General features: G+C 38.0%; 2 protein-coding genes and 2 non-coding genes across 7 annotated transcripts in view; 1 reads left to right on the forward strand and 3 right to left on the reverse strand.

Annotated features, from left to right (window-relative positions):
* The window catches only part of CTNNA3 (catenin alpha 3), a 1,810,934-nt gene extending 1,763,759 nt beyond the window's left edge, over window positions 1-47,175 (reverse strand). Inside the window, exon 1 of the mRNA XM_025917933.2 lies at window positions 47,154-47,175. The gene's annotated coding sequence lies outside the window, so the exon portion shown is untranslated. The remainder of the gene's footprint in view (window positions 1-47,153) is intronic.
* A 3,273-nt stretch (window positions 47,176-50,448) lies between these two features.
* Window positions 50,449-50,530, forward strand: TRNAS-UGA (transfer RNA serine (anticodon UGA)). Its single transcript has one exon. It is a non-coding gene; the product is annotated as a tRNA-Ser (tRNA).
* A 7,084-nt stretch (window positions 50,531-57,614) lies between these two features.
* Window positions 57,615-57,723, reverse strand: LOC112854945 (U6 spliceosomal RNA). The gene has a single exon (XR_003223016.1). It is a non-coding gene; the product is annotated as a U6 spliceosomal RNA (small nuclear RNA).
* Window positions 57,724-67,253: 9,530 nt separating this feature from the next.
* On the reverse strand, window positions 67,254-118,731 carry DNAJC12 (DnaJ heat shock protein family (Hsp40) member C12). 4 transcript variants are annotated; one of them, XM_086679824.1, is made up of 5 exons: window positions 118,507-118,731; window positions 108,014-108,092; window positions 95,529-95,668; window positions 87,974-88,178; window positions 67,254-74,548 (listed from the first exon to the last, which is right to left on the reverse strand). In XM_086679824.1, exons 1-5 carry the CDS (start codon window positions 118,582-118,584, stop codon window positions 74,478-74,480), a joined length of 573 nt encoding a protein of 190 aa, XP_086535950.1. In that variant the 5' UTR covers window positions 118,585-118,731; the 3' UTR covers window positions 67,254-74,477. The 4 variants fall into 4 exon arrangements, with proteins under 4 accessions (XP_086535950.1, XP_086535952.1, XP_025774108.1 ...); XM_086679826.1 differs by lacking the exon at window positions 67,254-74,548 and adding an exon at window positions 76,610-76,762 and having other exon boundaries at window positions 118,507-118,730; XM_025918323.2 differs by lacking the exon at window positions 67,254-74,548 and adding an exon at window positions 76,792-79,636 and having other exon boundaries at window positions 118,507-118,728.
* Between the last annotated feature and the right edge of the window lie 3,165 nt (window positions 118,732-121,896).

A 121,896-nucleotide genomic window follows, 5' to 3' on the forward strand; every position in this document is an offset into this window, starting at 1 on the left:
TGGCCCAGCAATTATACTACTAGGAATTTATCCAAAGGATACAAAAGTGCTGATTCGAAGGGGCACATGCACCCCACTATCAACAATAGCCAAATTATGGCAAGAGCCCAAATGTCCATCAACTGATGAATAGATTAAGGAGATATGATATATATATATATATATATATATATATATATATATATGTGTGTGTGTGTGTGTGTGTGTGTGTGTGTATACATATATGTATATGTATATACATGTATACATATATGTATATATATACATACACATACACATACATACACACACACACACACACACACACACACACTAGAATACTACTCGGCAATGGAAAAGAATGAAATCTTGCCATTTGCAAAAACATGGATGTAACTGGAGGGTATTATGCTAAGTGAAATAAGTCAGTCAGAGAAAGACAGATATCATATGATTTCACTCATACGTGGAATTTGAGAAATTTAACAGATGAACATAGGTGAAGGAAGGAAAAATAACATAAAAACAGAGAGGGAAGCAAACCATAAGAGACTCTTAAATATAGAGAATAAATTAAGGGTTGATGGGGGTGGGGGTGAAAGGGTGGGTTAAATGGGTGATGGGTATTAAGGAGGGTACTTGTTGGGATGAGCACCAGGTGTTATGAAGTGATGAATCACTGGGTTCTACTCCTGAAGAGAAGACTACATTGTATGTTAACTTGAAAATAAAAAAAAGTATTTTCCAATGTCCTTTTTTAACATCCTAAAATGAAATTCATAGTTACTAACTATACATTATCTATACCGAGTCTTTAAAAACATATTTTTATATGTTTACAGGGTTTCCTGGGTGGCTCAGTTGGTTAAACATCCAACTTGTGCTCAGGTCATGATCTCACAATTCATGGGTTTGAGCCCAATATTGGGCTCACTGCTGTCAGTGCACAGCCCTCTTTGGATCCTCTGTCCCCTTCTCTCTCTGCCCCTCCCCTGCTCACACTCTCTCTCAAAAATAAAAACATTAAAAAAATAAAAACATATTTTCTATATAAATGTCATTTAAATACAATTGTATGTATTTATATAAATTATGCATTTGCATTTCATTACACAAATGCTCAGGCACACTCCTACTGGAACACATAATAAGAGGCACTTTTCCCCTTAAGCACAGAAGCACTGTGAATGTGATAGCTACAAATGTAAATTGATAAGGATGTGTTGTACTGGCAATTCAAATATCACCAGCAGCTTTGCAACAATGACAAGATTTTTCTGAAATAAGAAATAACTCCTCATATAATATAGAACAAAAGAAGAACAATCTTCCTTTGATATACTCAAGTGTATTCCTAGAAAAGTATATTAATAAAACTGTGCAGAAATAAAACTTAGTGTTTATAAGTTAAACCAGAGTTAAGTTCTAAGCTTAGAAAATTATAAACAGCACCTACAGTGGGATATCTGAAACCTGCTTGGCATGTGGGATAATTCATTTTAGAGAAGAGTTCCACACATTTTAAAACCGCTAAGCTTCTTTGGCCTATGCCAATTAAATGCCAGATGTGCCCCACAACTACTGTGACAACCAAAACTGCCTGCCCCGGAAAGAAGAGGAAAAGGGGTGACTTGAGAATCACTGCCGTAAACACTGTATGTTTACAAGAGCCCCAAGGCTGAAATGAAGAAGATGATAGATAACTGATTGCTTGATTGATTGACTGATTGATTGAGGAAAATAAATCATGTAAAAAAAAAAAAACCCTAATTAATGTGGTATAGCACAATCTAGAATGGACTACTGCAGTCCCAAACATGGCTATAAAAGAATAATTCCGATTTCTAGAAAATGTATTAAAAACAGCTATGGCAATTGCCTAAAGGAGAGGACAGAATGGGCAGTACCCACAGGACCAGATCTTATCCTGTAAGTTACAGAGTGAGGTTTCTGTGAAAAGAATGGATATTCCCATTGTTATTTATACTGGAAAAAAACTGATTCCAGAATAGAAATGAGAACTGGAAAGCTAGTTTTTAGCTGAAATGCAGGGAATGTGACTTTCTCTGTAAAGTCCATTGTTTGGGAGACTAGACTCCAGATAGAAAGGAAAAGCCAGACGGTGTCCCACAGTGAAAAGGCAAGCTGACATTTTCATAATAGTGGTAGAAAGTTAAAGAAACACTTTCTAAGGATGCCTTGAACCCACAACTATATGGTCAACTAATCTTCAATAAAGCAGGATAGAATATCCAACATGTAAAAGAACGTCTCTTCAACGAATAGTGCTGGGGAAACTGGACAACAACATGCAGAAGAATGAAATTGGACCACTTTCTTACACCACACACAAAAATAAATTCAAAATGGATGAAAGACCTAAATGTGAGACAGGAAACCATCAAAATCCTAGAGAAGAACACAGGCAGCAACCTTTCTGACCTCAGCTGGAGCAACTTGTTACTAGACACATCTGTGGAGGCAAGTGAAACAAAAGCAAAAAATGAACTATCGGGACCTCACCAAGATAAAAAGCTTGTGTACAGCGAAGGAAATAACAAAACTAAAAGGCAACAAATGGAATGGGAGAATATATTTGCAAATAACATATCTGACAAAGGGTTAGTATCCAAAATCTATAAAGAACCTATGAAACTCAACACCCAAAAAACAAATAATCCAGTGAAGAAATGGGCAGAAGACATGAATAGACATTTTTCCAAAGAAGACATCCAGATGAATAACAGACACATGAAAAGATGCTCAACATCACGCATCATTGGGGAAACACAAATCAAAACCATAAGATACCACCACACAATTGTCAGAATGGCTAAAATGTTGGCAAGGATGCAGAGAAAGGGGAACACTCTTGCACTGTTGGTGGGAATGTCAACTGGTGCAGCTACTCTGGAAAACAGTATGGAAATTCCTCAAAAAGTTAAAAATAGAACTATCCTATCAGCCAGCAATTGCACTACCAGGTATTTGCTCAAAAAAAAATATAGATTTGAAGGGGTACATGCCCCAATGTTTATAGCAGAACTATTGACAATAGCCAAACTATGGAAAAAGCTCAAGTGTCCATTGACTGATAAATGGATAAAGAGGTGGTACACACACACACACAAACACACACACACACACACACACACACACACACACACACAATGGAATAGTACTCGGCCATCAAAAAGAATGAAATCTTGCCATTAGCAATGATGTGGATGGAGCTAGAGTGTATTATGCTAAGCAAAGTAGGTCAGCCAGAGAAAGACAAATAAATGATTTCACTCATATGTGGAATTTAAGAAATAAAACAGATGAACATAAGGAAGCAGGAGAAAAAAGAGAGAGAGGAAAACAAACCATACAAGACTCTTAATGATAGAGAACAAACTGAAAGTTGATAGAGGGAGTTGGGCAGGGGGATGGGTGATAGGCATTGTGATGAGCACTGGGTGTTTTATGTAAGTGATGAATCATGGAATTCTGCTGAAACCAATATTGCACTGTATATTAACTAACTAGAATTTAAATAAAATTTTGAAAAACTAATTTAAATTAAATTAAATTAAATTAAATTAAATTAAATTAGAAAGACAGACAGAAAGAAAAAAAGGCCTTGAAAATGGCCCAGAACTTGGACCAGGAAATGCTGAGCATAGCTGCAGTAATTATTTATGTGTATATATTTTTACTGTAATTATCATACGTGTTATCTTTTCTTTATCCTACCTCTTTCTGTTAAACTCTGGTTAAAATCCTATGCTATGGAAAATTAAGAAAAGCACCTGTTTTCTGATTCAGATGGAATAATGACCTAAAGAAGAAGAGGAAAAGCAATAGTGTAACAGCATGGTAAAGTATCCAAAAGAGAAAAACATGATGGGCCTCTTCCTAAACACAATTAAGAGAGCTCTGATGACTCTGATATAGCCAAGAAACACTTTAAGGGGCTGATTTCTGGCATGAAGACAATGGGGACTTAGGGCACCTGGCTAGTTCAGTCAGGAAAGCATGCAACTCTTGATCTCAGGGTTATGAGTTTGAGCCCCACAGTGGGTACAGAGATTACTTAAAAATAAAATCCTAAAAAGAGAGAGAGAGAGAGACCATGCAGACTTTAGCTACTGAAATCTAGATATTTAAAAGAATATGTGACCTTATTTTATAAAACATGGTGTTGATGTTCAGACATTTGAGCAATATATAGTTAAGTCTTCAATTAATGGTAGTAACCTTTAATCATGTTAACTACTTAGTGAATGGTATATAGTTCACGTTGTATTTTAGACAAGCTCTACCTCAACTTTAGCAGTGAGCAAGTGCAAGAAAGAGAAGGGATCAAGCAACAATAAGGAGCCAAGCAAGAATAAGGCTAGAGGAACTGACCAAATGACCCAGAGACCTGGATAGCAGCCCAACTGAAGTGGCTTGGGTGTTAGGAGGATACAGCAAACTTGTATTTAATTAGGACCTGTTACTGGGGTGCCTGGGTGGCTCAGTCAGTTAAGCATCTGACTTCAGCTCAGGTCGTGATCTTGCGGTTTGCGAGTTCAAGCCCCACATCGGGCTCTGTGCTGACAGCTAGAGCCTGGAACCTGCTTCAAATTCTGTGTCTTCCTCTCTCTCTGCCCCTCCCTTGCTTGCTCGCTCTCTCTCTCAAAAATAAGTAAACATTAAATTTTTTTTTAATTTTTTAATTAGGACCTGTTACAATGGCCAAGAACCAACAACCTAGTAAGGGGGGCACTGCCACAGAAGTCTCCTGCCAGCAGTGTTACTCTATGTTAGATGGTAGTGATGCCCTATTTCAGGGTTCATCTGGAAACTGCTAAACATTAGGCAGGGAGTTAGAGCCCCCAGCCAAGTGCACTGAGTAGAAACTTAGTCACCTAGATTGAACAAACACAGTGGAGAGTTAGAAGGATGGCTGTGATTCAATGGGCACATCAGATATGGGACTAAAACTCCAGATTCCATCTACAAGGTGGATTTGCTTGGGAACTGGGTCTGACTGAGGCTGCAGATTGCAAGCATTAGAATCTACACAAGGTGAAAAGTTTGAGGGAGGCATTCTTTACATAATGCAGGTTTAGATTTTCTCAAGTAAATGCTTATCATGTCCTGAGTTGTTAGAACATTTTTCATATATTCTTAAGAGCAGGTACCTTAACTGACTGCAATGAGTCAGCTAGATGAGCAGAACCTTTACTATATGGCCCCTGGATATGAATGATCCTTGTCTGGGTGTGCTACTCCTTTCAATAATACAAACATAAGAGTTTAGTGTTTTATTATTAGAATTCATGTTACCAAATATATTAACACCATGTGCAAACCAAGAATTTCTGTCAGAAATTATGCAACAGTAGCTAAGCATTCGAGATTTTAAGGTACTTATTAAAGGACTTAATTAGTACCATGGATTCAGTAGCTTAAAAACTAGACCATGACTCACGGACCCTTTCTACTTCTGATTGCTAACTGTGAATTTAAATAAGTTAAAACTTCTATTAACAATCTTAATTGTTTCCTCTTGTTCTTATACAAAATTAATATTTTATCTCAGAAACTAGGACAAACATTAAGAACCAAATTTTTAAAATTCAGTACTAGGGTTTACATCTAGCAGAATTTCACAGGATCTCAGACTATTCACTATTTTGGGAAATGTTCAGAGAAAAAGTGACAAGAAAGGTGAGTAATAGATAAAAGAGGTTATGAGAGGATTCTTTTCTAGTAAGACTAGACCAGTTCTAGTTTTTGTTCCTCTTTTTCTAAAGAAGATGAGGCAAAGCATGAATCTTATCATGTAGTTTTTGCTATCTTCCTTGCTCTCCTTGAATTTTTACAGATACCTAAAGGCAATCAAATACACAAATAATTCATAGCTACCAACCTCAATGGGGGAAATAACATAAGCATGATATCCTAAAAGAAACTCAAGGAGAGAGGTTTAGAAATGTAGCTTTGAGACTATATTGATATTTTTTTCTTTATTCCATTACAAAATGGAAAGAAACCACAGCAAAGACCTACAATTAAGTATTAGAAGCCCTATAACTTCTAGAAAGTTCTCTCAAAGAAATAAAAAATAATTAATTCTAAATTTTGTCAAAGTTATTTTATATCATCCCTTACCCTTTATAAAAGACCTATAAAGACCTTTTAAAGCACTTCATGGTTTCACAAATTAAGCTTATATTTTCACATTTCTAATATTAAATATTCATTAAATGAATCAACATATTTGCTCATGTCTTTTCAATGTTTATGAACTTGATTAAAATCCTTTCTATAGAATTTTAAACTGCATAACCCAGAGTTTTACTTGAGGAAGAAGAAAAAGAAGGGAGAGAAAGAATTACATTTGCCTCCAAAATTCTTAAACAGTTAATCTCACAAGTCCTATGATCCTAAATAGTAGCTTCATTGTGAATAAATGCTTTTTAGTCTACCTTTTAAAACATTATAAACCAAGTATCACTGTATCAGATACTTCTGGTGCCCTGCCCACACAAGCTTAGTTTCATCTGATTCTGATCACACTGGTAGAAGATAGTTCCTGGCAGGCCACAACACCCTCACGTCGTCAGTGTCACACCTCACATCTTTCATTGGCTGCCCCAGTGCCACAGATGATACGCACAGCCCACTCCGTATGTGCATGTCCATATAAATTCAGGAGAGTGAGTGCTCAGGATTAACCCACAACCAGCAGGGGGCCAGGAACAACTGGTATACAAATGCTCCTTCCAATTGACCCCTATGTAGAGAATTCTAAGGGGCATCAAGCCCCAACTGGGCACAACAAAGCAGGTTCATCCTACATTATCCTTTCCTCTTTTCCTCACTCTGCTCAGTCCTTCATCCCTACTCTCTGGTGTTACCACCCAAATAAACAACCTAGACACAAGTCCCTGTCTTTTTGCTCTTGGAGAGAATCCAAGCCATGACCATTTATACTAGGAGTGGGCCTAGAAAGCAGGCCCTTAGGATGGTACTCTTGAACTCAATCACTCATTGGCCAAGCCTCCATTTTTCAGCTTCCTTCTTCCCATACTCCCATTTTTAGAGGTACCTGGTACCTTTTCCAGGTTTTATGCCACAAATCACCAAATCCCAAGGCTATTCCTAGTCCTATGGCATAAATCAGCTGCTTCCACTATGGTCAGCCCTTATCCAAGTACAGGAAGTCAACTTATAGCAATTAGAAAAATCTTTTAATAGTAAGGTTTGAGAAAGTTTCCAACTACATATTACAGTAGAACCTAGGATTGCCAAGTAACTTGTTCTGTGAGCGGTTCCACAGGACAAGCAAACATTTCTTTTTTTTAATTTTTTTTTAACATTTATTCATTTTTGAGAGATAGAGAGAGACAGAGCATGAGCAGGGAAGGGGCAGAGAGAGGGAGACACAGAATCCAAAACAAGCTCCTAGCTCTGAGCTGTCAGCACAGAGCCCAACACGGGGCTCGAACTGACAAACTGTGAGATCCTGACCAGAGCCGAAGTCAGACGTTCAACCAACTGAGCCACCCAGGTGCCCCAAGAAGCAAACATTTCTAATAAATTTTAACTTGATAAACAAGTAGTAGTGACACCAAATGTCACACGACCAAACTGAGCCAATGGTTCTTCTCTCTCTCCCTTGCTGCAGGATTGTAGGTGATCGTCTCCCATGCTCAGATGCTCAGTCTCAGCCGCAGTGTTTGGCAAAAATCAGTGATTTTCCAGAATGTTGGAAGATGCCCACAACTGGCACTAGTGTATTTTTGTCACTGCAAAGCACCTATGGACACTCTTTTGCTTTTCCATACAAGAGTAAGCTTAGGAATGCTTTGCTTCATTCTAGGTCAGGCTGCCTGCTGATAGAGACCCTTTCCTCTGCTGCCTTATTGCCAGTTACATCAAATACAGTATATGACAAGAGTTTATTAATACTGTATTGTAGTCAACATCCGTGCAAGCATATACAATGGCCCCCATGCAGAAAAAGGTTGAAAAGAAAGGCAGTAAGAAGGACATGATTACAGTGGAAGTTAAGAAGGAAATCATCGAGAAGTACAAACAAGGTATGCAAGTCGCCAAAATTGCAAGATTTATAAGAAGTCTACATCTGCATCTCATCTGTAGAGGAGGAAGAGAAAAAAGTGAGGAATCCCTCACTTCAAATGAGATTAGGGAGATGTGTAAAATGTGGGGAATGGAGCAACATTTTGTAGAAAAGCACCACCCAAATAGGCTGTAGCAGTGCATAGATGAATCTGTGTAACAACAATGCAATGTCACATTTCTGCGAAATCCTCAAAAGGAAGCAAAAGCAAGTGTCATTGCATAGGTTCCTTGTTAAAGTTGCATGAAAAGAAAAAGATTCCACTGAGCCAATAGACAGCATTTCACTAATGATCCCATAAGTGAAAGTCATCCTGCACAATAACCCTCCTCTCTCTTGTCTCCCTCATACCAGCCATGAAGGTTTTCAAAGGTAAGTGTAGGTTAATTTGTTCATTTTTCTTTATATTTTATATTTTCTTTATTATTTTGTGTTATATTACAGTATTGTAATCACTTTTATATGAATATTTTTGGGTTTTGGAACGAATCATCTGAGTTTCCATTATTTCTTATGGGGAAATTCTCTTTGATATACAAGAGCTTGGATTACAAGCATGTTTCCAGAACGAATTATGCTCTCAAACCAAGGTTTTACTATATATTGCAGTCTGCCGGGGCTCAGGTCAAAACTCTATAAACACAAAGAGTTAATACATATTAACCACATTCTATTTTTTATAAGATTGCATCATTTGTACTCCCACTACAATCTATTTTCAACTTTTTACTTTCTCAGGGCACATACTATTTGATGAGACAATGGATTTACAGTCTCTGCATGAGTCATTTAACTATATACTCACCTAATAGAAATATTAATTTATTTTATTGCTTTTATATAAGATCTGTCTGTCTAATATACTCTAAGGACAAGACACTTTTATTTCTCCCAGTGTTATCATTTGTCACACATCAGAGTCCCCTGACTAAAACCAGAACAGAAAACAATGACAGTTAACATTCTAACAGAGCCACGATAACAAAGTGGGGGAGAAAAGGATGGAGATGGGAGATGGGAGATGGGGATAGAGATGGGAGATGGAGATCAGGGATGGAGATGGGACATGGGACATGGAGATGATAGAAATGGAGATGGAGAGGCAGGTAGAGATGATAGAGATAGAGATGATGGAGATGGAGATGATAGAGAAGGCAAGGAGAAGAACTTGCTCCAAAACCAATGTTAGAGATTGGTTCTAAGAGCAAAAGGCTCAAGAAAATTAAACTCTGCCCCATGCCACTCCTAATTCCCAAAAATCTAGAAATGTTTAGGTTTTGTGCACGTTACTCAACAATGAGTAGAATTATTCTTAGAAGCTCTAAAGCAAGCAGAATCACTGTCAGAAATTCTGTAAGGCTCCCAATTCCTTTTTGACTTCAGGAAGAGATTCATGTTTAACTATTCCCTCTCCCCACCTATCCAGTCAGTCACAAAATCCTACAATTCTAACTTCTCTCTTTCTCCATCCCCATTGTCCTAAATCAGAACCTTATCCATGGTCATCCGAACTACTGAAATAGCTTTACAAGTGATTTCTCAAGTTAGTATTCTCAATATCACTACCTCCACCACACCACAACTCCACCAATCCATTCACCACATTTATTATCACAAAGTTCTTTCTAAAATACAGTCTGATTACTTCACTACCCTGCATACAAAGTCTTCAGGAGGTTCCCAGAATAAAACACAAACCCGTGAATTTGGAATTCAAAGTCTTTTATCAATCTGGGTTTTCCCTATCTTTCCAAATACCAATCTCTAATTCAAAGCATGCAAGTATACTGAGGACAAGAGATTTTATTTCTGAGTGGTTATCTTTTAGGGATAATAGCATAAAGACAGAGTATTTGCCAGTTTCTATGCTCTTTTTTTCCAATAAGCTTCCCCTAAAATACCTTCCAACTAATCCATAAGACTGTCCATTTTCCCACACCCTACTCAATCCCCTTCGTTATCAAACTTTTTATTTCTGCCAGTCTGATTGGTGCAAAGTGGTCTCCCTTAAAAAAGTAAACTTTGTATTTCTTTAATTATGAGTAACATTAGGATTGTCTCATTTGTATGCAAGCCATCTCTATTATTATTTCCCATACATGGCCTGTTTTTCTCTGTTATTTTTCCACAGGCTGCTTTCATTTTAACTGTAAGCCCTTTATTTATGAAGGAAATTAGTTCATCTCATACAGATGTTGTCAATCTTCTCCTGTCAATCTATCACCCATTCCTTGATTTTGCCTAGGGTGTTTCTTACTAAGAAACTTACAATTTCCATGCAGTCAAATATACGAATCCTTATCCCTACTGGATCTGGGGTTTGTATCTGGGGTTTGTAACATTCCCAACTCCAAGATGATGAAGATGATGATAATGATGACAATGTGAACTATCTAATCATCTATAACTTCTAATTTCTGAATGTGTTTATATATTCTAGCATTTCTAGTTTGGGATGTTTAAATTTTATCCATCTACAATTGATTCTTATGAATTTGATTTATTCAACCTTCAGAACCCAATTCTTCTTCCTCCAAATGTATATAGCTAAGTGTCCCAACATAATTTTCTAAACAATTTTTATTTTCCTCACTAATTTTAAGATATATTCTAAGTTTATTTATTTATTTTGAGAGACAGAGACAGTGCAAGTGAAGGAAGCGCAGAGAGAGAAGGAGACAGAGAATCCCAAGCAGGCTTCGCACTGTAAGCACGGAGCCCGACATGGAGCTCAAACTCATGAAACCATGAGATCACAGCCTGAGCCAAAACCAAGAGTCAGATGCTTAACCAACTGAGCCACCTAGGTGCCCCTTCCCCACTAATTTTAAATGCATTCTATTGTACACTCATTTCTCATATATAGAGAGGTTTATTTAGGGGTTTTCTATTCTGTTGATTTATAAGGCAATACTAAACTTTTTCAAATACAAATCAATAGGTCTATAAAGGCTCTTTTTATACCCCCCCCATTTCAATATCTGTCAAGACTAGTCATTCATTATTACTCTTCTTTTTCACAATTTTTATCAACCAGTCACAAATACTTATTTTTCATGTAACTTTAGAATCAGCCTATCCAGCTCCCTAAAAATCCTATTAATACTTCATCTTCACTAAATATATGAAACAATTAAAGAAAAACTGAACTTCGTAGGAACAAGAACTTTCTATTTATTCAAGTTGTCTTTCATTCACATCAGTAGAGCTTTAAAGTTTTCTTCCTATGTGTGTTCTACATTTCTCATTAAATTCATTCCAATACATTTTCCCTTTTGTTACTAGTATAGGTTCAATTTTGGTTGTTCTTGCTTTTACGCTCAGGTAAAAGAAGATTGAATAAATTAAGTACCATCAGTTTATGGCAATTATCACTACTGATCTGTGCACAGCCCCTCTCTTGTTACTTTCTTTTATACCTTGAGTCCCTTCTCTTTCTCCACATCCTCAGAGGCAACTATTGCAATAAACCCAAAGTATATCTTTGTGTTTGTATTTGTTCTTGAAAATGTGTATTGTTTTGTATCAATATATTTTAATTCACATAAATGGTATTGGTGTCCTATATCTCATTTCATTTTTTCACTCAGCCCCATAATTGTATAATTCACTCATGTATATATGTTTCTCACTTCTAATTACTGTATAAATCTCCATGCTGTATGGAGATTTCTGCCATATTTAAACTAGTTTCACCATAACAGACACCTAGCCTGCCTTCAACTCCCCTACCATAAAAAAAAATCACAACAAATACTCCTGTGGTAATAGGATAAAGTTATATACTAAAACAAATCCAAACTTTCAGTGCTTAATAAGTAGGTATATTTCTTTCTCAGATAACAGTCCAATACAGGTGTTCCTGGGAGGTGAATATCTATCCTTCATGTGGTGGTACAGAGAGATTACATAATTTGCCCAGGATCACACAGTAAATATTACAGCCAAAATTCAAATCTAAGTTGTCTCATTCCAGAATCTGTGCTTTTATTGTTTTTTAATGTTTTATTTTATTTTTGAGAAAGAGAGGGCACAAGTGGGACAGGGACAGAGAAAGAGGCAGGTACAGAGGATCCCAAGCAGGCTCTGCACTGACAGCAGAGAGCCTGATGAAGGGCTTGAACCCACATACTGGGAGATTATGACCTGAGCCAAAGTAGGACGGACACTGAACAGACTGAGCCACCCAGGTGCCCCAGAGAATCTGTGCTTTTAATCACCCTGCTACGCATATCTCTTCATGGACATGTGTAAGAATTTGTAGTGCTACCTTTATTATATATTAAGATCTCATATTGTGCTGGATATTAAACTATTGTCCCTCAGATCCAAATCTACTGCTACTATATTTTGCTTTGTGATACCGGAGCTGGAACTCAGCAAAGTATTCTCCTTTGCAGCTGGCTTACTATTGGGTTCTTCCAAGGACACTGGAAGGCAAGAGAGTAAATAGAATTCTCTTCTTCCCATTTCCTTGCTATTCATACAGCTCAGCCCAGCAATGGTTCCTCATCCCATCAGCAACAGCTCTTCCAGTGTCAGCTCCTTTATACTCCCAGCTCCTTTATACTCCCAGGTGACCTCATCCTGGCAGTACTCTCCCTTCAGATGACTGAGTCCTAGCTCCACCAGGACCTGCTCCATGTTTGAGGATTATAAGAACTCCAACCTCTTCTTCTTTGTTCTCCCAAGGGTGTTTCTTCTTCTGGTTTCCTCTGGTTTTTAGCCCTCCAACACAATGTAGCCATTTCCCAACAGTGAATTATTTTTATTGAACCTCCTAGTATGGTTTCTGATTTCTTGACTAGACTCTGACTGATGTACATATGCAGTCGATTCTTGTTAATTATGCAATAAAGTCACCACAAACATTGAATTAGCAATACTGAACCATTGATCCTAGGAGAAATATAGTTCCTGTGAATCTGTGGTCACAGTATTTCCAGTGCAATCAATACTTAACCTCGTTTTGTGCGTGTTTCTGTTTAAAGATACCATATTTAATACATATTGTTAATTATGAACACTTAACTCTCAGCTGACAACACTATATAATTCATGTCTGAAGAAATTATCTGACACAAACATTTTTTTCCATAAAGCACATTTACAGCCTCCTTGTGCTTAAGAACACTAGACAGTACTTCAACACTTTGCACTGGGGCCATTTTAAACAGTGAAATCACCATCAAAATACACAAAAATGCAGATAACTTGGCTCTACATAGACTGAAAATAGGGCACATTTATAGTATGAGCACTGAAACAAGAAGAGCATTGCCTTGCTCAGCTGGGAATGTGCTCCTGCTCAGTAAGCAACTCAAATTCTTCTACTTCTGTGCATGTTGGGAAGTGACTGCAAAAGCACCGTGAATACTGATTTAGGTTTAGAAACAAATTTTAGCAAGTAGATGAATTCGCAAATATGGAATCTGTAAACAGTGAGAATCAGCTAATGTACATGGCCTGTCTCCAAAATCTCTCATCTGGTTAACTGGTCTATGTACAATATTAAGGCTTTTTAATATGTCTTAATATCTCATATGATAAATCCTCACTGCTTGCTTTTTTTTAAAGGCTGACTTAGCCCTCAAAGCTTATCAAACTCCTCAAAAAATACAACTATAATTTAAATTGGAATTGCAATTAATTTGTACATTCACTAAGGAAGAACTGACATACATTTATTAAGTTGTCCCATCCAATATGGGATATCCCACCATTTATTCAGCTAATCTTGTTTTAGCATTTCAAAGCTTTTGCCATAGAGATTTTGTGTATTTTAGACACCTTGGAGATATTTTTATATTGTTAATGAATTTTTAAATTATATTTGCTAGTTGGTTTGATGAGTGTAAAGAAATGCTATTAATTTTTGTAAGCTGATCTCATATCTGGCAATCTTGCAGAATTCTCCTTTGCTTTACATTTCTCAGTTGATTCCTATGTTGTCTACAAAGGACAACAGTACCCCTCCCTTTCTCTCAGACATACTAGCCTGGACCACCCCGCTGAACTTGTTTCCTTTCTTCAAAACCAAAGCAAACATTACTTCCTTTGACAAGTCTTACCGAATTGCCCGCCCTCATACACAATCATCAACCAGCCTTCCTCACTCTCCACCTAAGTTGAATGCCAAGTTAAATGTGCCACCCACATGCTTCTACAGCACTTTCTACATGCCTCTATTATACTACTCAGAACACTGCATTGAAATTGCTTGTTTATGTATTTCTCCACAAAAGAATAAACTCTACCATATCTTACTCATGCTTATATACCTAGCACCAAGCATGGTACCCAGCACATAATATTCATCCAACAAGGGGTTAAGTGAATAAACTGAGTAGGCCAAAATGTTGCCCACTTCTCAGCACATGAAGAGAACAAATCAGTATTAATATAATCACTTCTATGAGTAATTCATGTTAAAGAGGTTTCTCAAATTCAATATATACAGGAACAAAATTCCCAAAATTGTGCAAAATGAAAATAAAATCCAATCATGCGTCCTTTTTTTAATTAGTATTTTGAGTTATGATGCTTAAGAACTAAGTTCACAGATTACAATAAAAATATTAATGAGTGTACAATTGATAGTACATTAGAATACACTTTGCCCCACAAATTTCTAGGAAGTGTGTAATATTATAAAAACAGTGAAAGCACAAGTACTCTACAAAAGACAACTTCCTCTGAGAAACAGAATTTTCATTTCTAAAAAAAGACTTAAATATGAATCTGAAATAATGCCTTCTTAAAATATTTTTTCCAGGGGCAACTGGATAGCTCAGGCAGTTAATCTTGATCTTGGCACAGGTCATAATCTCATGGTTCATGGGATCAAGCCCCATGTGGGGCTTTGTGCTGACAGTGCATGTGGAGCCCCATTGGGATTCTCTCTCTCTCCCTCTTCCTCTCTCTCTCTGCCCCTCCCTTGTGCACACTTTCTCTCTCTCTCACAAAATATATAACCTTTGAAAAAAATTTTCCATTAACAATTTAAATTTCTTCATTTTAAAGTTTAAATTTAACTGTAGGATAAAGTAAAGCCAATTTTCCATTAACACGAAATATAAATAAAGCTTTACTAGTCACAAAAATTACAGGCTAAAACCAGGAATCTCAGCAACTGTACAAAAACAGTTCTAGAATTAAACAAACACTAATAGTATCTGTTATAGTAACAGCAAGCATTAGACTTTGGCTCAGGTCATGATCTCACGGCTTATGAGTTCAAGTCCCATGACAGGCTCTGTGCTGACAGCTCAGAGCCTGGAACCTGCTTCAGATTCTGTGTCTCCCTCTCTCTCTGCCCCTCTTTGCTTGTGCTCTGTCTCTCTCTCTCAAAAATAAATAAACATTAAAAATAAATTTTAATAGTAATAGCTAATAGTACTGAGGATTATATCTAAAGGACTAGCATAGTGTCTAAAACAATAAATTTATATAGAATGTAATGCTCACATTTATAAATAAGATACTATTAGACTATTAGATGAGAAAACCTAAGCTCAAAGGAATTTGCCAAAGACACAAGTCTAGTAAGTGAAGATGTGGTTTATCTGACCCTATAGATCCTCTATTAACCACTAAGCTCAAGTAAACAAGCACCTGTATCCTGAGAGTAAAAGCAAGGGCTCATCAGTCCCAAAATATCTTCTTCAACTGCTTATCATAGTCTCCAAATTCCAGCCTTTAAAGGCTTCAAGATAGAACCTGTGAAAGACTGAAAATATTTAAAGGAAGAAGTGAGTCAAAAAGGACTAGACCAGAGAATGAGACACAGAGCAACCAGAAGGCAATAAACACAGATGATGAGGATGCATGAAATGAAAAATAAAAAATTCTAATAAATTAACATGTTTAAGCACCCACTACTGCCTGCTTTACAGTTTTACAAAATTCATCTATACCTCTTTGGCAATATAAGAGGATATTAGTTAAGTACATACAAAGATAACAAGGTAGGCAAAAAAAACTATTCCCTCATCCTTGCTTCTAAAAAGAGAAATTTTCATAATATAAATGTGGAAAATAAGAAGATGAAATTCTGAAAAATTAAGCAGTCTTTCAATTTTATGTTTCCTAAGTATTTTTAACAACATGGACAATCCTTTTTCCATAATGTTAGGGCCAAAAAAAGACCAAAGTTTAAAATTGTATAGATATTTTCTAAAATTTGCAAAAGTATGCATAGAAAAAGGCTTGAAAGAAATACTGAGAGAAGATAAGTTTTAAAAACAAAACAATATTCTTTAATTTTTACCTTTACATCAGAATTTCTAGGCCAATAATCTGTCAAATGCAATTTTGGCAAAAAACACTAGAGGACACCCTATCGGTACCTAACATAGTGGTTTCCAAACTAAATTTGGGTACTAAGTCAGAACCACTTGGAGGGCTGCTGGGCCTCATGCCTAGAGTTTCTAATTCAGTACACAGATACTGTAGTTCTAACAGGCCCCTAGGTGATACCAACGCTGCTGGTGTGAGAACCAAACTCTGAGAACCACTGATCTAAATAATTACATCTAATTATTGTGTATTGTATGTATTGATATGCATACATTTAATTAATGTAATTTATTTTTCGTTATTTTATTTTATTATTTATTGTTATTTTCTATTTAATTTATACTGTAATTACTAATATTTACAGCTGTGTGCTAACTTATAGTTATTCCATAGTTACTTAGATTTGTTAGGTCTGCCTACTGGTATGTGGTATTTTATTCCACACTAAAACAAACCAAAGAAAGATAGGCCATCTGTATAATTGACTGACAGAATGAGACAACAAATCTGGCTTACATACTACCCATGACTAACCTGGCAAAAGCTGGCAAGAGTCTGCCTTCCAGGGAAAATGTTTCTTCCTTTGAAGCTTCCTTTTTAATCTCTAAATCTCACAAAATAAACAGAGTTGTTAATAAGACAAGCAGGATGTGAAGGCAATCTAGTTTTTAAAGGAAGAGTTTTAGGGGGAAATGAAAAGATAAAAGTAGTCTCTGGCACTTTTCCTACTCCTTTCCTTTTTCTCACTGCCTCTCTAAAGGTACCAGAAATTATTGTCCATGAAACCCCACCCACTTAAACCCTGTTCAAAAGAGATTCTCCATCACAGAATGACAAGATAATCATCCTACAGCATGTGACAAATGGCAGCACAATGTGCTAGTGAAAAAAAGCAGAAACATTTATAGACCTATTAACTTATTTGTTAAATGAACCATTTGTTGATGAGATTTGCCTACTCTCTAGCGTGCATTTTCAAAGTTCTGCAGCAGTACATTTCTAAATATTCTAAGGCAAAAACAATAAAGACAATCTAATTTTTTGAGTACTATGTCTGTTCTAATTTAACTTCTACATTGCAATTCAAAGAACACGATACACACAAAGCACATTAATATCCTTTTGTGATTTTCTGATAAGAAAACTATAAATTATGTACAAGGTAACGCTGAAGGAATCTAATGGTCAGAATATAATAATTTGGCTTATTTCCTAAGTGACTGATATATTAAGACCAAATATGAAAGCCAAGGTACAAGTTTATGTTCTAAGAAAAGAATCAGTATCAAGATTTGGCAATCCTTTCAGGGTGATGAAATGCTTTGGAACTACATAGAAGTAGTGGCTGCACAACACTGTATATGTACTAAATGTCCACTTTAAAATGGTTAATTTTGTGATATGTCAATTTCACCTCAATTTAAAAAAATACATAAAAGCAAAACAAAACACTGGTTTTTTACAAGACAACTTCCACATTTTCAAGTCCTCTTAAGATTCTTGTTGTTTACAATCTTGCTTGTAAAGATTTTTTTCTTTAAAAGAAAAAAAAAACCTTAAGATGTTGGATTTTGTATGTATAAACCTAATGGGCAAAAAACTTTGAAAGATAATCTTCCAAAAGTATTTAATTTGATTGCATCCCCCCATCCACTTGGATCTTCATTTATTCTCCCTTTTCTTTTGGAAGGACAGTCACAGTCAGATTTCACACATGTTATCCATAATTCTAGGGTAAAACTCAAAATTTCTGAGTAAAATTTTACAATATCAGGGCTAAAAATCAGAGAGGTAAGCAGGTTACTTCTACCTAGATCAGATTGAAATGATTTATATCTTTCAAAATAAATACAACGTTAAGCCTTCACTGGACCTTTTCTTGAGAATTTTTTTAGAAGTATGGTAAGACATCCTATTAAACTCTGATTAAACCTACAATTTCAGGGGGCACCTGGGAGGCCTCAGCTGGTTAAGCATCTGACTTCTGGTTTCGTCTCAGGTCATGATCTCGCAGTTTGCAAGTTTCAGCCCTACATCAGGCTCCAAGCTGACTGTGAGGAGCCCACTTGGGATTCTCTCTCCCTCTCTGCTGCTCCTCTGCTTGTGCTCTCTATCTATTTATCGCTCTAAATAAATAAAATAAACTTTAAAAATCTTTCGAAAAAAAACTACAATTTTTTATGCAGCCACACTGTCAAACACATGAAAGAATAAAGACATTTTCACACATGCAAAGTTGAAAGATATATTTTCCCTCTCATTGACCCTTTCTGAGGAAGCTACTGCTACCTGCCTCCTTATACTGAGAAACTAAACAATGAAAGAGGAAGATGTGATCCAGGAAACAATAAAATACATTACAGGAGAGGACTGAAGGGAGATCCCAGGATGACACGTGAGCAGCAGGTTTGAGAGCAACTGGTCCAGAATAGAGCAGAGGACAGAAGGCTCTCGGAAGGACACTGGATAAAAGCAGGGAAGGAAAGCAGAAAGGTAGGAAGGAGAAATGGAGGGAAAGAGGAAAGAACAAAGGGAGAGGAAGGGGGGGGAAGCATAGATGGCAAGAGAGAGGGAAAGAAATCTATTATCTGACATGTTTAAATATAATGCAGATTAATAGTTCTGTCATAGAATTTAGGGATGAATCAGTGGTAATCATATAGAAAATTAAGCAGATGAAAAAGAACAACATAATTATAAATGCCTGGGAAAACAAAGGTTCCAGTAGAAAGGAAATGTAACCATGATATAATATGTGATTGAATAATAACTACATAATCATAGTAATATGAACACTGAATATTGCTTGAACCAAATATCGTCATGTATTTCAGAAGTTAAGATTTCAAAAAGCTGAAGGCTATATAGTAAAAAATCAATAGATAAAACTCTGAAGCTAAAAGTTCAAGAAATAGTAGTTAAACAATACTATTTAGAAAGCTGAAATTAAATACCAGAATAAACAACTATACGAGTCAAAGGTGGTTATCGTATCTGGAAAGTCAGATATGAGAATGGGATGCATGAGATAGGGAATGTTTTTTCATTAAAAATCTTTCATACTAGTTTTCTTTTTTTTAATTGAAGTAGGGTTGATATATATTAGTTTCAGGTGTACAACATAGTGATTCGACAATTATATACATTACAAAATATTCATCATTGTAAGTGTGGTTACCATTTGTCACCATACAAAACTTTTACAATCCAGGGAGCTTTCATGCTCTATACCACCAGAAGTCAATTACAGAAGAATCATCACTTACAGACCCCAAAAGAAGCATCCACAACAGCAAAGAATCACGATTACAGGTCCTAACAGGGAAAAATGGACACCGCATCTCCTACAACAAACTGACTAACCCAGTAGCCCAGCAAATGAGAAACCATTATCACACCCTGAACTCTTGGTTTTCTCTAGTGGACTTTGGTTCAAAACAACCCCTTCCAACTTGTCCAAATAACACTCCTCTCCTTCCTTTGATGGACTTGCCTGCGGTTTGGCTATAGCTTGCATGTTCCAAATTGCAGTTCTCTGCTATTCCCATATAAATCCATTTTGTTGGTTAAAAAATTTAAAAAAAAAAACCTATTACAATATTATTGACTATATTCCCTATACTATACTTTTCATCCCTGTGACTTATTTATAACTGAAAGTTTGTACCTCTTAATCTTCATCTATTTCACTTACCCTTCTACTCCCATCCCCTCTGGTAACCACTAGTTTGCTCTTTATGAGTCTTTTCTTCTTGGTTATTGTTTGTTCATTTGTTTTGTTTTTAGATTCTACATAAAGTGAAATCATATTGGGGCGCCTGGGTGGCGCAGTCGGTTAAGCGTCCGACTTCAGCCAGGTCACGATCTCGCGGTCCGTGAGTTCGAGCCCCGCGTCAGGCTCTGGGCTGACGGCTCGGAGCCTGGAGCCTGTTTCCGATTCTGTGTCTCCCTCTCTCTCTGCCCCTCCCCTGTTCATGATGTGTCTCTCTCTGTCCCAAAAATAAATAAAAACGTTGAAAAAAAAATTTTTTTTTAAAAAATAAGTGAAATCATATGGTATTTGTCTTTCTCCATCTGACTTATTTCACCTAGCATAATCCCTCTAAATTCATCATGTTGTCACAATAGCAAGATTTCATCCATTTTTATGGCTGAGTAATATTCCATTGTACCTATACACCACATCTTCTTTATCCATTCATATATTGATAGACACTTAGGTTGCATCCATAACTTGGCTACTGTAAATAATGCTGCAATAAACATAGCAGTACATACCTTTTATACCAATTTGCTTTTAACAAGTGTTTATATCATTAGATAAAAAATAAAGCTTAAATGAAGAAACCTATTTACAGATTTCTATGATACCAACCATTGAGCTTATATTTTAAAAATCAAACAAAAGTACTATGTTATATAAAACAATTATCTAAAAAAAAAGCAAAAACAAAAAAACAAAAACAAAAAAATAAAACAATTATCTAAATGTGCTTAAATTAAAGCATGCATATGAGCATATATTTAGCCACTTATTTTATTTTTTAATTTTATTTTTTAATTTACATCCAAATTAGTTAGCATATAGTGCAACAATGATTTCAGGAGTAGATTCCTGAATGCCCCTTACCCATTTAGCCCATCCCCTTTCCCACACCCTTTCCAGTAAACCTCTGTTTGTTCTCCATATTTAAGAGTCTCTTATGGTTTGTCCCCCTCCCTGTTTTTGTATTATTCTTGCTTCCCTTCCCTTATGTTCATCTGTTTTGTCTCTTAAAGTTCTCATATGAGTGAAGTCATATGATATTTGTCTATCTCTGAATGACTAATTTTGCTTAGCATAATACCCTCCAGTTCCATCCACGTAGTTGCAAATGGCAAGATTTCATTCTTTTTCATTGCCGAGTAGTACTCCATTGTATATATGTACCGCTTCTTCTTTATCCATTCATCCATCGATGGACATTTGGGCTCTTTCCATACTTTGGCTATTGTTGGTAGTGCTGCTATAAACATTGGGGTGCATGTGTCCCTTTGAAACAGCACACCTGTATCCCTTGGATAAATACCTAGTAGTGCAATTGCTGAGTCGTAGGGTAGTTCTATTTTAAATTTTTTGAGGAACCTCCGTACCGTTTTCCTGAGTGGCCGCACCAGCTTGCATTCCCACCAACAATGCAAAAGAGATCCTCTTTCTCCGCATCCTCGCCAACATCTGTTGTTGCCTGAGTTGTTAATGTTAGCCATTCTGACAGGTGTGAGGTGGTATCTCACTGTGGTTTTGATTTGTATTTCCCTGATGATGAGTGATGTTGAGCATTTTTTCATGTGTCGGTTGGCCATCTGGATGTCTTCTTTGGAGAAGTGTCTATTCATGTCTTTTGCCCATTTCTTCACTGGATTATTTGTTTTTTGGGTGTTGAGTTTGATAAGTTCTTTATGGATTTTGGATACTAACCCTTTATCTGATATGTCGTTTGCAAATATGTTCTCCCATTCTGTCGGTTGCCTTTAGTTTTACTGATTGTTTCCTTCACTGTGCAGAAGCTTTTTATTTTGATGAGGTCCCCATAGTTCATTTTTGCTTTTGTTTCCCTTGCCTCTGGAGACATGTTGAGTAAGAAGTTGCTGCGGCCAAGATCAAAGAGGTTTTTGCCTGCTTTCTCCTCGAGGATTTTGATGGCTTCCTGTCTTACATTTAGGTCTTTCATCCATTTTGAGTTTATTTTTGTGCATGGTGTAAGAAAGTGGTCCAGATTCATTCTTCTGCATGTTGCTGTCCAGGTTTCCCAGCACCACCTGCTGAAGAGACTGTCTTTATTCCATTGGATATTCTTTCCTGCTTTGCCAAAGATTAGTTGGCCATACATTTGTGGGTCTATTCTGTTCCATTGATCCGAGTGCCTTGTTTGTGCCAGTACTATACTGTATTGATGATTACAGATTTGTAGTGTAGCTTGAAGTCCAGGATTGTGATGCCTCTGGCTTTGGTTTTCTTTTTCAAGATTGCTTTGGCTATTTGGGGTCTTTTCTGGTTCCATACAAATTTTAGGATTACTTGTTCTAGCTCTGTGAAGAATGCTGGTGTTATTGTGATAGGGATTGCATTGAATATGTAGATTGCTTTGGGTAGGATTGGCATTTTAACACTATTTGTTCTTCTTATCTAGGTGCATGGAATCTTTTTTCATTTTGTTGTGTCTTCTTCAGTTTCTTTCATAAGCTTTCTACAGTTTTCAGTGCATAGATTTTTCACCTCTTTGGTTAGATTTATTCCTAGGTATTTTATGATTTTTGGTGCAATCGTAAATGGGATCGATTCTTTGATTTCTCTTTCTGTTGCTTCATTGTTGGTGTATAGGAATGCAGCTGATTTCTGTGCGTTGATTTTATATCCTGTGACTTTGCTGAATTCATGGATCAGTTCTAGCAGTTTTTTTGGTGTTGTCTGTAGAGTTTTCCATATAGAGTATCATATCATCTGAGAAGAGTGAAAGTTTGACCTCCTGGCCAATTTGGATGCCTTTTATTTCTTTGTGTTGTCTGATTTCAGAGGCTAAGACTTCCAATACTGTGTTGAATAACAGTGGCAAGAGTGGACATCCCTGTCTTGTTCCTGACCTTAGGGGGAAAGCTCTCAGTTTTTCCCCACTGAGGATGATATTAGTGTTGGGTTGTTTATATATGGCTTTTATGATCTTGAGGTATGATTCTTCTATCCCTGCTTTCTTGAGGCTTTTTATAAAGAAAGGATGCTGTATTTTGTCAAACGCTTTCTCTGCATCTATTAAGAGGATCATATGGTTCTTCTCCTTTCTTTTATTGATGTGATGAATCATGTTAATTGTTTTATGGATATTGAACCAGCCCTGCATCCCAGGTATAAATCCCACTTGGTCGTGGCAAATAATTTTTTTAATGTATTGTTGGAGCCGGTTGGCTAATATCTTGTTGAGGTTTTTTGCATCCATGTTCATCAGGGAAATTGGTCTATAGTTCTCCTTTTTAGTGGGATCTCTGTCTGGTTTTGGAATCAAGGTAATGCTGGCTTCATAGAAAGAGTTTGGAAGTTTTCCTTTCATTTCTATGTTTTGAGAATAGGTGTTAACTCTTCCTTAAATGTTTGGTAGAATTCCCCTGGAAAGCCATCTGGCCCTGTGCTCTTGTTTTTTGGCAGATTTTTAATTACTGATTTGATTTCTTCACTGGTTATGGTTCTGTTTAAATTTTCTATTTCTTCCTGTTTCAGTTTTGGTAGTGTATATGTTTCTAGGAATTTGTCCATTTCTTCCAGATTGCCCATTTTATTGGCATAGAATTGCTCATAATAATCTCTTTTTTTTTTTTTTTCAACGTTTATTTATTTTTGGGACAGAGAGAGACAGAGCATGAATGGGGGAGGGGCAGAGAGAGAGGGAGACACAGAATCGGAAACAGGCTCCAGGCTCTGAGCCATCAGCCCAGAGCCTGACGCGAGGCTCGAACTCCCGGACTGCGAGATCGTGACCTGGCTGAAGTCGGACGCTTAACCAACTGCACCACCCAGGCGCCCCATAATAATCTCTTATTATTGTTTTTATTTCTGCTGTGTTGGTTGTTATCTCTCCTCTTTCATTCTTGATTTTATTTATTTGGGTCCTTTCCTGTTTCTTTTTGATCAAACTGGCTAGTGGTTTATCAATTTTGTTAATTCTTTCAAAGAACCAGCTTCTGGTTTCATTGATGTGTTTTGGTTTTGATAGCATTAATTTCTGCTCTAATATTTATTATTTCCTGTCTTCTGCTGGTTTTGGGTTTTATTTGCTGTTCTTTTTCCAGCTTCTTAAGGCATAAGGTTAGGTTGTATATCTGAGATCTTTCTTCCTTCTTTAGGAAGGCCTGGATTACTATATACTTTCCTTTTATGACTGCCTTTGCTGCGTCCCAGAGCTTTTGGGTTGTGGTGTTATCATTTTCACTTGGTGCCATATACTTTTTAATTTCCTCTTTAACTTCTTTGTTAGCCCATTTATTCTTTAGTAGGATGTTCTTCAGTTTCCAAGTATTTGTTACCTTTCCAAATTTTTTCTTGTGGTGGATTTCGAGTTTCATAGCGTTGTGGTCTGAAAATATGCACGGTATGATCTCGATATCTTTCTACTTGCTGAGAGCTGATTTGTGTCCCAGTATGTGGTCTATTCTGGAGAATGTTCCATGTGCAGTGGAGAAGAATGTATATTCTGCTGCTTTAGGATGAAATGTTCGGAATATATCTGTTAAATGCATCTGGTCCAGTGTGTCATTCAAAGCCATTGTTTCCTTGTTGATTTTTTGATAGATGATCTGTCCATTGTTGTGAGTGGGGTGTTGAAGTCTCTTACTATTATGGTATTAGTACTGATGAATTTCTTTATGTTTGTGATTAATTGATATATATTTTTGGGCGCTTCCACATTTGGTGCATAAATGTTCACAATTGTGAGGTCTTCTTGGTGGATAGACTCCTTAATTACGATATAATGCCCTTCTGTATCTCTGATACAGTCTTTAACTTAAAGTCTAGATTGTCTGATATAAGTATGGCTACTCCAGCTTTCTTTTGTTGACCATTAGCATGATAGATGGTTCTCCATCTCTTTACTTTCTTTTTATTTTTTAAAATTTTTTTACATTGATTTTTGAGAAACAGAGTGAGACAAAGCGTGAGCGGGGGAGGGGCAGAGAGAGAAGGAGACACAGAATCTGAAGCAGGCTCCAGGTTCTGAGTAAGTGGTCAGCACAGAGCCTGATGCGGGGCTCGAACCCAGAAACCGTGAGATCATGACCTGAGCCGAAGTCAGACGCTCAACCGACTGAGCCACCCAGGCACCCCATCCATCTCCTTACTTTCAATCTGAAGCTGTCTTTAGGTCTAAAGTGGGTCTCTTGTAAACAGCATATAGATGGATCTTATTTTCTTATCCATTCTGTTACCCTCTGTCTTTTGACTGGAGCATTGAGTCCATTGACATTTAGAGTGAGTACTGAAAAATAGGAATTTATTGCCATTATGTTGCTTGTAGAGTTGGAGTTTGTAGTGGTCCTTTCTAATCTTTGTTGCCTTTGGTATTTGTTTGTATTTTCATCTTTTCTCCACTCAGAGTCCCCTTAAAATTTCTTGCAGGCTGGTTTAGTGGTCACAAACTCATTTAATTTTTGTCGGTCTCGGAAACTTTTCTCTCTCCTATTTTGAATGACAGCCTTATTGTATAAAGAATTCTTGGCTGCATATTTTTCTGATTCAGCACACTGAATATATCCTGCCACTCCTTTCTTGCCTGCCAAGTTTCTGTGGATAGGTCTGCTGCAAACCTGATCTGTCTTCCCATGTAGGTTAAGGACTTTTTTTTCCCTTGCTGCTTTCATGATTCTCTCCTTGCCTGAGTATTTTGTGAATTTGATTATGATATGCCTTGTTGATGGTCAGTCTTTGTTGAATCTAATGGGAGTCCTCTGTGATTTTTGGATTTTGATGTCTGTGTCTTTCCCCAGGTTAGGACAGTTTTCCACTATAATTTGCTCACATAACCCTTCTACCCCTGTATCTCTCTCTTCCTCTTCTGGGACCCCTATGAATCTGATGTTGTTCTTTTTTTTTTTTTTTTTTCTGATGTTGTTCTTTTTTAATGAGTCACTGATTTCTCTAATTCTTAAATTGTGCTCCTTTGCCCTAATCTCCCTCTTTTTTCTGCTTCATTATTCTCCATAAGTTTGTCCTCTGTATCAGTGATTCTCTGTTCTGCCTCATCCATCCTTGCTGCCATGGCATCTATTCATGATTGCAGTTCAATTATAGAATTTTTTTATTTCATCCTGACTAGTTTTTACTTCTTTTATCTCTGCAGAAAGGGATTCTAATCTATTTTTGACTCCAGCTAGTATTCTTATTATCATGATTCTAAATTCTGGTTCAGACGTCTTGCTTGTATCTGTGTTGGGTAAATATTTCTTCCTGCTCTTTCTTTTGGGGTGAATTCCTTTGTTTTGTCATTTTGAAGGGAGAAATGGAATTAATGAGGTAGAAAAAATTAAAATTAAAATAAAATTGAAATTAAAAAAAAATTAAAAACACACACACACACACAAAATGAAATAAATGATGCTAGATCCTAGGTGTGTTTTGGTCTGGGTATTGGAAGTGGTTTGATAGAGTAGAGAAAAGAGGGAACGAAGAAAAAAAAAAGGAAATCATTTGAAAATTTGAAAAAATGAACACACTGAAGTAGACTAAAATGAAATGATGGAAGTAAACTAGAATTTGAAAAAACTTAAAAGTAAAACCACAGTAGAGAAAAATTAAAGAAAAATGTTTTTAATAAAAATTAAAAATAAAGATGAATTTTTTCTCTTTCTGTGTTCAAGAAAAAAAAGAAATGAAAAAGAGAAAAAAAGGAAATCATTTGAAAATTTTAAAAAAATGAATACAGTGAATTAGTCTAAAATAAAATGATGGAAGTAAAATAGAATTTGAAAAAATTTACACAAAAGTAAAAAATGTAAAAAGTTAAAAATATTTTTAATAAAAATTGAAAATAAAAATGAATTTTTTCTTTCTGTGTTCAAGAAAAAGAAATGAAAAAGAGAAAAAAGAAAAAAAAAAGAAAAGTGAACAGAGGGACCTGCTAACAGTCTGAAATATGACTGAAATTACTTCATTTTCTCCTAGAAGTTAGATTATGATATGCTTTATAGTCTATAAACTAAGTAGGCAGTGAGACTTCTGTTCTTGAAGAGTGATGTTGGCCCAGTTGGGCGGGGCTTAGTGTAAAGGCTCCGTTCTCCACTAGATGGCGCTGCTAGCCTACTGGGATGGATTGTTGTGGCGCTTGGAGGTGTGTATGCACATGCACAGGAGCAGTGAAAATGGCGTCACTCAGCTACCCAGTCTCTAGTATTGGAACTGTGTTCTCCCGCATCAGCAATTGCACATCTGTCCTTTGTCTTCAGCTTTTGTCCACTCCCCCACTTTTACACTGTCTGTGACTGTGCCCCATGTAGTACCTCTCTCCTGAGTTTTATCTCAGATACGGCTGTTTTCTCCAGCCCCTTACTTCTGAGGGACTGCTGCTTTGACCCGTTCCGCCCCTCTGCAGAGGGTGTCACTGAGCAATGGCCGAATGCCAGCCGCACCCAGGAAAGTTCATGGGACCGTGCTGCTGCTGAAGCCCAGCAACTGTGGCCAGGTGCCAGCCTGCCCCAGAAAAAGTTCGTGAGATATTGTAGCAGCAGTGTTTCAGGGATTATGGAAAATCACAACACACATCTGGCACCAGGCTTTGCCCTTAACGACCTTGTTCCAGCATCAGCAAATGTGGCCGTTCTCTGGGGTCTGCTGGGCCCAGGTTGTCTCTCAGCCTCTACCAAATGTCCTTCCAGCAGTGGAACTGCTTCTCCCTGTGTGGCCCAAGAACCTCCCCACCAGAGCACTGCCAGGTATCGAGCTGTAGAGTTGCAGACTCACTGCACTCCCCCTGTTTACAGTCTTAATGGAATTTAAACCCTCTCCTTTCTCCTTTCTCCCTTTTTAGTTCAGTCCTTGTAGCTGTTTCCAATTTTCCACTTTCTCTCCATCTGCTTTTGGGGAGGGGTGCTTTTTCGTATTCTCCCCACTGTCTCCATCATCTCTCTGCACACAACAGCATCTCCCTGCCCTCCATGGCTTCTCTCTCCCCAAGTTCACCTCTCCGTGCTGTGTACCTGCTGAATTCTGTGGTGAAGGTTGTGCAGATTGTTGTGTTAATCCTCAGATCAGTTTTCTAGGTATGCAGGATGGTTTAGTGTTGGTCTGGCTGTATTTCATGGTCGCGAGATACACAAAAAACTTCCATGCTGTTCTGCCATCTTGGCTCCCCCTCCCCTTTTTTTTTTAGGCTCCCCCTCCCCTTTTTTTTTTAAAGTGTACAGATTTTATTTTATTTTAATGAAATTAATTAATTAATTTTTTATTTTTATTTTTTCTATTCTATTCTATTCTATCCTTTTTAATTTAAATCTAAGTTACTTAATATATAGTGTAGTAATGATTTTGGGAATAGAATATAGTGATTCATCATTCACATATAACACCCAGTGCTCATCCAGCAAGTGACCTCCTTAAGCCCATCACCCATTTAGCCCATCGCCCCACCTAGCATCCTGCCAGCAACCCTCAGTTTGTTCTTTGTATTTAAGAGTTTTTTATGGTTTGTCTCCCTCTCTGTTTTTATCTTATTTTTGCTTCCCTTCCCCTATGTTCATCTGTTTTTTAAAATTAAGTCCCATATATGAGTGAATCATATGATATTTGTCTTTCTCTGACTTAGTTTGCTTAGCATAATACACTCTAGTTCCATCCATGTTGTTGAAAATGGCAAGATTTCTTTCCTTTTGATTGTTGAATAATATTCCATTGTGTGTATATATATCCTCTTTACCTATTTGTCAGTCATCCATCCCTCATTTTCAATCTTCAGGCGTTGTTAGGTCTAAAATGAGTCTCTTGTAGGCAGCATATAGATGGGTCTTGCTTTTTATCCATTCTGTCACTCTATGTCTTTTGATTGGAGCGTTTAGTCCATTTATATTCTAAGTAATTATTGATAGATATGTATTTTTTGCCATTTTATTATTTGTTTTGTGTATATTTCTGAAGATTTTCTCTGCTCCTTTCTTGTTTTTCTCTTTTTCATGGTTTGCTGTTTTCCTTTATAGGTATAGTTGGATTTCTTTCTCTTTATTCTTTGCACATTTATTAGTGGTTTTAGATTTTTTAATTACCATTAGGTTTTTATATAACATCTTTTGCATATAGTAGTCCACATTAAGTTGATGGTCATTTAAGTTTGAACCCACTCTTACTCTTCTCCTCTCCACGTTTTATGTGTATGGTGTCAATTTTTACATCCTTTTATTTTGAGAGTTCTTTGATTTTTTCAGAAATACTCATTTTTCCTGCTTTTGTGCTTACTACCTTCATACTGTCATTTTTGGTCTTTTCTTACCACTCAAAAGGGTCCCCTTTAATATTCTTGAGGGGCTGGCTTAGTGTCACAGACTCCTTTAGTTTTTGTTTATTGGGGAAACCCTTTGTCTCTCCTTCTATTCTTAATGACAGCTTTGCTGGATAGAGTATTCTTGGCTGCAGGTTTTTCTGATTCAGCAGTTTGTATATATTATCTTATTTCTGTCTTAGAAAGGTTCTACTGAAAATTCCGCTGATAACATTATAGGATTTCCTTTGTATGTAACTGTCTTCTTTTTGTCTTACTGCTTTTGATACCTTTTTTTATCACTATATTTTGCCATTTAATTACAATATATCCTGGTGTGGATTTGCTTTTGTTGATTTTTTTTGGGGGGGTATCTGTGCCTCCTGCATTTGGATATCTGTTTCCTTTGACAGATTAGGGAAGTTTTCTGCTATTATTTCTTCAAATAAATTCTTTGCCCCCCTTTTACTCTCTTTCTTTTGGGATTCTTATAATATGAATGTTATTATATTTGATGGAGTCGCTGAGTTCCCTAAGTCTATTCTAGTTTTGCATGATTTTTTCTTTCTTTCTTTTTTTTTTTTTTTTAAGCTTTATCACTTTCCATTACTTTGTCTTTTGGGTCATTAATTCATTTCTTTACTTCTTCTAGCCTGCTTTTCATTCTGTCAAATGTGTTTCTCATTTTGTTTGTTGAGCCCTTTATCTCTGCTATGTTATTCCTTATTTCTGTGTTAATGGTCTCACTGATGTCCTCCACTTTTTTCTCAAGTCCAATAAGTATCCTTATGATCATTGCTAAAAATTATCCATCAGGCATGTTCTTTATATCTATTTTGCTTAGATCTCGGCTATGGCCTTTTCCTGTTCTTTCATTTGGGATAAATTCCTCTGTCTTCTCATTTTGTCTAAGTGTCTGTGGCTATTTCTGTGTGTTAGAAAGTCAGTTATATCTCCTGTTTCTTGAGGGTAATGGCTTTATGAAGAAAAGGTTCCGGGGCACCTGGGTGGCTCAGTTGGTTAAGCGTCTGACTCTTGGTTTTGGCTCAGGTCATGGTCTCACAATTCATGGGATAGAGCCCCACATTCGGCTCTACGCTGACTGTGAAGAGCCTGCTTGGGATCCTCCCTCTCTCCCTCTCTCTACACCTCCCCTGCTCTCTCACTCTTTCTATCTCTCCAAATAAACAAACAAAAAAAGGCACTATAATGCTCTGCAGTGTATTGTCCCTGTTTTCCAGGATCTGGCACTTCTGGGAATGTCTCTAATGTGTGTTATGTGTGCTCTGCTGTTGTCCCCTGGCCACTTTATCCTTTAGGCCAGTAATCTGCAGAGTCTCTCTTTACTTTTTCTGGGCAGTGTTTGGTCCTGGCCTGAATTTGATGAGTTTTAACTAGGTGTGCTCTGGTCTGCTTGTGAAATGAGACCTGTCAGTGCTGCCACTGGAACTGAGGCCTTGCAAAACTCCTGGATCAGGAGACGCAGTGTTGGAAGGGGTTTTGGGTTGGTCTTCTGGGGGAGGGGGCCTGCTATGCTGGGACTGTGGCAAGCATGACTGGGAAGGGTAGTTCCTCCAGAGTGTGGGTAAAGGGACTTGGCACCTAAGCAAGTTAGGTAGTGTTGATGCTGTGCTGGTTCCCATAAGTGGTTCTGTGTTTATGCTGAGGGGTGAGGGAGTTAAATGGCATCTGCCAGTTCCTCTGGTACCCCAGGGGTCTCTCTGTGAACACTGCCTCTCTGGAACACCTTCTAAGATGAGCAACTAACCTCCCCACTGTGTGCCTCAGGCACTGTTCAGATTGCTTTTTTTATGGTGTATGTGCATGGGCTGTTTGCCCTGACTTTTCTCCACAAGTAGCATCAATATCTTCTGAGCTCTCCCAGAGCCAAGCCCACTGACCTTTAGAATTCTAGATTTTAAGGCTTGTTGCAAGAACTCATGAAATTTGCTCCCTCTCACTTTCCAAGCCAATTGCTGTGGGGAATCCTTTCCTCCATGTGTTCTTCTGTGTGCTAGTTTGTGTCTTGCCTTTTTCTTGACTGCAGCTCCCTCCCCACTGCAGTAGCCACAGTCCTTTTCTCTCCAAGGCCATGTCTCCATACTTCCTACCTTCTTCGACGTGACCTCTTCTCTACCTTTAGTTGTGGAGTTTGTTCTGCTGATATTCAGATCAATTTCTGGGGTACTTAGGATGATTTGATAGTTATCTAGTTGTGTTCATGGGATGAGGTGAGCTAGGGTTATCCTACTCCAGTGCCATCTTCCCCTCCAATCCTGAATCTTTTTTTCTTAAAGGATGTGATGCCAGTGTGCTACTCAACCTTAGGTTCTCCAAGGTAGTACCATTGACTTTGGGATAGCAAAGAACTGGACCTACCAAATAAATCTTAATTTAGTTTTCGTCCCAGTTAAGTATCAAAGGGCAGAATAAATTTGTTAAGAGTGAAGTCTTACATTCAGCTTATTTACAAGAATTGGATTCACAAGAAGTGGATTGAAACTCTCTGTACTGGCTCTATATGTAGAATTGATGGTAGGGGGTTTCTAAGTATTTTTTTATACCGGCAACTGAAATTAAGGACAGAGGTCATAGAAACAATTTTAATCGTTATATCAAAATACAGCTATAATCAGTGTATCATGGTGATGACTGACTGGGGAACACCTAGATCCACAGGCCAGTTTTCATATAACTTTAAGGAATTATAACTGTATCACTGTCCTATATCTTTACAAAAGAATGCTCTTACTAATTCTGATTTCTCTTTGGAGCTATTAAATTATATAGGTAAATCAAGTCTTGAGTTTAGAGAGCTTATCTATGCTCATTCTTTACATATACAAAGATGTCTCCTAAAGATTGGTTGTTTAAAGCTGCCCTGTTTTGGGGTAGTTTGTAAAATAGCAATATATAACTAATGCATTCAGTATTTTCCCTATAACTAGATTCCTTTCCTCACTTCCACATTTCTATCAAATGTTTCCTATTTACCCAGCATGTAGGAAAGCACTCATGATTCATGAAAATTCCTAGCATAGTGCTAGAGTAGATACTTGATTATAAATAAGTAAATACATATATATATATGTGTGTTGTATATATGTGTGTATATATGTATATACAGATAGTAGGTACATTATAATTCTCTTTTTGTTATGAAAACAATATAAACATGTAAATAAAAATTTTGAAAAAATAAAAAGAAAGTCAGTTTAATCCACCTAAGGCTTTTTTATTTTTATTTTTTGGCATTTCAACTTTGTCGTTTCCCTTGCATATTTATTTTACATAGTTTTAATTGTGTACATGACAATTTTTCTGCTTTTGTTTTGTTGAAGTGAATTCACATAACTTAAAATTCACCAGTTTAACCATTAAAATGTGTACTTCAGGAGCTTCCAGTACATTCATGATGTGTTACCGTCACCACTATATATTACAGAATAGTTTTATTCTAAAAGGAAACACTGTGCCCAATAAGCAATCACCCCCCAGTTCTCCACTCTCCCCAGCTCCAAATAAGCAGTCATTAATCTGCTTTCTGTCTTTATAGATTTGCCTATTCTGTACATTTCATATAAATGGAATCATATGATATGTGTGTTTTTGTGCCAGCTTCTTTCACTTAGCGTAATGTTTTCAAAATTCAAGTGCTATTATAGCACATATTACTATGTCATTTATTTTATGTACATTATTTGACAATGTTTTACTGTTTTGTACGTGTAAAAAAATTGTGATAAAATATATATAACAGAGGCACCTGAGTGGCTCTGTTGGCTAAGCACCCAACTATTGATCTTGGCTCAGGTCATGATCTCGTGGTTTGTGGGATCACCACTGCCTTGGGCTCTGCTGACAGTCAGCGCCTGCTTGGGATTCTCTCTCTCTCCCTTTGTCTTTCTGCCCCTCCCCCTTCTCAAAGTAAATAAATAAATTTAAAAAATACATACAACAACATACCATTTTAACTATTTCTGAGTGTACAATTCAGGGTCATTAAGTATATTTGGAAAGTTGTACAGCGATGATCACTGTCCATTGATAGAACTTTTTCATCATGTCAAACAGAAAGTCTACATCAATTAGATAATAATTCCTCATTCCTCCCCCCAGCCCCTGCCTGTTATCTGTCTATAATTTCTGTCTACATAGGTAACTTATATTAGTAGAATCTTAAAGTATTTATCTTTTTGTGTCTGACTTATTTCACTTAGCATGTTTCTAAAGTTTATCCATGTTGCAGTGTGTACCAGAATTTCGTTTCTTTTTTGGCTGAATAATATTCCACTGTATGTGTACACCATATTTTGGTTTTCTTTTTGTCTAATCATGGACACTTAGGTTGTTTCTATTTTTTGGTTATTGTGAATAATACTGCTGTGAACGTTGATGTCCAAGTGTTTGATTTCTTTTTATGGTTGAATCATATGCCATTGTATAGGCATAGTACATCTTGTTTATCCACTTATCACTGTGTTGTTTTGGCTGTTATTGTGAGTAATGCTGCTATGAACTCTTACATACAAGTCTTTGAACATCTGTTTTCATTTCTCTTGGGTATATACCTAGGAGTGGAATTGTGGATCATATGGTAATGTTTTGCATTTTAAGGAACAGCCACAGTTTTCAGTAGCAGCTGCACCATTTTACACTCACATCGGCAAGGTATGAGGGTTTCAATTTCTCTACTTTCTAGCCAACACTTATTTTCCATTTTTAAAAATTATAGCCATCTTAGTAAATGTGAAGTGGTATCTCATTATGATTTTGATTTGTATTTCCCTAGTGACTAATGATGTTGAGCTCTTTCCATGTGCTTCTTGGCCATCTGTGTGTCTTCTTTGGAGAAACTTCTTTCAAGTCATTTGCCTACTTTTTAAAAATTGAGTTTTAATTGAAATATAATACTGTGTAGGTTTAAGATGTACAACATGTTGATTTGATGAATTCATATATTGTGGTATAATTAGCATCATAGCATAGCTAACACCTCCATTGTGTTACAAACTTGTTTTGTTTATGGTGAGAACAATTAATATCTAGTCTCTTACAAACTTTGAAATCTATAATATAGTACAGTTGCCTGTAATCACCATGCTGTGCGTGGGATCTTCAGGAATTATTTATCTACTAGTTGCAGGTTTGTAGCTTTAAACATTTCCCCAGTCTCCCCCACCCAGCCCCTGGTAACCACCATTCTACACTTTTTCTTTATTAAGATTTTTTAAATGTTTATTTTTGAGAGAGAGAGAGAGAGAGAGAGAGAGAGACAGAGCATGAGTGGGGAAGGGGCCGAGAGAGAGAGGGATACACAGAATCTGAAGCAGGCTCTGAGCAATCAGTACCAGCCTGACGTGGGGCTTGAACTCATGAACCGCAAGATCATGACCTGAGCCAAAGTCCGACACTTAACTGATTGAGACACCCAGGCGCCCCTCTACACTTTGTTTTAATAAGTTTGGTGTTTTTTAGATTTCACATATTATTGATATAATACAGTGTGTCTTTCTCTGACTTATCTCACTGACCATAATGCCCTCAAGGCTCATCAATGTTACAAATTCCTTTGCCCATTAAAAAAACCCTTTTTTTTTTAATGTTTATTCATTTTTGAGAGACAGAGAGAGATAGAGCATGAATGGGGGAGGAGCAGAGAGAGAAGGAGACCCAGAATCTGAAGCAGGCTCCAGACTCTGAGCTGTCAGTACGGAATCCGACATGAGGCTCGAACTCACTGTGAGATCATGATCTGAGCTGAAGTTGGACACTTAACCGACTGAGCCACCCAGGTGCCCCATCCTTTGCCCATTTTTGCACTAGATTTTTTTTGATGTTGATTAATGTAATTTAAAATTATGTCATGTACTCTATTTCTGTCATTGTGGTTATTATTTTAATGGCTGCATAATAGTCCATTGAGTTGATGTATTATATTTTAATTTCCTATTCTTTGTCTCTCATCCTTCCTAATTCAACATCAGCTATTTCTCAAAAGGCACCCTGCAGAACACTTGCACCAGGATTACCCAGGTGAACATGTGCATGTGTATATGTGTAGGTTGAGGGGGAGCATGTTAGAAGTTCACATTTGTAGACTTTGCTCTAGACATTGTATATCAGAATGTGTGGGGACATTGTCTTTAAAAACAGTGATACATGGGGGCACCTGGGTGGCTCAGTCAGTTAAGCATCTGACTCCGTCTCAGGTCATGATCTCATGGCTTGTGAGTTCAAGCCCCACCTCAGGATCTGTGCTGGAGCCTGCTTCAGATTCTGTGTCTCCCTCTCTCTCTACTCCTCCCCAACTCGTGCTCTGTCTCTCAAAAATGAATAAAAAATGTTTAAAAATTAAAAGAAATAAAATAAAAACAGTGATACATGTTACTTATAGAAATATTACATATTTTTTAAAACACTGATTTTTCCCTTTAATTCTATCTTTAAGATATTTCCATGTTGATATATATATGTATAGCCAGCTGCATCATCATTTTAATGTCCATGAGTGGGGAAGGGGCAGAGAGAGAGGGAGACACAGAATCTGAAGCAGGCTCCAGGCTCTGAGCTGTTAGCCCAGAACCCGATGTGGGTCTGGAACTCAAAAACCATTAGATTGTGACTTGAGCCGAAGTTGGACACTGACTTGAGCCACCCAGGCACCCCCTTAATGTCCGTATATTTATCGTAGGTGTTTTTTCAAAGAGTTCCATGTTGTAGGACATTTAGATTATTTGTAAGTTTTCATGGTTATAAAACATGTTGCTTGCTTCCTCGTATATGCATCTTTAAATACTCAACTGCTTATTTCCTTGGGACAAATCCCTAGATATGCAATTTCTGATCAAAAGTATGTATTTTTAAAAAGATTTGGTATGTGTTGCCTAGTTGCCCTTGAGAGTTGTTTTCCCAATTTGTATTTACACCAAATGTGTCTTAGTATCAGTTTCTCTACACTCTTGACTTTCTTATTTATGCCCACACTCTTATCATTCTTTTAAATCTTTGACAATAAGCAAGAAATAGTATCTTTTTTATTGTTTTGATTAATTATTTTAATCTTGTGTTGTCTTTTAATGTAATAGATAAAATACCTCATATTATTTTCTTCTGCTAGATTATTCACTTTTTTAGGAGGTATGTCTTTGAGTCTTTTATTTCTTTGTATTTGTCCTTCCTGGAACCTTGTCCTGGATAAGTACTCAGTCAATTTTTATATATTTGATTTGAATTCCCAACAATAGCAGATTCTTCAACTCTCATTTCCAGATTTAGAACATGTAAAATGATTGTTAATCTCTCAGTCCCACCTATACACCGATTCTGACCAGTCAGGAGCTGCATCTTCATGTGGTTCTTAGTTTCATATTAAAAAAAATTAAGAAAGTTAATTTGAATTAATTAAAATGTGGATTTAATATTTGAACAAAGGTTAAGTGAATTCTAATTTATTTAATTGGTTGGCCTGAAAAAGAGAAATGGAAAAGGTTATTTAATAAGGTCTCAATTCTGTAAGCAGGTATTACATAGAGGATAGAAGAAACTGAAAGAGTTCTTGCACCTGGAAGAGTTTAAGCTAGGTATAATAAAAATAATCTCAGTGTGGTTGTTATGAGACATTTAAATAAATTCTCTGGTGGAAGTATAGTGTTTTCTGAAAATCTATCGCCCTCTGAATGGTCCAGGTGCAATCTTTTTATGGAATGGGAACTTATGAGTTCTTCAAGGATTGGGCTGGGGCTTTCTTTATTTTATTTTATTTTTTTATCTCTTAAGACCAGAACCAAATTTAGGTTCTGGCTACCACACGTATAGCTGCCCAGAATGTTTACTTACAAGTGTTCCTAAGCAATCAATAGCAATGTAGTAATATGGAGAAAGTCCTATTTTCCAAAATGCCTCTCAGGAAAAAAAGTAAATATGATAGGAAGGAATACGACCCTTGGAATGGTAGAGAGGCCACTAGTGGGGTATTTATGGGGAACATAAAACAGTAACAAAAGGTGTTAAACTCTTTTCTAAGGAAAGCATGTCTAGTTATGTATTTCCCAAGAAAGGTAAGTCCAGTTCTTATTTTGTTGAGTGGCAAGTACCTTTTAGGGGCAGAATTGAATTATTTTGATCAATAGAAGGGAATACATACCCCCAGAAGTCCTCGTTGTGGTCCCTCTCTGAGCAGAGAACAGCCTCTTTGATGTTGAATGAAGGCATTGTGGTGGGATCTGGATATGATCTAAGAATAGGAGAATAGGAGATCTAGGAATGGAGGTTACGTTTTGAGGAATCCAGAATTCTGTCTTAGATATATTATGTTTGAAATGGCACATTCAAATAGCTTTGATACTTTTTTTTTTAATTTTTTTTAACGTTTATTTATTTTTGAGACAGAGAGAGACAGAGCATGAATGGGGGAGGGGCAGAGAGAGAGGGAGACACAGAATCGGAAGCAGCATCCAGGCTCTGAGCCATCAGCCCAGAGCCCGACGTGGGGCTCGAACTCACGGACCGTGAGATCGTGACCTGAGCTGAAGTCGGACGCTTAACCAACTGAGCCACCCAGGCGCCCCGTCTTTGATACTTTTAAATAGATTTGTCATGATTCGACTTGGTACCCTCTTGGGAAAAATCAAATCTTATGAATTGGAATTACGGTAGCAATTTTTCAAAGAAAATTTATGTGGGCCATTTTATATTTTAATATTAGCTTTTCCAAAACTGACATTTACTATTTTTTAATTAAAAATTTAAATAGGGGCGCCTGGGTGGCGCAGTCGGTTAAGCATCCGACTTCAGCCAGGTCACGATCTCACGGTCAGTGAGTTCGAGCCCCCCGTCGGGCTCTGGGCTGATGGCTCGGAGCCTGGAGCCTGTTTCCGATTCTGTGTCTCCCTCTCTCTCTGCCCCTCGCCCGTTCATGCTCTGTCTCTCTCTGTCCCAAAAATAAATAAACGTTGATAAAAATTTAAATAAACAGATATAATACAGATACATGGGTAACTCATTACAATTTTTTCTGCATTATTTAGTTTGAACATTTACATATACCATATAGCTAATGGATTATATTTTTAGTTATGCAAAGGGCAACTGAGGACTGTGAACCTACTCCTGTCTCTGAGCATTTCCCCTATAAACACTGTTCCAGGTTTGGTGTGTTTGCTCTCTGATCATTTAAGGAGTGTGACTTGTTTGCTCAACTGTATGATTGATTGATTGATTGATTGATTGATTTTTCAATATATGAAGTTTATTGTCAAATTGGTTTCCATACAACACCCAGTGCTCATCCCAAAAGGTGCCCTCCTCAATACCCATCACCCACCCTCCCCTCCCTCCCACCCCCCATCAACCCTCAGTTTGTTCTCAGTTTTTAAGAGTCTCTTATGCTTTGGCTCTCTTCCACTCTAACCTCTTTTTTATTTTTTTCCTTCCCCTCCCACATGGGTTTCTGTTAAGTTTCTCAGGATCCATATAAGAGTGAAACCATATGGTATCTGTCTTTCTCTGTATGGCTTATTTCACTTAGCATAACACTCTCCAGTTCCATCCATGTTGCTACAAAGGGCCATATTTCATTCTTTCTAATTGCCACGTAGTACTTCATTGTGTATATAAACCACAATTTCTTCATTCATCTCAACTGTATGATTTTAATAGAGTCTTGAGAGGAAGAGAAGATAAGGCTGTGCTCAATTTGTCATCTTTACCTGATTCTTAATATTTTCTTGATAAGTCATGTTGCATAGTTTTAATACTCAGATCTTATATAGTTATATGGGCAAATGAAAGAAAAATGAGAAACTAATATACTGTGAGAGAGATAGTGTCTTAAAAGGTATTTGTATCTAATTTCATACTCTATCAGAAGAATATCTTGATTACAAAACTGCCCATTTTTGTGTTGTTGGCTCATTATTCAAGTAATTACGTAGTACGATTTAGGACCATTCTGTTACTGAGGAGCTTTGAAATGAAGAGTTACGTTTTTATCCTAAAACTGTGCATTTTTAATTAGAAAGTTAACTCGATAATAAGAGTGCTTAACATGGCAAAAGGACTTCTCAGTTTGGGTGGAATTAGTAACATGAAGTTTTTACTGATCAAGAGGATAAAGTCAACAAGGTTGTAAGAATTATGATTTTTGAGATTTTATCCATTTAGATGCTCCAATAAGACTTTACCTTAACTGACTAAATATCTTTATTCAACATAGTATTGGAAGTCTTAGTCTCTCCAATCAGACAACACGAAGAAATAAAAGGCATCCAAATCGGCCAGGAGGAGGTCAAACTTTCACTCTTCGCAGATGACATGATACTCTATATGGAAAACCCAAAAGATTCCACCAAAAAACTGCTAAAACTGATCCATGAATTCAGCAAAGTCACAGGATATAAAATCAACGCACAGAAATCAGCTGCATTCCTATACACCAACAATGAAGCAACAGAAAGAGAAATCAAAGAATCGATCCCATTTACGATTGCACCAAAAATCATAAAATACCTAGGAATAAATCTAACCAAAGAGGTGAAAAATCTATGCACTGAAAACTGTAGAAAGCTTATGAAAGAAACTGAAGAAGACACAACAAAATGAAAAAAGATTCCATGCACCTAGATAAGAAGAACAAATAGTGTTAAAATGCCAATCCTACCCAAAGCAATCTACATATTCAATGCAATCCCTATCACAATAACACCAGCATTCTTCACAGAGCTAGAACAAGTAATCCTAAAATTTGTATGGAACCAGAAAAGACCCCAAATAGCCAAAGCAATCTTGAAAAAGAAAACCAAAGCCAGAGGCATCACAATCCTGGACTTCAAGCTACACTACAAATCTGTAATCATCAATACAGTATAGTACTGGCACAAACAAGGCACTCGGATCAATGGAACAGAATAGACCCACAAATGTATGGCCAACTAATCTTTGGCAAAGCAGGAAAGAATATCCAATGGAATAAAGACAGTCTCTTCAGCAGGTGGTGCTGGGAAACCTGGACAGCAACATGCAGAAGAATGAATCTGGACCACTTTCTTACACCATGCACAAAAATAAACTCAAAATGGATGAAAGACCTAAATGTAAGACAGGAAGCCATCAAAATCCTCGAGGAGAAAGCAGGCAAAAACCTCTTTGATCTTGGCCGCAGCAACTTCTTACTCAACATGTCTCCAGAGGCAAGGGAAACAAAAGCAAAAATGAACTATGGGGACCTCATCAAAATAAAAAGCTTCTGCACAGTGAAGGAAACAATCAGTAAAACTAAAGGCAACCGACAGAATGGGAGAACATATTTGCAAACGACATATCAGATAAAGGGTTAGTATCCAAAATCCATAAAGAACTTATCAAACTCAACACCCAAAAAACAAATAATCCAGTGAAGAAATGGGCAAAAGACATGAATAGACACTTCTCCAAAGAAGACATCCAGATGGCCAACCGACACATGAAAAAATGCTCAACATCACTCATCATCAGGGAAATACAAATCAAAACCACAGTGAGATACCACCTCACACCTGTCAGAATGGCTAACATTAACAACTCAGGCAACAACAGATGTTGGCGAGGATGCGGAGAAAGAGGATCTCTTTTGCATTGTTGGTGGGAATGCAAGCTGGTGCGGCCACTCAGGAAAACGGTACGGAGGTTCCTCAAAAAATTTAAAATAGAACTACCCTACGACTCAGCAATTGCACTACTAGGTATTTATCCAAGGGATACAGGTGTGCTGTTTCAAAGGGACACATGCACCCCAATGTTTATAGCAGCGCTACCAACAATAGCCAAAGTATGGAAAGAGCCCAAATGTCCATCGATGGATGAATGGATAAAGAAGAAGCGGTACATATATACAATGGAGTACTACTCGGCAATGAAAAAGAATGAAATCTTGCCATTTGCAACTACGTGGATGGAACTGGAGGGTATTATGCTAAGCAAAATTAGTCATTCAGAGATAGACAAATATCATATGACTTCACTCATATGAGAACTTTAAGAGACAAAACAGATGAACATAAGGGAAGGGAAGCAAGAATAATACAAAAACAGGGAGGGGGACAAACCATAAGAGACTCTTAAATATGGAGAACAAACAGAGGTTTACTGGAAAGGGTGTGGGAGAGGGGATGGGCTAAATGGGTAAGGGGCATTCAGGAATCTACTCCTGAAATCATTGTTGCACTATATGCTAACTAATTTGGATGTAAATTTAAAAAAATAAAATTAACAACAAAAAAAAACTTTAGAAAAAAAAAAAGTAAAGGGATGGAGAAAAATCTATCACCAATTGGATATCAAAGCAAAGCCAGGGCAGCAATACCTATATTGTAAAAATAGACTTTAAAACAATGACTCTAACAAGAGGCAAAGAAGGACTCTATATAATCATAAAGGGGAAAATCCAACAAGAATTTATAACATTTGTAAATATTTATGTACCCAACATGAAAGTACCCAAATACATAAAACAGTTAATAACAAACATAAATAATCAATAGTAATATAATAATATTACGGAATTTTAATAGACATAAAGTAAATAATAGTAATATAATAATATTAGGGAACTTTAATACCCCACTTACATAATGGACAAATCACCTAAGCAGAAAATCAACAAGGAAACAATGGCTTTGAATGACACCCTGGGCCAGATGGATTTAACAGAAAAGTTCAGAATATTCCATACTAAAACAGTAGAATACACATTCTTTTCAAGTGCACATGGAACACTCTTCAGAACAGATCACGTATTAGGCCACAAAACAAGCCTTGCAAATTTACAAAGATTGAAGTCATACGATGCATCCTTTCTGACCACAACGCTGTAACTCTAGAAATGGACCACAAGAAAAAATCTGGAAAGACCACAAATACATGGAGGTTAAATAACATGCTACTAAATAAAAAATAGGTCAACCAGGAAATCAAAAAAGAAATTAAAAGTACATGGAAACAATTGAAAATGAAAACACAACATTCCAAAAAACTTTGGGATGCAGCAAAAGTGGTCCTAGGATGTAAATATATAGCAATGCATGCTTACCTTAAGAGCATGAAAAATCTCAAATAAACAACCTAAGTTTACACCTAAATGAGCTAGAAAAACAACAAACAAAACGTAAAATCAGAAGAAGGAAGGAAATAATAAATCTTAGAGCAGCAATTAATGATACAGAAACTAAAACAACAATAGAACAGATCAGTGAAACCAGGAAATGGTTCTTTGAAAAAAAAAATCAGTAAAATTGATAAACCTCTAGCCAGATTTACCAAGAAAAAAAGAGAAAGGATGCAAGTAAATAAAATCACAAATGAGGAGAAATAACAAACACCAGAGAAATACAAATAATTGTAACATATTATAAAAAACTATATGCCGACAAATTGGACAACCTAGAAGAAATGGATTAATTCCTAGAAACATATAAGTTACCAAAACTGAAACAAGAGAAAATAGAAAATTTCAACAGACAAATTACCAGCAAAAAAATTGAATCAGTAACCACATATCTCCCAACAAACAAAGTCCAAAGCCAGATGGCTTCCCAGGGGAATTCTACCAGACATTTAAAGAAGAGTTAGTACCTGGAGTGCCTGGGTGGCTCAGTATGTTATGTGTCCGACTTCAGCTCCAGTCACCATCTCACAGTTTGTGAGTTCAAGCCCCACGTTGGGCTCTGTGCTGACAGCTCAGAGCCTGGAGCCTGCTTCGGATTCTGTGTTTCCCTCTCTCTGCCCCCCTCCCCCATTCATGTGCATTCTGTCTCTCTCTCTCTCTCTCAAAAATAAACATTAAAAAATTTTACAGAAGAGTTAATACCTATTCTTGTCAAACTATTCTAAAAAAATAGAAAATGAAGGCAAAATTCCCATTTAATTCTATGATGCCACCATTACCCTGATACCAAAACCAGATAAAGATACCATAAACAAAAAGAGAACTACAAACTAATATTTCTAATGAATATACACGTAAAACTCCTCAACAAAATATTAGGAAACCAAATTCAAAACTACATTTAAGAAATCATTCACTACAATGAAGTGAAATTTATTCCTGAGTTGCAAGGGTGGTTCAATATTTGCAAATCAATCAATGTGATACAGCACATCAATAAGGGAAAGGATAAGAACCATATGATCATTTCAATAGATGCAGAAAAAGCATTTGACAAAGTACAACATCCACTCATGATAAAAACCTTCAATAAGGTAGGTTTAGAGGGAACATACTTCATCATAGTAACAGCTAACATCATCCTCAATGGAGAAAAACTGAGAGCCTTTCCCCTAAGGTCAGGAAGAAACAAGGATGTCCACTCTCACCCCTTTTATTCAACATAATACTGGAAGTCCTAGCCACAACAGTCAGATAAGACAAAGAAGTAAAAGGCATCTAAATTGGTAAGGAAGAAGGAAAACTTTCACTGTTAGCTAGTGAATGTCTGTAACAGTATTAGCTAGTTATGTCTATAACATGACACCATATATAGAAAACCTGAAAGACTCCACCAAAAACTGAGAACTGACAAACAAATTCAGTAAAGTTACAGGATACAAAATCAACATACCAAAATCTGTTGCATTTCTATACATCAATAGCAAAGCAGCAGAAAAAGAAATTAAGAAAACAATCCAATTTACAACTGCAACAAAATAATAAGATAACTAGGAGTAAATCTAACCTAGAGGTGAAAGATCTATACTCTGAAAACTATAAAATGCTGATAAAAGAAATTGAGGATGACACAAAGAAATGGAAAGACATTCCATGCTCCTGTACTGGAAGAACAAACACTGTTAAAATGTCTATGCTACCAAAAGTAATCTATACATTTAATGCAATACTTATCAAAATACCAAAAGCATTTTTCACAGAACAAACAAAAAAAAAACAATTCTAAAATCTGTATTGAACCACAGAAAACCCCAAATAGCCAAAGCAATCTTGAAAAACAAAAACAAAGCTGGAGGCATAGCAATTCCAGAGTTTAAGTTATTATTACAAAGCTGTAGTGATCAAAACAGTATGGTACTGGCACAAAAGCAGACACACAGATCAGTGGAACAGAATAGAAAATCCAGAATTAAACCCACAATTATATGGTCAATTAAGCATCAACAAAGCAGAAAAGAATATCCAGTGAGTAAAAGACAATCTCTGCAACAAATGATGCTGGGAAAACCAGGCAGCCAGACGCAGAAGAATGAACCTGGACCACTTACACCATACACAAAAATAAATGGATTTTTTTATTAAAATGGATTAAAGACCTAAATGTGAGACCTAAAGCCATAAAAATACTAGAAGAAAGCACAGACAGTAATTTCTCTGACATCAGCATAGCAAGTTTTTTCTAGATAGGTCCCCTGAGGCAAAGGAAACAAAAGCAAAAATAAACTATTGGGACTACATCAAAATAAAAAGCTTCTGCACAGCAAAACAAACAATCAACAAAAGTAAAAGGCAACCTACAGAATAAGAGAATATATTTTCAAATGACATATGTGATAAAGAATTAGTATCCAAAATATATAAAGAACTTCTAAAACTCAACACCCCCCCAAAAAAATAATCCAATTTAAAAATGGGCAGGAGACATAAACAGACATTTCTCCAAAGAAGATATACAGATGGCCAGCAGACACATGAAAAGATGCTCATCATCACTTATCAGCAGGGAAATGCAAATCAAAACTACAGTGAGATATAACCTCACACAGGTCAGACCAGGTAAAATCAAAAACGTAAGAAACAACAGGTGTTGGCAAGGGTGTGGAAAAACAGAAACCCTCTTACATTGTTGTTGAGAATACCAACTGGTGCAATCACTCCGGAAAACGGGGGTGGGAGGTCCTCAAAAAGTTTAAAATAGTACTGCCCTACACTCCAGCAATTGCATTACTGGCATTAATGGAAAGAATACAAATACAATGAAAGGGATACATGCACCTGTATGCTAAATATTTGGTTATCTACAATAGCCAAATTAGGGAAGCAACCCAGTGACCATCAACGGATGAATGGATAAAGAAGATGTGGTATATAATTGCAATGGAATGTTATTCAGACATTAAAAAAAAATGAAATCTTGCCATTTGTGGTGACAAGGATGGAACGAGAGTATTATGCTAAGCAAAATAAGTCAGTCAAAGAAAGAAAAATACCATATGATTTCACCATATGTGGAAGTTAAGAAACAAAACAAACAAGCAAAGGGCAAGAGAGAGAGAGAGAGAGAGGCAAACCAAGAAACAGACTCTTAACTGCAGAGAACAAACTGATGGCTACCAGAGGGGAGTAGCGTGGGGGTACCGGTGCAATAGGTGATCGGTATTAAGGATTGCACTTGTGATGAGCACTGGGTAATTAAAATAAAAACTTCTTAAAAAATGATTAATGTATCAAATTTATTGCATACTTTAAAAGTACAAATCATCTTTAATTTTGATGACACCCACTAATAAAGTTCTATTCTAATAAAAAGAAAGAAAGAAAGAAAGAAAGAAAGAAAGAAAGAAAGAAAGAAAGAAAGAAAGAAAGAAAGAAAAAGAAGACTCTGTTCTTTTTCAATTTCTTAATTCTTAACTGGCATGGCATTAGGGGACCAATTAGGTAGGAAAACCCTATAAATAAGTTGCTCTAGTGCTCAGTAGGATATATCTCCAATCTTCCGTGAACATATATTTGTAAGTAATATGATGACTATAAAGCAACCCACAATTAATTATTTAGGCTTCAAATGTCATTCACTATGCAGCAATTCCATAATTATTTCCATCACTTTTCATGATGCCTGTAATTTACCAGCTAAACCTTCATGACGTTTTGTTCCCAAAAACTTAAGTAAAATTTTGTGGCCAATTTGAACTAAGTTCCCTAAAATATGTTTTCTAAAATGTACAGTTAGAGTTATTCTGCAATCAACAAAAAATAAATTCAAAAAACGTGAATGATGGCTAAGCCTCTGAAACTATGCAGTTGCTGCCAATTCTTTTTCTTTCAAATGAGGTACAAAAGCATGTAAGGCAGCTAAGGTAAAATTCCCAGACTCTGCTCACCTCTCACCAATTACTATGTATGTGTTTTGTGTGGGATGTCCAAAAAAATACAATTGTGTAACAGAAAGAGCAGGGATTTAGAGAGGATCTGATTGACCCAGCTTGAGTTACATGGTAGGCAGGATTCTAATATGGCTCCCAAGATCCCTGCCCCAGCTATTGGTACACACCCTAAATAATCCCCCTCACTGGAGCTGTAATTGTGAATAAAATGCAATAGTTACTTCTGCAATTACATTATAATACACAAAACTCTACTGTAGTAAACTAGAGAGTAATTCTTCTGATGGCCTTAAAGAAGCAAATTACCATGCTGTAGAGAGGGCCACATGATAAGGTACAACCTCTAGCAGCTGAGAATGGTCCTCCACTGACAGCTAACAAGTCCTACAACCACAGAAGCTGAATTCTGCCAACAACTAGTGACCTTGGAAGAGGACCCCAAGCCCTTGATGAGACCAAAGTCCCAGTCACCATCTTGAAATCTGGTCAGACCCTGACAGCAGAGAACCTAGTCAACCTACAACCACACTCATGACCACATTCCTGACACAAATAGAAACTGTGAAATAATAAGTTCATAGTGTTTTAAGTCACTAAATTTTTTGTAATTTGTTTTGTAGGAAAAAAAAAAAATATATATATGTCACATGATTACCGCTTAGAAAGAAGAGGTGGGATACCTTGATTAACAGCTGAAGTAAGGCTGTATCCAATGAAGGTGAAGTGGTCCTCTTTAAGCACAAATGAAGTGTCATCATCAGTTGGGGGGATGGATACTGGAATAACGAAAAACAAAAATAATCCACCACAATATATTAATTTTCTGATATCTCATAGGCCTTCAACATTCAACTCACAACTCTCTCCTACTATTGACTCTATTGCCATATACACACTCCTTGATCTACATGCCATTGAGCCAGAGACCAACAAAGAATACATGAAGGCAACAAAATCTAGTAACACTGGGCAAACATAACAAATTAGTCTTAAATCTACCACTAATTAGCTACATGACCTTGGGCAAGCCATTCATGGGCCAGTTTCCTGTCTATAAAAAAAAGGGGGGTGGGGATTGGACTAGCTTTAACGTCTCTTCCAACATTAAAACTGTATGAATTTTTCAGTCAAAAAAAAAAAAAAAAACCACCACTGGGGCAACTGGGTGGCTCAGCTGGTTGAGCGTCTGACTCTTGATTTCTGCTTGGGTCATGATTCCAGGGTCATGGGATCAAGCCCTGGGTTGGGATCCTCACTGAGCATACAGCCTGCTTAAGATTCTCATTCTCTCTCTCTCTCTCTCTCTCTCCCCCCCCCCCCCCCCGCCCCTCTACCCCTGCTCACATGCTCTTTCTCCCTCTCAAAAAAAAAAAAAAAAAAAAAGGGGCGCCTGGGTGGCTCAGTTGGTTGAGCGTCCGACTTCAGCTCAGGTCACGATCTCACGGTCCCTGAGTTCGAGCCCCGCGTGGGGCTCTGGGCTGACGGCTCAGAGCCTGGAGCCTGCTTCCGATTCTGTGTCTCCTTCTCTCTCTGCCCCTCCCCCATTCATGCTCTGTCTCTCTCTGTCTCAAAAATAAATAAAAATGTTAAAAAAAAAACCACCAAAATAATTCAAAATAAATTTTGATTGCTATAAAAAGAGCCAATACTGCTCCTAAAACATAACCCCTCCCCTCAGTATTCTGCCTCTGAAAGTGGCATCAAGAAAGGTTTTAGAGAAAGCCATAAGATATTTGCCTTCCACACCCAAATTGTTTAATAAAAGCTACCACATAAACGAATCTGGGGGTAGTTTAGAGGGGGACCTTTGTAGAGTAAATCAGAATCAGAATCACCAGGGGACCTTTGTAGAGTAAAATGTCCACGATTGAAAATCAACGTTTTAGGTTGCTACTGTGAATCATAATACATTTATGTTATAATTATGTTGGAAACATGTATTTTACTTCTTTTTCCCTTACCTGCCATTTATTGCGTTAAATGGCATTGCTAAAGACCTAAAGTTGCAACTGAAAGAATTCATTTGTAAATTCACACTTTGTGAAAACACCTATAATAATTTTTGATCTCTTGAATCATTTTCACAACATGATAAATCAGAAAAAAAAAGCAATTTCATTTTCTGAAAACCTACATTAACTCAAATAAGCTGAAAATTAAATGTTAATGTAGTTATTTCACTTCTGAAATGTTGCAAAGAAATTTTAATCACAGTTGTTCTCACCAAATACATATTAACTGTGTAACAGATTCTTTTCCTTTGCAGTCTTCTCTTCCCAACAAAAATAAACCAAAAAATGAACAAGAAACCCTCAGAGTAGATTTCTCAGTTAAATTATTGTAACCATAATAAATTCCCATTACTGTCAAGCTTTTAAGTGAAGACAATTCCTAAAAGGGGTAGGGGAGGTTAAGGAAGAAAAAAGGCTTTCAGTAAATACTATCATTCAACTGCACAGAAGAAAAAATTTTTAAGAAGACTTCCAAATCAAGATACAACTAATATAATAGTAAGATTAAATGATAGGTTATTTCACAGCACAAGAACAAGGTATTATTTCTTCTTGGAAAATCTCTATTGGAAAAGTGCCAAATAAAGTTCACATATATGGTGAAACTTATGCCTGGGATTGTCAGGAGTAACTTTGTTCCCGTATAGTATTCATAGAGAAATTGGGACCATTCCTGTAGCTTTGTCAAATTAAAAACAGACCAAAAATAAAATAAAATAAAATAAAAATCTCAAACTAGATAAAAATTTTTCTCATAATTCTTATTTTGTTCCCCCTTTAAATCCGTTTAGACACTTAGCACCGTAATTTAGTTAAAAGAAACATTATGAAAAAAAATAGTATGGAAAATTCTCAAAAAAATTCACACATCAAGTGAGTTCACTTAACATCCAGGTTTCCAAAAGGCAAGGATTTGCCTTCCTGAGGTAACACTATGAGATACATACATGGTGAAGTCTCTTTCCATGAACGCTGTTAGAATTTTAAAAGTTTAAATTTAAAAAGAAATTTAGAAATTTAGAAAAAGTCTACCTATTCTTTTTTCCCAAATCTTGCATCAACCATTTGATGCCCGGGGTGGGAGGGCGAGGGCGTATCTCCACGTGCGCGGGTAAGAAGCTGCGCTTGCACCCTGGAGTCTGCCGCACCCACCCACGCGCCACAATCCCGAGCCTCTGTTCCCTAAAGTAGGCGGCATAGAATGGACCTACCCGGTCTTAGAGCTTCAACAAAGTAAACCAAAAAAAGAGCCTAGCGCTTTAGGGAGGAAACTAATGATACTTAAAGGCAGAATGCAGACCTAATGCGCAGAACTTGGTTTTCAAACCACTTTCCAGGCTCCTCAACACTTGACAGCTGAGACCACACTTAGGGCCCGATTTCTTCCAGCAGGGCTCAACAGTAAAGCGATCCCTGGGGGCGGGGGCGGGGGCGGGTAATGAGAGACGGCTGCTTGGGGAGGAGCTCGGGAGAGTTGAGCCCACAAGTAGCAGCATGACTCCTCACGCCTCCCTCCATGCCGCACAGAGGAGGGCTCGAGGCGTCGCGGCCAACGCGGGAACGCAGAACACGCACACCCCGCAGAAATAGAAATTTTCCAGAGCGCGGGCCCGCAGAACTGAACAGAAGAAGTCTTTGTTTCACAGCTCTCTCGATGACCTAATGAGGAAGGGGGAGGGCAAAAATCAGGTCAGTGACCAGAAGCCAAACAAGTTTGTGATTTTCGTAATGCAGCGAAGGCAAGGGTTTCCCAGGCCTCCTATTTAAAAGAGTCTACTTAAACTCCTTCAGGGAGTTTCTATTTCTTAGCTTCCACGATGTAGTTCACGAAAGCTGTACGGTCAGCTTCCGACGCCTCTCTAAACCGAGCTCAGGAGTCTGTAGGCTCCGCCTCTTGGTGGGTATGGCGCGCCTGCGCGCAGTTATTGTACTAAAGTATTTGTGCCTGCGCATCGTCTCCGTGGCAGCGATGGCCGAGTGGTTAAGGCGTTGGACTTGAAATCCAATGGGGTCTCCCCGCGCAGGTTCGAACCCTGCTCGCTGCGGAAGCGGGTGGCTTCCTTTTTCCCTTTTTAAATGTTCACCTTAAAACAATAACCTTTACTTGAACTGGTGCATTTCCCATTCCTGCGAGCTAAATGGCTCACCTACAAAGTTTAATGTGTCAAAAGAAAAACCAATACGTTGCAGTGCTCCAAACATGTATTTACGCTAAAGAGAAAAGTCTTCCTTTGTCGTAGCCGGCAAGGTAATGGTTTCAGAAACTTGGTCTTCAATGTGAAGGCAAGTTCGCGAAATATAAATAAAATAAGGTAAATATTGTCACAATGTTTTGGGCTATCACAGCCCAGACAAGCTATCATATGAAAACTGATGGCGAGTGTGGTAACGGGTTAAATAAGTGATAAGCACAAGGTGGTGAATGAAAGTGTTAAATCGCTATATTGTTCACCAGAAACTAATAGAATATTGTTAACTATCCTGGAATTAAAATAACTTAAGAAAAATAAAATAAAAATAAAACTGATGACAAGGTTAATGCCACCTCTTTTTCAATGCCAGAATCACCTTCAATAGTTGCCCCACTGCATCCAGAAGTGGTATGAATTGAGAAACAATAAAAAAAATTTGAAGTTTGACTTCTATAGCATGATAGTTACATCCACAGAATGGAACACCATGCATGTAGCCACTAAAATGATAGTGATGACATGAGAAGGCCTTCTCAGTTTTGCCAAATCCGAAATGTTGGACAGACTAGAAAACAATATATATAATGATCACATTTTTGTTAAACTATTTATAGAATCATTTTTATGGCAAGAATGGGACAAAAACACTAGGGGCTGGAAAGAAATAATCAAAATGTTAGCACTAATTATTATCTCTGGGTAGTGGAATTTGGAAAGATTTTAATAGTTTTAACAGTTTTTTGCTTAACATTGTAAAATGTGTGTATTATTTACAAAGAAATTTGTGTGGGTGGGTGGCTCAGTCGGTTAAGCGTCCGGCTTCGGCTCAGGTCATGATCTCATAGTCCTGACTTCAAGCCCCGCCTCCGGCTCTGTGCTGACAGCTCAGATCCTGGAGCCTGTTTTGGATTCTGTGTCTCCCTCTCTCTCTGACTCTCCCCTGTTCATTCTCTGTCTCTCTCTGTCTCAAAAGTAAAATAAACATTAAAAAATAATAATAAAAAGAAACTTGTGAAGTTAGTCTTTAAAACCATACACATCCTCTCTTTCTCCCTTTCACCCACTGTCACAATCTCCTCCCCACCCCACGATTTCCAGGTGTTCTTATGGAGTTCTCTAACACCTCAATGCTAGGGATGGTTTTCTGGGGTACCTGAAGTAGATTCCACCCACATAGCCCCCATCCCATTTGACACTTATCTCATCATATACATTCAGCACATTCACATCTTCAGTCCATCCTCTCTTCCCAATTCCACCTCTTCTGGCCCCACGAAGTCACTTATAAATGGCTGTATTGGTTTCCTAGCTGGTCTCCTTCCCTCTTTCAGTCAGGATCACATTCTGCTGAAAAAAAAAAACAAAAACAAAAAAAACAGAAAATCCAACTCTAGTGACTTAAACACATAGGGACTTGTCTCAAGAAATCTGGGAGTGGGCAGTTCTCAAATGAAACAGGGAGCAGCACTCTTTCCATCTTTCTGTCCTGCCATTTAATACATTGACCTTGTCCCCTACTTGTTGTCTCATCATCCTAAGATGGTTGCTGTACCTCCAGAGCTCACATCTGTGTTCAGCTAGGAAGGAGAGAGACAGGAACCCTCAGTTTATGTCTCATTTACTTGAACTGTGTAACAAGGCTACTACTAGCTACAAGGAATTCTAGCTGGGTATATAGCTATCCAAATCAAAATTGGAATTTCATTGGTAAGGAAGAAAGATGAATGGATACTGAGCCGGCAACCAACTGTATCTGCCACACCCCTCTAAAAGGAAAGGCAAAACTTGTAGGCATAAAACCTTTGAAACAAGTCCCTTGTCTGCCTTCCTAGCCTTCCTTCTTCTCTCTCCCATCTCCTTTTGAGTTATTAACAGGCCTCCCAACACTGCATTATAGCTCATCATGCCTTTGAAGCTTTCTACATATTCACATACAATTACCTGAAATATCTTTCTCTTGCTTCCATCCTTCTCCCCTCATTAGTAAAAGAAGGTTGTCCATCATTTGAACTCCCTTCCTATTTAGAGGACTTATTCTCTTTTTGAATCCAGTTACAAGGCTGCAATCTACCCTCCTGCCCCATTCCCATTATAGATGCTGAAAAAGCCACGTATTTGCTTTCCAAGACTCCCTTACAGCTGGAGAGGCAGGGTGTTACGTAGGCCCAGACAATCAGATATGCCCACCTGCAACTTTCAATTAGAGCTATTAATACAAAGAAGCAGGGAAGGCAAGGATGCATCCCAGTGGTTAGGAGAGGCCATAATGGCAACCATAGGCATTGCCACAGCAGCAGCACCAAGGCTGCAACTGGGGTTTATAGTTGTTCAGCATCAGTGACAGTATTGTCTATACCAGACTGCCTTTGTGGTGTCAGCCTGAAATGATCTTGGATTTTGCCTAGCCAACTTACTCTTCGCTCATTTTCCAAAAGTGGCTTTGCAGCCTTCCTGGTAATTCTTTGAGCTATTCAGTATTCTTATGGTAAGTTAGTACGTTTTCTGCTTAACTCAGCCCCAGTCATTTTTTTTCTTCCAAATACAAGATTTAGCTTCCCTCCTCACTGCTTCATCACCTAATGGAAACTCACGTTTTCTCTTCAAGTATCTCCTTGTGGATAAAGCATTCCTGCAATCCCCCAGGCTGGCTCATAAGCCCTTTTATATTCTCCTATTCCCTAATATAGCAGGGATCCTATTGAAATGTTTCTGTTGGCCTCTCTTCCCATTAAGTGGTAAATTCCCTGCAAATATATAAGGCGTCATGACTCTTATCTTCATACCCCTGCCTAACACAGGCCATGATCTCAGGGTGCTTGGGTTCAAGCCCTGCACTGGGCTCTGTGCTGACAGTGCAGGGCCTACTTGGGATTCTCTCTCTGCTCCTTCCTCACTTGTGTTCTCTCTCTCTCTGTCTCTCTCAAAATAAAAAAATAAAAAATTTTTTTAAAAAAAAATAAAATTCACAAAACAAAGTAAGTACTTAACAAATTTTTGATGAAGGACTGAATAAATATACAAGTAAGCACACAAAACCACCTCCACCCCAAGAATGCCCCATGAAAGGGGATGAAGGGGTCAATAGCCATTTTCCTTTTGAAAGTCATTATCCTTTGCCTTAGTATGAATTAATTTAATATACAGTATCCTCCTCACAGTATATTTTTAATTTAAGAAGACAGAAAATAGTACCCCAACAAGGTACCCTTCCTTCCCTTCCCATTGCCTTCCCTTCTCTTATTTTTTCCTCACCTTTTTCTTTTTCTCCCAGTCCCTTGTCTTATAGTGCTGAAAGGGCAGATTGAGCCAGGAGGCAAGCACACGTACATTTTCATCTCTGTGGGTCAACTCCCATTCCCATCTTCCTAAACGGGGTTCACTTTCACCCTGGCATTCCTATAACCCATTTTCAGCTCTCTCCATGGTAAGCAAAAGAAAATCTATGGAATATTTTACAGGGAAGATGTGGACAAGGTTCTGCAATGTACTTCTCAGAGGAAGGATGCTACCTCAACTCCTCTTTCATGTTTCTCTACTCCAGAGTCCTCCTACCTCCTCACCTTCCTGTGCATCTCCTAGAGCCTGCTTTTTCCAGTCCAGCCTCACAAGGTACATGATCTTGAAGACTGCCCCTCAGGACCGCTACTTTTTCAATCTTTTATGCTACAGAGCAATTCCCTGTGCATTGGCTTCAGTATGCCCAGCAATCAAAGAGGCTCCCCTTCAAAGTCAGAGGAGGTTATAAATATGACACTGAAGTCTCCTTTTTACCCAAATATTTCTCTACCCACTTCTATGAATAAAAGAGAAATCCTTCAACTTCCCAGAATTCAAAGGTTTTAAATGTAAATAGACTAAAGTGAACTTTTTTCAAATTGTGATCTGTTAGCAAATGTGGAACTCATAATCTTCCCTTCCCTTCCAAATCCATGTCCTTCTCTATGTTTATGTTCTTCACCCAGTTTGTGGCATCTCCAACCATGGAGCAGGACACACCCACTTGGAATCACCCCGATACTGCCTATCCTTTACCACATTTCCTATCCAACCCAAATACAACTGAGTTTACCCCTAAATATGCTCAAAATCTACTTTGTTCCAAATCTACCACTACCACACGGTCTAAATCAACATGACCTCTCACCTCCACTACATCTCAGCCTCCTGTCTTCCCCCATCCACTCTTCCTCCCTTTCAATCTGTTGTCCATAAAATAAAATTTTCTTCAAGATGTGCATTTGAGCTTATAAACCTCCTCCTGTAAACCCTTCTGGGGATTCCCATATGCTCTTAACAATACAGACTTGGGGTGCCTGGGTGGCAGTTGATTTCAGCTCGGGTCATTATCTAGTGGTTTGTGGGATCAAGCCCTGCATGGGGCTCTACACTGACAGCACGGAACCCACTTGGGATTGTCTCTCCTTTCCTTCCTCTCTCACTCTCTCTCAAAATAAATAAATAAACATTAAAATAAAATTCAGACTAAAATCCTTAGCATGAATCCATGTCTCCCAATGATCCAGCCAGCATACCTATTGGGCTTCTCCCATCCATTCTCCAGCCAGATGTATTGTCCTTTCTTTTAGTTCTTGAAGGAACCAAACTCTTCCCCAGATTAGGAATTTTACACATATTCCAATGTCATCCTCCCCTTTAAACTTGTCAGGTTCCCTTCTTACATGATTTCACAACACTTATCATACTCTGTAATACACTAGTATGAATATTTGCTTGATTTCCCCTTGTGTGAACGTTGTGTGGGGTGTGTGTCTGTGTGTGTGTGTTCATTTAACCACTAGATCTCCTTATCTTATACTTAGTGGGCCCTCAATAAATAATTTTGTTGAATGAATTTTGTGGTTGGGAAAGTCAGAGAACAAGAGGCCTCAGAATACCTGAAACAGTGGGAGATAGAGTCTCCAATGAGGGTAGGTAGACTCTGTTTTCCTTCAACTTTGAGAGATGAATCAAAACCGTGCCTGAGGAGATTTGTGCCCTGACTACCTAAATCAGCAGGAATATTGCAGCTGAACCACCTGATATATTGCAGTACTGTTTAGTGTGATTTATGAAGCTGTTATTTTGTTTTAACACATCATGTTCATTGTAAAGGAGTTTCATCCCCAGAGGTTTCATTAATAGAGGCATTGTTGTGTAGTGAGACAGTGAAAAAGGGATTAAGAGATCGGGCTGGCCTAGGACATGTGTGAAGCTTGTATCCTAAGTCCTGTCTGGTTTGGACAAGCCCCCCATGTCCACTTTTGGAGGCCTTATACCCCCAAGACCACATGGTCTTAGGCCCTCTCTACATACTAGAATACAAATGACTAATAGAGATAGCTGAGTCTTAGCCCCTGCAGAATTAGAGAGACAGAAGCTCTGATACTAGAAATTTCAGATGACTGTTTGAGAAACTGATAGAAAAAACTTAGAGCTTTCAGCTCTTGTTCTAACAACTAGTTTTCCTCCCAACCTACACGAAGTTGATCAGTCAACTTCACTCAAGCTAATAGACTGGATGTCATGGAAAACGAGTTATTTCAATTTCCTTCCCACTCTCCCTGACATCCAGGTTTCCCAGAGGTCTGGGGACACTCTTTCAGGGACTGGACTCTGAGGCCTCAAGACAGGATGTGATAGATTTACCTTCACTACTTTGTATGGCACTGGACTGACCCCAGAGGCATGAGAGAGCAAGGCTAGGTCTCCTTTGGCATCTCTAGGCCATTCAGAAGACTCTAGTAACAGAAAACATGACCCATAAGCTTTATGCTCTTTCAACTCTCTGATGCTTGAGGTCAGAGATAGAGAAGAGTCACGGATTGGTAAGCTTCTTACTCAGGTACTGAGGTAGGGCACAGCCCCAACCTGGTTACTTCATAAATCCCCTGGTCCCACACAAGGGATCTTAAAGCCCTTTGTCCTTTCATACCATGTTTCTCCCCAAACACATTTAGGGAATATGTTTCCCTCCCAAACATATTCATCTGAGACAAGATTCTCAGAGTATTTATCCAGGGAGGAGACTTTAGAAACATTTTATGTGAAAACACAAGTCATATGAGTACATAGAATGTCCATATAAAAGGTACGTATCTTCCCAGATGTTAAGCCACATACGTCAGTGGAGACAAACTATTAGTGCTTTGAAATAATGTGTGTTAGGATGTTGGAGCACAGAAATGCCACACTTACTTTTTGTACATGTTTCTCCAGTGCAGAGATCAGCAAACGTTCTATAAGATGTCAGCTTGTAAATATTTTAGGCTTTGTAGGCTATGTAGTTTCTGTTGTAACTACTCAACTCTGCCTTTGTAGCATGAAAGAAGCCTTGAACAAATGAGTGTGGTCATGTTCCAATAGAACTTCATTTTCAAGAACAGGTAGCAGGCTGGAGTTGGCCCACAGACCAGAGAATTCATCCTAGTATAATGAAAAAGATCTTTCCAAGTTATAAATGTTAATATATGGTTAATTGGGACTCTGCTAAGAGGCTAGTTAACAGATCTATGAAATCTTAAGATACCAAAAAAAGACATCAAGAGGCAAAGCTGGGAGTGAATGTTTTCTAAGATCATTTTATCTCAATACATCAGAACAGCCCAGAAGCTTCCAGAATTCCCTCCCATACATTGTGCTTATATATTTCACTGAGAGAAATATATAAGGTGCAGTGAGACTGATAAGGTGCAGTGAGACTGCACCTTATCTGATAAGGTGCAGACCCTGGTAATGCTTGCTCATGTTCTCTTTCTATAGTTTGCAACATAGGCTACTACTGCTCTGAAAATAGGAAGTACTGTATCTATATCTTCTGTTATAAACAAAACCCTTCACCTTAGGGTGTGATTTGAGCATCTTAAGGTGTGATGAATACACATTAGCAGATTTATTTGTAAAGTGCCTTGAGGGAGTGGGAAGAACAGAGACTTTGAAGTCAGAGCCACTAGACTTCACGAATTTGCGTGCCATATCCTTGCACAGGGGCCATACTAATCTTCCCTGTGTCATTCCAAGTTTAGTGTATGTGCTGCTGAAGGGAGCACCAGAGCCACCAGGCTTCAAAACCAGGCTCCTTCCCTTTCTTGTTGTGTAACTTTGGGCAGCTCACTTCACTTCTCTGAGCCTTAGTTTCCTCATCTCCTAAGTGGTAATAATGATTACTTCTACTTCATGGCATGGTCAGCAATAACTGCCATTTTCCAAGTTCCAACCATAGGCCAGGCACTGTGATAAGTGCTTTACATCCATTGTCTCATTTAACCCTCAAAAGAGGCCATAGCTAGTTTACTGCTGAGGAACAGAGGATGAGATCTTATGATGTTACTTCCTTTCCTCTTCACCCAGAGCAGGTCCCTCCTAAAGGTGTCTAGGATCATCCTAAGGAAGACATTGGACAGGAATAAAGGAAGAATAAAGGAGGAATAATTCATGTTATTGGAGTGTAATTTTCTATGCCTTATTGTCTCTCTGAGCTGGATTCTCTCCCTGAATTGAACTGAACTGAGCAAGTTCCCTGGGAGTTGATGTACGAAGCTGCCCAGAGTTGGCACTGGCTGAGGACATACTTAGGACTTTATGAGGCCTTCTCCCAGAGGCTTGCTGCTACTTCGACAGTCTCTTTTATCTGGGATTTTTTTGGGGGGTAGGGGAGATGCTTTTTACAGTTCATTACTGGTTTTACAATTATAATTTCCAAGCCTGTGTGACATTCCTTCTTTCAATTCCAGTTCATCCCAATTTTTAATTAAATCATATTAATTTGCTTATTAATTTGCTTATTGAATAGGTAATATAGTCTCATGGTCCAAAATCATAATGACTCCCTCCTAACCCTGTCCTCCTGCCACCAACGTGCCCTTTCTGGACCACCAATTATCAGCTTCTATGCCTTCTTTATGCACATGCAAGAATATAGGTAGCTTTTATACAAATGTTAGCACACTATACAAAATGTTCTGAACCTTCTTTTGTTATTTTAAAATATATCCTGGACATATTTCTGTATAAAGAGCTTTCTCATTAAAAATGGCCTCTGTTAACTCAAATGCCCTCAGCAGTTTTGAGCTCACTGCTTCAGAATAAAAGGACCATAACTTATTTAACCAAATCCCTATTTATGATGATTAAAACTGTTTCCAATCTTTTGATTGAACCAAAAAAAAAAAACTTCAAGGAAAATCTTATATCCATGACATTTTCTAAAACAGGGATCTTAATCCCAGTCATCTGTTTTCATACAGAATTAGGAGAAAGTGGTCAGCCCTTTGTGCAGACAACAGGAATTGGGCACAAAAAATCACGGTGGTCAAACTGTTCTAAAAACATAGTCTAACCTCAATAAAGCTGAAAAAGATAATAAATAAAAGCATAGCATAAACAAATGCCCTAGAAAGAAAAAGGAAGCTCTCCTCTCTGCTAATCTATTCCATGTCCAGGGAAAGGGAAGGGCCAAAAGTGAAAGTATTAATTTACCTCTTATTATCTCAGATGAGTTAGCTCTTGGAAACTACCTCTTTTCTTCCTCCTTTTGTTTCCTCTCTCTATCCTTATCTTCATATTCTACCAGAAACTACTAACCTTCCTCGAATTTTTTTTTTAATTTTTTAACGTTTATTTATTTTTGAGACAGAGAGAGAGACAGAGCATGAGCAGGGGAGGGGCAGAGAGAGAGGGAGACACAGAATCCGAAACAGGCTCCAGGCTCCGAGCTGTCAGCACAGAGCCCGACGCGGGGCTCGAACTCACAGACCGCAAGATCATGACCTGAGCCGAAGTCGGATGCCCAACCAACTGAGCCACCCAGGCGCCCCCTTCCTCGAATTTTTATTACCAACTCAAGATGCTTCAGTAATAATTCCTGTGACCCATAGGCAGATGCTAACTCAGATGCTATTTGGGTGTAGGACTCACAGCCTATGGCTCATAAAAAGGATAGGAAAGACTGTATAATGAAGAATGCAGGTCTGGAACCTTCCCTACAGAATGATAAAGGTTATTTATAAGGCAAGAGAGTGGTGGGAGGTCCATGAGATCCACTCTTGGTTACTGCTTCTCCTTGCAGAAACTTTCAGGGGTGAAATGTATGAATTCAATTTTTTCAGGGTGGCGCAGTCCCAACTCCTTTGCAAGATTGACTTGAGGGTGAATTCTCATTAGAAATGAATTTATTTCTAAAACGCAGGCAAAAAGGCTCACAGACACTCTTGCCTATTGCTTTTCTTGTTCTTTTTGCCATGAAAATTAGCCAATATATCGTTCAGATCCACTTGTGACAATTTGATTTTCCTTTACATTCATCCAGGCTTGAAAAATGACCACTGCTCAGGCAGATTGATGCTTCCTGAGCCACTCATTTCTATCATATATTAATATATCAATACCACCTTCCAGTAGTATGTCTTTCTGAATTATTCTTTGTTTTCCTTCCAATGCTCTTTAAGCTTCACTTAAAACAAAAACAAAAACAAAAACCCTGTAACCATTTTTCTCAAGATTGCCTCTATAAAACATCCAGAGAGCCGCTGGCTAGGCTGTATCTTCATATTTCAATTTTTTTAGTTGCTCTTTTTTATTATCTATTGTTACTATAGTATTTGGGAATTTCTCACTGGGGGGAATTTTTGGCCATTGGAAAAACTGAGATTTTCATCTTTCCTGCTAAAACCCACTGCACAGCTGTAGCATTTCCCAGTTACAGCTATCCTGCAATGTCACAGATGCAGGTGAGTGCTGTCCATTTTTTTAAAATGATAAAAGTATCTAGGCACCTGAGTGGCTCTGTCACTTAAGAGTCTGACTCTTGATTTTACCTCAGGTCATAATCTCACTATTCTGCGAGTTTGAGCCCTGCATCCGGCTCAGGGCTGACCGTGCAGAGCCTGCTTGGAGTGCTCTTTCCCTCCCCTTCTCTCTGCCCCTCCCCACTGCACCCCCCCACCCCCACCCCACCCCTCCATCTCTGTCTCTGTCTCTCTGTCTCTCTGTCTGTCTCTCTCAGTAAATAAACTTTTTAAAAAATGATAGAAGTATCAAAACACTTGTATATGTTTTAAAATATAGGCCTTATTATTTTTCAGGTATGGGGAGGCCAGCAAATCAGAAGATCGCCACTGAAAAGAAAGTCTGTTACTCAGAGTTCCCAAGAGGACCAGATGAGCACTGGGTCTGTCCAGAGGCACTGGGAGCAAGGGGGAAATGTGGGCCAGAATCTTTATTTTGGTTCCTGCAGAAAGAAGCAGGGGAGGCAGGGTAAGTAGGTTTCAGATTGGCTAGTATGAATGATTTCAGCAGGCCCTGAAGCCCAGGGACTGTCCCCTGGTGATAAGGGCAGGGGAATCGTGGCCTTGAGTGGCCTTAAGTGTAAGAGCTTGAGAAAGGAAGTGGTGGGATGTGGACTCAGGCTTGGTGTGTTTACATACAAAAGGCACAAGAGCAGGTGAGTTGCTTCCTGTCTCTGGGAATTGGCTAGCTATGAGAGGGGCAGCCTCTCCAGGTTTAATAAGGTCTTATAGGTCAAAGCATCAGAAATACAGAAAATAAAAGGCATGATTAATATAGTATCAATCAGTATCTCAGCAGGAAACAGAAGGCACACTCAATTTAGGACAATTCGACAATTTTTTTTTTCTATACGGGGGTAACAAACAACTTAAAAAGCTATGGAGAGGGTGTAGAGAAACCGCAAGAGACAGAATAGCTGTCACCATTTCCTAAGAGGGGAGGGAGTGGCACCGGTGCACAGAACAAAGTTCTGAAGAGGGCTGCCCCAAATTGCAGTGTCCCTTTAGGGGACACAAGTGGTGCCAGGTAATCCTGCAAGGGGATAGCTGCACCTCTTCATTCTCCCTCCCTCTGCTCCCAGGCAGGGCCTCCCCATTGGCCAAATGCAAATGGTCAGCCTCTGCAGCTGAGGACAGGAGAGAGTGGGTCTGAGGGACAAGAGGAGATGGCCAGGACTCTGCCTTACGTAAAACGTGGGAAATAACACTGTGGAGATGCAGAGGCAAAGAAACAACCAGATCTGGAGTCTTGTTGCACCATCACAACTAGCAAACGCCTTTTGGGTGGATCTTTCCAGTACTGCTAAGCTCAAAGCTGCCATCTTGTGGCCATCTGAGGAATAGTTGATTCCACCTTCTAGATTTGAAGAAAAGTTTTTTCCGGGCCATACAAATATGCTGCTGAGAGAAAACAGTCTCACATTTCATTGTCATATCTTCCATCAATTTTTGGTCTGGACATAACCTACTTTGAATAATTTTTGAAAGTAGAATAGAAAAAATTCTACACGAGGGGCACGTAGGTGGTTGAGTTGGTTAAGCGTCCGACCTCAGCTCAGGTCATGGTTTATAGGTTCGAGCCCCTTCTTGGGCTCTGCGCTGACAGCTTAGAGCCTAGAGCCTGCTTCAGATTCTGTGTCTCCTTTTCTCTCTGCCCCTCCCCTGTTCACACTCTGTGTGTCTCTTTCTCTCAAAAATAAATAAACATTAAAAAAAATTTTTAAGAACAAATTCTACACAAAGCTTCGAAGTTTAGAATAGAAATGATCTTAGAAACCACCTTATAAATAGCCAGGCAGTTTGTGAGACTAGTCCACCAAAATGCCAAAGTCTTAATGTATCCCTCTGTTAAAATCACTATATATCAGATTATAGTTTTCACATAACTTTGTATCATGAAATTCTCCTTGTTCCTGAAATGGCATCACTCCTAAGGAAAATCTCATTCCATGCTCACTGCAGAAACCAACCTGCATGTGTTTGAAGTGCTTTCAGGCTCATTTTTCTTCAGGGCTTCAATTGTACATGCATATCTGCACTTCTGATGTCTTCCCTTGAGCAAAGAAAAATCCTTCTTCCAAGTCCTTGTTAAACACCGATAGTACTCTGTCACTTTCTTGTTTCCTCTCTGAAACCAATTGTAAGGCTTAACTCTCATCACTAAAAAGCACAAAACTTTTGACACACTCAGAAAAATCTACCCCAGGCAAGCACTTTAGTTATCCTCAGCACAGTTTTGGACATTGTACCAAATGCATAACTAATGCCAGGCACAGTGAGGTGGAGCCTCTGGAAGGGGAGATAGGGTGAGGGAGGCTTTCAGATGCTGATCTCCAAATAGAATATGGAAGAGAGGTACCTGACAGAGTCCAGAGAAGAGTTAGAACAGTTACATGCAGACAAATGGCTTCTTCTGTAGCTCTCTGAAAGAGAAATTCTACCATACATTTGTATAGATTTACCATAAATACAGCATTATTGTGACAGGCTACTTCTGTTGAGCATCTAAGAGTCAGGGACTCAGTGAGAGGATCCAGTGGTGAACAAGATGGTCCTGGCCTCAAGGAGCTCACAATCCTCCTGTGGCAGTGATAAATGGTAACCACTGACAAATGGTATAATGCATGCTACAGTAGGAGCAGACTGGCTCAAATGCTGAAGGAGCACCTGAGCAAGCATAAGGTGAACAAGGAAGGCTTCCTGGTATAACCCAACCCCCTTACTTTACTGAGGAGAAAATAAGTCTTTTGCATTTAACAGCTTGCCCAGCATCTCCAAGTTAGAAAATGGTATAGCCAAGAGCAAAAAGCAGGTCTTAGTGACCTGAAGAAGGTGCTAAGCAGCCCCTCCCCAGAGGAGCATGGCTTATTTGGGGCATGCAAGGGGTCTGGGGAAGCTGCATATATTTGTGAGTTGGTTTATGCATTTATCTAGTTTTCTGAAAATCTCTCCTTCCTTCCTTCCTTCCTTCCTTCCTTCCACCTCAGCCTCTCACTTTAGATTTTAGTTCTAAGTCACTCTCCTTATTCAAAGTACCAGAGCATAATGCCCAAGGTGGACACATAGTGAAGGTGTTCAGATTATGATGTGATAGAAGAGGAAGCAGAGAGGGAAAAAGATTTTAAGAGAGGGAAGTAGTTGATAATTATTATTATTATTTTTTATTATGGAGTATCCTAGGACTGCTGTGACAAAGAACCACAAACTGGGTGACTTGACCCAACAAAAATTTATTCTCCCACAGTTATGGAGGCTAGAAATCAAGGTGTCGGCAGGGTCATACTCCCTCTGAAAGGTAAAAGGGAGAATTCTTCCTTGCCTCTTCCTAGTCTCTGGTGATGGCCATCTGCCCTTGGCATTCCCTGGCTTACACTTGTATCACTCCAGTCTCTGCCTCTGCCAGTCACATGGCATTCTCCCTATGTGTCTCTGTTCAAACCCTCTCTGTTTCTCCCCATCTTTAGGAGATATAATTGACATGTAATATTGCAGAAGTTTAAGGTGTACAATGTGTTGATATGATATACCTATATGTTGCAAAATGATTACCACCATGGTGTTAGCTAACACCTCCATCATCTCACATAATTGCCATTTCTTTTTTTGTGGTGAGAACCTTTAAGATCTAACTCTTAACAACTGTCAGGTATACAGTACTGTATTATTAACTATAATTACCGGCTGTATGTTAGATCCCCAAAACTTATTTGTCTTACAACTGGAAGTTTGTACCTTTTGACCATACCATTTCCCCCGGCCCCACCCCCAGCCCCTGGTAAACAATATTCTACATTTTTTGGATTCCACATATTAATGATATTACACAGTATTTGTCTTTCTTTGTCTGACTTATTTCACTTGGTATTGTGCTCTCAAGTTTCATCCATGTTGTTGCAGATGGCAGGATTTCCTTCACTTTTATGGCTGAATAATATTCCTGTGTGTGTATGTGTGTGTCTATCACGACTTCTTTATCCATTCATCTGTTTACAGACACTTAGGTTATTTCTGTATCTTGGCTATTGTGATTAATGCTGCAATAAACATGGGAGTGCAGATATCTCTTTGAGATCCTGTTTCCATTTCCTTTGGATATATACCCAGAAGTGGATTGTTGGATCATATAGTAGTTTTATAATTTTTTTGAGGAACTCCTGTACTGTTTTCCACAGTGGCTCTACCAATTACGTTCCCACCAGCAATGCATAAAAGTTCCCTTTTATCTGTATCCTCACCAACTCTTGTTATTGTTACTGTCTTTTTAATGATAGATGTTCTAACAGGTGTGAGGTACTATCTCATTGTGGCTTTAATTTTCATTAATGGTTCACATTAATTTCCTTAATGGTTACTGATGTTGAGCACGTTTTCTTGTTACCTGTTGGCCATTTGTATGTCTTATTTGGAAAATTGCCTATTCAGTTCTTCTGCCCATTTTTAATAGGATTATTTAGTTTCTTGTTACTGAGTTATATGGGTTCTTTATATATTTTGAATATGAACTCATTCAAATATTTTCTCCCATTCTATAGGTTATGTTTTCATTTTATTGATTCTTTTGCTGAGCAGCTTTTTAGTTTGGAATAGTCCCACTTATTATTTTTGGTTTTGTTGCTTGTGTTTGGTGTCATATCCAAAAAATCATTGCTAAGACCAATGTTAAGGAGTTTTTTTCCTATGTTTTCTTTTAGGAATTTCATAGTTTAAGGTCTTATGTTTAAATCTTTTATCTATTTTGAGGTAATTTTTATGAGTGATGTAAGACAGGAATCCCATTTCATTCTTTCATATGTGGTCATCCAGTTTTCCCAACACCATTTATTAAAGAAACAATCCTTTCACCATTGAGTATTTGTGGCTTTCTTGTCAAATATTAGTTGACCATTTAAGTTTCCCCCTTCTTATAAAGAGACATCAGTCATATGGGATTAAGACAAACCCTAATGGTTTCATTTTAGCTTGATTTCATCCGAAAAGTCCCTATTTTCCAAATAAGGTCACATTCAGAGGTTCTCGGAGTTAGGACTTTAACATATATACATATATTTTTTAATGTTTATTTCTTTTTAAGAGTGGGGAGGGGCAGAGAGAGAGGACAGAAGATCTGAAGCAGGCTCCATGCTGACAGCAGAGAGCCTGATGTGAAGCTCAAACTCATGAACCGTGAGATCATGACCTGAGCCAAAGTCGGACACTTAACCAACTGAGCCACCCAGGCACCCCTTGTAACATCTTTTTTTTTTTTAAGTTTATTTATTATTGAGAGACAGGGAGACATACAGCATGAGCAGGGGAGGGGTAGAGAGAGGGGGAGACACAGAATCTGAAGTGGGCTCCAGGCTCTGAGCTGTCAGCACAAAGCCAGACGTGGGGGGCTCGAACTCACAAACTGCGAGATCATGACCTGAGCTGAAGTCGGTCGCCTAACCAACTGAGCCACCCAGGCGCCCCTATAACATATCTTTTTGAAGGACTCAAATCAACCAATAACATGGAGTATTTCAAACATAATACACATGAAAACATAAGCAGAAATAGTTTAGTATAATGAACCCTATGTACCTGGGTTCAACAGTTATAAATGCACAGCCAATCTTGTTTTCTCTATACCTCACCTCATCCCTTCCCTCCTCTCCTATATTACTTTCAAGCAAATCTCAGACTTCTTATCATTTCATCCATAAATTACTGATGCATCTCTAAAGAGAAGGACTTCTTTTAACATGACCACAATATCATTATCAAAATCATTATCAAATTTCAATCATCTCATGAATTGTGTCAGTTTTTTTTTTTAACACTAAGTCTGAATTGGGGTCCAAATAAAGTTGTCAGAGTATTGACATTTAAACTACCTTCCTAGGAGGTGGTTTAACAATCTCAGCATCTTTATTCTCCCTCTGGTTGGTTGAGCACTGGATGATTTTGAATATATAAAGGGAACTCTGAATTTTAAGTGGATGGAGGGAGATCTGGGGTGGGGGAAGAGGGAATACAAAAGACAGCAAGGGATGGGGGAGATACAAGAGGAAGATTTAGATCCCTGGACACAAAGCTGTTGTAAGAGGAACCTGGGGGTAGGGTGAAGTGGCCCAAATAGTGGTGGAAAGGGGCTACCAGACAGACTATAAGAATAAGGAAGTCTGATAAATAATTTTTTATACCTTATACATCAGCTACCCAGAGGTTTTCTCTTTCCAAACATAGCAAGCACTGTCAAGTCTCCAAGCTGTTCCTCCCACTAAAAATACCCTCTCCCACTCCTATGCCAGCTTTTCAGCCGGGAGAACTCCCACACATCCTTCAAAACCCAGCTTAAATGTCCATACATGTGTGAAGAACTCTCTGACCTCTACCCACTCAAAGCTGATTTACTCCTTTATTTACCACTTCATAGGGCTTTGGACATGCCTCTACTACAGCACCCCACAAATCATGCTCTCATTACCTGATCCCATGTCTGAGTCTCCCAATAAACTAGGTTCTCTGGGGTAGAGGGGCAATGTTGGTTCGTCTTTGTATCCTCAGTCTCTAGCACAGTGCCAGTACACAGAGAGCATTCAACAAATGCTTACTGAATGAAAGAAGAATTAGAGGATGAGGAAGAAGAAAAAAAGGGAAGGGAAAGCAAAGATAAAATCAAAGGAAGAGAAGAAATAAGAAATAGAGACAAGAAAGGAGGATATACATAAGGCAAACAATTGATCCTGGCAAGGCAGAACCACACAGCTTGATTTTCAGGCCACAACACCAAGGTCAACTCAGGGTTCAGTAATGTTTCATGAGCCAGCACAGCATTTTTAAAAATTTTTATTTAGTAATCAAGATTTATGAATCACATTAAAATCAGATTTCTAGTTTCTTAAACAAAAATGAAACTGTCTAGTTTACATAAAACTACCTCTTCCGTGGTAACCACTTCTGGTTCACCCAGTCCCCAGTACTCCCTACTGAAGACCCAGCATGGAGGTTGAATATCACTGGCCACTTACCACTGTGCCTGTGCTCTTCATTCTCTTATAATTGACCTACTTCATTCATTTACTTCACCTGCCTGGCTCTTTCGACATTAATTTGTCACTCTTGCCCCAGAGAGTTTGTTCCATCTAGATGCTCTGTGACTACAAAATAACATTATAGTAATAATTATTCTAGAGCTTCATTGTCCAATAGAACTTTCTGAGATAGAAATGTTCTATAATCTATACTGCCCAATACAGTAACTGCTAGCCACATGGGGCACTTGAGCACTTGAAATATGGCCAGTGTTACTGATGAACTGCATTTCTGATATAGTTTCCTTTGAATGAATTTAATTTTAATTTTAATAGCCACAATGGAAAAAAGACAGTCTCTTCAAGAAACGGTGTTGGAAAAAGTGGACAGCAGCATGCAGAAGAATGAAACTAGACCACTTTCTTACACCATCTGAAATAAATTCAAAATGAATGAAAGACCTAAATATGAGACAGGAAATCATAAAAAACCTAGAGGAGAACACAGGCAGCAACCTCTTTGACCTCGGCTGGAGCAACTTCTTACTAGACATTGCCAGAGGCAAGGGAAACAAAAATAAACTGTTGGGACCTCATCAAGATAAAAGCTTCTGTGCAGTGAAGAAAACAATCAACAAAACTAAAAAGCAACCTGTGGAATGGGAGAAGATATTTGCAAATGACTATCTGATAAACAGTATCCAAAATCTATAAAGAACTTATCAAACTCAACACCCAAAAGCAAATAATCCAGTTAAGAAATGGGAAGACATGAGTAGACATTTTTCCAAAGAAGATATCCAGATGGCTAATAGACACATGAAAAGATGCCCAACATCACTCATCATCGGGTAAATACAAGTCAAAACCACAATGAGATACCACCTCACACCTGTCAGAATGACTAATATTAACAACACAAGAAACAACAGATGTTGATGACGGTGTAGAGAAAGGGGAACCCTCTTACACTGTTGGTGGGAATGAAAAATGGTACAGCCACTCTGGAAAACAGTATGGAAGTTTCTCACAAAGTTAAAAATAGAACTACCCTATGACTCAGCAATTGCGCTACTAGGGATTTGCCCAAAGGATACAAAAATACAGATTCTATTTTTATAGTATCATTATCAACAATAGCCAAACTATGGAAACAGCTGAGTGTCCACTGACTGATGATGAATGGATAAAGAAGAGGTGATATAGGTAGGTAGGTAGATAGGTAGGTAGATAGATATAATGGAATATCATTCAGCCATCAAAAAGAAGAAAATCTTGCCATTTGCCATGACATAGATGGAGCCAGAATGTATTATGCTAAGTGAAATAAGTCAGTCACAGAAAGACAAATACCATATGATTTCACTCATGTGTGGACTTTAAGAAACAAAACAGGAGCAACTGGGTGGCTCAGTTAGTTGAATGTCCAATTTCAGCTCAGGTCATGATCTCACGTTCGTGGGTTCAAGCCCCGCATCAGGCCCTATGCTGACAGCTCAGAGCCTGGAGCCTGCTTCTGATTCTGTGTCTCCCTCTCTCTATGCCCCTCCCCTGCCCGTGCTCTGTCTCTCTCTGTCTCCCCAAAAATAAAATAAAACGTTAAAATTTGATTTAAAAAAATAAGGAAAACAAATGAACATATAGGAAGAGGGGGAAAAAAAGAGAAGGAAACAAACCATAAGAGACTCTCAATACAGAGAACAAACTAAGGGTTGATAGAGGGAGGTAGGTAAGTTGGTGGTGGGCTAGATGGGTGATGGGTATTAAGAAAGGTACTTGTTATGATGAGCAATGGGTGTTATATGTAAGTGAGAATCACGGAATTCTACTCCTGAAATTGATATTGTACTATATGTTAGCTAACTAGAATTTAAAGAAAAATTTAAAAAGGGTTGCCTGGGTGGCTCAGTCATTTAAGCATCTGACTCCTGATTTCAGCTCAGGCAATGATGTCACAATTGGTGAGATCAAGCCCGGGCTCTGTGCTGACTGGGTGCAGCTTGCTTGGGATTCTCTCTCTCCCTCTATCTCTGCCCCTACCCTGCTCATGCTTCCTCTCTCTCTCTCAAGATAAATAAATAAACTTTTTTTTTAATTTTTAAAGAGAAAAAGAAATGGTGTTGCTCAAACTTTAGCATGCATAAGGATTCTGTGGAGTTTCCTGAGATGTAAACAGGTTCTTGTGCCTTATCCGTCATAGATTCTGGTTCAGTAGATCTAGGGTGGGATCCAATAATTTGCTTTTGTACCAAGCTCCTGAGTGATGCTGGAGCACCATTCTAGAGAATGGGAAGGTATTGGAAAAAAATAGTTTTAGTCACTCTGATTTTCTGTCCCGATTGCTGCTACTAATTGTTAAATATTTGTGTCCTACATCAAGGTAGTTACCATCCCATTTTGATGAGGAAACTGAGGAGACAGAGAGGTTAATTAACTTACCCAAGATTGCACAGATGGTTAAGTGCTATCTCCACAGCCACCTTAACCACATATTTTCACAAAGGATGATGTTACCCATGGATATCAGCCAGTTAGTGGCCTTGCCTTGATGCATAGACTCCCTGATTCCTTGAATGTGGACCAGAAGAAAAGAGTTAAAACTAGAACAGTCTGGTTTGGGTTCACAATTTTCCTGGGTTCATTTCATTTCCTGGTAAAATGAGGTTTACATCTCCTCATTTTACAAGGGAGGAACTAGGCTCAAAGAAATAAAAGTAAAGGACAGGCCTAAGGTCGTATAGCCAATCATTTCTCTTTAAGTAGTATCTGGTGAACAACCCACACATCAGCTTTTTTGTTTTTCATATCGTCTTTCATTTCTAAAAATTTTTGGTGGAACATTTTTATTGTTCAAACACTGATGGAATTTCTAAAACTGAGCATTTTTAGCTAGCTACTACTGGTGGAGATATATCACCCTCCCCCCTACACTTCCCCCTCCCCAGTGGAATCTCTTGACCTCATCTGCTGAGGTGATCCTTTTTCCACAGATGGGGGAAGAAAGGCATTTGGATGAGGCCAAGAGGAGGGGGGAGAAGGACTGTTGAGAGAGCTAGGTCTGTGCTTCATGTTAGACAGGCGAGTCAAGATACGTGACAGCTTGGTTAGGGAGCTAGTCCCAGCTGCTGAAAATCTGATCGAAGCTAAGAGGAGGCCTTTCTTCCTGCCAGCCGGTACTCTCAGCCTGGTGGCAGCAGGGTGGCCTAGTGGGTGGAGGTGAAGACAAGAGAGAGCCTGGTGGAGGCAGAGCAATGGCTGAAACTCACAGGCCTGTTTGGAAGCCCAAATAGAGTGCCCATGGGGTTTGGGGAAGCCCCAGAAATAACTGGTGGCACAGGAGGGAAAGCTATGCTGTGCTATATATGGGTAGAGCCATCAAGACATTAACCAAGTCACCTATAACCTGTATTTGTTTAAAATACCATGGCCGGGCGCCTGGGGGCTCACTCAGTTAAGCATCCAACTTCGGCTCAGGTCATGACCTCCTGGTCCATGAGTTCAAGTCCCTTCAAGCCCCCAATCAGGCTCTGTGTGGACAGCTCAGAACCTGGAGCCTGCTTTGGATTCTGTGTCTCTGTCTCCTTCAAGGATGAATAAACATTATAAAAATAAACAACTGTGGCCCTCAACCTTAGCTGCACGTTAAAATTACCTGGAGTTATCAAATCCCAATGCCAAATGCATACCCAGAGCAATTAAATCGCTGGGCTGGGACCCAGGTATTAGGGTTTCATGTTCCCCAGGTGACTTCCAGATTGAAAAACAATGATTTCAGCGAAAAACACAATAATGTTTTCCATTCTATTGTGGTTTTTATCTTTATTTATTTTTTACTTTTTTTAAGCTTATTTATTTATTTTGAGAGAGAGAGAAACAGAGAACACACGCAGGGGAGGAGCAGAGAGAGAGGGAGAGAGAGAGAATCCCAAGCAGGCCTGGCACTGTCAGCAGGGAGCCCAACGCAGGGCTTGATTTCACCAACCGCAAGATCATCAACTGAGCTGAAATCAAGAGTCAGGTGCTTAACTGATTGAGCCACCTAGGCACCCCAGTAGTGTGGTTTTTAGAATGTAGCAAAAGCTACAATTTCCTCAGGAAAATGAGGTTAGTTGTGAGGTTCAAACAAGAACCATGAGAAGAGGCTTAGAAACTGTGAATGGTACTAATCACCATTAGTAGTAGTAGTAGTAGTATCATTATTAGACCCTGTTTTAGAGCCTCCCCTAGTGGTAATGAGCTGGGAAGTGTTTAATATATTAAATATAACTATATGCTCAACTGACTGAGCCACCCAGGCGCCCATAAATATAACTATATGCAATATACTTTACTCGGAAGACAAATCAGCATTGTCTTCAATAGTATCAAGAATGGCATCAAATTTGGGGCGCCTGGGTGGCTCAGTTGGTTAGGCGTCCGACTTCAGCTCAGGTCATGATCTCACAGTCTGTGAGTTCAAGCCCCATGTGACACTCAGAGCCTGGAGCCTGCTGCCGATTCTGTGTCTCCCTCTCTCTCTGCCTCTCCCCTACTCGCACTCTCTCTCTCTCTCAAAAATAAACATTTTTTTAAAATTAAAAAAAAAAGGAATGGCATCAAATTTAACTGAATGTAAAAAGACAGTTGAGGTGTATGGAGCTGGTATTTGTAGATATACCTACTTAATTGTAATCTCTCCCTTTCTATCCCTGCCCTTTTACTTAAAAGAACAGTAAAAAAGAAGGGGGGCGGGTCGTCTGGATGGAAAGAAAGATGGAGAAGACACATCCTCTTTCTCTGCATTTACTGTCCTCACTAGTCCTTGACTTCTAACCTACATGCTCCTTGTCAGTCCCACACTGTCCTGGTCCCACTGGAGGCCCTAAACAGGCCAATTCTGGAGCTGGTCCTGGGCAGAGATACTATGTTCTCTAAGGGGAGATTCTAATGTCCAGCCACGGGTAGAAGAAACTGGACCAGAGCACTCAACTGACTTTCCCTAAATCCCACAAGTTAGAACAAGAGAAAGATCTAGTTCTCCATAAACCTAACCTAGATTCCACTATGGAAACATTCATGCTGGGCAAGCTAATCAATACAAGAAATTGTCAAAGCAAAAACACTGGAAGAAATGATAGAGCTCGGATGGGAGGAGAAAGGATGAGAATGAGCTGCCTGATACAAAATATTCTCCTTCAAGGAAGGTAGATGACACAGAACACTGAGAAGTAATAATACTGAAGACACAGCCACACTGATGCATATCACAGAACCTGAAATTGAAGAGAACTGAAGCCTTTCATTGTGAGACATTTCATCATTTTCTAAGTAATTGCATCAGTTTTATAATTTCTTCCATCACTGACTCCCCAGCGGTCCTGGCATCTCCTCATCTCTGATGTGGAGGTAGTGGGTAATGGTGTTTGCCTCCAGGAAATTAAAGACCCCTCTCAATAACTGCATTAGTCATTGACACTTGCTGCTGTGATTGATCCTGTATCCACCATCAGATCCGGGTGCAGAAAGGATATGAAAATTCATAAGCAGGAAAACAATGTTATCTACTTTCCCTTATCCAGCTCTCTCTTTACAAGAAATATCTGCAAGTCTTTTTTCCATTTATAATTTGCTCATCAAGGGGCATATTTTTGACAGGCGGGGATATATCCATTTGGGGCTGGAAACTTTGGGATCACAGGGAATTGTGAATTCCGCCTAGGTTTTCCAGAGTTGCTCTGTTGAGTTGCCTGTTGCTCTGCTGTTTAAAAGAGCAAAAATATTTCAGAATTATATTTCCAACATTTCAGGACATCCAGAAGGCAGGAAGCTGTTACACTGAGAAAAGCACTCTGTTCTCCTCCTGTCTCTGTGAGAAGTTACTGGAAGAAAAGTATACTCTGATTTTATTATTGCTTATATATTGGTCACCCCCTGACATCAGGGATTTGGGGAAGTGATGGGTATATTGTTCCATAAGCACAGTGCTTCAAACCGAACCACTCAACAAATGTGGCCTAGATTTAAAGAAACAAAACAGGGGCACCTGGGTGGCTCAGTTGATTAAGCATCCAACTTCGGCTCAGGTCATGATCTCACCATTCCTAAGTTTGAGCCCCGTGTCAGGCTCTGTGCTGAGAGCTCAGAGCCTGGAGCCTGTTTCAGATTCTGTCTGTCTCTCTCTCTCTCTCTCTTTCTGCCCCTCCCCCACTCTTGCCCACGCACACTCTCTCTCTCAAAAATAAACATCAAAAAAAATTTTAATAAATAAATAAAATAAAAACAGAACAAAACAAAACTGTAGGCAACAATACCAATGAACAAACTGTTTTCTGGGTTTTCCAATCCATTGGCCCTAAAATCTTTGAAACTCGCTAAATTGCTTCATTTCTTTGTTTAAGAACATTGTAATGCAATTCAAAATTAATACATACTCCTTGATCCATTCCAGTGCTAGCTTTTCATCCTATGGGTGTACTTCACATGCAAGAAATACTGTGCACAAAGCTATTCATTACAGTGTTATTTGTGATTGAAAAAAAATGTAAATAACCTTGAAAAGCATCAATCAAGTAGGGGACAAGTTAAATAAATTGTGTGGTTCATCCACACCATGGAATATTATAAAGCACACAAAAAGCAGGGCACCTGTCTGGCTCGGTGGAGCATACAACTCTTGATTTCAGGATTGTAAGTTCAAGCCCCATGTTGGGTATAAAGATTACCTAAAAAAATAAAATCTTAAAAAAAGAAAGCACATAAAAAGAATAAGCCCTAACATACTAAAATGGAAAAATCTCCAAGATATATCAACTGAATAAATGGAAGTTATGCAGCACTGTAAATAGTAAGCTACCATTTATGTAAAGAAGAGAAATACATTCATGTATAAACTCACAAGATAGCCAAGGAAAGATATGCAATAAATGATGCCTCTGAGATGAATAATGGGGGGAAAGGGATTGAGGAGTGGGGGGTGGGGGGGAAGGAGACCACAATTCTGTTATTATCAAGTTTTAACACATGATAACAAGGCGCCTGGCTGGCTCAGTCAGTAGAGCATGCAACTCTTGACCTCAGGGTTATGGAGTCAAGCCTCACATTGGGTGCAGAACTTTCTAAAAGAGAGAGAGAGAGAGAGAGAGAGAGAGAGATTTAACACATAACAATATAGTAGAAATAGTAACTAACACACATAGTGCTTACTATGTGCCAGGCATATTCTAAATACATTACATACTTTAAACTAATTTGACATAGTCCTGTTAAACTATTTCACAAGATTATTAGCTACTTGAGAGCATAAATATGACTTAAGCATTTTTATATCCTACACAAATGCTAGTACAATATCACATAATGTTCTGAAGAAATATGTGTCTCATTCATTCGTTCAATATCAAATGTGAGAGAAACAAACTATCTTCACCATTTAGAGCTGACCTAAGAGCTTACTAACTTTTATGTAAAATTATCTTTTCATAATCAATTTGCTATGTCATAAAGTTAAGCCGTAATCCAAAAATAAATGACTCTGAAAATGTGATATTATACATACATGCAACTGTGGTTATTCCAAACACACTGGACAATTCAAACAAATTATTGAAGAATTTCCTTTTACTTTTCATTCAAAGAGAAAAACTATATTATCAAAACACAGTCCCCTCCCTTTTTAAACCTTGACTTCAGGAAACTATTTAAGTGTTTAAGAATAGACAGTCTTCTGGAGGCACCTGGGTGGCTCAGTCAGTTAAGCATCCAACTTTGGCTCAGGTCATGATCTCATGGCTTGTGGCTTCAAGCCCCGCATTGGGCTGTATGCTGACAGCTCAGAGCCTGGTGCCTGCTTCAGATTCTGTGTCTTCCTCTCTCTCTGCCCCTTCCCCACTCACATTCTCTCTCTCTCTCTCTCTCTCTCTCTCTCTCTTAAAATTAAATAAGCATTAAAAAAATTTTAATAAAAAAAAGAATAGGGGTGCCTGGGTGGCTCAGTCGGTTAAGCATCCGACTTCAGCTCAGGTCATGATCTCACTGTTTGTGAGTTTGAGCCCTGCATTAGACTCTGTGCTGACAGCTCAGAGCCTGGAGCCTTCTTCGGATTCTCCCTCTCTCTCTCTCTGCCCCTCCCTTGCTAGCACTCTGTCTCTCTCTGTCTCAAAAATAAACATTAAAAAAGTAATATAAATAGATAGATAGATAGATAGATAGATAGATAGATAGATAGATAGATATAGATAAAAAGAATAGACAGTCTTCTGGGTGCCTGGGTGGCTCAGTCGGTTAAGCATCTGAGTTTGGCTCAGGTCATGATCTCATAGTTTGAGTCTGAGTACTGCTTTGGGTGAGCCCTGCTTCCCTCTCTGCAATACAATTCTCTCTCCTTCTCTCTCTGCCTCTTGCTCACTTGCTCCATCTCTCTCAAAGCAAAACAAAACAAACAAACAAATCATAAAAGAAAAAGAATAAAATGTCTCCTACTAAGTTATATGGGATCCAGTATATAAAGTGCTTATGTCAGGCCTGACCCATCATAAACCCACATTCAAATGGAGCTATTTCTCATTTCTTATTTGGAGGTTTCAGGCCATCATGGGAGAGAAAATAAGAGCTGGTCTCAATCTTGTCAACAACGGGGAAGTACATCTGTACAAAAAATGAAGTGGACCATACGAATGGGAGTAGTTTTCCTCTTGACAAGTCACTAAAAGTTATCAATGCTGTAAATGGGCCTTCTTTCTGGTAGAAAAAAGAAAAAAAATTAAACCCTGATGTTTAGGTTCAAAACTTCTCTTATTCAATGTAGTTATTTATTTGAGTGCCCATGTGGGCCACACAGACATTATGACAGGCAATTGTAGTCCAAAAGCTCATTTTATTAACTTTACATGCTCTATTTTTTGTCAATGGGATGTAAGTGGTGAGCTGCTAAGCTGCTAAGGCTGCTAAGCCAACCAGCACCCCTGGCCCAAGCTCTGCACTGTGGCCTGGTGCTCTCTGACCATTTCTTGACTCCTGCCAGACCCAGTTGTCCCCCAACCTGGCCTCCCCTGAAACCCCCAGCTCTGTGAAGAGTCTCATGCCCAGTCTGGCTAAGCTTGAGATTCATTCCTCCTCCTGCCAACACCCACACAATTAAAAGGTCCTTAATCTTTTAATGTTCTTTGAATAAACACTTTATTTTCCAATAAAATTAAAAATAAGCCTTAAAAATATACTTTGTTGGGGCTCCTCAGTCAGTTGGGAGTCCAACTCTTGATTTCCACTCAGGTCATGATCTCACTGTGTTGCAGGATCTTTTGCCACAATACCCAGGATTCATTGTCTCACAGCTTCAAAGAATGAAGAGGCGGACACAAAATGAGCAGTAGGCAAAGGTTTATTAGAATATAAGATTAGAAAGGAAGAATAGTAGGAAAGCTCTCTTTACAGAAAGGGGACATTCAAAAGTAAATGCCCACAGACTACAGGCAAGGTCCTTGTTTTATAAGGTTCTGGTCAGCCCTCCCCATCCCTTCTCCCTTGTTCCTTCTACCCTTATTGGCTTGATACCTCTAGGTGCTGGGTTGCCCATTCCCGACTGGCTCCTTTCCATTGTATGAGGGGTGGTCTATGGCCATACTTAGGTCTTTTGTCAAATTCCTGAGGGGAAACCCAAGGGGGAGTAGGTGGGGTCTGTTACATTAAGAGGAACCTTACACCTGAGGGGGTTTGCTGTGGTCAGACACTCCCAGCATTGTTCCAAAATAGGTGTTTTTCCCTACCCAGGAACCTCAGGCCCTAATCTTTCCCTCTGTGGCTACTGAATCCTATCTTCTGTATCAACAGTTCGTGGGATCAAATCCCGAGTTCGGGCTCCACAGAGCCTGCTTGGGATGCTCTCTCCCTCTCTCTCTGCCCCTCCCTCACGTGCAATCTCTCTCCCTATTTTCTCTCTCTCTCTCATAATAAATAAACATTTTTTAAAACTACTTTTGTTTTGGGGCACCTGGGTGGCTCAGTCAGTTAGGCCTCCGACTTCGGCTCAGGTCATGATCTCACTGTTTGTGAGTTCGAGCCCTGCATTGGGCTCTGTGCCCACAGCTCAGAGCCTGGAGCCTGCTTCGGATTCTGTGTCTCCTTCTCCTTCTGCCCCTCCCCTGCTTGTGCTCTGTCTCTGTCTCTCAAAAATAAATAAATGTAATAAAAAAATTTTTTTTAATACTTCTGTTTTGTTTTGTTTTGTTTTGTTTGTTTTGTTTTGTTTTGACAGAGAGAGCATGCACAAGCAGGAGAAGGGCAGAGGGAGAGGGAGAGAGAGAATCAAGCAGGATCCATGCCTGGCACAGAGCCCAACTTGAGGCTCCATCTCACTACTGTGAGATCATGATCTGAGCCAAAATCAAGAGCTGGACACTCAACTAACTGGGCCACCCAGACACCCCTATATTTGTTTTTAAAAAAAAGTTTTCTTCTGTTATGGACTAAATTGTATTCCCCCCAAAACCTGTATGTTGAGGTCCTAATCCCCACTACCTTAGAATATAACCTTATTTGGAGATAAGGTCTTTAAAGAGTTGAAGTGTGTTAAAAGGAAGCTGTTAGGGTGGAGCCCTAATCCAATATGACTGGATTAGGAAGAGGAAGCAGAGATACCAGGGATGTGTGTTCACAGAGGAAGGTCATGTGAGGACACCTGGAGAAGGCATCAGCCAAGAAGAGAGGCCTCAGAAAAAAATCAAACCTGCAGACACCTTGATGTTGGGCATCTAGCCTCCAGAACTATGAGATATGTTGTTTAAGCCACTCAGTCTGTGGTATGTTGTTATGGCAGCCCTTGTAAACTAATACAGTCTACTATGATACTATTTCATAAAAGGAAGCACATTTTAAACCACAAAGGACATAATTTCTGAATTATGTGGCTTTAATTTAAAAAAAAAAAAAAACTTCCTGGGGCACATGGGTGGCTCAGTCAGTTAAACATCCAACTCTAGGTTTCGGCTCAGGTCATGATCTCATGATTTTGTGAGTTCAAGCCTCAAGTTGGACTCTGCACTGTCAGTGCGGTGGGATTCTGTCTTCCTCTCTCTGCCCCTACCCCACTCATGCTGTCTCTGTTTCTCTCGAAATAAATAAATAAACTTAAAAAAAAATTGTTTTAAAACTTCCTATATTCTTTTTTTTTCTGTCATTTTGCTACAGACCAGTGACACCTCTAGTTTACTCTAAAATTGTTTTTCTTCTTAATTTTTCATTTGCTTGTTTGCAAACTAAAAACTAACCATAGACTACACATGACCATCAACAATCCCAATCTAAAAAGGATATGTCACCTAACAGGCCCATTCACATTGTTAGAACATAATTTATAAATGTATCACTTGGTGTATAACAAAAGAAATCTTGTAAAGCATATTTCCTCAAATAAATAATAACCTTTTAAATTTACAATTATTAAAATTAAAATAGAAATATCTAATCAAATTATTTTCAAAATACTGTTGAATTATAAATTCATCATGAATTTTGGGAAAATTATTTATTTCGCTCTGTGGAGTTTAGACATTCCATTTAAAGTCAAGAGTCAGAAAACATTTCCTTTTTTAAAAATAAATTTTATTTATATTTTATTTTGAGAGAGAGAGTGAGCAGGGGAGGGGCAGAGACAGAGGGAAAGAGAATCTTAAGCAGACTCCACGACCCTGAGATCATGACGTGAGACAAAGTCAAGAGTTGTTTGCTTAACCAACAGATCCACCCAGGTGCCCCAAGAGTCAGAAAGCATTTCTTGTACATACAGCACTAATAGGGATCGTGGTATATTAATGAATTATTTAAATACAGAGATATCTTTTTAAAATAGATTTTCTACAACATTAACAGGAAGATTCACAACAAGCTACTTTGGATCTAAGAGCTTTAATCTATTCAAATATTGAAAGAGACTAGTCTGAAAATGTTCTCATTTAAAACACACATTTTGTTAGAAGGGGTTCAAGGATGGAGGAATCAATCGGTACTGAGCAATTCACAAACATGACAGAGAAACATAACGTTTTTAAGATTCAAACAAAGACTTGTTGGCAGCACGGGAGATGGTCTTGCTCTCTCTCTCCTACCGAGCACTTTTCATATTTCATAATTTCTGAATTTCCTCAGGAGTTCTGAGGGAGCGTCCCCAGACCAGCGGAAACGAAGGTGCCAAGAGTTCACATCTGAAAAGACTTTAAAGCACAGAAAAGAAGATTTTAAAATCAGAGAAGTAGGAATAGAAAACCCACAGGGTCATAGTAAAACAGCTTGCTGATAAGATTTCACTGCAATAAATAAAATGCAAGGGTAAGTATTTAATATGAATTATTAGTATCTTACAGAAACAGATTATCTTTCCTTTATTTTTTTTGCATTTATTTATTTATTTGAGAGTTGAGACCGAGAGACAGTACAAGTGGGAGAGGGGCAGATAGAGGGAGACCAAATCTGAGCTCTGTGCTCACAGTGCTGAACCCAATTCGGGGCTCAAACCCATGAATCATGAGATCATGACCCGAGATGAAATCAAGAATTGGCTGCTTAATTGACTGAATCATCCAGGCGCCCCTGAAATGGATTATCTTAAGCAGACTTTTGAATTTTTTTTCCCTCCCCACACACTTTTATTTGGCTTGGTTCATCCACTCATTTCTTTATTTGCTATAGAAATATTTATTTAGCACCTGTTACATATTTCCAGGCTCTATGCTGGGTACTGTGAGACTCCAGTACATATCTCCTGGCGGTGGTAATAAAAAAAATCCAGAAAATTATTAATGTGGCAAAATATATGGAGGGAGGGGCGCCTGGGCGGCTCAATCAGTTAAGCAGCTGACTCTTGATTTCAGCTCAGATCATTATCTCACGGTTGGGATCTCTGGCTGGGATTCTCTCTCTCCCTCTTCTCTTTGCCCCTCCCTTCTTCTCTCAAAATAAATAAATAAACATATATATATGGAGGGAAACACAGGAGAATGGGAGACCAGAGAAAGGCATTCAGTGTGGACTAAGTAGAACAAAGTTAGAGTGAGAGAAGACTTCTGGAATTCACATGCAAAGTAACCATGATTTGGGGCGCCTGGGTGGCTCAGTCGGTTGAGCGTCCGACTTTGGCTCAGGTCATGATCTCACAGTTCGTGAGTTCGAGCCCCACATCAGGCTCTGTGCTGACAGCTCAGAGCCTGGAGCCTGCTTCGGATTCTGTGTCTCCTTCTCTCTCTGCGCTCACCCCCCCACCCCGCTCACACTTTGTCTCACTCTGTTTCTCAAAAATAAATAAATGTAGGGGCGCCTGGGTGGCGCAGTCGGTTAAGCGTCCGACTTCAGCCAGGTCACGATCTCGCGCTCCGTGAGTTCGAGCCCCGCGTCAGGCTCTGGGCTGATGGCTCGGAGCCTGGAACCTGTTTCCGATTCTGTGTCTCCCTCTCTCTCTGCCCCTCCCCCGTTCATGCTCTGTCTCTCTCTGTCCCAAAAATAAAATTAAAAACGTTGAAAAAAAAATTAAAAAAATAAATAAATAAATAAATAAATGTAAAAAAAAATTTTTTTAAAACAAAATAACCATGAGTAGGAATTAGCTAGAGCAAGGTGTCTCTCAATCTTCCATATGCATGGTAATTATCTGGGGATCTTGTTATATTGGAGATTCTGATTCCAGGTGTCTGGGGTGGAGCCTGATTCGGGATTTCTGAGGAACTACCTTCTCTGACAACTTGATCCAAAACAGTACCCTGCCCCTACCTCCATCCCTCCCTGTCCCTTTATGCTGCTTATTTTTCTATAAAAGTCTTTGTGAATATCTGATACTAAATATTCATTTATTTATATATCATATATGGGGAGACCCCACCAAAAGAAAAAAAGAAAATTGTCTGTGGGTCACAAAAAGTAATGGTAAAATGAAGAATAGATCCCAGATTTCTTTTTCCCCTATTTTTATTTTTATTTATTTTAACATTTTATTTATTTTTTTATGGGGCACCTGGGTGGCTCAGTCCGTTAAGCGTCCAACTTCAGCTCAGGTCATGATCTCACAGTTCATGGGTTTCAGCCCTGCATCGAACTCTGTGCTGACAGCTCAGAGCCTAGAGCCTGCTTCGGATTCTGTCTTCCTCTCAATCTGCCCCTCCCCACACATGCTTGTTCTCTCTCTCTCTCTCTCTCTCTCTCAAAAATAAATAAAACATTTTAAAAATTGTTTAATACAATTGTATTTATTTTTGAATTGGTGGTATATTCACATGGCTAAAGTTCAAAAAGCACAAAGATTACATAACCCTCAAAAGTCTTCCACCCTCCACTCTGATGTTTCCAATAGACAAAGCTGTTACCAATTGCCTACATATTTTTCCAGAGATAGTCGAGGTATATTCAAGCAAATACATGCATACAATCTCCAACATCACCGCCCTACTCCTTCTTTAACCTAAATGCTAACATACAGTCTACTATTCAGCATTTTGACTTTTTGTTTCTAACATATCTTGATGATTGTTTTTTATCAGTATATGGAGAGCTTTCTCATTCTAACAGTGGAGGGGTATTTTATTCTGTGACATACAAAAACACAACCCTACTGAGGGGCATTTATTTGCGATTCTGCAGTGAATAACATAGTACACATGTCATTTTGCACATGGGTGATCTGTAGGATAAAATTTGTAGAACTGGGATTACTGGGTCAAAGTCATCATGCATCTGTAGTTTTAATAGACATTGCCAAACGGTTCTCCATAAAGTTTCACCCAGCAGCAGCTGATTTTCCTACACCTTCATTAACACCATGTGAACAAACTCAGCAACTTTTGCTAGGCTCTTGCGTACAAAAAGTGCAGTTTTAATTTGCCTTTCTCTTACTATGAATGAGTTTAGGCACCTTTTCATATGTTCCAAGGCTATTTGTATTTTCTGTTCTATGAAATGTTCATTTCCTTTCTTTCCTTTTTTTTTTTTTGATATTTATTTATTTATTTATTTATTTATTTATTTATTTATTTTTTGAGAGAGAGAGAGAGGGTGCAAGTGAGCAAGAGGCAGAGAGAGAGAGAAAATCCCACGAGGGACAGAGAGAAAGAAGAGGGGCTAACCCAAAGCGGGACTTGTGTTCACCGGAAGCAGGGCACGAGATGACCCGATGTGGGACTCAAGCTCACAAACTGCGAGATCATGACCTGAGCTGAAGTCAGATGCTTAACGACTGAGCCACCCAGGGGCACACACACCCCTTCTTTTTTTACTAGATGATTGATCTTATGTCTCACTGATTCATAAAAGTGTGCATTAAGAGAAGTTACCGTTTCACTAATTATGTTGAGATTAAACCTCTTTTCATATGTTTAAGAGCCGCTATATTTTCTCTACTGAACTGTTTATATAGTTTCCTTCCCTTTTTCTTTTGGATTATTTTGAATCATTTTCTTTTTGATCTGTAGAGTCGACTTTTGAATTCTTATCAACAAGAATTAGTTTATATGGATGAAAGAAACTCATGTGCTTAAATGCTTATTAATAAAAGGATATTTATAGAAACCTTCAGTGGTGGGAATTTTGGCAATTCACTAGCATGGAAATTGGAAACAACTTCCAAACAGCTGCCAAAAGTATAAGGTCAATGGTAAAGGATCTCTGGAAATACAAATAATTTACTCCATGATAGTAAGATTATTTTTAATTCTAATAAGCAACTTTGCTGAACACTAGAAAAAAGGCCTTTTTCCTTTTCTATTGATGGGAGTGTAAATTGGTAAAAATCTTTTGGCAAGCAATTTGGCAAAATTTCTCAAACTAATTAAAATGTGTATATCTAATAATTCTACTTCTAGAAGTTTATCCTAAGGAAATAATCACAGATGTGTTCAAGGGTTTAACTATAACGATATTTGTCGTGACACCATTTATAAATTTTTTTAATCAAGAAACAATCTAAATCTTCAGCAATAGAAAGTTGTTTAAAAGCCTTTTATATTGGCATTAACAATTTTTTTAATATTTATGGTCATAGAAAAATGCTCATAACATATTGCTAACTGACAGGTATTTAAAAAATAATGTATATAGTATGATCTCATTCCTAAATTCATTATTACATGGATATTTATGTAAAAATTTTTGAAAGTCTATAAGGAATTATTCCTCAGTGTTAATAGTTATCCCTGGATAGTTGGAATACATGTGATTTTCATTTTTGACACTTTTTAAAAAATCTGTATTTTCTTATTGTTCTGCAATGGACACATATTCCTTATGTCTTTTTTTATGTTTATAATATTGCCCATGAAAAAACAGGTTCCAAAATAATATACAAAATGTTTCCATTGATATTTTAAAATACTATCTAAATATCTTGTCAGAAAAATATACACAGGACAGTTGACAGTGGTTGTCCCAAGAAAACGATCTGTTTGCACTTTCTTTAGAATTCTCAGACAAAACATATTTAAGAATTCTCCTATAGGGGGGTGCCTGGGTGGCTCAGTCACTTAAGCATCCCACTCCATTTCTGCTCAGGTCGTGATCTCGGGGCTCATGGGTTCAAGCCCTGCATTGGACTCTGAGCTGACAGCGAGAAGCCTGCTTGGGATTTCTCTCTCTGTCTCTCTTTCTCTGCCCTCCCTCTGCTCACACTCTTTCTCTGTCAAATAAAGAAACAATAAAATAAATAAATAAACATTAAAAAAAAATTCCTCTTAGGAAAAAAGCAAAAGAAAATTTCTGACAACCTATAATTGAAATACACACATAAAATATATATAGTATGATCCTTAGTTTTAGGTATACTAATATATATACATATATACCAAAAGACCAATAATAGATATGTCCCTAGGTGCTAATATTAGAAGTTGTATTTTCTACCTTTTGTTTGACCATATTTCTCACATTTCTACTGTAAATACTTGTTATTTTATAGTTTGAAAAAAGTGTTTTCTAGTTTGGTTTCCAATAGAAATAGACCCCCCAGACAAGAATTTGAATGCAAGTGGATAATTTGAAAGGTGATTCAAAGAGACCCTGGTAGGAAAGTAGAGAAAGGAACCAAGTTTATAAAAGGTACATTATCAGGCAAGTTGCCACCCTGGGCAACTGGGGCTTGATTACGATGGGGACCCCTGGAAGACAGTATAAAAACCCCTAAGAGTTCTCCAGTTAGAGAAGTAAAGGAGTTTCCCACTCACATTCATCAGTGTCTGATGGCTACATCCAGAGGGTGTTTATTCCCTGGCACTTACTGCCAAGCCAGCTCAAGTGCCAGAGAAAGCCCTCTGATAGAAACCATAGAAATGGCAATGAGAAATTAGATGCCCAGAAAATATGGCAGCACACCAACAGCATTGGCTACATATGATCCCTTTTTCTAACTCCAGAATGCTACACAAACTATTTGATTCTAGATTTGCATTTATCAGAAGCCATATTTATTGTATATTTACATGGAAAGAAAAGAAAAGTGAGGTTGTGTCACGCACCAGTTTTCAGAGGCTGTGCTCCATATTTTACTGGTTGCAGTGAAGAGTCAGAATAACATGGGGACTATTTGAGGGCTGCTGATCACAGAAGAGGCATCAAAAAGCAAACTCCAAAGTAAATATCAACCACTGCTTGAGGAAATTAACAAATATGCTTAAGAGGTAGGTGAGAAACCACTCAGGACTCACTAAAGCTGACATGAATAGCATTTCTTAAATGCTGATGTTAATAAAAATTTACACTACAGTAAAACAAAGTTACAAATAATCATACAACTGCACTTTGATATATCAAACTCCAGCTTTAGGGTGCTACTCAGAACAGCCAATAACCTCTTAAACAGCATCAAGAAAATACTGGCAAATGCAGCCTTTAGTAAAATTTCATAATTCTTATTCTCCAACAACAGCTTCTCAGAAAAATTATCCTCCTCTCATGGCCCCCACCTTCATTCCTCAAGCCACAGTGAAAGGATACACTTCATCATGTGAGGGCATCAAAACTGACATCACACTGTATTGTGCACTTGAAACTAATATTGTATGTTAAGTATAATGGAAATTAAAAATAATAATAAAATAGCCAAAACAAACCACACCACACCTGACATCACAAGTCATCCTGAATAAATTATGATATATCTATACTGTGGAATATTTATCTCCTGTTCAAAAGAATGCATTAATTCTAAATGCAAGGCTTAAGGAGAAGTCCCATAATAATAAAAGCTGACACAAAAAGAGCACATCACAATTTATCTTGAATAAATTATGACATATCTATACTGTGAAATATTTATCTGCTGTTCAAAAGAATGAGTTAATTCTAAATGTAAGGTCTAAGGAGATGTCCCGTAATAATAAAAGCTAACACCAAAAACAGCACCTACCATGTACCTGGTCTAAATATTTTACATAGATTTTTACTACTCAAAAAAACCTTATGAGTAAACACTAATGTTTTGACCATATAGATAAGAAAACACAGATAAAGAAAGGTTAATTTGCTTGCCCAAGTTCACAAAACTCATCAGTGGAAAAGCTGGGATCCGGTTCCAGAGCTTGTACTCTTAGGCTCTGTGTAACATAGAGAAATGGGCACAGTGTAATGCCATTTTTTTTAAGTTTATTTTTATTTATTTTGAGAGAGAGCAAGCAGGGGAGGGGCAGAGAGAGGGAGACAGAATTCCAAGCAGCCTCCGCACTGTCAGCACAGAGCCCAATGTGGGGTTCGAACTCACAAACCACGAGATCATGACCTGAGCCAAAGTCAAGGGTCCCACACTTAACCTACTGAATCACCCAGGTACCCCTCATTCTTTGTTTTTAAAACCCTCATACGTGAAGGCATATTTGTATACGCTTGAGAATAATGTGGAAAGAGACACACCTGGGCATCTGCATTGGTTGCTTCAGGAAACAAAAACACAGAAGGGTGGGAGCCTGGGGGAGACACTAAGTCATTGTTTATATATGATTCTTTGACTTTTCTAATGACAAGCTGGTATTACTTTGGGGTTTTTAAATATCTAAATAACTAGTTTTCAGAGGAAGAGAAAATTTCACTGCATCTTATGAGAGGGATTCAAGTGGGGCTTCAGCCTCCTGCCTGAGTGTCTGAGGTGATAAAGTGCCCCTCCCCCCCCCACCCCAGTGATGGTGAACTCAGACTAGGTCTGAATCTGAAACAGGAAGTCACAGGGCAGCCCCAGGGGTTCAAGAAGCACAGATCTGAACATTCCAGGGCTGAATAGTGAAACATTTGCATGTTTTGCCTGTGTGTGACTGTGGGTAGGTGTTTGTATGTGTGTATTTGCTTAAAACACTGTTTTTTCTGAAATTCGGGCTTCTGCTTTGATGAATTTGTTACATTATAACCATTCCCAGTTATGAGGCTGATGCAATCAATTTGCAGAGTCCACAAAAGGATATCTTGAGTAACCAGCAGAGACACCTGAATCACACCCTAAGAATCTTTATTCTAGCAGGTAATGAGCATATAGAAGTCTCCCCAAAGAGAGTTTTCAAGTGACTATTTCTACAAAGACTCTAATTTACCACAAGCTATCTAATTATCTTCTTTTATAAGTAAGGATTCAAGATTCAAGGACCTTCAGGAGCCTCTAGTTTAAATTCTAATGAGATACTGTATCACAACCTTGAGAATCAAGAATTCGGAGGACAGTGACAGTGCATGTTTATAACGCACCTATACAAGATAAACACGGTGGCTAGACAGACAAAGAAAAGATAATAATAGTTGACATTAACCCAAGACCTGCTTGCTAGGTGAATCAGTGTGCTAAGCATTTTACATGGATCTCCTTATTTAATCCTCATGATAGCTCTGTGAGAAGGTATCACTATGATCTTGAGTTTATAGATTTGGAAACTGAAATCTAGAGAAGTTAAGTAACTTTTACCAAGAAATACAGATAATAAGTAGTAGAGCTAAGATGTGAGCCTAGGTAGTATAGCTTGCGAGTTTAGCTTCTATAATACCCTGCTTCAGTGAATCTATCATTCAGAACTACATACAGATAAGGTCTCTTCTCTGGACAGTGCAATGCCTTAGAAACAGACACTGAAGTCAAACTGTCTTAGTTCAGACCCCTTCCCTGCTATATACAAGCTGTATAGCTTTGAAAAAATTACTCAACCTCCCTGGACTTCAGTTTCCTTTCCGTAAAATGAGAATAATGTTGGTACCAACCTCACAGGCTTGTAGAGGATTAAATAAATTAATGTCTATAGACTTAATATTAAACAAGATAATACATGTATGTAAAGAACATTCCTGTTCATAGTAAACACTCAATAAATGGCAGTGTTATATCAGTCACTCCCAGAAATGCCTCACATTTTCCCTTGAAAGGGATGTGTTGAGGAATGTGTCTTCCAGTTTCTGTGTCAATGCTAAGTAAGTATATTTTAAGGTGATAAAGCAACCCTTAAATCTGGCACTACTGTTTACTTGGAAAAGGTTGAGAATAAATACAGTATAAACCAAGCCCTTTAATTTCAGACCTTTCTTGGTCTGCAAAGCTACATGATTTGACTTACTTGGAGAATCCAGATTTTGCGGGGAGAATGACTTCTCCAAGGAGTTGGATTCTTTTTGCTCCATTTTCTCTGTGGTTGAACCCAGCTTCTCTTTCTTTATTTCTCTCTGCTTGTTCCGTTCCTTATTTTCAATCTGGTTGGTATGAACCTGGTCAGATTCTTCCAGCATCAGATCTTTTTTACCTCTGACAGCCCAGTGCATTGACTACATTAGTTAAAAGTAAACACATAATATAAAATCAATATTATATAGTATTCTATATTTAAAGTTCAATGTGTGCTAAAACCCGACCTACTATTACAGTGCTGATTGTTAGATTTGACTATTAACCAGATATTAATCAGTTAACCCAGGTATTAATTAATTAATCCTCACTAATTTAAAAGACTAATGATATAAGGAGATATCCAAACCATGGCAAAGAGCAAAGGGACCTGCATCAGAGAGATTTAAAAAATGAGACATTTCCACTGAAAGTTAAACAAGAATTACCATATGACTCAGTGATTCCATTCCTAGGCATATACTCAAAAGAACTGAAAAGAGGTGTTCAAAGAAAAACTTACTAACGTTCAAAGCAGCACTATTCACAACAGACAAAAGATATAAACAACCCAAATGTCCATCAGTTCATGAGTGGATAGACAAAAATGTGTTATAGCCATACAATGGAATATGATTTGGCCATGAAAAAGGAATTAAGTACTACAGGGTGGATAAACCTTGAAAACATTATACTAAGTAAAAAAAGGCCAACCACAAAAAGCCATATATTGTATGATTCCACTTGTAGGAAATATCCAGAATAGACAAATCCTTGTAGAGAGACAGCTGATTAATGCTTACCAGGAACTGGGAGAAGGGGCATAAGAAATGATTGCTAACAGATACAGGGTTTCCTTTTGGGATGATGAAAAAGTTCTGGAACTAGGTCGTGATGATGTATGAACAGCATTGTGAATGTACTTAATGATGTACACTTTAAAATGGTTAAAATAGGGGCACCTAGGTGTCTCAGTTGGTTGAGCATCTGACTTCAGCTCAGGTCGTGATCACTGTTTCCGAGCTCGAGCCCCACATCAGCGGGCTCTGTGCTGACAGCTCAGAGCCTAGAGCCTGCTTCAGATTCTGTGTCTCCCTCTCTGTTTCTGCTCCTCCCCCACTTGTGTGTGCACGCTCTCTCTCTCCCACTCTCTCTCTCAAAAATAAACATTAAAAAAAAATTTTTAAATGGTTAAAATAGGGGCACCTGGTCACCTCAGTCGGTTAAGCATTCAACTCTTGGTTTCAGCTCAGATCATTATCTCGCAGCTCATGAGTTTGAGTCCCATGTCTGACTCCATGCTGACAGCATGGAGCCTGCTTGGGATTCTCTCTCTCCCTCTCTCTCTCTCTGCCCTTACCCTGCTTGTGCTCTCTCTCATTCTCAAAATAAATTAAAAAACTAACTAAATAAATCAAACAAAGGTAAGAAACAGAGTTACTTTCCCCCATTCACCCTATTGTAGTATCTTTTTAAATGTTGTGTCCTCTGCATGTATTTCCTATTAAAACATTTAAAATTGGGAAGATGGGTGGATGAATGGAAGGATGAATAAATGAATTCAAAGTGAGAAAGAAAAATTGAGTTTGCTGTGTCAAGAATATTTCAAGTAGAATAACTAACCCTGGCATTAACCAAAATAATAACCATAACTGTTTCTTGAAACCTCATTTGGATATTATGGGACCCTATTCCTGAAGCACTCCTGAATAGTATCTTACTACTTGTGTTACTCAAAAACCCAAGGAAAACCCATAAGCCACATATTTAAGCAAGTTTAAAACCCAGAATAAAGTTTTTTCCTGATTCCTGATATCCAGGATATTGTTTTCCTGACAGAAAGAAAAAAAAAAAGCGAAACACAGAAATCAAAACAAAACAAACTTTTCTGAAGTTCAAGGCCTATGAGAACCATGCCAGGAACTACAGAAGGGGCCGCTGCCATGCTGTACTTGTGCGCGTGATTCAAGGGGCGGCATACTTTTCATCTTCAGCACACTTCTGAAAGTCGTTTTTTTCAATGTTTATTTAGTTTTAAGAGAGTGAGAGAGAGCGCATGCACACGCAAGCAGGAGAGGGGCAGAGAGAGGGGGGCAGAGGATCCAAAGCAAGCTCTGTGCTGACAGCAGAGAGCCCAATGTGGGGTTCAAACTCACGAACTGTGAGATCATGACCTGAGCTGAAGTCTGACACTTAACCAAATGAGCCACCCAGGCACGCCTATCTGAACTATCTTAAAATACTGGGGTTGCCAACTTCTACCTGCGGGCACCATTTTATTTACCAGGTTTTTTTTAATTTCTTTTATGTTTTAAATTTTATTTTTGAGAGAGAGAGAGAGACAGAGCACAAGTTGGGGAGGGACAAAGAGAGGGACAGAGCCCGAAGCAGGCTCCAGGCTCCGAGCTGTCAGCAGAGCCTGACGTGGGGCTCAGACTCACAGATGGTGAGATCATGACCTGAGCCAAAGTCAGCCGCTCAACAGACTGAGCGACCCAAGCTTCCCTTATTTACCAGTTTAAACAAAGCAACATAGGAAGGAGGCTCTGAGTATTGCATGGGGATGTGACCAGCTTGGTTCGCCCAAGCAAACGCTGCTAGGCAGGGGCCAGGGGTTCATCAGAGCAACAGCTTCTTAAAAGAGCTTGGAGAGATACCACAATTTCTTATCTCCTCTCTCAGGAGCACTAACATTGACCTCACAGGAAGGAGCCAGGAGAAGCACCTCAACAAGAAGAAAGGGAAAGTGCAAAGGGGTAAAATGCCTTCTTGGGACCTTTTTATTTATTTATTTATTTATTTATTTATTTATTTATTAGGAAACTCTGTACCCAACATGGGGCTTGAACCCACAACTCTGAGATCAAGTGTCGCATGCTATACAGATTGAGCTAGCCAGACGCCCCCCTTCTTGGAATCTTTTAGATAAATCTGTTCATCACAACTTTTTGATACAATTGGGAGTATTGATGGCATGGTGTTAATGAATAATAGGCCACAATGGTCATTAGTGGTCATTAATAGCATGATCTCAACTCTATTAAAAGGTAAATATATATATATCCAAATATAGATACATAAATATATGTATATTCATATGCATATACATAAAATATAGTTACATATATAGATATATAGACAGACTGGAGGGCAGCATAAGTTTGCATATAATCTCTGCTTTTGTATAATGTTCAATTAGAACAGGCTGCCTTCTAAACTGGCTCAGAAGGTGCTGAATTGCACACTGTTTCCCATCTGATGCCTAGCCACCCAGGCATAATAGGAAGCTTCCCTAGTAGTCTGTAACCAACTGGACTCACCACAAGGGCACCGCGCTGAGCCCAGGAACCCAGAAACAATCAGTAGACAAATAGACCCACGTGAGGGTAACTGGCAGTCCCAACAAGCTCTCCCAGAAGTAATCAATTTGTCAAACAATCAATTCACTAAAAATCTGTTTCCATTAACTCTTTATAAAATGTATAGCAATGGATATGACATGACAGTTACAACAGTTTATAAGAATTTTTCCCAGCACTTTATTTTGATTGTAGCTTTGCTGCAACCATTTTCCCACAGCCACTCTAAAGCCAATCTGCCATGTATTTCAGAACTAGAGGGAGAACCATTCATATCCTGGATTCCTTGGGGTAAAACCATTTAGCATCACAGCAGTGAATTTCCCTAAGATCCTTTCAGTTAGAAAGGTCTCTGTTTTCAGATTACCCCAAGACCCAAAGGCTGGGATAACTGAAGACCTCTCCCCATATCCCTTTATTTAAAACCCATATCGGGGCACCTGGGTGGCTCAGTCGGTTAAGCATCCGACTTCGGCTCAGGTCATGATCTAACAGTCCGTGAGTTCGAGCCCCGCGTCAGGCTCTGTGCTGACAGCTCAGAGCCTGGAGCCTGTTTCAGATTCTGTGTCTCCCTCTCTCTCTGCCCCTCCCCTGTTCATGCTCTGTCTCTCTCTGTCTCAAAAATAAATAATAAAAAATGTTAAAAAAAATTTTAAAAATAAAACCCATATCACATGGGGTACCCGGGTGGCTCAGTCAGTTAAGCATCTGACTCTTGGTTTTGGTTCAGGTCATGATGTCACAGTTCTTGGGTTCAAGTCCTACATCAGACTAATATTACTCCCACCAATTCTATCCTATCCAGAGGGATTGTATTGTTTACATAAAAAGCAGAAACACAGGGTTGGTGATGTAAAGGGTAGGGGTTTTATGGGATTTAACAATCTATAAATGTATAGGGCAAGCAAACATGCAGATGTGTTTTAGCTAAATGTCACCTAAAATTTAAACCTTTAGTTATAATCATTTTATTGTCAGATGGCATACGTAACATACCTAACCCAACTAGCCTAATGGTGATGTTTATCTACAAAAGGAGAGACAATGGTCTATTTAGAAGGTGAACAATATTAGCATGATAATTGTTGTTAATTCTTCTACACGGTGAATGTGAAAGGATGAACAAATGAAATGCATGCACATCGAAAGCAACAACTATACACAGATGAGGCTTTCACGTAAAGACTGTAAGGATTAGAACAGAAAAGAATGAGAGGAAATAGTTAGAAAGTCTATTAAATGAGTTACGAAACATGTGAAACTTGATATAGGGGATTCACTGAGGAAGAGAAACAAAAGCAAGCACCCTAAACAAGGTTTAGGGGTACCTAGGTGGCTCAGTAGGTTAAGCGTCTGACTTTGGCTCAGGTCATGATCTCGCGGTTTGTGAGTTCGACTCACAAACCCCGCGTTGGCTCTGTGCTGACAGTTTGGAGCCTGTAGCCTGCTTCAGATTCTGTGTCCCCTCTCTCTCTACCCCTCCCCTGCTCACGCTGTCTTTCTCTCTCAAAAATAAATAAACATTACAAAAAGTTTTTTTAAGGAAAACAACAAGGTTTAGCCCTAAGAGGACTGTACATGAAAAAAATATCACCGTTGATTTAAAGCAAAAAGATATGCATCTTATCATTTTTGTTCCATTAATAAAAAAATCTCAAACCATATACTGGCTCAGCATACTGTTTCAATTTTGCTGACAAGACAAATGATTCAGCCAGTAATATCTAAAATATTATTATTGTGGGGTGCCTGGGTGCCTCAGTCGGTTAAGCATCTGACTCTTGATTTCGGCTCAAGTCATGATCTTACAGTTTGTGGAATAGACCCCTGCACCAGGCTCTGCGGGGACAGTGTGGAGGCTGCTTGGGATTCTCTCCCTCCCTCTCTCTCTGCCTCATACACACGTACAATCTCTCAAAATAAATAAACGTTAAGAAAAATAAAAACAAAAAATAAAATAAAATATTATATTGTATTGTAAGACTTCAAACAGTCCATAGTTAACCTAAATTCAAGGCAGAAATGACATGTTTGGAGACAGAAAATTAGCATTTAAAGGAAAGACATTGGCAATATAAAGGAGAAATTTGGAGAAAATTTTTTGAAAAATCCACAGCTAATTTGATTTTAGTGGTTAAAATTAAATAACAGAGTTCAGTAGATCATCAAAAAAAGAAAAAAAAGCACATTGTAAATCCAAACGTATTAGCATAGCAAGGGTCACTAATTCAATTGCAGTTACAACGTGTCATACTCAGGAGAATGGAAATATGGTTATGTGGAGATGGTGGAACAGTGTTTATTTAGTCAGTGTCAACAAGGAATTTTGGATATACACAATGGAAAGGAAAAAACTCTTATTTTTGAGTATGTGAAGTAGTTACTACATTTTTAAAGAATCTAGTTATTTTGTGTATATACTCAATAATCATATGGTTAATCCTTCATAAATAATTAACCTACTTGAAACAAATCACATGAATATATAACTTATTCCAATATGAGATGAACAAAACAGTTTACATTTTATGTACAGTGGCTTTCAACTATATACACTTTGAAAGTTTTGCAATGTTTTCCCCATTATGTCAAAGACTCTCCCTCACTATTATAGGTCTTTTATCAGTGAAAAAACAATTTGCTTTCTTTTTTAAATAAAAACTGTTAAGAAGGAAATCTAAATGACCTGAAGGGGTGTAATTTAAGAGATGTGAATCCCCTTATAGACTAATTCTATCAAATGTCCCTAAAGACTTGCCTATAAAGTAATTTGTGTACACACACACACACACACACACACACACACACACACTGGAATATTACTTGGCAATCAAAAAGAATGAAATCTTGCCATTTGCAACAACATAAATGGAACTAGAGAGTATCATGTTAAGTGAAATAAGTCAGTCAGAGAAAGACAAATACCATATTATTTTACCCATTTGTGAATTTAAGAAACAAAACAGATAAACATAGGGGAAGGGAAGGAAAAATAAAATAAGATAAAAACAGAGAGGGAAGCAAACCATAAGAGACTCTTAAATACAGAGAACAAACTGAGGGTTGCTGGAGGGAAAGTTCGTGGGGGATGAACTAAATGGGTGATGGGCATTAAGGAAGACACTTGTTGGGATGAGCACTGGGTGTTATATGTAAGTGATGAATCACTTGGTTCTACTCCTGAAACCAATACTATACTTACGTTAACTAACTTGCATTTAAATAAGTAAATATACATATAATAAAGTAACTTGTGTATTTTAAGTCTCATGTCATAGAAAAGTGTCCCTATTTTAAAAAGCTGGATAATAAGTCATACTTGAGAATGTAGAAAAATTTTTAAATCATATTTTCTATATAATATATAAAGGTCAATGTAAGAACAAAATAAGTATATAACATGGTAATTATACTTATTTTTTTATATTTAGGGTTTTTTTTTTGAAAGAGAGAATGAGCATGCATGCATATGAGCAGTGAAGGGGCAGAGGGAGAGAGAACGAGAAAGAGAGAGAGAGAATCTTAAGCAGGCTCTACCCTCAATGCAGAGATTGATGCAGGGCTGGATCCCATGACCCTGGGATCATGACCTGACCCAAAATCAAGACTCAGACACTCAACTGATTGAGCCACCCTAGGCCCCTATATTTAGTTTTTTTAATAGCATGAAGAAAGAGAATACAATGGTTTAAGAAGTCTCTCTGAACCTATAACAATAATAAGCTTAAAATAATTTACAGTTTTCTTTAATTAATCAAACTCTGTGTTTTACAGAATTCATAAGCCTTGACAAGAGAACAGGTTGATATGAACTAAAAAGATGGAGGAGATTAATTTGCATTGGTTCAAATTCAGCAGTATTATATGAGCAACTTGAGAAGCACAGTTATCAGAATGTGTAAAACAATAAATGATAATGAGGACTGTATATATTGAATCAAACAGCCAATGAGCTCTTGCAGTCATGAGCTCTTCTGGCACTGATCCATCGAATTTTCCTTCACAGAAGTTTGTGGACACTGAGTTATATACAGATTCTACCAGCTTCTTGGTCTCCCCCCTTTACTTATTGACTTCTTGAGCTCTTGTGTGGGTCTAATCCATGGGAAGCCTGAGCTTCATAAATTCACATCATCCTGGAGAGAAACTTACTGTTTTCACCGAATCACTCAAAGCTTCCCACTGCTGGAATGGCATTGACATCTGGCTCCTTCGCCAATGGTCATACCGGGCACGACTCTCTGTATTAGTGAGAATTTCCTTTGCCTTCTGCAGTTTCTGAAAAGTCTCCACTGGAAAGCAAATCAAAAGATGAGCACTTCTTTCCTGGAGGAGTTATTTTAAACTCCCAAGCAAACTGATCTCACTGGAGTATGTCTCTGTTTTTTACTCACTGTGTGACCTTGAGCCAGTTCACCTTTTCAAGCTTTAGTTTCCTCTTGTGAAGTGAATCATAAGGACAAGTGAGATCATGTATGTAAAATGTCTGACTCACAATTTAGCCACTCCTTTTACTGAGCTCCAGTGATGTGCCAGATGCTGTTACAGGTGCTAATGACACAAGTGTGAACAGTATACATGAACTATTTAGTGGGACTGACATTTATAAACATTTTCAAAATTACAATTTTATCTACTAGGAAGAAAACTACCTTTTCTAGTGGTAGTTATGAGGAAGGGCAGTGATCAGGCTAGAGGAACAGTGTAAATGAAGACTCTAAGGCAGGAAAGAGCATGGTGATTTAGAAAAAGTAGAGGATGCCAATATGGCTGGAGGACACAGGGCTGGAAAGAACAATGAAGAATGGGGCTATGGACTAGACAAGGGCCTGATCATCCAGGACTTTAGAGGCCTAAGGATTCTGGTCTGGTTTTTTGTTGTAAGAGCAATAAGAAGATATTGGGAAGTTTTAAGCACAAGACATAAAATGGTAGGTAGTTGATAAGTGGTAGCTTTGTCAATGATCTATTTGACCAGATGGCAAACAATAGAAACCATTCGTGTCCCTTTTGGAAACACTTGCAATGTCTCTTCTGCTCCTCAATGAAGTTAAAACTTCTCTCTCTCTCTCTCTCTCTCTCTCTCTCTTTTTAGTGGAGCTGGATTATTTCCATTGCAGCACCTTTTTTTTGAGAGAGAGAGAGACAGTGTGAGTGGGGGAGGGTCAGAGAAAATAAGAGAGAAAGAATCCCAAGCAGGCTCTGCACTGTTAGTGCAGAGCCAGATGCAGGGCTCGAACTCACAAACCATGAGATCATGACCCAAACTGAAATCAAGAGTAAGATGCCTAACCAACTGAGCCATCGGGTGCCCCTGAAGTTAAAACTTTCTATAGAACAGTATGTAAGATCAATACACAAAAATCAATTGTGCTTCTATACAGTAGCAGTGAGCAATCTGAAAAATGAAATTAAGGAATTCCATTTACAATGGCATCCAAAAGAATAAAATACTTAGAAAAAATGGTAACAAAAGAAGTGGAAGATTTATATGTTGAAAACTATAAAATACTGTTGAAAGAAATTAAATATCTAAATAAATAGAAAGACATCAATATTCATGGATCAGAGGACCTAACATTGCTAAGATGGTAATACTCTCCAAACTGCTCTATAGATTTAATACAATCTCTATCAAAATCCCAGCTGCCTCTTTTTGCAAAAATTGACAAGCTCATCCTAACAAATCCATATGTACATGCAAGGGACCCAGAATAACCAAAATAATCTTGAAAAATAAAAATAAAGTTGGAAGAATTCACACTCCCAATTTAAAACTTTTATACAACTACTCTAATAAAAACAGTGTGGTACTGGCATTAGACTAAACATAAATAAATGGGATATTGAGAGTCCAGAAATAAACCCTCAAATTTACAGTCATCTACCAAGATCATTAAATTGGGGAAAAAAAATGTCTTTTCAACAAATGGTGCTGGGACAACTGGATATCCACATATAATAGAATGAAATTGGATCCCTACCTCACACCATATACAAATACTAACTCAAAATGGATCATAGACTTACATTTGATCTTAGCCAAAATGCCAAGAAGTGATAAAATGGGTCATAGATCTAAATGTACAAGCTAAAACTATAAAACTCTGAGAAAAAATATGGTAGTAAATCCTTGTGACCTTGGATTAGGCAACAGCTCTTTAGACATGACACCAAAAGCACAAGTGCAAACAACAAACAAATGAAACAAAATTGTACTTCATCAAAACTGAAAATTTTGTGCTTCAGAGATCATCAAGAAAGTGAAAAGACAAACCATGGAATGGAAGAAAATATTTTCAAATTAGAGATGTGATGAGGAATGTATATCTAAAATATATAAATTCTTACAACTCAATAAAAAGACTAATAGCCTATTTAAAAATTAGTAAAGGAAATGAATAGACATTTCTCCAAAGAAGATATACAAATGAGCAATAAACACATGAGTAAATGTTCATCATAAGTCATTGGGAAAATACAAATCAAAACCACAGTGAGAGAACACTTCATAATCACTAGAATGGCTAAAATAAAAAGATAGATAATAACAAGTGTTGGTGAGGATGTGGAGAAATTTGAAGCCTCATGTATTGCAGGTGGGATTGTAAAACAGGATAACTGTTTTGAAAAACAATTTACCAGGGTCACCTGGACGCCTCAGTCAGTTAAGCGTCCAACTTGTGATTTCGGCTCAGATCATGATCTCATGGTTTGTAGGTTTGAGACCCATGTCAGACTCTGTGCTGAGAGTGCAGAGCCTGCTTGGGATTCTCTCTCTCTCTCTTTCTTCCCCTCCCCAATTTGTTCTCTCTTTCTCTCTCTCAAAATAAATAAATAAAACAAAACAAACCAAAACAAAACAAAAAATACCCAACAGTTTACCAGTTCATCAAAATGTTAAACATAGAGTTACCATATGACCCAAAAATTCCAACCCTAAATATACACCCAGGAAAAATGAAAACATACACCCACACAAAAACTTGTATATGAATGTTCATAGTTACACTATTTATACTAACCATAAAGTGTAAACAACTCAAATTTCCATAAGTTAGTAGTTGGATAAACAAATGCATATATATATTTTTTTATTTTAGAGAGAAAGTGCATATGGGGGGAGAAGGGCAAAGGGAGAGAGAGAGAGAGAGAGAGGGAGAGAGAGAGAGAGAGAGAGATGTGGGGCTCGATTCCATGACACTGGGATCATGACCTGAGCTGAAATCAAGAGTCAGACACTCAACCACTGAGTCACCCAGGTGCCCCTGTGGTATATACATTTAGTGAAATTATCACTCAGCCACAAAATAAATTAAGTACTAAAACATGCTACAAAATGGATGAGACTTGAAAACACTATGCTAAATGAAAGAAGTCAGTCACAAAAAGCCACATATTGTATAATACCATTGATATAAAATATCCAGAATGGATGAATCTGTAGAGAGAGTAAGTAGATTCATAGTTACCAGGGGCTGGACAGGGGAAAATGGGAAGTAATTACTAATGAGTACAGAGTTTCTTTCTTTTTCACAACAACCTTATGAGGTGGATATTATTATTATTATTATTATTATTATTATTATTCCCATTTTAAAGAATCTAAGGCTGAAGGAGTTGATGTAACTTGCCCAAAGTCCCAAAACATCAAGTGATGGAGCCACAAAATCAAACCCTAACGGGCCAGGTTCCCCAGCTGGTGCTCTCCACTTCCATTCATGCACTTTCCATTTTTTTCCTGCAATGGATGCTACCCTCCAATCTCCACTTTCTTCTCCACCTCCAGGGATAATAAAATGTCATCATTCATCAGTAAGATCCAAGTTGTGCCCTTCAGAAGCTCAAAGTCTAGTAAGGAATCAGACACATAAACAAACCATTTCAAAATCATGTGATAGAAATATACAGGCAAGGGCCTCTCTCTCTCTCTCTAAATAAACTTAAAAAAAAGAAATATAGAGACACAATTGATTCTGCTTGGGGGGTCAGAAAATATTTCATTAGTTTTCTGTGCACTTGGAGTCATCCTTGACTTTTATCTTTCTCTCACATCTCACTTCTAATCCCTTAGCAAACCCTAGTGGCTCTACTTTTAAAATATATCCAAGATCTGACCCCTTGCTGCCATTTCCACTATCACTGCTCTGGTTCAAGCCGCCATCTTCTCTTGGTTGGAGTATTATACCAGCTTCTCAACCAATCTCCTTGCCTTTGCCTCAATCTGTTTTCTACACAGCAGTCAGAGAGACCTTTTTAAAAATAAGTAATATAATATCACTCCTCTCCTCAAAATGACTTTTAATAACTTCCCATTTCTCTCAGAGTAAAACTAAAAATTCTTACGAGAAATGGCATGGCTAGTAGGCCTAACATGCTCTGCCTGCCCTCTACCTTCTCTTCCTTCTCTGACCTCATTTTCTTCTGCTTTCCCCATCTCCCTTGATACAGCCAAAGGAGTTCCCTGATCCTCCTTGAGTATGCCAAGCAGGACTTTGGCACTTACAATCCTTTCCACAAAGAATACTTTTACCCCAGGCACTCATATGGCTTACTTCCTTCAGATGTCATCACAAATGCTGTCTTGTGGAGGTGGTCTTCCCTGACTATGTTATATAAAATGCCTGTACATTAGCCCCACGCTTTTATCTCCCTTGCCCTACTTTACTTTTCTTTATAGTACTTGTCCTGGGCCATTATGTATTTATTTGTTTATGATCTATCCCCTCTACCAGAATACAAACTCTGTGAAAACAGAGACTTTATCTGTTTTGTTCTCTGCTATATCCTTTGCATTGAAACAGCATAGCAGGTGCTCAAAAAGTATTTGTTCAATGAATCAATGAGTGAATGTTTCCTATTTTGAGGTGAATATAATAAAGATGTTATATAGTACTATTTTCTGAGCTCCAACCACCAAAGAAATGACACATATTCTTCACTTTGTGAATTAGGAACATTTTAATAGTATCAGTGGGGAAACTAATTAAATTGCTCTGATAGTGCTTAAAATACCTCATTGGAATTAGTCAAGAGTCTCTCAAACAGGTGTTGAAGCAAATGTACCATCAACACTGATGGTACTGGAAATACTGAAATACTTCTATACCCCAGGTGGTAAAGATTTGGTATTTCTGAGCCCCCATCCTCCAAACACCACCACTTTAAGTGTTCCCCCAACAACCAGACATACTTCCTGCCACAGTAGGGTCCCCCCAAGACCCTACTCCAAAGCTGGACAGCACAGTACCTCACAAGTCATTTGCTACTTAATATCACCACTGGAGGTAGGAGCAACTGGTGGATTAAAGGAAAGACCCTAAAGATGGGGTTATTGAAAATTACAGGGAAATAAACAAACTAATAAAAAGCATCTTGCCATAGCAGCTCACTCCAGTGAGTAATCCTTCCTGCTGCTGACGACAATTTAAATGTCCCACTGTACAAATAAGATGTCACTTTTTCCAACAGGAATAAAAAGCTCATTAAATTATCACCACAGATGCATATGCCAGTTACTACCACAGCAGTGGTTGTAAAGATTTATATATTTATCTATGAGTCACCTTTTATTTTTTTTATTTTATTTTATTTTTTTTTCAACGTTTATTTATTTTTGGGACAGAGAGAGACAGAGCATGAACGGGGGAGGGGCAGAGAGAGAGGGAGACACAGAATTGGAAACAGGATCCAGGCTCTGAGCCATCAGCCCAGAGCCCGATGCGGGGCTCGAACTCACGGACCGTGAGATCGTGACCTGGCTGAAGTCGGACGCTTAACCGACTGCGCCACCCAGGCGCCCCTATTTTTTTTAATGTATATTTATTTTTGGGAGAGAGACAGACAGCATGAGTGGGGAAGGGGCAAAGAGAGAGGTAGATACAGAACATGAAGCAGGCTCCAGGCTCTGAGCTGTCAGCACAGAGCCTGATGCGGGGCTCAAAGCCATGAACTGCAAGGTCATGACCTGAGCTGAAGTCATGCTTAACTGACTGAACCACCCAGATGCCCCTATGAGTCACCTTTTCTTTGCACATTACTGTTAACCTGTTTTACAGAGTCTCCAGAATGAAATAAGGCTGCTTGGGATTATTCTGATGTCAATGCCTTGACAACAACTGATAAGCAGAAAGCTAAAGAGACTTTATCTTTCCTGATAGGTGGCCTTTCCTTGTTCCATCCTCTCCACCACATTTAATAAAAATGAGTTTGGGTTTATATTTGCCCTTTAATATGTAGCTAATCAAATGAATCACACAAGATAAACATTTACCAGTTCTGAGAAGAGAGATCTCATTTTATAAGCTTACGTGAGCAAATGACGCTGGGACCTTTGAAAGACATTCTGATTTAACTCCTAGGTCTGTTCTGAAAATACAGAAGTTCTTTTAAATTCATATTTCACAATAGAATTTGTATTATTATAGCCACGTTTTAAATGTAGGCCACTTACAATTACTTGAAAAATAATAATAAAAATATAATATCAGAACATACCTTGAAAAAAATCTGGAGGAAAATACACGACTGTTAATAGTGTTTCTCTGCTAGGGAGAGATAAGAGAGTACTTTCACTTTCAACATTATTTATTACTGTATGTTATTTTTATTCACAGATAAAAAAGCAATAAAGAGTTTTTAAAGTAGGAAAGCATGGAGACATGAGAAGATATCAGTTAGCAAGGACAAGGAGCTCTCCTTCAAATACCCCAATGTTTTTGAAGCCTACAAATCAATAACAAAAATACCATTTCACAGATCTTTAATTCAGTCTGAAATCCCCTTCTTCAAGGTCAGAGAGAAGTTAATAAAGCATTGGCCTGGAACAGTTACTGTCACGTGTACACACAGGACTGTCATGAACACCAGCCAGGAGCTTTTGAGCTCAGTGACACAATGTCTATAGCATAACTGGTCCTGCCTACATCACCCCCACCTGAAGAAGAGAACGGATTTCTCAAAACCTAAAAGCCTTGGATTTAGAATTAAAAAAAAAAAAAAGAATGAAAAGGAGAAAGATGTAATGTTTACTTACAAAAAAGAAAACTATCTCATTCTATTAAATTTTTATCTTGGAATCCTGCATTTAAAAAAACAACAACAACTAAAGAAAGTCCAGTGAGTCATAATTGCCAACATTCACTGAGCTATTCCTGCATGCTCAGGAATGTTACTCTCCACATCAGGTGCATGAAGCAATGATGTTATTAGTCTACCCATTTTTCCTATTAGAACACTGTGGCTCAAAGAGATTGTCCAAGTTCAACTAGCTCATAAGTGGGAGCTAGGAGCAATCCAGACAGACAAGATTGTGCTCCATATCTACTACTCCATCGTGATAACATATTAGTAATTAGTAATGGAAATGATTAAGACTACACTTAATGAACCAAAAAGGTATACATACAAGTATAATGTAGTTGCTCTATAAACTTTCACCTTAATGAATTATGTTTCAAAATCTGCCTAATGTATTCTGAATTTCTGTCAAACTAAAATTCAGCACCGGATGAATTTTTGTTTAACATTTTACAATATTTTTATCAGTATTCTTAATCCTTCTTCAAGTGTATAAAGAACCACTTAAATTTTCAGAAGGTCATATTAATCTAAATTGATTAAATGGATACTTAAACAGACTTGAAAACAATTTCTACCCAAAGATTGAATCATCTATCAACTACAAGCCCGACAGGGGAAGATATTGATGTCTGTGTACCTTTCATTTTAAACAATATTTACAGTTCAGTGTTTCTCTGAACAAGAAGCCTTGAGGTAGCCCGTACGTGAAAATTCCCATCACTATGGTAACCAGAAATGGCAATGATTGCACAGTGATTCATCATGTACCCCAAACAGAAATTGTTTGCCAGGGACAGAGAAACAACTCAAAGCCACGCTTTATTGGAAAAGAACCCAGTTAAAGAATAACCTGGGGTGGTAGTTGTTTTTAAGTTTTTGTCAAATTTTTGGGGCGCCTGGGTGGCGCAGTCGGTTAAGCGTCCAACTTCAGCCAGGTCACGATCTCGCGGTCCGTGAGTTCGAGCCCCGCGTCGGGCTCTGGGCTGATGGCTCAGAGCCTGGAGCCTGTTTCCGATTCTGTGTCTCCCTCTCTCTCTGCCCCTCCCCCGTTCATGCTCTGTCTCTCTCTGTCCCAAAAAATAAATAAACGTTGAAAAAAAAAATTAAAAAAAAAAAAAGTTTTTGTCAAATTTTTATACTTTTACGTCAGGGCATCTATCTTAATACTAACTCCAGTTCAAAGAGGTAATTAATATGTCTCCTAAAGAAATGTTCATGAAATTTATTCATTCACTCATTCAATAAATGATTTGCACAAAGTAGGTGTCCTCCATGGTAGGTGCTATGCGAGTAATATGCGAGGGGCATATTACTATGAACAAGATAGCAGGAGGCCTGCCTCACTGAGCTTTCAGCATGACTAATAAGCAAATAGGCAACAAGGAGATTGTGTGATACACGGTTTGCTGCCTGAAGTACAGTGTGCTCTGGGTACCTGGGGCACACATAACTTCCCACAGGAAATCATGACTAAGCTGAAACCTGACACAAGAGGATGAGCTAACCAATCAAAGCAAGGTGGAGAGGTGTGCAGGCCTCACAGGGAGCCAGACAGAGGAAGAAGCAGGCATAAAGTTCTGAAGAGTGGAAAACAAGGCATATTGAGGAATCAAGGTAGTTCTGTGTGGCTGAAACATGGGATTTTAGGCATGGTAGTAGAGAGAAAATGAAAATGGAGAGATGCAAAGGAGTCAGGAAGCACAACGTGAAGGGGCTTGCACCTAAAGACCCAGCAATTACATAGAATGAACTATTGCTGCAAGTACAGAATGGGCAACTATCACAGACATAATGTAAAGCAAAAGAGTATATACTGTATGACTCCATTTAGATGAAATTCAAAACTAGGCAAAACTAGTCAATGAAATAGAGATCCAAAAATGGGACAGGATACTGACTTTGAACAGGATGTAAAAAGGGACTCTTGGGTGCCAGAAATGTTCTACATCCATCTGAGCAGCAGTTAAACTGGTAATATGTAGACAAAAATTTATCAAGCTTGTACTTACAGTTTCTTCACATTGCCTTAAACAAATTGTGCCTCAATAAAAAGGGCAAAAATCATATAACAAAAAATGGGGCACTAGGGTGGCTCAGTTGGTTGAGCACCTGACTCTTGATTTCAGTTCAGGTCATGATCTCAGGGTCGTGGGATGGAGCCCCACATCAGGCTCCATGCTGAATGTGGAGCTTGCTTGGGACTGTCTCTCTCTGTCCCTCTGCCCTTCTCCCATTCTTGTGTGCGCTCTCTCTCTCAAAATAATAATAATAACAATAATAATAATAAAATAATTTTTTCAATTTTTAAAAAGTATAACAAAAATGACTTGATATATTGGAAAATGGCCTATTTATACAAATCAAAAGGATCAATGATTTCTAGAGAAAATTAATAAAGAAACTTAAGATAAAAGAAAATTGGGGCACCTGGGTAGCTAAGGTGGTTAAGCCAGTCGGTTAAGCATCCAACTTCAGCTCAGGTCATGATCTGATGGTCCGTAAGTTCAAGCCCCTGCATCAGGCTCCACACTAGCAGTGCAAGCCTGCTTTGGATTCTCACTCTCTCCTGTCTCTCTCTGCCCCTCCCCTGCTCACACTTTCTCTCTCTCAAAGTAAGTAAATAAAAACTTTAAAAAGAGATAAAGGAAAAAATTTTTTAATGAAGAGGAGTTTGGGTTTTATCATTTGTGCAATGCGGATTAAGATAGGTCTTAATCATAATATTTTCCTTATAGAAAAATCATATACATATACATACTACACACAAACCCATAATATGCACCTATAGTAAACATAATCATCTAATGTAAGACAGTATTACAGTACCTACCCTGAGGATAAAATCAAGGTAGAAATACACAAAGACTTGGGGTGCCTGGGTGGCTCAGTTGGTTGAGCGACCAACTTTGGCTCAGGTCATGATCTCATGGTTTGTGAGTTCGAGCTAACAGCTCAGAGCCTGGACCCTGCTTCTGATTCTGTGTCTCCCTCTCCTTCTGCCCCTCCCCACTCATGCTCTGTCTCTCTCTGTCTCAGAAATAAATAAACATTAAAAAAATTAAAAACAAAAGAAATACACAAAGACTTCAACTACATTGCTGAAGTTTTAAGCTAGGTGTGCATACATAGGTATTTGCTATAGTATTCTTATACCTTTTTTGTACATATTAAATATTTTATCTTTTCCATAACTAAAAAGAAATCCACTCTCTGCAGTGTGAAGCAATGAAAGGAGTGCTGTAGGGATCCAGGCATGAAATGATGGTTACTTGTCTACTCTAGGGGCTGTGAAGATGTAGGGAAAAAGACCTCCAGGAGAGACGTGGAAAGTAAATCACCAGCATTTGGTAACTGAACAGATGTAGACATAAGGGAGAGCAAGGAGACAGGTTTCTGCTTGACCAATTAAATGGATGGGGTTGCCATTTATTAAGATGGGGAAACACAAAGATGAGCAAGATTTGAGACAGGGTGAGAGGAAAACAATGAGTTCAGTTTCTGACAAGGTGACTTTGAAATGTCTCCAAATGAAGATTTCTAAGAACACTCAAAACTAGAGTCCAAAGATCAGAATGAGAACTGAGTTAAGGATAGACTGGAAAGCCATCAGCTTTCAGCTTTCAGCTTTCAGCTTTCAGCTAATGACTGAAGCCACAGACTTGGACAAGACTCCAGGGAGAAATTGGGGTGCCTGGGTGGCTCAGTCAGTTAGGCATCTGACTTCAGCTCTGGTTGTGATCTCGCTGGTCACAAGTTCAAGCCCTACTTCAGGCTCTGTGCTAACAGCTCAGAGTGTGGAGCCTACTTCAGATTCTGTCTCCCTCTCTCTCTGCCCCTCCCCTACTTGCTCTCTTTCTCTCTCTTTCTGTCTCCAAAACAAATAAACACATTTTTTTAAAAAAGACTCCAGAGAGAAAGTGGGGAGTTAGCCCAGAAATGAGAGTTTAGGAGGGAAATTTAAGGCAGAAGAGGAGTCACGACAGAGACAGAAAGAGAAACCGAAGGGGTGCCTGGGTGGCTCAGTTGGTTAAGTGTCTGACTTCCACTCAGGTCATGATCTCACCACTCATGAGTTCAAGCCCCGCATCAGGCTCTGTGCTGACAACTCAGAGCCTGGGGCCTGCTTCAGATTCTGTCCCTCTCTCTCTGCCCTGCCCTGCTCACACTCTTCCTTTCTCTCTAAAAAATAAATGAACATTAAAAAGAGATAGAAAGAAAGAAAGAAAGAAAGAAAGAAAGAAAGAAAGAAAGAAAGAAAGAAAAGCCCAAGAAGTTGGAGGAAAAGTATGAGTGCGTATCTTGGTACCTAAAAGAAAGAATGTTTCAAGGAGGCCTGGTCAACAGTGCCAATTTCTGATGCAAACTCAGGGAAGATAAAACCTAAAAAAGTAAATGTTGGATTTGGCAGCCAAGAAGTCTTTGATGACTATTACAAGAGCCATTTCCAAGAAAGGTGAGAGGGAAGTCAGCCTGGGATAAATTGAAAATTGGCGAAGGAAGTAGAGATATAAACTGTGGACTTCTTTTTCAGGAAGTTTGGCTCTAAAAGGAAGGAGAGAGATAAAAGAGGAGCAGGAGGGAGACAGGTTAAAGAAGGATAAATGGTATGTTTGTACTTTTTTTAATATTTATTTATTTATTTATTGGGAAAGCGCAAACAGGGGAGGGGCAGAGAGAGAGGGACAGAGGATCTGAAGCAGGCTCTGCACTGACAGGCTGACTGCAGTGAGCCTGATGCAAGGCTCACACCCACAAACCACGAGATCCTGACCAGAACCGAAACTAAGAGTTGGGTGCTTAACTGAGCCACCCAGGTGCCCCTGTCTGTATTATTATTTTTTTTAATGTTTATTTATTTTTGACAGAGAGAGAGAGAGAGAGACAGAGCATGAGCGGGGGAGGGGCAGAGAGAGAGGGAGACACAGAATTGGAAGCAGGCTCCAGTCTCTGGGCTGTCAGCACAGAGCCCGACATGGGGCTCAAACTCACAGACCGCGAGATCATGACCTGAGCCAAAGTCGGACACTCAACCGACTGAGCCACCCAGGTGCTCCTCCTGTCTGTATTATTTTAAGTTGAGATACACATGAGCAGTTATGTCAAAATTTATGATAAGGGAATTTAAATTATGCTAAAGAAAAAACTCAAAAGTATGAATATATTACCATATATCATATAGAGACATATTCAGTTCCCCCAAAAGAAGAAAATACATCAAGTTCTCATCAAGACAATCACCTAGTTACAAACATACTTAAGTCATGTTAACTCTCAAGAGCTGGTGAAATAAAGCATAAAGTGAACAAATTTTAAACCAGGAAGCAGCATGTTACAGCAGAAAGAAAAATGGATGAGAAATGACTACTATTGGAGAAAGGACCCTACACCATTCCCTCCCCTCCTACCATCAAATAGTGCAAAAAACATTCTTTGGCATTGAATGAAAGAATAAGTTTGAGCATAATATATAAAAGAAAATTAGGTAATTATTCAATAGCTTTTTAGATTTAGATATTATTCATTTTTATGGGAAACGGACATTATTAAATATTTACCAGCTTTGGAGTTTTCAGGATGCTTGTCAGGGTGACATTCCAAGGCTCTGGCTTTAAATTCCGCCAGGATTTGTTCAACCTAAAACAAAAACTGATGTTAAAAATAAGGATTCCAAATTAAACGGCATTAAGAAAGAAGTTGGGCATCATTCCTTTTCAAAACAGCCATGATCAACCCAACTTTTATTGTGATCCTTGTATTTGTATTTTGACATTTTACTCTAAGAAATAATGCCTTGATAATGAAATTCAGAAAGCATTCAATAAAAACTTCTGTCCAAATGCTGATAACAGTTTAACTTGCTACTGCATTTATTTTTTTTTTAATTTTTTTTTTTTAACGTTTATTTATTTTTGAGACAGAGAGAGACAGAGCATGAACAGGGGAGGAGCAGAGAGAGAGGGAGACACAGAATCTGAAACAGGCTCCAGGCTCTGAGCTGTCAGCACAGAGCCCGACGTGGGGCTTGAACTCACAGACTGTGAGATCATGACCTGAGCCGAAGTCAGACGCTTAACCGACCAAGCCACCCAGGCACCCCTAACTTGCTACTGCATTTAGATGATAGCCCAAGACACCTGTGAGCTCAATATATTTAAATGTCACAAATGGTCAGATAGGTTTATTCTAAGAATACATAGAAGAGGCGTTCACTCATCTAAGTTCTTCAAAAGATGCTTAGTCATCATTCATTATTCAAGGATGACTGTCTAGTTTATAAATGACCCATTATAAAGTTCCCTCGTTAGGCCTTTTGCCCCCCTCTTTTTTTTTATTAAGAATTTCACAATTAAAAGGACATAATTCAAACCTGTTAATTTTGTTACCAATTAACAGTGTAGTTGGAGATTTTGATTGGGAAAAGAGAAACTTCAGCCAAACTAATATGAAGTTTGAGAGGCATTTTGATTTGATTTGATTTCACTCAGCCATCTAAACCTTATTATCATGCATAATCAATACTTGTCTTTGTTAATTATAATTCCAATGACAGCAGCAGGAGACAACAGTGGTTATGTGGCTCCACAATATAATTTGTTTTATTTTGTTTGTTTTATATTGTTTTTTAATTTTTATTTTAAGTAGGCTCCACACCCAACGTCGGGCTCAAACTCATGACCCTGAGATCAAGAGTCACATCCTCTACTGACTGAGCCAGGCTGGTGCCCCTGATTGCTTCATTTTAAAGCCCAGTTCTGCCAGAGACTTTAGGCAAGTTGTATAACTTCCATGTGCCTAGTTTCCTTATCTTTATATTACATGAATGATAGAAATAGAGCATTTAACACAAAGCCTAATTGTAGTAAGAACTCAATAATAATAGCTAAAACTAAATGTCAGTGGTTAAGTAACTTGTCTGAAATCATTTAACTAGTTACTAAAAAAGCCAAATTTTTTGTTAACTAAGAAGTTGGACTTCAAATCCAGTAATCTTTTTTTTTTTTTTAATATTCATTTATTTTTGATAGAAAGAGCATGAGCAGGGAGGGGGCAGAGACACAGGGAGACAGAGGATCTGAAGTGAGCTCTGCACTGACAGCAGCCAGCCCCTGATGCGGGGCTTGAACTCATGAGCTGTGAGATCATGACCTGAGCCAAAGTCGGACACTCAACCAACTGAGCCACCCAGGTGCCTGTCAAATCCAATAATCTTAACCAATGGCAGAATTCTTAGGGATCTATTACCAAGTTGCATATTTACTATCCACTAATTAATGAAAGGAAAGGACCTCTTGTTTGAGAAACAAATTCTCAAGAGGCTCAGCTTAAAATTGTCATAAGACTCATGGTAAAAACATAAATTTATCAGCTCCATGTCATCCTTAATCAATCCTTGGAAAAAATTTTCTTCACTTTTATTGAGCCATGCTGTAGGGAAGCCTGGCTGGCTCAATTGGAACAGCATGTGACTCTTGATCTCAGGGTTGTGAGCTCAAGCCCCACCTGGGTGTAGAGATTACTAAAAAATAAAATCTTTAAAAAATAATAATAATAAAATATTAAAAATAAAAAATAAAATCTTTAAAAAAATAATAATAATAATAATAATAATCTTTAAAAAAATAATAATACAGCCAGGCTGTACTAGATAAGCATATGCATTAAATGCCCAGACTAATAACTATTCTTTTCTTTGTTAAGCATCTACTGGGAATCCAGTGGAATAACAGGAAGAGATAGACTTCCTTTTCAGAACTGTGATTAATTGTGTTTCCTCTTCCTAGGTGCTCCCTAGGAGTGACCTATAGTGACCTATAGTGACCATAGAGTAACCTATAGTGACCATAGAGTGACCTATAGTGACCATCAGTCACTATAAACTGCTTATATAACAAAGAAAATGAGACTGAGACTTGTCTTTAAATTTTAAAATACTAAAAATTCTAAAGATTCTAGTAGTAGTAGTAAGCATTTTTAATTAAGCTATTTATGAATTTCATAATCTCTCTTTGAAGATACTTATATCAATACAGAACAAAAAGTAAAAGTTCCTTTACCCCTCAGCCCCCCAGGATAATAGGTTTCACCCTTCAAGATACATTTTTTACACACTTATACACATATTTATGTATATATGTATTGGAGGACTTTAATAAGGTAAATGGATAAAATTATACATATCTATCAAAGGTAGGAAATTCGGAGGGGTTTTTTTGTTGTTTTATTTTTTCATTTTTATCCCATTAAGAAACATTCTAGTATAAGTCCATGGAAGCAAAGTACTAAAATGGTTAATTCTCAATAATGCTAATGTATGTGATTGTTAGTTTCTCATTTATATTTTCTTTACTTTGCCAAATTAATATTTAAAAAAATTAAGAATAGTCCATATCTGCCTTTCATTACTTTTTATAGTTTTAGTGTCACAAAATTTATTACAAATCTCCTAGGTAGGCTGGTTCTGGGTAAACTAACTGGTAAAGCAGGTTAGTTTGTCTTGGGAATGTTCCATTTATCTCCTGGCGTCCCCACCCCATGTGCTCATGCCAAGTGTAGTCCATGGACAAATGAGGCCCTCCATGTCAAGGTCCACTGAATCCTGTTTTCCTAATCCAATGTTCAATGGTCTGGAAAACTGCCTATTATGCTAGCCAATAAACATACAAACAAATGTTCAACTTTACTCATAACCAAATAGATCAAAACATCTAAGGCATGATAATGACCAGTGTCATTGAGGGTACAAAGAAATGAACATTCTCATACTCTCTTGGGGAAGGATGAAAATTTCCTGAAAATAGATATATACAGAGATCTATCTATCTATCTATCTACCCAGATATCAAAGAGTGATAGAATTGAAGATATTTATGTATATGTATATATACATAAAAGTGTATAATTTTTTTTATTCTTTGATATAACAATTCCAATTATAGAAATTTGTCTAAGGAGATAGTCAGAGGTGGGCAAATTATTTAGTTACAACAAGGTTCAACGAATAAAATGTTATAAATTTTAAACAAAACCTATGTGTCCAGTAATAAGATATTAAAGTTAACGGAAATATTTCTTAGGCTGAGATATTTTACAGTCATTAAAAAAATCATCTTGTAGGGACACCTGGGTGGCTCAGTTGGTTAAGCATCTGACTCTTTTTTTTTTTTAATTTTTTTAAACATTTATTTATTTTTTTGAGATAGAGACAGAGCATGAACGGGGAAGGGTCAGAGAGAGAGGGAGACACAGGATCTGAAACAGGCTCCAGGCTCTGAGCTGTCAGCACAGAGCCCGACGCGGGGCTCGAACTCACAGACCATGAGATCATGACCTGAGCCGAAGTCGGATGCTCAACTGACTGAGCCACCCAGGCGCTCCAAGCAGCTGACTCTTGGTCTTAGCTCAGGTCATGATCTCATGGTTGGTGAGATTGGCTCTGGGCTAATGGCTCAGAGCCTGCTTGGGATTCTCTCTGTCCCTCTCTCTCTACCCCTCTCCTGCTCATATTCTCTCTCTCACTCTCTCTCAAAAAATAGATAAATAAACTTTAAAAACTCATCTTGTAATAGAAGACTTTTAATAATCTGAGAAAAATTATATAATATAGTTCTATGAAGAAATGTAAACTACAAAGCATTATATGAGGCATAAAACCATAATGTTTTACCTTAAAAGGGATTATAATATATATATATACATATATAATAACAATAATAATAGCTAAGATTTATTAAGACTTATTATATGCCAAGCACTGTTCTAAGCACTGTGCATATAGCATCTCATTTAATTCCCACAACTCTGTGAGGTGGGTACTGTTATTATTCCCATTTTACAGATTAAGAAGTCAATACACAGAAAAGTTAAGTGGTTTTCCCAAGGCCATAGGGCTGGTAAGTAGCAGAGCCAGTATTTGAACTCAGGCAGTCTGCCTCCATACAGATATAGACATGCACATTGTAAATATTAACGCATATATGCATGTATTTACATAACACATAAATATAGCATATGTGTATACACACACATATACTCCCAGATTTTAAGCATCTAAGCTAATATTTTTCTCCATGTTCTCTTCATACCCCACATCTTCTTATTGAAAGTATATTAGTTTTTATGGAGCACCCAGTGGCTCAATCAGTTGAGCATCCAACTTCAGCTCACAGTTTGTGAGTTCAAGTCCCATGTCAGGCTCTGCATTGACAGCTCAGAGCCTGGAGCCTGCTTTGGATTCTGTGTCTCCCTCTCTCTGCCCCTTCTCCATTCACTCTCTCTGTCTCTGTCTCTGTCTCTGTCTCTGTCTCAAAACTAAAGAAACATTAAATTTTTTTTAAAAAAATATTAGTTTTAGAAATTAAACTTTAAAACTTAAAAACTTATCTTTTCCACAGCCTATTAGCACAATATTTTGATCTGTGTCAGCAAATACTCCAGTGTGCAATAGGCACTAATCCGGTTCCCACTTGGATGAATCTTCTCCAGCGTTCTCTGGCCACACAAATGCCTTCTGTCTCTCCCTCTATGTGTCTAAATTTTGACCTAGTCTGATCATTTCAAGCATCATCTCTTCTCTGAAATCTTTTCAGATATTCTTCCTGTAATTTCTGTTGCACTTACCAACAATACCGCATAGCACAGTCCTTATTTTTTCTCTATTTCCTTTGTATTAGTTTGGCTCCTCAGCTGGATGCCAAGGTTCTTATACAATTTCTCACCTTTTTGTTTTGTTTTCTTTTACCCCCATCACTTCTAGTACTGGCCTAATGCCAAGTGTTGAATAAATACTTAATTATAGACTAACAGATGTTCTTTAACACCATTATAGCATAAGAGAAGCTTTCTGAAAATTATGATTTATTCATTAAAAGAATGAACTGATTCTAGTGATGGAAATTCATATGCTATAGAAAAGAGAAGACTCATCTTAATAAGTGGGTGAATTAGTATCCATCATTTCAGTTCACTTAGTGTGAAACTGGATTTTTCCCTTATATAAAACTCCAAACGTTAGCAATATTCCCAAAATAAATTCAGTGAGATCATCCTACATCATTGTAATCAAATGATAATCAAAACATAAGCTATAGAAATAATATGAGCCACAAAATATATAATGGTAGTATTGTGTTATAACCCATAAAATACAGTAACTATTAATCCATAGTGACAAAAGTAGTTGAATAAATAAATAAATGTGGGATAAAGGATATATCTTCTCTACAGAAGAATTCCAAGTAATAAATGTAAAGTGAATAAAGAAAATAGAAAGTTACCATTTGGCAAATACCATCGTAGTAACTGTTACAGGCAAGATACACCAAAAGATGCTAAAATCAGCCAGTGAAAGTCTGAAGTGGAACACTATAGCCTCAAAGAATCTTCACCAAAAATATTTTTTAATTACCAAAGGGAAAATAGTAACCCTACAGTGGAAAAACCTGGCAGAAGAAACCTGAAAAACACAACCTTAACTATGTGTTTAGATCATTAGGACATATTGACATCCCGTACCCAGATATGACACACTGAAAAAGGTACAATATCACTTCAGCAGTATTCTTTCCAAAAACACATAACCTCAGCCTAATCAGGAGAAAACCTGAGACAAACCAAAACGGAGGGACATTCTACAAAATAACTGACCATTACTTTTCAAAGTTTCCAAGTCATGAAAAAAAAAGGAAGGTATGAGAAATTGTCATTGTGAAGGAAACTCAGGGAACAAGACCCCTAAGTGTAATAATGGATTCTAGCTTGGATCTTGAAAGAGAAAAAAGACATTAGTAGAAACACTGATGAAATTAGAATGAGACCTATCCTTTAGATCAGAGGTTGAATAACTCTAGCCCAAAGGACATATCTGGCTTGCCACCTGTTTGTTTTGTTTTGTTTTGTTTTTTTAAATAAAATTGTATGGGAAGACAGCCTTCGTCATTCATTTACATATTATCTATGGCTACTTTCTTGCAATGGCAGAATTGAATAGTTGTGCTAGAGTCCTGCAAACTCTAAAATGTTTGCTGTCTCAGGGTCAGCACCTAGGAGAAACAAGCAGGATGCCTAGGTTTAAGGAGGTAACCTTACTCTCATAGACTTTTGCACTTGCACAATCCTGAGAGTTAGTGCCTCCTTAAATTTTGTATCCCAAGTGCTCTGCTTGCCTCACCCTAGTCTGGCTTGGTCTATCTGGCCCCTTACAAAAAAAAAAAAAAAAAAAGCTTGCTGGCCCCTGGTTGAGTTAATACTATTGTGCCAATGCTAATTTTCTGATTTGTATAATTTTACTATGCGTGATAATTGTAAATACAATGTTAACATTAAGGGGAGCGGGATGAAGTATATTCATGAACTCTGTGTTATTTTTGCAATTTTTCTTTAAGTCAAAAATTATTCAAACAGGTGGAGCACAGAGGATTTTTAGAGCAGTGAAACTACTCTGTATGATAAATGTCATTATACATTTGTCCAAACCTATAAAATGTACAAACCCAAGAGTGAACCATAATGCAAACTATGGACTTCGGGTGATTATATCAGTGTAGGTTCACCAGTTGTAGCACGTGTACCATCCTAGTGGAGATGTTGATAACAGGGAGGCTAGGCATTAGTGAAGGGAAGGAAGTATATGGAAAAGCTCTATACCTTCCACTCAATTTTGCTATGTATCTAAAACTGCTTTTAAAAAGTCTGTTAAGAGGCACCTCGGTGGCTCAGTTGGGTGAGTGTCCAACTTCAGACCATGATCTACTGTTCCTGAGTTCCAGCCCCACATCAGGCTCACTGCTATTAGGGCAGGGCCCACCTCAGATCCTCTATCCCTGCCCCCCCCCAACCCTTTAGACAGAATTGTCTAAATTTACAAAGTTCCAAGTGTCCAGTATTATTGTGTGGCCAAAACAACACCACAATTTATTATGTGCCAGGCACTATTCTAAGTCTTTATTTAGCATGTCTCATTTAATCCCCACAACACCTTTATGAGGTGGGTACTATAATTATTACCCCCATTTGCAGATTAGGAAACAAAGGCATAGAAAAAAATTAAGTCATTTCCCCAAGGTCACACAGCTCGTAAATGGTAAGATTTAAACCCAGGTGGTCTGAAGTCAATAAAGAAGAGAACTAGAAACAAAAAATAGATGTCTCCATTTATCAAGTTTATGCTCAATTTTCAAGACTGTGAAATCTTAAAATCAGGATGCCTTCTTATCATTACTACTGAAATGGTGACCAAATACCAAAAAATCAAATAAAATATACATCAAGGAGATATCTTATTTGATATACATCCTAGTTTGTGGTGTATGCATTCATAAAGACTTTAGAAGATTTCATAACGTGTGTCTTTTGTGTAAAATATGATGCAGGGCGAAAAAGCTGATTAACTTGGAATCAATCTGCAATACATGTTTTTGAAATGAGGGTATGTTGTTTTCTACTCAACAGAGCAGAAATCCTCCCATGGTTTATATATGTCATTTCATTAATTTTCAACACAAGCTTTAAATTGTAAGAACTATATATTGAGGGTCTCAGTTTATTAAGCAGCCGTCTCTCAATTTTGGCTCAAATCATGATCTTGCGGTTTGTGAGATCAAGCCCCGGGTCAGGCTGTATGCTGACAGTGAAGAGCCTGCTTGAGATTCTCTCCCTCCCTCTCTGCCCTACCCTGCTCTCTCTCTCTCTCTCTCTCAAAATAAATAAATAAACTTTTAAGAAAATAAACAAACAAACAAATAAATAAATAAATTGTAACAACTATATACTAAAGCAAAAGAATTTTGTGTGTGGCTCAACTCAGTTGTTATAAATAGAATCAACATATTAAGTCGCTTTGAAATTATAACTGCTAAATTGCTTCTTTTTTTTTTTTTAAGTAGGGCCCATGCCCAATGTAGAGCTTGAACTCATGACCCTGAGACCAAGAGTCTTCTATTCTACCAACTAAGACAGCTAGGTGCTCCTAAATGCTTTTGAGTATGAACATTTCTGGTCAATTTTTTAAAGCATCAAATCAAGGAATATTTGAAGCAAAAGAAATCCATCCAATACAAATCAATAAAGGAAATGTCACAATAAATACTTAAAAAAATGTAATTGAAATATTTTTAAATGGGAAAGATATATATGAAAAGAGGGGAAAGATACATATAAAAAGAATTGACAAAATTGTGACAGATCATTTCATTTTAAATAAATGATTGTAATTTAAACATCTATGGCAGGGACAGAATCAGTAATGAAAGAATTGCAAGACAATGCTTTTATTCTCCTTTTCATACATGCCACAGTACATACAGAGAAGTATGACTACAACTGGTAACAAAAGGGCTGACTATAACGAAAGGACACTGTTGTAAACATTATAAATAATACGAACTTTTTTTTAAAGTCTTTTCAAAACCAGTGTTCTTTCTCCTTCAAAGAATGAGGAAACAATCACATAACTATAAAAGAGTGACTAATCGGGTCTAGACATTTATTATGGGAATAGAACAACCTTTACCTTATAACTTAGCATGACAACATTTTTGTAAAACCTAAATTGTGAAGCTTATCAAGTTAAGTGATGTTCCTTTGATTTTAAAAATCTCCTTCAAAAATTATTTGGCAATAGCATAATTCATAATAAAGATAGTAAAAATGGTAATAAGCTTTCTTAATTGCTGTAAGTAAATCACCACCAAATAAACAAGAATAACATATTATCCTAAAGGGAAATATGCAACTAAAAGAGTGTTATAATCTGGGGTGTGGTGTGTGTGTGTGTGTGTGTGTGTGTGTGTGTGTGTGTTTAACTATAAGATACTTAAGATGACTTCCTCAGTGTGATGAAGATAGAGATTTTAATTCTTTGTGTCCAAGGTCACATTCTATTTTCCAAACAAAATTAAGCACATATTATTACTAAACTCCAGCCTTATGAAACAAAGATAAATAGAAAAATATTTTGCTTGAAAATATTAATATTAATAGCTATATTTTAGTAATAAAACATTTTAGTAACTATTATATAAAATATAAGATAATATATTCAATAATATAATTGAAATATACTTCATATTCATCTCAATAGTATTTAAAACATTGGAAAACTAGGAATCAATGAAATACTTAACAATAAGAAAATAATCAATTGTGATACAACAATAAAATGAAATATGCAACATTAAAATACATATGAAGAGTGTTTAATGGCATGGACAAATCCTTGTTATAATGTTAGCGGGTAAAAAGCAGGAATCAACAAGTAAATATATAATATCTTCCCAAACATATTTCTAAATATATATATATATATATATATATATATATGAAAAAGACTGAAGTTTAATATACCGAACATTAATAGTATTATCCTTGGGAGATAATTATATCTTGGGAGATAGAATTATGAGTTTTCCATAATTTTTTTAATATATGAAATTTAGAGTTTTCCATAATTTTAAAAACTTTTACAACCTTCATCATTGTCTATGTGGCCCTTTAAAAACATTATTTCATTGTAGATCAAGTGAACAACTATAGAGTTTTCACATGCTTGGTTTCAGAAGCCACCCTTTTAAGTAATTTTTAAGTTAAGATGTTAACATAAAAGGATATTTTTTGGTCTATATAATTTAACTGCTCATATAAGAGTACATATTTTAATAAAATATTTTAAAATCACTAATTACTAGAAAATTACATTTCATCTCAATTATAGTATAAATTACCATAGTAAAGATATAGCTTATGTGTTCTGTAAAACACTGCCAACAGCATTACAATAAAATTTCAAATATATATTTTTAGTATATTTGAAATAGAGTCTATGGCCATGTGCCCAAATACACATATTCAATCAGAAACATCTGTAAAATCACAAAAGGACACTACTCCAGTAAAGATCTAGGATTTAAATCCTTAACTTTCTCTAAGCCAAACGTACTTTAAAGTAATGTAAGATTAGGTTTTTAGGCAATGTGACTAAAAGTTCAAAGTTAAAACCTTAAATAAAAACTTGAAAACCTGTTGTGAAAAAGAACAGCATTATCCACTGTCTTACCGAAGATAGTTCATCACATCCCAGTAACATGTAGTAATCTTCAGTATCTTCTGACCTGTAATTTAGTATTGCATCCATTTCAATTACTAAATCAGCTTTTCTTCCCTGTGAAACAAGAGACAGAATAAGCTGTGCATTAACAGGAAAAGCCTTTTTAAGTCTGGTTTTCAGCAGCACGTTCCAAACAGCAATAACCAGATTTAAGGCTGGCCACAGTCCATATAACAGATGTCATCCTAGACCTTTGTAAACTCTACCTTTCATTGGTTGTTGGCAGAAGAGAAAAGAATAAGTCATGTGCCTAACTGTTGCAGTGCTGCCTGGGATCTGTAGTTTCAGTTTATGTAAGTAATGCACACAAACCATTCCCTTCATAGGTTGGCAAAAACTGTTCATTTTTACGTACTCCCCAAATTAGCCATTTCTCCATCGCCTGTATATTTTTACCTTTTTCTTTTTTTTTTAAGAAATAGAAGAAACTTTGAAGCAATGTAATAAAAATCTTAGAATGTGTTAAATCTGAGTAGTGGGCATTTTTCTGAGTGCTTAGAAGATTTCATAATTTTTCAAACAGTCTAAGAGTAGAAGGAAATAGACTAGGAGAGCACATTTTCAATCATTTGATAATTTACTCATTAAGCAAGTATTTATTGAGAATCTATTTTATGTCCAGCACAGTTGTAGGAAATGGTGTGGTAAATAAGTCTCAGTTCTCAAAGAGCTTACATTCTGATGGAGGGAGATAGACAAGAAACATGCAAATAAACAAGATCAATTAAAATAGTGATTTATGGGGTGCCTGAGTGACTCAGTTGGTTAAGCATCCGACTTCAGCTCAGGAGTGATGTCACATTTCATGGGTTTGAGCCCCAGGTCAGGCTCTGTGCTCACAGCTCAGAGCCTGGAGCCTGCCTTGGATTCTGTGCCTCCCTCTCTCCTTGCCCCTCCCCTGCTCACGCTATGTCTCTCACTCTCTCAAAAATAAATAAACATTAAAAAGAAATTAACAGTGATCTATACTATGAAGGAAATAAAACAGGACAGTGAGAAGTAGAACTGTATGATGACCACGTTTGATTCACTGTGCTATCATTCCTGAGCTGGCTGTCCAGACTCAGGAGGTATCTAGCCTAGGGTGAGTTCAGGGAGTCTGTGTTTCAGCTCACTGTGGTCCTAGGATATGCAGGTCAGTCTAGGATTTAGAGAAGAAGGTCAGTGGTCACAGATACAACATTTTAACCACCTTAACCCTTTAAACATTACCACCTTGAAAAAAGAAACATTTTCACTGAGCTCACCTAACACATTTTTTTAAGGTTTATTTTGGAAATGAAATAAAGCACTGAAGCACCATTTTACACTTCCTTCATTATATATCCTCTCTTGCTAAAATTTCTGTATGGAATTTTAAAATAAAGTATAGAGTTGCCTGGGTGGCTCAGTCGGTTGAGCATCTGACTCCTGATTTCGGCTCAGGTCATGATCCCAGGGTCATGGAATTGAGCTCTTGTCGGGTTTGGTACTGAGTGTGGAGTCTGCTTAATACTCTTTCCCTTCCAGGGTGCCTGGGGGGGGGGGCTCAGTGGATTAAGTGGCCAACTCCTGATTTTGGCTTAGGTCATGAGATGAAGCCTCCCATCCTGCTCTGACAGCTCAGAACCTGCTTAGGATTCTCTCTCTCTGTCTCTGTCTCTCTCTCTCTCTCTCTCTGCCCCTTGCCTGCTTGCACTCTCTCTCTCTCTAAAATAAATAAGTAAATAAAATAAAGTATAAATATTTTTGTTTTGGAAACTTCACATCCCTTGGGGTATTTGGAGGCCTACTTGAGTATCACAAAATACACACCAGAAATAAGACCAGAACTGGCAAATGGCCTTAAAACGATGTGAAGTTGCTGCTGTCGAAAATGGTAACAAGTCGTCAAAAAATCAAACACAGAGTTACCATATGATGCAGCAACTCTACTTCTGGGTATATACCTAAAAGAACTGAAAGCAAGGTGGGAGAGCCTGGGTGGCTCAGTTAGTTAAGCATCTGACTCTTGGTCTCAGCTCAGGTGTTAGCTCAGGTATTGATCTCAAGGACATGAGTTCAAATCCAGCACTGGGCTCTGCGCTGGGCATGAAGCCTACTTGAAAAAAAAAATTTTTTTTAAACTGAAAGCAAGGACTTTAACAGGTATTTGTACACCCATGTTCATAGCATCATTATTCACAATAGTCAAAAAGTAGAAGCAAACCAAGTGTTTGACACAGGAATAAACAAAATGTGGTATACACATACAATGGAATTGTATTCAGTCTTAAAAAGAAAGGAACTTATTTTTTTTAATGTTTGTTTATTTTTTTTTATTTATATATGAAATTTATTGTCAAATTGGTTTCCATACAACACCCAGTGCTCATCCCAAAAGGTGCCCTCCTCAATACCCATCACCCACCCTCTCCTCCCTCCCACCCCCCATAATGTTTGTTTATTTTTGAGAGAGAGAGAGAGAGAGCAAGCAGAGGAAGGGCAGAGAGAGAGGGAGACACAGAATCCAAAGCAGGCTCCAGGCTCTGAGCTGTCAGCACAGAGCCAGATATGGGGCTCAAACCCACGAACCATGAGATCATAACCTGAGCCAAAGTCAGACGCTTAACCAACAGAGCCACCCAGAAGGAAGGAACTTCTGACACACACTACAACATGGATGAATCTTAAAGACATTATGTTCAGTGAAATAAGCCAATCACAAAAAGACACGTTCTGTATTATTCTACGTATATGAGATACCTAGAGTAGTCAAATTCATAGAGACAGAAAGAAAAGTAGAGGTTACCAGGAGCTGAGGGGAGGGATGAATGGAGAGTTATTGTTTAATGGGTATGCAGTTTTAATTTGGAGAGATGACAAAAGTTGCAGACATGGATGATGGTGATGGTCACACAACTATGCCAATGTATCCAATGCCACTGAACTGTATATTTAAAATAGTCAAAATGGCCAATTTTATGTTATGTATGTAAATATTTACCACAATTTTTTAATAAAGTTATATAAACACCAGACAACTTTGACTAAAAAAAAATATTGCTCTTTTACTCTCGATCCTGAGAACAGTGAGGACAATGCTTTGATGTTGTCCTGAAGAACAAAAAGAAAAGATTATTATGAAAGGAATTTTGGTAAAGCACTCTCTTCAGTTTTTCGAATGCAACTGGAAGAATCTTTCTCCTAAACCACCATGTTTTCACATTCTGAATATTTAAGTTCGTAAAGAGTCCCAGTCAACATATGCCAGCAGCAGAAGAAATTGGTACATCCTTTCTGAATTGGAAATTGGCATATCAGAAGTCAGGATTTTAAATGATCTTTGTCTAAGAAATTTCATACCTAGAAACTTATCCA

This window comes from Puma concolor, chromosome D2 (assembly GCF_028749965.1).
Source record: "Puma concolor isolate L17-30 chromosome D2, mPumCon1.1.hap2, whole genome shotgun sequence".
NCBI classification, from domain to species: Eukaryota; Metazoa; Chordata; class Mammalia; order Carnivora; family Felidae; genus Puma; species Puma concolor.

What these genes read in the sequence shown, in the direction of transcription:
- DNAJC12 (XM_025918323.2), bottom strand. Translation starts at nt 118,584, where the DNA reads ATGGATGCAATACTAAATTACAGGTCAGAAGATACTGAAGATTACTAC. An exon ending in TCCTGAAAACTCCAAAGCTG is followed by an intron (nt 95,669 to 108,013) that starts GTAAATATTTAA and finishes TTTGCTTTCCAG; the next exon opens with TGGAGACTTTTCAGAAACTG. An exon ending in TGAGTGATTCGGTGAAAACA is followed by an intron (nt 88,179 to 95,528) that starts GTAAGTTTCTCT and finishes TAACTAATGTAG; the next exon opens with TCAATGCACTGGGCTGTCAG.